We start from the raw sequence: 144,179 nt of genomic DNA on the forward strand, positions 1-144,179 counted from the left end.
GTGTGGTTGGGCAGCATGCCACCCCCTAAAATCCTGCTGCCCTAGCCCGGGCCTTGGTGGCCTCTCCATAAATCCTGGCTTGATTGTGTGTCAGAAAAAGCAACTCCCATTCATGCTGAAAAATCTGCATATTGCAATTTTATTTGTACTTGTACTATATCCTTTGATCCCAAAACATGATTGACATAATTATAAAGAGAAAAAAATTGTTGTCTGGAAATTTTTTTTCACGCCCATTGAAAATGTTTTGGCGTTTCCCAAATTTTTTTGCAGTTTCACAAATTTTTCGGTTAACGGACAGGATTCATTCGCTCAACATTATAGTACCAGATACAGTATAGGCAAATAGTTGCTTCTACAAGTTTGCAATGTCCTTCAATGCAACAGCAATTGGCAAAACTCGAAAATAATAGAGCAGTTTTGGTAACCAGATAATTTTAATTGCGCAAATACACCCTAACCATGAAATATAGTAGTATTCCAAAAACCTACAGACTGCATGGTTAGAGTACAATGCTTGTAATGCAGCTATAAATTGCCCCCTAAAACCAAATTTTTGCAATGTGCATATACTGCATGGCCACTGTACAGACTCTTTTCTTTGCTCTGTAAGCCTGTTGAATGTTGTCAGCTGGGTAAAAATGGGGACAGTTTCAGAATTGAAAATATATTTGCTTCTAGTAACTCTCGAGGAGCACTTTAACTTAAAGTATATTATTTAATGCTGCATGCAAATGTGGGATCAATAATTGTGAAAGATGTTTGTAAAATTTTGAGCAATAGCCATCTGGGTCTGGGGCCTTTTTGTTTTTAAGGTGGCATATGGCTAATTCCACTTTTTTCTCTGTTGTGGGTGCATTCAGGGATGATATTTGTGAGGGATCAAGTTGAGGTAATGTTAGTTGGCTTGAATTGAAATGGCAGCTCTGTAAATCTCAAATTAGAGTCTGATTATACAGTGTAGCAAAGTAAACTTGGAAAACATTTGAGATGCTTGCGAGGTTTATTATAAGTTGGCCTGCCTTATCGAATATAGAAGTTTTCGGGGGCCCCGTTCATCATATATACAAAGTCTTTTTGCAAATTAGGTCCACGCTTTTTTCAAAAAAGCGTAAAATATATGTTTTGTCCGTTTGAGACATTTTCAGCATCACACAGTTGTAAATCTGCAAGTTTGTGCTTAAGTTGACATTAAGACATTTTGTGCATTAAGTTACAAAAAAATGCCCTACCCTTTAAACAAAACAGGGATTATTTGTCCATATATTGCAATATATTAAAACTGGCCAACTTCATCAGTGTCATCACTGGTATGGCCAGTCCTAAACTCACTTTCATCTGATTCATTAAGAATTCTGTTCTATATTATACATTTTATACAGGGACTCCGCTTTCAAGGTTAAAACATACAAATGGTTGGCTGTTTATTGGCCACCACTTTGATCACCTGACTGAAGCTGGGAATGATACAACATGGAGCTAGCCACTGCTCCTATATACAGTACAGTAAACTATAGCAAAAAAGGAAAAGTTGTGTTCACCACTAAATGTTAAACCATTAGGCAGGGGTACAAAAAAAATTCATACAGGAGAAGAGGTCCCCTGCACTCAACTCATTATCAATATATTAAGGACTTGAGAGAGTTTGTGCATCAAGTTACTAAAAATGCCATCCCCTTTAAAAAAAACAGGATTTTTTGGTCCATATATTGCAGTATATATAAGCTGTCCAATCATGTCACAGTCATACCTGGTCTGGCTGGTCCTACACTCACATTTATCTAAATGATAGTCTAATGAAAGTGAGTGTTAGGCTGGTCAGACTAGGGATGCCTCAATTATCACATTAAACCCCTAAATCGGGAATATTTGGAACACCCTCATAATTGTCAATATTCCCTACAAGTAAAAATAGAGGACCAATAATAATCCCCAGTGTATCTTACATAGAGCTTGTCTCAGTTAACTCGGGGCTTTAATAATCAGCCTGTAACAATGGTTTTACTTTGGTAGGACTTTATTGGTTTATATTGATGGGTTCAATAGCTTTTTAAAGTCATTCCATTTGTTTTATGTGTTTATCCACTGAAAGGTCTTTTCCAAAGATGCCCTTCTACTGCAAAAATGTGCACATCTAAAACTTAGTTACTCTAAAACTTAGTTACTCCCTACTAGTAGTAGTAGCTGGGCTTCATTTTTGTCACTTACACTGGGTGGTTTGTAACACACCTGATAAGTTTTTTAGTAATGTTTAAACCTAATGCTGTACATGGCACAGATAAAAATCTCGCACCTCAAATAAAAGTAATAGATACAATAAAAGTAAAAAAATAAAAATAATACCTGCAAGCCTTGAACATCTGAGAGTGAAAGCAAAGTAATTGTGAGGGTGCATGAATACTTGATTCATGATGGTATTACTTTCATTTCTGCTAAAAGCTTTTTCCTTCATGATATCTATAGTGATCGTTGAATTTGTCCCGTTACACTTCACAGCAAAATTAGCGAATTTCCTGTGAAATTTGCGAAACAGTGAAAAATTGCGAAATGCCGGCGGCAGTTTCATGAATTTATTCGCTGGCGTTGAAACACTGGAATTCACTGCAAATTCGTCTGGCGAATAAATTTGCCTATAATTCTATAATTCTGAAAGGGGAAATGTATTTTGAATTGCCCAGAGATTAAAAAAGTGATTTACACTTTTTCACATTTTCTCAAAATAAGAAACCATTTAAGTACAGTATTACAGCAAATGACAAGTCAGGCCTTACTACCATGCATAGTTGTCTGTTACTCATTAAATAGCTGCTGTGTGGGTAACAACAAGGCAAATGATAAGGCTATGACGTGAAAGAAAACCCCAGGGAAATACCTTCCTACCACTCCCAGAATAACTAGTGATTAAGCTTCTTGGCAAACACTACAAAATTCTTTCTCAAGGGCACTTTCCATAAAGGTATATACATATATATTAGTGTATTGTTAACAGCTCTTCAAAATAACTATCAAATGCCTAAGTTGTCCCAGCTGAATTGTGAAAGTGAGAGGTGGAATTTTTATTATGATAAATTATTACAAAGAAAGTTATTTTCTTTGTAACCATTTACTATAATAAAATGCACTTTTGCATAGCCTTACAAATAAAGAAAACAGAGGCATAATACAGTACATACATTATACTGGTAAAGTTTTATTTTTCAAAAAAATCTAAGCAATTTTTCAGTGGCTTTAAAGTTATCTATACATTTAATTGCATTTTAAAACAGTATTTGTGTACCTCTTTCTGTTATCTAGTTCTGACAAAATAATGAATCAGAATTAGATTTTGAGCCAGATACAGTAGGTTAATCAGCAGGTTTCTGCTACATTGTATCAGGAATCAAAAACAGCAATGTAGAGAACACAAAAAAACACCAGTCAGTTAGCAACATATACTTTAAGATCACTGAAAATGTTTCATGTATATTGAAAGTTTTTCTGAATTGAATTGCATCTCAAATGGAATCTTGTCCATGAGTGATAAACCTTTTTCTCACTGAATTACTGTAAATCTGAACCAATGTGTATCAAAGACTAATGTAAGAAGAGCAAAACATGTGCCTGGAAAATGCAGATAACATTTCAGATATCAATTAAATCAGATTTATGAGGTACAATCTCTCCTTATAACACACTCAAACTGTCTTATCAGCATCAAGCAATGATTAACGTGTGGCAGGTTACTTCAGGCCTTGCAATAAAGATGGTGTTTCCTGATGAAAGCTGACAACTTTATGAAAGGTGAAATATTTACAGTACAGCACAGTGTAAAGCAATTAAAAGTTAATTAAAAATGAATTCAGACTGTGTAGTACTGTATGGGCCATGAATAAGTTATATGCCTTTTCAAAGAACTACTATAAGTTCAGAGAATTGTGGTACTACAAAACATGTGAGATATCGGCAACCTCTAATAATTGCAAAATTCAGTAGCCATTTATAAAAAATATTATTAAAAGATTCAGTTCTTTCTATATATTATCTTCTGAAATGTACGTAAATGTATCTTGTGCATGGGCAAATGGGAAAAGACAGTGGGTGAAAGCGAATCATTAATCAGTCAATAAATCAATCAGTCGCAAGTTTCCCATAAGTTGTTTTATGTTTAGTAGATTTTCTCTTTTATGAAGTTGAAAATCTATGAAGAGAAATGCCCTAATGAAAACGAAAGGCACCTAACAAGACAAGCTGATGTATCCTTTTGAATCTGTTGGAAGGAGACGCAATGGTTGCACTATAAAATAAATTGAAATTAAAGTTTATTTGCACAAAACTCCAGAAAAAAATATACTTTGGCATAGCATATGAAAGTGCCATAAAATGGCAAGCTTGTGTCGAGACCAAGGGGCAAATTTAGTAAAGGGTGAAGTGGCTGTCTCCAATTAGCAGGGACATTGCCAATTTACTAATATGAATAGAGGACAATTCGCTAGCAAAAGAGAAATCATCATTAACGAAGTTTACTCCGCAAATTCACTAAAGTGCAAATTTTACTTTGCATTACCCCTTTCACCAGAGTTTCCTTTGCCAGGTTATAGCTGACAAACTTATAAAATGAAGCTACATTCTCCTTAATCTTATGTCAGTAACATCATTTCCTGTGTGCTGAAAAGTCATAACAAAAGTTAAAATGCTGGCGTTTTTTCATATTTTATAAAGGGATTATGTTTAAATATATTGAAAGGGATTATTGATTGTTAAATATATATATTAAAATCTTTAAAAACGACCCCTTAAACAATGTAGGTTTCTATAAAAAGTTATTGGATAAAACAGCTCATATGTAAAACCCTGCTTCATGTAAATAAACTATTTTTATAATATACTTTTCTAGTAGTATGTACCATTGGGTAATCATAAATAGAAAATTGCAATTTCAAAAAATAAGGCTCACCCTCTGGGATCGTACGATTCACAGTGCACACAAACAAACCATACTTGTTAGGTCAGATGAACCAATTACCAGACAGAGTTCTGTCTTCTGCTTCCACACTTTCAGTTAGAGCTGGATTTTTTCAGTTCAGGTGATCTCTAAAGCAGCACAGAGACCATTACGATATGGTGGTGTAAGGCAATAGATGTAAAAGGGCAATATTTTCTTAAATATATATATCAGTTTGGTAATATTCTTTAATATGCCACTTAATTTGATATAAACTACTGTATCTGTTGCTCAAGTATTCATTTTGGGGGTATAGTATTCCTTTAACCGTTTGAAAGTCATGCCAAATTTGTTTTAGGGTGGGCTCATGTCTAGGACATTAAAGGATCTCTTTTGTCTTTATTTTGCTTCCTTGTACATTTTTTATAAGTGGCCACTTCAAACATTTGCACCAACATTACTAATAAAGACATATATATGACCTATATGTACCCGCCCTATTCAAACTGACCTAAGCGTAAGGGTGTTAACGAAGTTTTGCTCGGCAGAAATGAATGCTAGCGAAAGTTCGCCCTGATGAATTTACACTAGTGAAACTTCGCCAACGTTTGGCTGCCGAGATGTAACTTCACATTTTGATGAATTAGCATATGCACTGTGAATTAACGTCTGATAAAGTGTGGAGGAGCCTTCCAAGGCGAAAATTCACCCCCTAATGCCCCCTATGCTCAGCAAGTTAAATATAACGATTCCATTAATATGATATGCTGCTTTACTTGCTGTGATCAGCAGCATCACAAAACACCTTCAAGGGTTTCAGCTCTCTACAGTGCACCTGTACCTGAGTTTTAATAACTCCAACGGAAAAGAAGCCCTTCAGCTGCTATTGGAATAGAAATCTCATTTCCTAAATTACTGGGTATTTATCACTAAGGTGGAATAAGCATTCAGTTAGGAGACTTGTTCGTGTATATGGTTTAAGTGGGAATAGCCTGTTTAGCTCAAAAAGTATCAAAAAACATATTTTTTCTGATTAGAACAATATGCAAAAAAATTGCTTCAGCACTAGAGACAAGCAACCATGTCTTGTTTCACCACAAAATTTGTGAAATACATTCAATGTGAGTTTGTCGCTGTGTTTTTCTTTGCAAAATGCGATAAAGTAAAAGGGCATTTTTTTGCACAAAATACATTGTCAATTACAAATCAATGGTTGTTTTTCTCTGCATTTTATCAAGCAAAATGCATTGCGAATACCTAATAAAAATTGCAGTGTATAATGGGGAGCAGATTTCCTCATGTTTTTTTCTAAGACAGTCTGATCTAACTTTGTTTTCCCTTGCAGTGTGTGTGTGTGTGTGTTCATATTAGATACATTTTAACAGTTTTCCTTTTTGTATTGTGAGTGTAATCTGCCCATATTATGGTAGAATAAAAAAAATCAGACCAAATTAGAATCCAAAATTTGACCTTATTAATTATTAAAAAAGCTTGATTTAATTGGTTCGGGTAAAAGCTATAAAATCAAGTGAACATATGTAGAAATTGCTTATAATTTAGGGCCTTATGTTGCCCCTATAACTCCTGGGCCCCCTGCAGCTGCAGAGTCAGCTGCCTTTGTAGTTATGCTCCTGGTTGCCAGAATAAATCATCTTTCTTCTCATGCTCCATCTTGAGAGAAAACAGCACTGCTGTCTGCTGTAAAAGTGCTCAGAGTTTTGTTTGCATATTGTGTTAAATGTAATAGGTGAAGGGAGTTTATGTTACATAACACATAAAAGCATTATTTTTATCAAGTTATGACCATTTCTTACAATAGTCTTTACCTATCTTATAGAACAAAATGTATAACGTTTGCTGATGCTGTCATTATTATCTTTATTTATCGTTTTTATTTTCATTGATATTAGTCTACTAGTCATGATTTTCCTCGTTTATCCTATTGGTGACTCGGTTTTTCTGGTATAAAAGTTTATTTCCGACATACACTCAGGATTTAAAGGAAAACCAAAACAAGGTTACAACCATAGGACCTCCCCTGAAGCCACCCCACTACAATGAACCACAAAACTGGGCACTGCCCTTGCTTTAAAAAGCACTGCTTTCAGTCTAATCTGATGAGGGGGGCATGAGCAGATGAAACCTGATCCAGATAGGCTTTAACTGGTCATACTCTTAGGAACAGAAAATAAATTATGAGAATTTCTGGGGTTCTTAAATGTTGGCACCTACCACTGATTTTGCTTATGTTTTCCTTTAAGTTGTTTTTCAAAAAGTTCTGGAGAAGCTGGACACCGCTTAGTGACATAGGCAGAGAGTGAATTCTTTTTGTTTGGGGAGGCCACAGGTGACAACACAAAGGCTCATTTGAAGGATAGCCTGTGAATCTTTGACTAATAAAAGAAAACATAATTCTAAGCAACTTTCTAATATTCATTCCTTACAAAATTTCTATGGTTTTTAATTTATTTCTATTTGTATTGCTATTGAAAGCAATGTCTGTCTGTCCCTTTTATTCTCTGCCCTGGTGGCTCTGGCTTTGAAACAATGTAACACAAGCCAACAGACTGACAGGCCTGTCTTGCTGGAAGAGACTGGTTTTTACAACATTTTTTAAAATGTAACAACCAGGAGTTAAATAATTCTACTTCCAATAGCAATTACAGTACATTTACAAATAACAAAACTACAAAATATTGGAAAGTTGCTTATAAGTCAACTGCTTCCCACTTTTTCATAAACCAGTACCAGTTTAGGAATAAAATACTGAGATGCAAGGAAAAGAAGTGGATTTTTAACTTGAACACTTTTTGCCCAAAAGGGCTAAATAGCAGATTTGAGCTGGCACTGTTCCTATGACATAAGCACTATGTAGAGTTATATAGAAATGGAAGGAGTAAAAGTGAATTTTTTATCTATATTTTTTTATTTATATTTTCCCTGCCCAATAGGATAAATATCAAACTTAAGATGTTATAAGTATTTATGATTGATTTCCATGTGGAACTTAATGTGTGATATATTTTGAAATTGTTTTACATCTATGGCATGTTTAAGAGTTGGATATATATAGTGATGCAGTGAGCTAATTTCCTGTTTGTAACTGCTTGATAAAGCCCTATACAGGCAAAATGCATCGCAGTGTAGATCTGGTGTGTCACTCTAGAATTGGAAATAACATTGGTGGTGAAAATACCCCCTTAACCGTGAATTTGGCAACTTGCTGGGACTTTCTATAACTGTGATTTATAAATAAGTGACCACCATTTTTAATTCTCTATGAATTTTAGGAATTTATATTGAATTTTGGGTTCATGGCCGGCCAGGTTTAAATGAAATGACCTAGTAGCAAGGGCAAAAATAGTTTTTAATATCAATAAAATTTATTGTTTTTGGATACCAATCTGTTTTTTTATTTGCACCTTTTAATTATTTAAACTATGTCTTTTTTTTACCACAATCAGGGCTGGAACTAGAGGTTGGCAGAAAAGGCAGCTGCCTAGGACGTAATGTGGGGGGGGGGGCGCTGGGCAACTACCTCTAAAATTGTCTTGTTTGCAGTCTTACTCCCCTTCCTTCCCTCTGTCACACACCCCTCTATAGTTCTCCCCTCCCTCCTGTCACTTTTCCCTCCAACATGTTCTCCTTCCCTCTGTCACATTTCCCTCCCCTCCGTCGCTCTCCCAATTTGGTTGCCTAGGGTTTCTGGCTAGCCTGGACTGGCCCCGACCACAAAACAGTTCCTGAGATTATTGTCTGGTTAATGATAAGTGTAAAGATTGTGGTCTCCTTGTGTTTTAGTTTTAAGCCATACAATTAGGTGCAACACATAAATTAACATTATATTATATATACAATTGAGAAAACAGCAGCATCTAATACCAGAAATTGGTAATTTTCATCCATTACATGGCTGGTTTTCTCACTTTATAGGGCTCATTTGCTAAGAAGAATGCACAAGTAGACTTATCTGCTGCCATTTACACCTTGAACAGTGCAAGCTCCTTTCTGTACTTCGGGCCATATATAACCTAAAGGAATTGCAAGCAATTGCAATTTTTAGTCTTATTGTTAGTGATAACATCCTTTCAGGACAGTCCTTTTCCTTAGAGTGCCTACTAATATGAGGAAGGGTAGATGGGTCATGGGTAGATGAGTTGGGTTATAAAACCAATGACAAGTAAAACAATACAGAGGTACTGTATGTACAAGTCAAGTCAAGTGGATTTTATTGTCATTTCAACCATATATAAGTAAATACAGTACATGTTAGAAACAAAATGGCACTTTGTGGCCCTGATGCAGGACCAATACACCAAATACAGCACATGCATAATAAGGTGCAATGTCTGCAGCATGCCAGTGCCACCAGGGACCTGTCCATTACCCTTTCATGGAGAGATCTCCATGAATTCAAGCAGAACCTCTAACTTTCCTGTATCTAAACACAGGACAGTGGCACAGACCATGCTACTTCTATTGTCCTAACACACTCAGGTAGTCATATATTGAAATACAAAACTCAAAAGGTATAATATGTGCCTATAATAATATTAACATAATATACAACAAGCAATTTCTTTGTGAATTATACCACACCTAGACTGAGACGGTTGCATTTTATTTTTGTTATCAAATGTTTGCAGCATACTAAAGGTTCTTTACTATTTTACTTTATTTATCTTGATTATGATATTCACTATATACAAAAGTCATAATTGTTTCTTGTGAGTACAACTCAAGTAAAGTACACTCCATCTTGTGAGTTTGTACCAATTAAATGTCTCTGTATCTTAAGAGCACAGGAACCACTATTGTAAATATTTCCTTCCCCAGGCCATATATTGTGCTGCTGTGCATTGGATGGACAATTGGCAATCACAGATAAGCATTCCTTATCTTGTGAAAAGACAGACTCTGTTAGCTTGTCACAGGTAATTGACTCTCACTCTGAGATATGATTTCCTATTCACTTGCTACAAGTGCAGTTCCCATATGTGTGGGTGGGGCTGGGTAGGGTTGGATGTGCATACCTGGCCCTTCAGAAGCTTATTTACGACAGGGCCCGGGTGCATATAGTTATGCCATTTTCTTCTCTGCTGATTCACTGCACATGTTCTGTGCTACTGTCACTTACTGAGCTTAGGGACTAACTCACAATATACAGTACACATAGGGGGCAAATTCACTAACCGGGTAACTAGCGGGGAAACCAGGTACCCTAAAAAAAATGATGATCTTTTGCAGCTTATTGCCCTGAAAAACTGAAAAGTCGCCAGCGTTTTTTGGGAATTGGAAAAATGTTCAACTTTTTTTTGAGGAACTCTTATCTTACTCTATTGCACTTCGCCTGGTTTGAGGTGGAGAAGGCAAGTCTGGCGCAAGAGGTAACGTTCAGTAAAATCCGCATCTTAGTGAATTTTCGTAGTTACGTACATTCGCCAGAGCGAAAATTCGCCTGGCGTTAAAGTGCGAAGTAGCGATACAGTCTATCTCCTTTGTCCATGAATTTACGCCCATTAGTAAATCGGTGAAGTACAGAAATGATGTCATGCTGGCAAATTTTTGCCAGCGTTAGTCACTCCACCCTTTAATAAAATTTGCCCCATAGAATATAAATGTCACAGTATAAAGCTGATTAGTAATTAATATAAAATAATTTAGTTATCCTTTTAAAAGGCCCCTGCCTACCCCTCTGTCAGTTTAATACTACAATCCCTAATCTAATTTTTCTTATTTTTGAAGCATGAGATACAGTGTTCATTTTATCCTGTAACCCTTCTTACAGTTACTTTAATCCACCACACCCAAAACAGAGAATTACATTGCATTGTAATTGGCCATTCTTGTCCAGCAGCATCATCAGCATTCATATAGAGTTAATATTTATTAACCCCTGTGTACCATTACAATATTCTGGTAAAATCCGGTTCAGATGGTAAAATGAAATGGCCATTATGAAGACAAAAGTACAGTAATTCTGTATTGCTTTTACAAGCTTATTTTCCAGTGAATCATTTGGCAGCAATGTTTTCCACATAAAGGGGCAGATTTACTAAGCTCGAGTGATGGTTTCGAATTTCAAAAAGTTTGAATTTCGAAGTAAATTTTTGGGTACTTCGACCATTGAATAGGTTATATTCGACCATTCGACTTCGTTTTGAACGATTCGAAGTAAAAATCGTTTGACTATTCGACCATTCGACCATTCAATAATCTAAGTACTGTCTCTTTAAAAAAAACGTTGACTTCATACTTCACCAAAATAGAGCTACTGAAGTGCAATGTTAGCCTATGGGGACCTTCCACAGCACTTTTCTATGGTTTTTTTTGGTCGAATAGAAATCCTTCGATCGATCGTTAAAAATTGCCAAATTTGTTGAAAATACTTCGAATTCGATATTCAAATTCGAAGTTTTTTAATTCGATAGTCGAATTTCTAAGTTTTTTGTACCCAAAATATGCCACATAGAAACCAAAGTTTATCATGAACTAAAGTGCACCTAACATGATTTAGATCATTAAAATGAGGCTAGTTTTTATCCTACAAATATACAGTATACATAATGGGACACTACCAAATGTAAGTTTCGTCTTCTGTCTGTATTCAGCCCTGCTACTCCAATCCTCAAGAACCCTCCTTTTCCTTAGGGGATGAAGGGAATAACTATTAAAACCAAAACATTCTGTTACCATTTTATAACTCCACATGTTAACTACTTTAAAGGGATACTACCAGCATGATATCAATCATACTCTATTTATATTCCCTTCCATTCCTTTCTAGCATAACAGCACCCACACTAGAAATTTTGTTGAAGATTGGTGTATTTATCATCCCTTCCCTAAATGCAAAATATCTGTTCTCTATACCCACCAAAAAGGAGGAAGAGGAAGTTAAGACTTGGTAACCAAGCAAGCCCTGGTCTGCCCTAGAATGGGGTTTTACAGAGAATGGATCTTTCCGTAATTTGGATCTTTATACCTTAAGTCCAATAGAAAATCATTTAAACATTAAATAAACTCAATAGGCTTGGTTTTGCTTCCTATAAGGATTAATTATATTTATATAATATATAATATATATATATATATATATATATATATATACTGTATATATATATATATATATATATATATATATATATATATATACAGTATATTTAATATATATATCAAATACAATGTACTTTTTATTATTACAGAAAAAAATGAAATCATTTTTAAAAGTTTGGATTAATTGGATAAAATGAAGTTTATGGGACACAGCCTTCCTGTAATTTGGAGATTTCTGGATAATGGGCACCAGATGTGCACTACATACACCATCCTCTACCTATATCTGAAATTCTGTATGTAAGTGGTGTTCGTATAATCATTTCTCTGCCTTTTCTAGGGACTTCAGGGGGCATCTACAACCAAAAAAAAGTCTATTCTTTAAAGGTCTTTAAAGTTTCTCCTTGCACTTCTGTATAGTTTTGATATCTTGATGTAGACGTACCCTGGACCTCCGATGGTGGTGGTAGCTCTAAGGTTTCCACAGTGTCCAGTGTCAATTAGAGCAGCAAAGTTGTATCTAAAGAATTGAGTGCACACATCATTCTGACAGTAACTGCTGGCATCATCTGGAAATTTTCAGCACATTTACCTCCAATTTATTTCAAAGCACAAATTTAGACTCATTGGTCATAAGTGTGCCAGGCCATACTCTCACTCGGAGATGGAATGACATTTTGGGTAAAAACACAGCGGTTGTGTATAAAATTGCACTTTGCACACAGCACTTGGACTGGAGTAAAGAAATGACACTTTCGACTACGCCTAGATAAATACATTGACAGAATTCAATATTCCCGGTATTGTATATAAAGATAATTGTATCTGTACTCTTCAGTATTGTTCAATATTGTGCATATACACAGCTTTATTGTACACATGATAGAAGATTCCCACTGTACATTTACTCTATGATCACTGTGCTTGCTCTAGAGAGAGTACATGACCATACCATCCAGATCCAACCCTTTAAAGTAGTAAAAACTGAACTTTTTGAATTAAACAAGTAAAACTACTGAACAGCACTTTATATAGATTGAAGAAGCAAACTGTGTCTGACGATATCAGCATTTTTCAACAATAACTTTTTATGACATCTTAAATGACTCTTTCAATACAATATAGATAACACATTTTATGTCTGACAGATTCCTTTGCCTTGCATTGGCGTGGTTCTCATTATTATATAAATCACACAGGTGAGCAACTTTACCTGCGTCAAGAGTTTAAACAGTCTGAACTCCTGGTCAAATGTTGTTTAGTACAGGTATGGGACCTGTTATCCAGAATGGTCAAAACCTCGGATTCTCTGGATAAGTGATCTTTCCGTCATTTGGATCTTCATACCTTAAGTCAACTAAAAATCATTTAAACATTATTAAAGCCCAGTAGGATTTTTTGCCTGCAGTAAGGATTAATTATATCTTAGTTGGGATCAAGTACAAGGTAATATTTTATTATTACAGAGAAAAAGGAATTCATTTTTAAACATTCAAATTAAATAAAATGGAGTCTTTCCAAAATGTTGAACCTTTCTGGATAACAGGTGACCGGATAACGGATTCTATACCTATAGAACCATATTCTCCCAGCAGATGCATGGACTAGGCTACACTGGACTGTATATTGGCAGTTTAGAGGGGATATATCAGTGATTTCAAAATGTTTTCAATACAGGCTTTAGTGGGAATGTAATTAAAAATCTCAAGCAATATTTAAAATGGTGTTTTTGTGAATGTTTAACGCTGCTCGCAATGTAAAATCAATCGCTAGTGAATATTACATCGCTAAGCAAAGGTTAACATTAACACCTGCTCTGGAGTTTTGATAAATATTTTGTTGCAAAATACACTTTGCGATTGTGACATTTTATTACATACACTGTAAATGTGCGCAAAAGCCATTTGGACACAAACATTGCAAGGAAGTCGCTGAGGTCTGTAATCGGTCAAAAAGGACGCAAACACATGGGGGCAAATTCACTAAGATGCGAAGTTGCGCCAGGCGCAACTTCGCCGCACTTTGCCGCACTTCGCCAGGCGTAGTTTCGCCAGGGCTCCGCAAATTCACTAAAATCCGAAGTTGCGCACAGGGGTAGCGTAAGGTTGCGAAGTTGCGCTAGCGTTGTTTCGCTATATAAAGCGAAGTTACGCTAGCGAAGGCTAATTTGCATACGGCGCGAAATTCAAATTTCAATGGAGGAACACATATCTGCACTACAAATGCCTAGAAAACCTTCAAATCTGCAAATAAAAATTTTATTTTGCCCTACACATGTGCCCACTGTCTAGGTAAGTTGCCATGAGTCAGGAAATGTAGGGGGCAGGAAGGGGAGCCCCAAAAAATTTTCGATCTTTTTCTGCCTATCAGCCATCATGTAGAAAACACGCCAGCGTTTTTTTGGGACTTAGAAAAAAAATTGACTTTTTTTTAAACAATCCCTATCTACTCTATTGCGCTTCGCCAGGTCTGAGGTGGCGAAGGAAGTCTAGCGTAAAAGGTAGCGTTCAGTACACTGCGCAAATTAGTGAATTTGCGTAGTTTCGTCGCTAGCGAAACTTCGCCTGGCGTAAGGTTGCGAAGTAACACTAGCGAAGCTACGCCAGCGTTCGTTAGTGAATTTGCGCAGTAGCGAAAATGCCAAACGCTAGCGAATTAACGTTAGCATTCGGCGCTTCGCGCCTTAGTGAATTTGCCCCAATGTCTCTAACATTCACAGTGGTCTTTGACAATTTTTTCTGTGCTGACAAAAAATATTACATTCCCCCATTTATGTTTTTAGGATGTTAGAGTTACTTGGGTCTTCTCTAAACCACCCATTTGCCATAGTACCCATTCCATTCTGAATATTGTAAAAATGCAGGGTCACTTTTTACTATTTAATTGAGCAGCTTTTGTGTCTCAGTCACTTATTGCGTATGCTCCTCTATTATTTACTAATCTGTTATGTGGAATAATATCAGAAGATTTTGTTCAACCTACAGTAACTTATTACACTTGCCAGAGTGCCATTATAGTGTGCTAATTCATCTTAAAAACACTCTAGTTTTGTTTTACTAACCTAAACCCACACTCTAGCAATGTTACACATTATGTTTTGGGCTTCTCTACCAGCCCAAGTCAACGACTGGCATTTAGCAGGGAAGATCTGTGTCTCCAAAGATGCCCCAGTAGCTCCCCATCTTCTTTTCTGCTGATTCACTGCACATGCTCTGTGCTGCTGTCACTTACTGAGTTTAGAAAGTTAATAATTAATTAAGATTCTCATTACGTGGCAGCTCAGAAATCAATGCAGTTAGCATTAGAATTTAATAATCAGCCCTGTACCAACCTGATTTTCTGCTTGATGATTTGTGATGACCCCTAAGATTAGCTTCTCAATAGCTGTGCAAAGTAACTGAGCATGTGAGTGTTGATGACACCCCTAACAAAAACAAAGGTGGAGAGCTACTGAGAGAGTCTACCTACTGAACCTTGCTAAACCCTTAGGCTGGTGTATTAAGTTTAGTATATAAAAATATACAGAGTAAGTGCTTTGTGCTCAGAGATACGTGGGGAAAGGTCCCAAAGAGCTTACAATCTAAATATTGCTATATATTACACTGTTGTTGGTACCTTGCAAAATATTGACTACAAAGGTAGAAAACAGTAAATAACAATGACCTAAACTGACAGTAGCAGGAATCTGTTGTCACTAGGCAAGTAGCTGCACCCTTTTTTCTGAGTACAGGTATGGGACCTGTTATCAAGAACGCTCGGGACCTGGGGCTTTCCGGATAATGGATCTTTCTGTAATTTGGATCTACATACATTAAGGGGCCCATTTACTTAGCTCGAGTGAAGGAATAGAATAAAAAAAAGTTTGAATTTCAAATGTTTTTTTTGGCTGCTTCGACCATCGAATTGCCTACTTCGACCTTTGACTACTACTTTGAATCGAATGATTCGAACTAAAAATCGTTCGACTATTCGACCATTCGATAATCAAAGTACTGTCTCTTTAAAAAAAAATTCCACACCCTACTTCGAAGGATTTAATCGTTCGATCGAATGATTTTTCATTCGATCGAACTATTTGTGTTAAATCCTTCGACTATGAAGTCGAAGGATTTAAATTCGGCAGTCGAATATCGAGGGTTAATTAACCCTCGATATTCAACCCTATGTAAAGCTGCCCCTAAATCTACTAGAAAATTATTTAAACATTAAATAAATCAGGCTGGTTTTGCATCCAATAAGTATTAATTATATCTTAGTTTGGATCAAGTACAAGGTACTGTTCTATTATTACAGAAAAAATCTAAATCATTTTTTAAAACTTGGATTATTTGGATAAAATGGAGTCTATGGGAGACAACCTTTCAGTAATTCTGAGCTTTCTGGATAACAGATTTCTGTATAAAGGTTCCCATAGCTGTATATGCATGAGCTATGCCTGTACTGATTCCACTGATGTATCTTGTAATTTGTTAACATGTATGCTCTCTTTTTGGATTGCTCTTTTATCATTATTATTATATTATTATTTATTATTATAATTTTATTATTGTTTGTGAAAAGGAACTTTTGCAGTTAACTTTCAATACATGTCCCACCAAAAAAATGCTCCACCTTTATGCAGCTCATAAAGGTGAGGTATGTGCAGTTAATATTCACAATGCAATACAGGTATGGGATCAATTGTTATGCTTGAGAACTCTAATTCATGCATCTTAGTTAGGATCAAGAACAAGTTACTGTTTTATTATTGCAGAAAACAGGGAAATCATTTAAAAAAAATAATTACTTGCTTACAATGAACTTTAGGGGGCTGATTGGGATAATTCAGAATCTGAAAATACTTCAGATAAAAACCTGTCTAAATCATGTAGAAGTCAATGGCATATGTCTCTTTCAGAGCTGGAAGATCTTTCTTTGGTTTGTGGTTTTTGGGGCGTTTTTGATGCTGGCTTTTGTGCGACAATACAAAAAAGTTATACATTATCTAGTAGAATAAAGTCAAGGGCAACTTTCAAGTTTTACTTGTTTCACCACTTATCCGAGTGACATCTTCAGTTCAACTAAAGTGGTAGGGAATTCCCTGGCATTTAAGGGTAGTAAAGTCATAGACAACCAATAACAATGGTTCTGTTGAACTGAAGGTGTTGGCTGAAACTCACATATGTGTGAGAGTGTGATCCAGTCAGTGTCGAACTGGCCCACCAGGATACCAGGAAAACTCCCGGGGGCCCAGGTGTCAGTGGGCCCTCATGCTGCTAAACATTTGGCCTATTTCATGACCATTCCCTATTTTTAAGAGGCTAAATAGTTGGAAAAATATAGTATAGTATGTAAAGAAAAGAGACTAGGAGAATAGAGGTTGAGGAGAGGAAGAAAAATAGTACTAAGAGTGGGCCCCTGGTCTAAGATTAATTGGTGGGCCCCTGGTCAAAGGTTTTTGGGTGGGCCCCTGGTGTCCCAGTCCGACACTGGATCCAGTTACAATGGTACCATGATTTTCATTGAGGCAGGTGTTATTCTTTCAATATATACGTTTGGAACTGTGAATTGTTCTGAAGCCACTGGGGTAAGAGCCCAGCCACTTGGATGAGTGGTGAAACAAAGCCACTGTACCTCAATATTAAGGAATATCTCCAGGCCCGGATTTGTGGAAAGACAGGATTTTAGGGGTTGGCATGCTGTCCAACCACACCCACATTGGTTCAGAAACACTGGGCATGAGCAGGAGATACGATAGTTTTTTTACATTTCCGGCATGCCAATCCCTATTGCTCAGGTCCCAATGATCAAAATTTGTGAGAATTAAAGGGCGGGGATGGGGCAACAAATGTTTGCGGGCCTATGGGTGCCCGCTATCTAAATCCGGCCCTGAATATCTCACTGATTGAACAGAAGTAAATCTGCTGGACAACTGATTTGAAGAACAAATGAACATGATTCCTGGCAGAGCATAACCGATTAATAGCTATCCATCAGTTCATTACATTACTTAATGCTGGGTCAAGGCCAGATACTGTATCTGCAATGTATGATTTGCTCCGTGAATCAGTCCAAAACATATTATAAGAAATCTGATATAATTATATAAAAATATGACAGTAAGCAACCATTCTTTAAGCCAGGATTACTCATGTCCCGTGCATGCAAAGCATGTCAGTTCTTAGAGTGATAGACTGAGGGAGAGTAATTAGGTGCTGGAAGAGATATGTTTCAGAGACATTTCTGTGTAAAGCTCAGACTGATATATCTCAAAGCTTCTGTAAATTCCTTTTATGGTTTTCCTTTATTGACTTATACAGGCATATGAATTAACTTGTTCCCTTTATGAAGTTGGTGGTCCCTAAACTAACCAAAAGAAATCAATAGCACCCTTTTCCTTAAGTGCTTGGGCAATGCTTTCCCTTATTGTTCCTAATATGTTCTACTGTTCTGTTACCTGGTCAATTGTTATTCCTATTTTTTATACATGTTCCACCTAATAATGGGAAAATTCAGGATATGGTTGCACCTGGTGCATAATAGGAAGATATAGGGACTATAACATGGCTCCTGACTGGTCTCTGGGGAAGACAAAGTTCCTATAGTCTTAGCTATGGCTCTTAAGTCATTGATCTTCAGTTTAGTTACCATGGCAATCTTAGACTATAATGTTTAACATTTTGTATTATGTTGGTTTATTTATCTGGCTCTTGCACATTCCAGATTTTCTTGCCAATATAAATCCACAATAAGGGGTTTATGGAATACATTTGCTACCTTAGTTGAACAAATTAGGAAAGCAAGGTTTCATAACCTTCTATGTTCTATGTATATAATTCATGTGATTTAGTTGTATGTTGGCGCTACAGCATATAAATACATGTTAATAATAAAATTACCTATTTTCTTTTACTGACATTATTTCCTCCAAGTCATGTCATTGTTAGGTAGATAAGTATAAGTAGAGCTTTAAGAAATGGTATCTATAAAACATTATTTATCATCTCATTGTTACATGGAACATGGCATGGAATCTTTGCAACCTTTTGATAACAGTTAGCCATTTAATTATTTCCTAACTCTCTTTTGTAAGCATAATAATGTGAGTTTCCTTTCTACTTAGGGCATGTCTTGGGTGTCTGGTTAGCGAGTGACAATAATCTAGAGAGAAAGCTCTAAATCAGCTTGCTTTGTTTAGGGGAGGCTTGGTTTTAGATGGTGTTAAGTCCTCCAGAAAGAGTTAGAGAGCACATAAGTTTCAATTACAGGGGTTAGTGAAGTGATGTCTAAATATATCTTTGTATCATCTGCAATCAAAATAATATTTAAAGCCAAAGTAATGGGTGAGAAATAGTAACAGGGAGAACAATCAAACTCTATATATAAAAAACCATGAGGCACCCTCACACGGACACGGAGAAGAGAATTTTTTAACAAGAAACAGTGAATGATCAGTTAGAAAGGTAAGAGGAAAGTAAGGTAAAGCTAAGAGAATCAAGATTAAGTCAAATTTCAGATACCAGTTGAATCAACTGCAAAAGATAAGTGTCCTTTGGTTTTGGCAATCTGGAGATTATGTTTAACATACAACTAAGTAGAGTGTACAGGCCAAGCCTGTAATGAGTGTAAATAAAGTTAATAATCTAATGGTAGACAATATATTCCAGGTGTTTAAAGGCTAGTAGTAGTTGGGAGGCATGATGGTAGCTAGAGATACAACAAGATTTAAGTGATTTAAGCTTTTTAACAAGAGGCTGACATATACCTGATAGAATAAAGTGGGGGTGTCCCAAAATATAGTAAAGAACTACATATATACATAAATGCTAGGGCAAGGAGAGCAGCACAGCGATAGGGAGCAAGTTGTGAGTGGGGAAGAGAAGCACCTGCTTTGAGGCCACTGAGAGCAACATCCAATGGGTTGTTGAAAAACATGCTGCTCGCGAGCCACTGGTTGGGGAACAATGTTTTAGAGGTATTCATATTTTGATATTCTGATATTTTACTAAATTCCATGGCATTGGTGGTTTAGAGAAAGTAAGTTTGAAAAATCTCTAAAACCACTAAAATGAGACATTAATGGAAGTGTTGTTCATATAATAATACATTTTTCACTCACTCACATGTTGACACACACAGGCAGTTCCCCATTTGCATGCAATATTCTTCACTAAGGCATGCAACTCACACAGCCCTCTTACTCTCTTTTATCTTGTGAGACAAACTGTCATTGTATACAGCCTTAGGTGTAATTTCTGTAGTCCCTAACAAATTGAAGGCCAGATTTACTAAAGAGCAAAGTGGCTAACGCTAGCAACTTTTTGCCAGCGTTGCCACCCGCAGGGGTGACATACTCCGCAAATTCAATGAAATGCGGATTTTACTGAATGTTACCTCTTTCGCCAAAGTTGCCTTCGCCACCTCAGACCAGGCAAACTGCTATAAAGCAGCTAGATCTTCCTCAATCTTCTGTCACTTACATCATATCCTGTGAGCCGAAAATGCATCAAACTTAAAAAACGATGGCGTCTTTTCCTTTTTTCAGCGTGATTGCCTGCAAAAGTCGTAACAAACTAATTTTGGGGAACTGTTTTTTTCCAGACATTTCCTAACATATGGAACATTTATTTTATGGTGGGCTCATGTGTAGGGCATTATATCAACTCTTTTGCCTTTATTAAGGTTCCCTGGACATGTGTAATATAAACCAGTAACTTAAGCCATTTGCAGCAACATTTATAAAAAAGAAGTCCATACAACTTTAAATTTCCCTCCCCATGTAAATTGACCTAAGTGCAAGATCACTAGCGAAGTTTCGCTAGGCACAAATGAACACTAGCGTACCTGTATATTTGCTATGAAATGCTAGCACAGCCGAAGTAACTCTAGCGAAAAGTCGGCAGCGTTCAACGCCCGGGACGAAAGTTTGCATTTTAGTGAATTAGCGAATTCACAGCGTATTTGCGCCTGGCAAAGTGGTGTGATGGGTGCGAAGCTGATGCTGGTGAAAATTCACTCGTTAGTGAATCTGCCCTGAGATCCAACAATGTGTTGCACTAAGCCAATAAGAGCTAAAGGAATTCCAACATTATCATTTTTCTCTTTAAATGTTATGTTAATGTCATTAATGCTTCTATAATAACAAGTACATAATTAAACAAATAAACAAATAATTGTGGGGATCAGGGTATCAGCAAATTCTTAATGTTGTATTTTATTGTTTAAAATCAGGACATGAAAATGAAGTAACTGAAGTTATACGATGCAAAAATGCACACTCTACTGGTGATTCACTGTTACCATGAAAACCAAAGTATCTCAAACAGAGATAAGCATTTTTGCAATTTGCTTAGATAATGATTTGTTACTACATTTGTTCATACATTTATGGCTATCTCCTCCCAGCTACAAGATTTAAAACTGTGGGCACGACATATCCTCGTTCTATTCTATTGCTTAGCTGCAAGGAAAAGCAGCATGTAGGTTTTGTAACAGCTAAGCTATCTATACTCCAAAGATGGGGAGTCACAAAAAGTTCCTAGCTATATGTTGCCTACTTGTTTTGACAGCATGGTGAGTACCATTACAAATTTTATGCTATTTTGCTTTTTTCATTTTTTTAAATTCTGTTTTCATTTTTTTTTTTTCCATTTTAACTACAAATACATATATAAATACATAAGAAAATTATGCTATTCAGAATAGAAGAAAGCTTAATGTTACTTCTTGAGTATATTCTCATCTTTATGATTTTTGTTTTTAGAATGTGAATGCTCCTGTAATGGGTGTTATATTAAACTAAAGGTGCATACCCATAACACATATTCACTTTACCTTAAATCAACATTTCAATTAACAAATTGATTTTTCTACTACAATATTACATAAAAAAAAAGAGATCTAGCTGTTGATAAAGATGCACAAAAACTAACGAACAGTGTACAAATCAACTGTCTTTTATTGACAATGATTAATGCTTTTTTCACATGACTGGGGCAGCTGGGGAATAGACAATATGTCTAGCCCCATGTCAGATTTCAAAATTGAATATAACAAAATCTGTTTTCTCTTTTGAGAATTGGATTTCAGTGCAGAATTCTGCTGGAGCAGCACTATTAACTGATTCATTTTGAAAAAAACATGTTTTCCCATGACAGCATCCCTTTAAGTATTCATAAAGGACACAAACATGGTCTCTAACGTTTGCAAGCATCTTTGTGCAGGTGTTTTGCACTAGTGAAACATATTACATTCCCCCAAAGACACTTTGATAATATTCAGAAACTGTTGGAATAACAGAAAGAAAACCATGGAGAGTTATGAGACCTATGAGAGCTATTATGAGACCTCAACCATTTTTAAATGGATGAATGCAACATTAGACTAATTCTCCAGTTAGAGGAATAAAATACATTTCTTATCCCTGAGCATACGCTTTGCAGTTTTTGCAGATTTCCTGCCATATAATACTTATTTTAATGCCAAATTTTTTCATTTATCTTAAAATTCTTTGTAATTAAAATGCATTACGGACTGTTGTCTTAATACTGCCTGCAAATACTGCTGGTTCTATTGAAACAAAGTAGCAGGTACCAGTTCTCCTGTAGCCGAGATTCCAGTGCCCACAATTCCTAGCATACTTCTTTACAGGTCTGTGTCATTAGCTGGCTTCTGCTACATTGTTTCAAAAGTAACAACCACTATGACATAAAATATAAATTATACTTAGAAAATTCACTGGCACACACAAGGCTGCAACAGTAGGTTGAACCCTTACATTTTTGTTTGCAGAAAGTGCACTTTCTGCAAATAAAATTATAAATATGCTATCTTGAAATATGTTTGTGAAGAGTCTCATTCATCCAGGTCATGGTATGTCTGTAGAAATAAGTCAAATCAACTGGATTTGTTTTGTTTTTCTTGAAGACAATTCACCTGTCATCCAACTGGCTTTCTCAGTGAGAAAGCCAGTTGGATGACTGGTGAAATGTCTTCAAGAAAAACACAAGAAGTCCAGTTGATTTGACTTATTTCTTCAGACATGCCATCTTGAAGGAAATGACTCAGAGACCCTATTCTTCCTGCAAATGTGTATAGAAAAATAGAAATTCCACTTGCTGTAAAAGATGTGTTCTTCCTTCACATCCCGCCCATGATGTGTTGATATGTTTCAGACATTTCTAAACTGTAGGGCTGGCCCCTCTAAAGATGACAAAGTCTTTAGGGCTTAGATTTGTCTAATATATATTATTATATTATATATATAATAAGACCAAATACATACAATCAGTGAAATCTGACCCACTAATTTGCTTGTGTAAATCCACGCAAACTGAAGATTATAGGGGAGAGAGTAAATGGCAAGTCCTACAATGTTCCATCTCAACAATTTCATTTGAAATAACTAAAGTGAGAATTTTAACATGAAAGCTCTAGGCAGAAAACATTTCCACACAAACCCTTTGCATTGGGTATATGTCTATAATGTAATACCTAAGGATAAGCATTGAGAACCAGAATAAATCGTTTACAACATTCTGAAACTGATTGTGCACGTTCTCTGTAAACATGGTATATTTATTGCTCTCTTTGTGAAGGTTTTAGACTATAAAATGAGTACTTATGAGAAGATCTGTCACGCAACACCCAAATGGGCAGATCAGTGGCCATACTGATTGTACACTCAGGGGCAGATGTATGAAGGGTCGAATATCGAGGGTTAATTAACCCTCGATATTCGACTAGGAACTAAAATCGTTCGACTTCGAATATCGAAGTCGAACGATTTAGCGCAAATCCTGCGATCGAACGATCGAAGGATTTTAATACAACGATCGAAGGGATATCCAGTTCAAAGTACTGCACCTGGTCCTTTTAATACCTGAATGAGCCTAGATCAGATATTATAAGTGGAGCAATCATAAATGAGCCTGGGTAAAGAAAACTGGCAGCCAATGTTTGCCTTTAAATGAAAGTATTAAAAATATTAAACATTGGTACTTTATCGTTTTATGTAAGATGAACATAAATATTTACTCTACGCTTTCAGATATTAGTGAAACAATAAATATGTAACCCCTAAACTTGCATTTTTTACAGGACGGAAGGAAACAACTTAGAAAATAGAGGAAGTCTTTTCAATGGTAATTCTACAGATTTATTTTTCTGTTCATTAACACGTAAACCTACATGTATTTCAGTTTTAATATTTATCCCCAGTGCAACTTGCCAGCTAAATGAATGGTGCATTTCACCAGAGTTGGACTGCCCTTCTGTAGGCTGCCAATCACATAATGAGAACAAATAGATCCATTATGACAACCATTCCCCTATGTGCATATACATTGGACATACACAAGGCATCACCTACCCTATGCATTCTCAGCTGACCTCATGTGATAACATGCTTGGGATGGTTTACCCAGTTAAATTATGGGTTCATAATGAAAGGTATTTAAAGGGACAACCCTACTGTGTAAATAGAAAGATAAATCTGAGCAAAGTTCCAATAAAAAAGAGACTTTGTCCCCGGGCTAGAAAGAAAATATCACATAATTTCTCAACAGAATTACCATAACATGCGTAATAGTTTACCAAATAAAGATTTGCAGGCATGAGTCTGTTTTCAAGGTAACCAAATGAATAATAAAAGTCATAGTAACATGCTATCATATTCCCTCCTGTTACTATTACATTAGATAGAAGAAGTGGTTGGGTGGCTTTTTAGCAAGTGAGGGAATACAGGGTTATGGAAGATAGCTCATAATACAAGTTGATCCAGGGACTAGTTTTATTGCCATTTTGAAATCAGAAAGGAATTTTTTCCCCTCTGAGGCTTCACATGGGTTTTTTTTTGCCTTCCTCTGGATCAACTGGCAGTTAGGCAGGTTAAAAAAAAAGTCATCAAGTCAAGGGGTTGAACTTGATGGACCTGTGTCTTTTTCCAACCTAACTTACTATGTTACTATGTTATTGGTAGATTTGCTACCATTATTTATATTAGGGCAACTTAATATTTAATTGACCTTATCTAAAGTAAGTCAGTGGCTGTTTTGTACTAATTTAGTGTGTCTATTTTCCAGGCTATATCACATATTGTGATTTTAATGACAACATAAGGCCACTGTGTGACTGGAAACAGCATTATGGAGGCCAAGACCATGGAGACTGGATAAGGGCAAAATCTTCCACACCAAGTCCTGGCACTGGCCCTGATGGAGATTACCCAGATGGAAGTAAGAATCATGACTTTTTTTTCTTCTTACTCCCCAGTTCTATTTTTCTTTATTGTAAACATTTTCTGAAATACAAGCAGGTTAACAACTGGTTTATATGTCAGCTAGGCCATACAAGCTGATAGCTTCAGGCCAGCAACATTTAGGGAGCTGCAGGTTACCATTCCTGGTTTAACTGGTTGCAGAGGTCCCACTATACATTTACATAGTGTCTGCTCTTTCCTACAGATGGTTATTATCTCTATCAAGAAGACACCAACCTGATCCCTAATGACGCAGTTCGACTTGATAGCCCAAAACTTGACATCAGCAATGATGTATGTGTGGAATTCTGGTACTACATGTCTGGCTCTGAAACACAGAATGAACTCCAAGTCCTAATCCTTGATGAAAAAAGTCAAACAGTCTTTTGGAGACAAACTGGGCACCAGAGTTCTAAATGGTTAAATGGCTATTTCACTTACCAATCAAAACAACCAACATCTATTCAGGTAAGAACATGTTTTATTATATTAAATACAAGTGCAAAGTCTGAAGATTAATGGTGTGATAAACATTGGGGAAAGGGGCAAGGGAAAGCCTGTAGAAAAGAAAAGCAGATAAAATATGTACAAAGTTTATAAATGAGTAATAAGAAGTATTTGTTGCATAAGGGATCATGTTGCGTAAAACCATTGAGATAAGTTGCTTTGAGCAATACATATCTGCAATCTAATTTCTGCTTTGACCTTGATTATAATAAAGCTGTGATGCAATTGTTGAATGGAATACATGGTGTTATTTTCTTTTCTCTGCTTCTCCACAGTTTACACCTTATCATTTTTTTTCTTCTCTGTTATGCAATTTAATAATCCATTGCCTACTTGCCTTTGTCCCTATATCCATTGCTATTAGCATGTTTCCTATCTTCTACTTCACACTTCCCATTTATTATCCCGCCAGTGTTCATCTTTCTAGTATACATCTGGTTTTGCCTTCCATTCTTCTTCTTTCTCATTTGTCAACCACTGTTTCATTCTCTTAAAAAAATTCAAGCTACATAGAAAGATTATGTTTTAATATCTCATTTTCTATAAAAAAAAAAAATTCTATTATAGTCTGTTGTATATTGTGCACCGATCCAATTATTTTAAAAATGCTCTTAATAACAGTTTGACTTTTTTACCACATTCCCTGTGGAATCCCCTGGTATAAAACTTGGTGAACAAATTTAGCCTATACTGCCATCTAGTGCCATCTAATAGGCTTCTACGCAAACTATAACCAATTGTGGAAAATATCCTGGTTTTAAAGATTTTTTTAAGAGTCAAATGAAATGCAAAACAGAAATATAATAATAAGGAAAAGGGAAGGAACTTAAATATAAAGACAACAATAAAATCAGCATAAAACATTTTAATGGCAAACATCATGTTGGTTGGTTATGGGTTACAAATGAAATGGCATCTTATGAATTGCACACTAAACTCCTTTATTGACGCCATGTGCATCAGCAGTCACTGCTAGACTGTGCAGCTTAGAGGAACACAAAGGCAAACATTTGCTGCAGCCCTAAAGAAAGGTCCCAAAATAGACTGAAACGTCCTATTGGCTGTACATGTGCACATTAATAAAAATGTTTTTTCTTTTTATGAAATCCCAGTATTGCTAATCTTTTTGAATAACATATATAGTATATATATATATATATATATATATATATATATATATATATATATATATATATATATATATACGTATATAGAAATATATATAGTTGGTTCAAGAAACCACACTCCAAGGACTTTGTAAGTGAAAAAATAAAGATATTTTATTTTCAATGTTTCTGCAACTACACTCGTGGAAGGACCTTCCTGAAGACGGCACGAGTGTAGGTGCCGAAACGTTGAAAATAAAATATCTTTATTTTTTTCACTTACAAACTCCTTGGATAGCAGTTTTTTGAATCAACTATTCATTAATATTGACCTGGTCTCAAGTGCACCAGTTTGGGATAATATATATATATATATATTTTCTCTTTCCTACTTTTTTATTACTAGGTCCTATTTGTAGCTGTCCGCGGGCTAACAGAATATGGTGATATAGCTATTGACAATATCGGCGTTAAAAATGGACCTTGTGGTAAGTACGCATACTTGGAATTAAAATGTTCATTCTTCATCTCTTCCGAACTCTTGCTCAAAGGTAAATTCTCTGTGGCACTGCATTATGACAAATAAGAAATTTGCTACTGTTAATATATTTTTTTCTTGTGGTTTTTATGGATTACAGGTCAGCTCCTAATTGATTAAAGACCAACTTTTTATTAGTAAGAAGTGGTCATTTTAGTTATCTCTGTTACACACCAGACATATAGGGGGAAATGAAGGGCCAATTTTTGCCTTGGAAGGCTCGGCACACTTCGTCATATGTTAATCTGCAGCACATAGGCTAATTCAAATTCAAAATGCAAAGTTACATCTCTGCTGACGAATGCTGGCGAAGTTTTGCCAGCAAAACTTCACCAGTGCAAGCATTTCAGAGCGAACTTTTGCTACCATTCATTTCTGCTAGTGAAACTTCGTTCACACACTTGCACTTAGGTCTTGCGCCCAGCCGGACAGGCCCGCCTCTGGTGAAATCCTATTACTTCTAGTATTATTAAAAATGTCCCTCTATTGTCCTAGACATGAGCCCACCCTAAAACAAATGTGGCATGACCTTCAAATGTTTTTTTGCAACTTTTAAACATAATCCCAGCATTTTAATTTTTTTATGACTTTTCGGCATACAGGATATGATGTCACTGACATAAGACTGAAGAGGATGTAGCTTCCTCTTATCAGTTAGCCAAGTATAACCTGGCAAAGCAGACTCTGGCGAAAGGGGTAAGGTAATGGAAAATTCACACTTTAGTGAATTTGCAGAGTAATGATCAGTGGGCCTGAGTGAAAATTCACCTAACAAAAGGGTGCAAAACCTCTTTTGCGATGTCTGGATTTCTGGAGAATTTTCGCTACCGGCCGCCACTGCGACCTTTAGTAAATTTGCCCCATAGTGTTTTGTGATCAAACACACTTAATGCATAGAAGCCTTTAAAAGCATTCTGTTACATCTTATAAAAAATTATAAGGGTAAGGGCTACAATGGAGACCTCAAAACTATTAAATATGACTCTAAATGCATATAAGTCAATATCAAATATCATGAATTCCTTGAATCACACTTCTGTGTATGACACCATATATTGTACTTTCAGTGCCAGGGACTACCATCCCACCAACACCTGCAGAACCACCAGGTATGTGATTGTTTGAAAACTACTGGATAGCATACAGTATTTCACAACTGAAATTGTAAACTAAAACCAGTTTCATAGATCCATATGCTCAGATATTCCGTTCAATTTCTCAATATGCAGGTGGGACTTGTATCGGCTATGGAGATCCCCATTTTGTTACATTTGATGGATATCCACATACTTTTATGGGGAACTGCACTTACACACTCACCAAGCTCTGTGAAGTCAACAGCAGTTTGACAGATTTCAATGTTGAAGTTGCACATGAGTACAGAGGGGGAAACACTCAAGTTTCCTATGTTAGCCAAGTCAATGTGGATGTTCATGGCTACAGGATTATCCTAGAGAAGAAAAAGGTTGTAAAGGTAAGTGAAAAAACTCCATGAGTAAATGCAGTAGTGCAGAAAAAACCCAGTCAGAATTACAAAGTAGCCAATATTTACACCTCCTTTATCAAAGAGACCAGATGGAATGTGGGCAAATTCAACATGATGCACTGGGAACAAAATCCCCTAGTGTCAGTATTGCTGTAAGGATCATTTTGTATTTATATCATTGTATTTATATTCTCACTTTGCTAAACTATATCAAGTGCCTCCATGGCATGTCAGAATACCCTATGATCTAGGGGATCCTGAGAATTTATAGGGGTGATTGGGGTGTTTTTTTTTTTTTTACTGAAAAAGTATTATACTATTGAATTACTTTTATAAATTTATATAGGTCTGCAAATGATGTATTTGAAAATAGTTATATTTATCAATACATTTTCTATTCTCTGATTATTTAGTAGAAACTGACAGCAGAGAAAACATGTTAATCCTACGAAAAAAGTTTCAGATATTATTGAAACCAGCCCTTTTATCATTCTTGTTGTTACTCCCCTCTAGACAATCCACAATGCATTGGAGTAGATGTTATCAATTCATTTGTTTTGAATGTTTTATTTTTGTGGTCTTGGCACAATGCTAAGCATTGGCCACGTAGAGTATTGTTGTAGAGAACAGTATTTGATGTCATTTCTCTTTTTGCAATTTATTATATTTTATTTTGTTCTCAGGTGAATGGAGAGGAACAACGGCTCCCACTGAACTTGCCTCCTGGTATATTGGTCGGATTTAGCGGCCAGTATGTTGCTGTCACAACAGACTTTGGCCTGATGGTGAAGTATGATGGAGATCACAGGGTTGAAGTAACTCTTTCCACTGCATATCAAAGCAAAGTGTGTGGTATATGTGCAAATTTCAATGAACAGAGATCAGATGACAACCTTAATCCTAATGGTATTAAAGAGCCAAATTCTGAGAGCTATGGCAACAGCTGGCAGGTCCAGAATAACGCAAGGTATTTCATATTTTTAATTTTTTTGTCCATCAAATTAACCAAATGAAAAAGCTGTGACCAGCTGTTTCACGAAAACTGTAAAAAATGGTAATGCTTCATGTTAGACTGCTCAAACACAGGTTGTGAACTTCATTTGATGATGTATTACTAATTTGATAATGGAATATCACTTTTCTTCTTTTTCAAGCTGTTCCCTAGCCTCAAAATTTGACCCACAATGTACTGATGAAGAACAAAGGGAAATAGAGAGCCACCAGTCCTGTGGTGCTATGCTACCCTTTGATGGTGTATTCCAACACTGCCATCTTATTGTAGATCCAAGGCCTTATTTTGTTAACTGTTATTATGATATGTGTGCATTGCATCTGGATCCAAATACTCTTTGCCGCCATCTTCAGGCTTATGCAGATGCATGTCAAGCTGCAGGTGCCATAGTGCTACCTTGGAGAAATTCTACATTTTGCCGTAAGTTTGACTTATTTTCTTTAATTGCTTTACATTTCATTGTAGTTTCTCCTTAGAATGTAAGCTCTACAGGGGAGTGATCTCCTTCATCTTCTCTCTTTGACACTTTGGGTTGACTCCTGCATTCCATATGCAATCAGGAAACATGCTGACTTCCTACAGATCTTGAAGCTGTAGATCAAAATTTTTTCTGTTAAAAAAGTATTATCCCAGAATATGAGGTTCTTGCTTCTTACTGGCATAATTCTTTTATATTGCTAGCAGGGTCACTGCCATTTTGTTATTTCAATTTGAAAATTATTAGCGATAATATTCTCAATAAAGTTTCACTAACCTTGCATGAGAGGATGCATTGTTTAATTGGTTTGACCAATAACCCTCCTTATCTCTTCCTAAATTGTCCCTATCGTTTAGCTATAATTGTAATTGCCGTCTCACATACAATACCATTAATAGCAAGGAAGCAGTGGCGGAACTACCGGGGGAGCAGGGAACATCAATAATATTTAATACTTTTTAGATTTATTGTACTTGTGAGAGTTGTGAGAGAACACTTGTTAGGCTAAAAGATGTGAGTTAGTTAAACCTGAAATACTTTGCTGATTTGCCTTTTAGTAATTAACAGCAATGGCATGATTTTATCACGATATAAACATGTTAACATAGATACTGTACCTGTATATACATGTAATTTAAGTTTAAATAAATTAAATGCCTGTAAAGACAGTTTTTCAATACAGTATAATAATAATAATAAAAATCTCTTGATAGGTTTAATTTTTATATTTTAAGGTTAAGGGTCTGAATAAAGGTTGACCAAACATTGTAATATGTTTATTTTTGTTATAGCCCTGTCCTGTCCTGCAAACAGCCATTATGAGCAATGTGGCACATCATGTCCAGCCACATGCCTTAATCCAGGAGCACCATCAAGCTGCAATCTCCCATGTTCAGAGGGATGTGTCTGTGACCCAGGATATGTTCTATACAACAATAAGTGTGTTCCAAGTAACCAGTGTGGGTGTTGGGTAGATGGTAAACATTATCCAGTTGGCTCTGAATTCTGGACCGATAACATGTGTACTACAAAATGTGAATGTCCGGCACCAGCAAGTGATGTTGTCTGTCGATCTGACAGCTGTCCACCAAAGAACTATTGTGGCGTAGTAAATGGAGTTCCTGAATGTTCTGAGTTTACATTTGGTGAATGCATAATCTATGGTGATCCCCACTATTACACTTTTGATAAAATGACACACCATTTCATGGGGATATGCACCTACACTCTGGCTAAGCTTTGTTCAAATTCCACTTCACTAACCCATTTTAACATCGAAGCAAAGAATGAGCATCGTGGCAATCCAACAGTCAGTTTTGTGCAGAAAGTAATGGTAGAAGTCTACGATTATCATATAACAATTGTTAAACACGAGCCAGATCGGGTTTTGGTAAGTTACATGTGTATTGCTCTTTTTTTAAATCATAATTTTTTTCTACTGTACAAAATGTGTTATCTTTAAGACTTATTTTTTTTGCCACAGCTAAATGGAATCTGGAGTACTCTACCCATCAGCTTGAGTAATGGAACACTGACAGTGACAAGAAGTGGGAGATATATCCTTGTAGAGACAGACTTCCAACTCACTGTGTCTTATGATACAGATAATACTGTAGAGGTGAAGGTCCCAACGATTTATTTTAATCAGACATGTGGCATGTGTGGAAATCTGAATAATGACTACAATGATGAGTATCTTATGCCCAATGGACAACAAGCCCAGGATTCCAATCAGTTTGGGAATAGCTGGAAGGTAGAAGATGATGATCCAACGTGCACACCTGTGCCTCCACCTCCACCATGCCCACCAGAAACGGAAGAATCGTATAAAAGTGACGCTTTCTGTGGACTCCTAAAAAGCAAAGAGAGTCCATTTCAAGTTTGTCATTCAGTCATCAATGCAGGACCCTTCTTTGAAAGTTGTGTATTTGACCTCTGTGTTCTTGGTGACGATGTTCTTTGCACTGCTTTAGCTTCCTATGCTGATGCCTGCCAGAGAGTTGGAGTCAAAATTCAGTGGCGGAATTCAACCTTTTGTCGTGAGTATTCAGAGGCTTGTTTTGTTTGTCCTGCAATTTCTTTGAAGATGATGCCAACTGTAAATACACCATGTTAAGCATTTCACTGGTTAGCTAGACAATGTTTCTGCCTTTATACCTGTACAACATTTAGGATAATGCAAACTGGTATGGTATTTATAATGGCTTAAAAAATTAGCTTCTAGCACACTGACTTTTGCAGAGTTAAAACAAATGCACAGGACTCTCTGCTAATTTAAATATTCTTTGTTTACACATGCCTGTGCTTATAGCAATGTACACAGTAAGATCTTCCTTAATGAACATGTGGAACTTAATCATGTGAAGTGCTTTGCTGACTTTGGTTTTTTTTGTAGCTCTTGACTGCCCCATTAACAGTCATTATAATGAATGCTCCAGTGCTTGCCCTAGCACATGTCTATACCAGAATGCACCCAACAACTGCAACAAACCATGCATTGAGGCCTGTGATTGTAATGATGACTTTGTTCTTAGTGGGAGTTTGTGTGTTCCTGTCAGTGAATGTGGATGTTCTGATGATGGCACATACTATGAGGTGGGCAAACATTACTCATTGTATAACTGATATTGAGTGTATAGTGCGGATTTCAGTTAGGTGGCACTCATACAATATATATACCTAAATAATAGTTAGATTTTTTCACTTGTTGGATTTATGATCCTTCATTCTCTTTTAATATGCAACTTTTTATTTTGGAATAGATGCTAGCTAGCTTCAAAATATTTTTTTATTTTCATCCAACAAGTAGTTGGGTACAAAGAGGCATGTTTTTTGTACTATGCAATTTGCTCTATTGAAATATTTTGTTTGGCAGTGCTTTTTACAAAAGGAGCCAAATATGCAAGCTGCTTAAGGCAAGTTTTTTAATAAGCCAATACATAGTCCTAGACTAAATAAGTTGAATACCTTTATTACATTCTAATAATGTACATATATGCATACATAATTATAGAGCATATTTCTGTGTATAACAAAATGCAGGCAGTGGGGACCAAACAGTAAACACATAATTGGGATTTTTTGGATAGAACACTGTAGATAAGGCTTACAGACAGAACCCGATGTATCCTATAGTATGCATGTACATGTACATCTGAAAATTCTATTCAAATACTGTATATTCTAAAGATTTATACATCTTTTAATTTATATTGCTAAATATGCTGAAGGTCTTAGAATAAGATTTGATGTTTATCCTTCTTTTTACAGAAAAATGAAATGTTTTGGAAAACAGGATGTGTAGGCCAGTGCACATGCATCGGAAACAACCAGGTTAATTGTAAGAATGATTCTTGTGGACCAGATCTTGCATGTAAAGTTCAGAATGGAGTTCTTGGATGTTACCCAGCAGACAGCAACATCTGCCACATTTATGGTGATCCACACTATATAACCTTTGACGGAAAACTGTTTGATTTCCAAGGATCTTGCAATTACACAGTGGTAGAAACATGCAAAAATTCATCTCAATACTTCTCAGTCACAGCAAGAAATGAACACAGAGGAATCATGAGTTGGACAGCTTTAAATTCTGTTGCTGTTAGAATCGGCAGTCATCATTTCATTCTAGGAAAGAATGGAATTGTCGAGGTAGGGATACAAAACTAATGCAGAGTGTGATATTCTGAGACAATTTGCAATTGGTTTTCATTTTTTATTATTTGTGGTTTTTGAGTTATTTAGCTTTTTATGCAGCAGCTCTCCAGTTTGCAATTTCAACAATCTGGTTGCTAGGGTCCAAACTACTCTAGCAACCATGCATTGATTTGAATAAGAGACTGGAATAGGAATAGGAAAGGGCTGAATAGAAAGATGAATCATAAAAATTAGCAATAACAATAAATATTTAGCCATACAGAGCATTTGTTTGAAGGTTGAGCATTTGAAAGTTGGAGTCAGAAGAGAAAAGCAAATACCTCAAAAAATATAAATAATGAATACCAATGGCAAAGTTGAGCATTCTATAACATATTAAAAGTTACCTCAAAGGTAAAATATCCCTTTAATAACATTTTTGATTCTCTCAAATTTTAGGATGTTCTAATAATTTTGTTGTGTATTTCCAGGTCAACGGAGTACATGTTTCTTTACCTTATACCTCAATACCAGGCATCTCAATAGCCCTAAATGGTTATGTAATTGTGCAAACTGACTTTGGACTTGAAGTGAAATTTAATGGTGACCATGAACTAGTTGTAAAAGTGAATGAAAATTTCAAAGGACAGCTCTGTGGTCTTTGTGGCACTTATAATGGCAATATCTTGGATGATTTCCTAAAGCCTGATGGTTTATTGGCTCAGACACCAAATGAATTTGGAAACAGCTGGCAGGTCCCTGATGATAACTGGAGGTGAGTACAGAAAGCTTTTATGCTCCCTAAAATATTCCTCAGAAAATTGGTTGATATCAACAGTAGCCAAATAATAATACAAGTTAATAATAACTGTAAGCTGAGTCAGTAAAGTGTTCATGTAAGCTACTAAGAAGAGAAAATATATACTCATCTTGTAATACAAAGATATGATAGTGGCACATCAATATATTGCCTGCACTGAGGTCCTACCATATATGTAAAGATATACTAATAAAAGAGAGAACTATTCAGGTAATTAATATCTTCCTGTCTCATTGTAGCTGTGATCCCAACACGGTTGATCCTGCGCCATGTGATCCTGTTGATGAGAAACGTTATGAGGAGCAGTGCAAGTTGATAATATCAAGTAATGGACCATTTGCGGCCTGTCACTTTTTTGTACTTCCCCAGCTGTATTTTCACAGCTGTGTCTATGACCTGTGTGCTGCAGGAGGTAGTTTGGAACAGTTTTGCAATGCTCTGGAGGCTTATGTTGGTGCTTGTGAAAGTGCAGGGGTGCAACTCAGAGACTGGAGAGAGGACACAATTTGCGGTAAGTCCAATATTCTGGCCTTTTTAGTGAACTGATTCACTAAAAACATCATGTTACATTTTACTAGTGTTGACCTGCAATCTGTTTGTTTTGAACATAAAAGTGGCTATGATGCTGGTAAATATAAGGCTTCTAGCTGGGAGTACCATTATATTTACATATGCTAGTCAATATTTACACCATCATTCACCATCATACTCATTCTGCCAATATATATCCAAAATACAGAGAAGTTAACAAAAAAAGATGAAGGAAGCCTTAAAGCAGAACTTTGCTGCAATTAAATTTATTACGTTGTGCCGCTACATGTTTCGGGCCACATGTCCTTTCTCAAGTGTTTGAAACATGTAGTGGAACAACTTAATACATGTAATTGCAGCAAAGTTCTGCTTGAAGGCTTCCTTTATCTTTTTTGGTTACTAGCGACAAGAATTGTGTGAGACGACAGGAGCACGTGGTGGAGCCAGCCTTAGATTGACCAGCCAAAATTGGAACACTGTATATTACTGATTTGGAAGTCTGAGAAGTGATCTAGTACACAAACGGGGAAATAGAATAAAAGTCATAAATGGAAAAAATTGCAGAAATAAGAATAAAATTTGGCTTCATTAGACAATGATTAGACTGGAAACTAAATACAGTCTTAGGGACACAAATGCTACATTAAAAAGCCGCTATTTTTATCATTTTTTAATTTTATTAAATTTTTTACATTCGCTTAAAGGAAAACTATACCCCCCAAACAATGTAGGTCTCTATTAAAAGATACTGAGTAAAACAGCTCATGTGTAAAACCCTGCTTCATGTAAATGAACCATTATCATAATAATATACTTTTTTAGTAGTATGTGCCATTGGGTAATCATAAAATAGAAAATTGCCATTTTAAAAAATAAGGGCCACCCCCTGGGATCGTAAGATTCACTGTGTACACAAACAAACCACATGTTAGGTCACATGAGCCAATTAACAGACAGAGTTCTGCCTTTTGCTTCCTCACTTCTTCCTGTTACAGTTAGTGTTGTAGTATTTCTGGTCAGGTGATCTCTGAGGCAGCACAGATAGAGTCATGAAATGGTGGCTCAAGGCAAGAGATGTAAAAGGGCAATATTTATGTAAATATATATTCCAGTTTGGTAAGATTCTTTAATATGTCATTCAATTTGATATAAACTATCTGTTGCTTAAGTATTAATTTTGGGGGTATAGTTTTCCTTTAAGATCTTCCACTTGCCAGAAATATCTGTTATACAATTATATACAACATATTTTATTATTAATATTTAGTCCATGTTTTACAATATTAAAAAGTCTTTCTCTTACTCACCTGAAGGAACTTTATGACTGCCCAAATATTACATATCCTCCTAGTACTAACATCATTATTTTACATTGTACTGTAAAACAATTCACACATTTGGTGTATTATATAACTGGCTTTGATTATGGTTAAACTACAGGAATCATTTCTGTTACTTTCTGAAATGTACATACTGCACGGAGTAAGATTAATGGAAATATGCCATAGATGTTGCAATTTCTTAAACGTTTCTGACTTTCTAATGTTTAATTCTTTTATCAATGCAATTGCAGCAACACCAACGCCAACTCCTCTTCCACCCTGTTCCTGGGATTGTAATTTTGATGCTGATTTCTGTTCTTGGACTCAGTCTCCTCTTCATGATTTTGACTGGATTCGTCACAAAGGATCAACACCTACCACTGGCAGCGGACCTTCATATGATCATACAACCGGAAGTATGTCTGTTTCCAAAAATGGAACTTTGTGTTTTAATTTTTATTCTTGTCATAACTTTCAGTTATGACACTTCGTGCAGAATAAATCTACTATGGGTATAGCATAGTTAAAGTCATTATTTAATATAGATCAAATGCATTTTATATAATAATGTCCTGCCTTTGGTATGAAAGGACATTTAATATTAGTACATTCAAGTACATTCTTTTAAATTATCTGATCATAATTTCACACATATTCATGCAACAACTGACAACAGAATGATCATTGCTTATTTATATCTAAATCATTATCTATATAATTTTTTGTTTTAAATCGATAGATGGTTTCTACATATACATTGATGGCCGTTCCCCCAGTGCTGGACAAAAAGCACGCCTCCTCAGTCCTATTTGCAATTCTGATGGTCACCAGTGCCTACGTTTTTGGTATCACATGTATGGAGTAGCTCGAACAATGGAATTAAATGTATATGTTGTAAGGAACGGGATAGAGGAATTGGTGTGGCAATTAACTGGCCATCAAGAGAATAGATGGTTACCTGCAAACATTCCAGTTGCTGGTGCAAGAAATGTTCAGGTGAGGTATAGTGCAAATCAGTTTCATATGATTTTTGTAGCTGAATTTTATATTTTGATGTATTATCATTTTTTGCATGTTCGCTCATTCACTATGTCATCCTTGGAATTGTTTGTAGGGCGCTATGGTGGTGCATTGATTAGTGGCACTGTAGATGACTAAACAGTGCCCATACTGGGAAAATCCTAAAATATTGTCATGTAACCTTTGTGGTGCTGCAGTCAGCTCTCTTGATCTGTACAATGTTTGCCACATAAACAAATGCTCAGCAAATATCAAAGAGCAGGTTAAAATCTGTGTTGCTGGCAACAACAGTGTAGTGTAGAGCTACATTTGGTGGTACTGATTAATAGCTTGAATGTCAAAATCCAAATAAAATTTCTGGCAATTATACAGTTAAAAGCATAATTCTATGTACAAGTAACCCCCTTTTTTAAATTCACAGATTATCCTGGAAGGGGTAAGAGGAAATGATTACCGCAGTGATGTTGCTGTGGATGATATTTTCATTTCTCCTGGATATTGCTTAGGTAAGGCAGTTGTTATTCTTATTTTAGCTTGAAATACATTTGTGAAAAAAGAGGGGGGCATCATCAATGCATGAAGCACTGGGCTCCCATTTCAGGGGATTGAATTACATAAAACAGATATGTCCTACCTGGGACATGTTGATTTATCATCATTTATGTATCTCTTCCCCATTGGTGCCAGGGACCAAGGTAGATGTCTTTATTCAGCAGTATTTATAAAAGGCAGGAACGGGAGGCACATAGATGGTCTCCACTCACAACCCCTATCTATCCCCTAACTAACACCTCAGTCAGACTCACAAGCTTGGTAGTTACTGCAGGCGCAGTTAACAAAAGGGTCTGTACTATAGGTTGGGCAGTAAGGACTGGGATGGATTCCTTTGTGCCTGCTGGTGCTGTGTCTGCACCTCAGTGTCGGACTGGGGGCCCAGGGCCCATCGGGGCTTCTGCCTCTGGACCTCCCTCCGGACCCTGAAGGCTGCTGCCTCAGTGCCTCCCGTCCGGAAACTCTCCTCTCTCCCCCCCAAGCGTGTGCGCACTTGCGCATGTGCATCAGTGCACGTACTGTTTGGTCGCGGCAAAAAACTGCATGCACTGATGCGCATGCGTGCTGATGAGCATGCGCGAGTGCGCACTTGCGCACGCTACTGGCAGTGAGGTTGCCGGAAAGCGAGGCCCTGAGGCAGTAGCCCTCACGGTCCGGAGGTGGGGCCCTGAGACAGAAACCCCGGGAAGAAATCCAGGTTGCGGATCTGGGCCGGGGGGCCCACTGGGTTTTTTCCCAGTGTCCCGCTGGCCCAGTCCGACCCTACTGCACCTCATGTCAAATTTTTTATTAGGCATAAGGTGCAAAGTTCAGCTTGACCACAAACAGAAGTGCTCTTTGAATGAACATTAGAGGCGAGTTTTACGCTCCTTTGTGCTCTTGTACTTCTGTTTGGAGGTCATACTGCGGGTGATTCCATCTTTTACAGAAAAAGTGGCTAATGTGAACCCAGCCTGCCTCTCTGCTTTAAAGGTACACTGTCACTTAAACATGCAGATAATACACTACCCATCAGCTGATGAATTGCTGGTCTTTGGAGTATTCTCTATCTCTCTCTCTTTATTTTATTGGTAGTACTACTACAATTAAATATCAACAATACATCCGTTATACATTTGAATTCAAGTATTTCTGCCAAAGTTGGAAAAAATAAACCATACCACAAGAAATCTATTATTCATTTAAAAATCTACTTTAATCATCATAGTAGAACCTACTACCACTCCAGCTACCACCACCACTACTGCTAGTACTAAGCCTGTTACATGTACAGTGATACCATTATCTTCAGGTAAATTAATCTGAATAACATTGAGATGGCTCATCACTGAACAGTTTGAGTTTAGGTTTTCAACACTGCATATTACCAGAACAGGTAAGAGGTGTAAAGACCTGTACCACATATATATTCACTAGATAACTAAAGATTATTTGCATAATGAAATGTGTGTCCTTTAACAATCCAATCAAGTATGTGCAGTGGTGTAACTATAGAGGAAGCAGACCCCACAGTCACTGGTGGGGGGCGGGGAACAGGGGGGCCCGGACTATGGGGTCTGATCCGCTATGGCTAATAAGCTATAGAGGACGCAATTCAGGGCGGGACATGGGCAAAGTCAGGGTGGGTGTGGGTGGAGTTGGGGTGGGGCATGGGTGGGGCATTGGCGGGCAGGAGGATGGGGAAAGGAGTGCACCAGGCCCTTCTGAAGGTTTTTTTGCAGGGGGGCTGGTGCACTCCAGTTACGTCACTGAGTATCCTATATAATAAAATCCAAGTGTCTCTGCGTCCAGTCCGTCCCTGTGTCCTTGGAAATGTGCTACTGCGCATGTGCCCCACGGCCCGTCTCTGGCGAATTTGCGCTAGCGTCTCTGGCGAATTTGCGCTAGCGTCTCTGGCGAATTTGCGCTAGCGTCTCTGGCGAATTTGCGCTAGCGTCTCTGGCGAATTTGCGCTAGCGTCTCTGGCGAATTTGCGCTAGCGTGTCTGTGCCCCACGGCCCGTCTCTGGCGAATTTACGCTGGCGAATTTACGCTGGCGAAGTAGATAGACGCCGACCAGAGTGTAAATTCGCCTGGTGAAGTGCGGCCACCAATGTTAACCCCCCTGGCCACCAATGTTAACCCCCCTGGCCACCAATGTTAACCCCCCTGGCCACCAATGCCCCCTGGCCACCAATGTTAACCCCCCTGGCCACCAATGTTACCCCCCCTGGCCACCAATGTTAACACCCCCTGGCCACCAATGTTAACCCCCCTGGCCACCAATGTTGACCCCCCCTGGCCACCAATGTTAACCCCCCCCTGGCCACCAATGTTAACCCCCCTGGCCACCAATGTTAACCCCCCCTGGCCACCAATGTTAACCCCCCCTGGCCACCAATGTTAACCCCCCCTGGCCACCAATGTTAACCCCACTGGCCACCAATGTTAACACCCCCTGGCCACCAATGTTAACCCCCCTGGCCACCAATGTCAACGCCCCCTGGCCACCTATGCCCCCCTGGCCACCAATGTTAACACCCCCCTGAACACCAATGTTAACCCCCCTGGCCACCAATGTTAACCCCCCTGGCCACCAATGTTAACACCCCCTGGCCACCAATGTTAACCCCCCTGGCCACCAATGACAACGCCCCCTGGCCACCAATGTTAACACCCCCTGTACACCAATGTTAACCCCCCCTGGCCACCAATGTTAACCCCCCCTGGCCACCAATGTTAACACCCACTGGCCACCAATGTTAACCCCCCTGGCCACCAATGTTAACACCCCCTGGCCACCAATGTTAACCCCCCTGGCCACCAATGTTAACCCCCCTGGCCACCAATGCTAACCCCCCCTGGCCACCAATGTTAACCCCCCTGGCCACCAATGTTAACCCCCCCGGCCACCAATGTTATCCCCCCTGGCCACCAATGTTAACCCCCCCTGGCCACCAATGTTAACCCCCCTGCCCACCAATGTTAACCCCCCCTGGCCACCAATGTTAACACCCCCTGGGCACCAGCATTAACCCCCTGGCCACCAGTGTTACAAAGGGGGCCCTGCCTACTAATGTTACCCATTCTGAAATGTTGGGAGGTATGTGACGACATATGTTCTAGCGCCCGTTAATTTAAAGGGCTTAATGTCTAGTGTGTAATAAACCTTTTCAGATCAGAATCACTTTGGAGTGACAGAGATTGACAGAGAGAAGTGTTTCACTTTAGTGCTTACTGTTGTAGGAAAATAGCCTCTGAATTTAATTTCCATACACTCGCTGGGCTGCTACTTACCTGTCATACATACATACAAATACAGTTGTTGCCAGTAAATGTGATAAAATGATTTACACAGTTTAGGAACTGATTTTTTTTAAAGCTGACCATACAAATACATGATACTTCATTTACTACTGAGATTGTGTGAAAGTGTGCACTTTTCCATTTTGGCCTACAACTTTAATTGAAGACTTGCAAATTTTTATGCCAGGCAATATCTTGTACTAGATAGTTAATGGAGCATATCTACAGTCAACTTAACTTAAAAGAACATTTGTAAAAACAGAGGGGAGCATCATCAATACATAAATTGTTGAGGTTTTGAGAAATCTGAATAACATAAACCAGGGATGTCCTACCAGCAGGCCCGGATTTGTGGAGAGGCTACCAAGGCCCAGGCCTAGGGTGGCAGGATTTTAGGGGGGCGGCATGCTGCCCAAGCAGCAAAAGTAGGAGATACAATCATTTTTTTAAATTTCTCATGCGCCAATCCCCAATGCTTTAGTCCCAATGATGAAAGTTTGCATGAATAAAGGGAGGGATGGGGGAAACAAACATCAGTGGGCCTAGGGGAACCCGCTTTTTAAATCTGCCTACCAGGGGCTCTCCAGCTCTTATTTTGTGTCAGTTTTTGTATATTTTTCACTGGTGCCAAGGACCCAAGGAGGATGAATGTATTCAGATGTTTTTTGTCAGGGCCTGGCAGGAAATGCACATAAATGCTCACCACTCCTGACAATACCTTTGCATGTCATTCAGTCTCACAAGCGAGGCCACAATGGGGCCCTGTACACTAGTGCAGGCATTAAGGAAATGGGCGGCTGCCTGATTTTTCATCTGCAGCCAGACCCCAGACTCTTTGAATGAGCACTATGTGATGAGCTTTACCCCCTTAGTGTGCTTGCACCTCTGTTTGGGGGTCAACGTAAATTACTCCTTTTCATCTACTATGGCGGATGATTTTACAGAAAAAGTTGCTAATGGTGAAAGTTCCCCATCAGCAAATACATTGCTGGCGTATTCTCTCTTACTTCTTAATTTTACAATAAAATATCAATAATAAATCAGTTATACATCTGGATTAGAGTACTTCCAGAGTTGGAAAATATAACCTATATCACATGTAATCTATTGTAAATGTAAACATTAATTGAATCATCTTTTTTCTCTCTAAATGTTTAGAATCTACTACCACTACTACTACGAGCACCTCTACTACTACCACCACTTCTACAACTACAATGAAACCACCATCTTCAGGTAAATGAAAACTGAATAAGACTGAGTTGACTCATTGAACATTTTGGTTTTCAGCATTGCATATAACATTAGTCTGGTTAACCTGGTTCTGTAACCACATAGCAAGTAAGTTTAAATTTCATTTTAATTGCCTTTAAATATCAATTGATTTGAGATCTCGCAAAATAGTGAGAGAAATCTAAGTCAAAATGGCAAACTTTACTAAAGAAAGGTAAAGTTGTTGATTAAGATCTAGATCTGTTTTTTTTTCTGTAGGTTTCTGTGTGGTGACAGGAGACCCCCATTATTACACCTTTGATAACAGGGTCTTTGATTTCATGGGGAACTGTACCTATACACTATCTAAGCTTTGCAAATTTGACCAAAACCTGCTAGACTTCAATGTGGAAGCAAATAATGAGCATCGGGCAGGAAACTCTCGTGTCTCTTATGTGAAATATGTAAATGTTGATGTGCATGGATATAGGATCACCCTGGAGCAAAACCGAGAAGTTAAGGTGAGCTTCAAACGAGGAAGTAAATGTAAAGAACATCTTACTACTGACATGTTACTACATATATAGTCCCTGAGCAATTTTTTTTTTGCAATAAGGTGATCTTGAACTCTGACCTGTAGATATTATCAGCATATAATGTTATTTGTTATTGTTTACTTGTCATTAAAGGTGAATGGACAGCCTGTAATTCTTCCAGTTGAACTTCCGCCAGAAGTTAAAATCTCCTACAGTGGACATCATGTAATGGTTACAACAAGCTTTGGTCTGAGAGTGCTATTTGATGGAAATCACAGAGCAGAAGTGAAGCTTTTGGACACCTACTCTGATCAAGTGTGTGGTCTATGTGGAAACTTCAATGGAAATCAAACTGATGACTTTTTGAACCCAAGTGGACAATTGGTGAAAGATCCAGTTGACCTTGGTAACAGCTGGCAGTTGGAAAATTACACAAGGTTAGTCGGCCTAAAGATTATAAAGCTGCACAGAATCAAAAGTTGGGTTCAGGATTCAGCTTAATCCCATTCCTTTGGCAGGATTAGGATACAGCTAAAATATTTGCCCAAACCAAATACAGTCAGAAAAGTCTTTTGAACATCATTATCCAAGCCCCTTTGACTTTTAAATATGCCAGTTTATCAGAATTGATTTGCCTGCTTAGATATGTTATATTCAATTTTGTTGTATGTGGATTTGGAGTTTATCTCAACACTCCATTGTTTCATTAAGTCACAAACAAGAGTGTCTTCCTTAAGTCACGGACAAAATGACTTTTTAGTTATGGTGGAAACTGCCTTGTGTCCTCCAAAGCTGCACTCTGCACTTTACACCAGATTTTTTTATCAGGCACGGGGTGCAGAGTACAGCCATACCCTGGACAGAACATGCTTTAGCCCCTCTTGCACTTCTGTCTGAGGTCATAGTAAATTACCCCTCAGTTATCATTTAATAACACAATACTATTGTTCTAGCACAGTGATCCCCAACCATTGACCCGAGAGCAACATGTAGTATGTGGAAATAATGTTTTGTTTTTTAAAACAATAATATAGCTCAATGAAACACATTTAATTGGCTTCTCTAAAATAGCAAGTGTATATGTTGCATTTGTACATTTTTTCCCTATCCAAAATAATTTTTTTTTTTTAAATTTAACAGCTGTCCCCCTGCAATAGAAGTAATCCCAAACTGTTCTGATGATGAAAAGCTTGTTATTGGTAGTAACAACTATTGTGGAATCATCACTAATCCAAACGGCCCATTTAAAGATTGTCACAATGTGATAGATCCTGTAGCTTATTTCTATAGCTGCGCATACGATTTGTGTGAATTAAATCTGGATCCAGCCTCCCTATGTGACAGTCTTCAATCCTATGCAGAGGCCTGCCAGTCTCAGAGAGTCACCATACAGCCATGGAGGAATGACACTTTCTGTCGTAAGTAAAGCAATATTTACTAACATAAAGTAGGTGAACACTTTGAATTCTTTTTACTTTCCCAAGGCAACAAAAAACTGAGCATTATGAAGTCCGTTTCCTCCCACAGATTCTATATTTTTAAGGCCCTAGAGGACTACTTAAAAATAAAGTATTTCAACCTACAAATGTGACTGTTCGTGGCTTTGAAAATATAAGGGTTTAAAAAATATATACATGCACATGTTTTTCAGGGTTACCAAAAGAATGTGTGACTTGAATGTTTCATTGTTGTCAATTTCTGATGCCAGTTCCTGTATAAATGTTCTCCAAAGTAATTTAGGGGTAACACACAGTGGTTTTATATATTTAATAAGAGAGGAAATACTTATAGGAAGAATACAAAATATGCATTGATTTTATTTTTTCTCACTTAAAGTATACAGCATTATTAATTTGTGTATTATTTTGTGATTACAGCAATTGGTTGCCCTCCCAACAGTCATTATGAGATCTGCAGCACAGCATGTCCAGCCACTTGCGTCAATCTAGGAGCACCATCCAACTGCGATCTCCCCTGTGTTGAGGGATGTTTCTGTGACCCAGGATATGTCCTATACAACAAGAAGTGTGTTCCAAGCCTCCAATGTGGTTGTTGGGATGGAAATAATTACTATCCAGTAGGCTCGGAATTCTGGACTGATGGTACTTGCTCCAAAAAATGCAGGTGCCCCTCACCAGGAAGTGCTTTAGTTTGTAATGCTGCAACATGTGGCAGTAACCAATATTGTGCTACAATAAATAATGTTTCTGACTGTATTTATCATCAATATGGCATCTGCAGGGTCCATAATGATCCTCACTACGACAGCTTTGACAGACGGGTGCACCATTTTATGGGTCTCTGCACCTATACACTCTCAAAGCTTTGTTCCAATTCATCTAACCTGCCATATTTTAATGTCGAGGCCAAGAATGAGCATAGAGGAAATCCTTCAGTAACATACGTGCAAAAGGTTATTGTTGACGTCTATGGCTACAGAATACAGATCGTAAAGAAGGAAACATCTCGTGTTTTGGTAAGGAACATTTCTAATTTGGATGCTTTTTCAAGACTTTATATAGTAAGGCAAGTTCACATTTTAAGTGAGAAAAAACATTTATATATTTTATTGTTTAAGTTTATTACTGTTTTTTTTTCTTGCGGCAATTCCACTTAAAAAAATAGTTTCAGAAAAGTGCAATTAATTAAAGGAGTTGCAAACCTAAAATTTTATTTTCTTCCTCTAAGCAACATTTTTTTGGTTAAGTTTATTATTTTTTTGACAGGAATATCCATCTAAAAACTGATTTTGCATAATCAAAAAATCTAATTCTAAGTATATTTTAGATAGTTTTAACATTATTTGTAACCATACTTGCAATTTAAAGTAGTATGTGATATCCCTTTCTTTTCTTTACACTTACTCAAAAAAAGTGGCAGTTCTCCTTCAGGTTTGTTAATCAGCTAACTTGTTTCAGAAGTTCGAATTAACAGGAGAAAATTTAAAACATATTACTTTTAGTTGTATTGTTAGAATATTTGGTATATATTTTGAATAGAGCCCTGTTCGGCTTATGCTGAAGATACAGTAGTTACATATTGTACTTTTAAAGTTGAATTTATATTTTATGACAATTAACACAATATGTTTTTAATGCTCTACTTAAGGTTGATGGAGAATGGAACATACTTCCAGTTTCTCTCAAGGGCGGTTCTGTAAGTAAAAGTGGAAGATACATCGTTCTAGAGACAGACTTCAAACTCCGGGTGTCGTACGACAATGATCATTCAGTGGAAGTGAAAATACCAGATACATATTCCAACAAAACATGTGGAATGTGTGGTAACTTTAACGGCCAGCAACAAGATGAATTCCTGATGCCAAATGGACAGCAAGCTCAGAACTCCAACGAACTAGGGAATAGTTGGTTGGTATATGATGATCCATTCTGCTCTAGTGGTCCTACAGTATCACCTCCTGAGACATGTCCACCAGAGAAAGAACAGCTATACCAAAGCGAAACCCACTGTGGGTTGTTAACAAGCAAAGACAGCCTTTTCAGTATATGTCATTCTGCTGTTGATCCTGCCATCTTCTTTGATAGTTGTGTATTTGATCTTTGTGCCCTGGATGGAGACAAGAATGTATTATGTAGTGCACTTGAAGCCTATGCAGATGCCTGTCAGAAAGAAGGAATTACTATTCCCAACTGGAGAAACATTACTTCCTGTGGTATGTTTGAATATAAATGAAGCGTTATTACTGCATGTTGTGTAGTCTTACCAACTGTTAATGAGTGATGCTTTTACAACAATATCAAGTATTGGATATTTTGTCTTAATTAGGTCTCCCTACTTGCCCAGCCAATAGCCACTATAATGGCTGTATGACTGCATGTCCTGCTACATGTGTTGACCCTTATGCTCCAGAGAAATGCAACAAACCGTGCGTGGAAGACTGTGAATGTGATCCAGGATACGTCATCAGCGGTGGCATCTGTGTTGATGCATCCAACTGTGGCTGCTTGTATGATGACAAGTATTATAATGTGAGTGATTACTATATGAGCTTATCCTTCTTGTTTCTGTGGTTTTATATTGGTATCTGCACTAATATGTTTTTCAATGTAACTGATCAATTTGGCGTTTTTCATTTATACTAGAAAGGGGATTCATTCCTAGAGAAGAACTGTGAGAGAAGGTGTGAATGTCTAGGAAATAACAACATGATTTGTATTGAAACATCATGTGCCAACGATGAAATATGCAAAGTTCAAAATGGTTTATTAGGTTGTTACCCAGCAAGCATTGCAATTTGCCACATATATGGAGACCCTCACTACTCTACTTTTGACGGAACACTCCATCACTTCCAAGGATCCTGTAATTATACTGTGACTGAGACATGTGCAAACACATCAAACAACTTTATTGTTACAACAAGAAATGAACACCGTGGAAGCCCAAGCTGGACTGCTATTAACTCTGTGGCTCTCACTGTGGATGGTCTGCACATCTTATTAGCAAAGGGCAATATTGTTTATGTAAGTGCTAATACTTATTGTATTATTGGTCATTACATCTCTTCCTGAATTTTATTTGTAAACAATTTTATTGCCATTCACTTATATACTGCTGTCATAAATAAATAAATAATTGCTGTTAGACCCAATGAATCTTGAAGTCTAAGGCCCGTATCATACGTATTAAGCAGCAATGCTTATTTCACCCACTTAACACATCTTATAATTCATGAATTTAACCAGTGATTTATCATGATCAAGCAGTCGCTTACCAGAGATAATGGTTTATGCTGTAGCTTAAACCATTAAATATCCAATGTACTTCTAGCTAGGATTGGTTCCAAACTTGGATGATTAATATGCATGAGCTAGGTCTTGCAGCAAATGTTTGCAAATTTATATATTTTAAACACCATTTTCCCCTGTTTCTTGCCCTCAGGTCAACAATGCACAGGTGAACCTTCCTATTATTGTGTCAGGAATCATTATTAGTCACAATGGCCCTTATGTGACTGTTACTACAGATTTTGGCCTACAACTTCAGTTTAATGGTGACCATGAGCTGCTTGTTAGAGTAAGTGAAACTTTAAAAAACATGCTGTGTGGACTGTGTGGCACTTACAATGGGAACCCACAAGATGACTTGATGACACCCAATGGAACTATTGTATCTGATGTTAATGATTTTGGAAACAGTTGGAGAGTCCCTGATGATGGCTGGATGTAAGTATTTCTTGGCCACCCTTGCACCTTACAGCCCTACACTCTACAGCCTCTGCCATTAATGCCACAAATGCAACTGCTCTTTTGCAACCTTTAGCTCTCCAGCCTTGCATCTGTGTCTTTGCTAATTTAATTAGCAATTGTACCTGGTTTGAAAGAAATATAAATGTTTTTTTCTGTCATTATTTTGATATTTATGAAATACTTATATCATAATATCATTAGCAAATCTCAGTGTTTGTTTATCCTGGGAATACTGAGACAAATAGGGATATATATTAAATTTTATTTTACACAATTTTTTCAGATGTGATCCCATTGCTCCTCCTCTGCCAGAATGTCCTCCTCCAATACAGCAAGAGGCTGAAGCAAAGTGTGATGTCCTAAAGCAGATTAACGGTCCATTTGCACAATGCCATGCACTCATTCCCCCTCACCAGTACTTTGACAGTTGTGTGTTTGACCATTGTGCTACATCTGGAAGCAATGCATATTTCTGCAGTACATTGGAAGCTTACGCAGCTGCATGTGAAAGCGTTGGTGTTAATTTGGGAGACTGGAGCAAGGGTACCGTTTGCGGTAAATATCTATTATAAGTATGATTTACAGTTAAGAACACGCAAAATAGCACTGCAAACTGTTGAAAGTAACCCCTCTTTGCAATAATATCTAGATATATATGTCCACTTTATAATCAGCAGTTATATGATTGACTATGTGGGCCCACCCGGAGTTTTCCTGGTATCCCAGTGGGCCAGTCCGACACTTTGCTCCTTGCATGCTTCTTTAAAAGAAGGTAGCCTAGCAGTCCAAGGAGTGTGATAAAATGTCATTAAGGGCATCTCTAGCCAGAAATAGACCAGTAATTATGCTTAGGGCAGCTTCTCTCTACAACAATGCTCTTTCAACAGCTCTCGACTCCCTTGCTCCTTCTACTACCCGTCACAGTCGTCCACCTAAGGGCCATTTAAATGTAACCTTGGACTGGAGTAACTCTACCAAGATATTTAATGTCCAGTAGGTGGGTAAGAGTCCCATAGTGTCTAGTGTGTAGCAGTAGCAATATTTTTTCTCTTGGGCACCTTCTTATGAAGAAGGGTGGATCTATGTCAAGAGCCTTGGCTGGGAGTAGCTGTGGGTGAAGATATGTTAGACAGTGAGCAGTGACGAAAATTAATGAGAAGACCACTTAAACAAGAATTACTCAGATAAGGATCAGTTCATATTTGTGGTTGCACTAGAAGCATGCGTGAGGGTTGTTTATTGTGCAGTCTGAACCTACAATGAGCATCATACAGTGATGAGCTTTATCCCCCTTAGTGTTCTTGCACCTCTGGGGATCTACTTAAATTACTCCTTTCATCTGCTACTGGGGATGATTCCATCTTTCACAGAAAAAGTGGCTAATGGTGAAAGTTCCCCATCAGCAAATACATTGTTGGAGTATTCTCTCTTATCTCTTCATTTTCCAATAAAATATCAATCATAAATCAATTCAACATCTGAACTAGACTACTGTCAGAGTTGGAAAATATGAACCATGTCACAAGTAATCTATTGTAAGTGTAAACATTATTTGAATCATCTTTTTTCCTAAATGTTTAGAATCTACTACCACTACTACCACCACCACCACTACTACTACGACCACTACTACATCTACAGTGAAACCACCATCTTCAGGTAAATTAAAACTGAATAAGTCTGGATAACCTGGGTCTATGACCAGAGAAAATGAGAAGTAGTGCAACAAGTTTTGCATTATAAAATGCATGCCCTTTAATATTAAAAATAAGTATGTGGCATAAACATTTGATCAGAATCACTATGAAGTGTCAGAGTTTGACAAAGGATAAGATGGGAAGTGTTTCAGTCTGGCTTTCTCTGGCAGTACTTTCTACACTCACTGTGCTTCAGGCTGGGCTGCCAGTAAAAATGATAAAATGATCTCCACAGTTTAGCAAAGCTCATCATGATACTATAAACAAATATAAACAAGTGTAAAACGCTGGTGCATTTTCCATTTTGGCATACCAGTTTATTTTCAGACGTTAATGTCTGGTTATGCCACAAAATGTTGCACTAATTATTAAAAGCAAAAGGCACATAATTGCATTTAAGTTTTACCTGTAACAAAACTGGTGTTTTCCCGGGAAGCCTATTTGGCATATATTATGCCTATATATGCAAGTATACATTGTACTTTTGTAACGCTATTTACTGATATCTACTACACCTTGCATCTGATGCATAGTAACACATTTACATAAAAAGTCAGAATCAGCGCAAGTTCTAGGCGCAAGAATTTGGACACAACTGCAGCGAGTGGGGCATTTTAACAGACAAACCAGTGACCTTAATGTGCTTAACTTGCTACATAACCATATACCAGTGTCATATTGAAGTTAATATGTGCAGTCCTTTATTCAGAGGTTTTTTTTCAATATAAAATGTTTTTATGCAAATTGCTGATACCTACAAAGGACTTCACTAAAAATGCTGATAGAAGTCAAAATGCCAAACTTTACAAAAGAAAGGTAAAGTTGCTGATTAAGATCTAGCTCTTGTTAATTTTTTAACGACTGTTTTTTTTTCTGTAGGTTCCTGTGTGGTGACAGGAGACCCCCATTATTACACCTTTGATAACAGGGTCTTTGATTTCATGGGGAACTGTACCTATACACTATCTAAGCTTTGCAAATTTGACCAAAACCTGATAGACTTCAATGTGGAAGCAAATAATGAGCATCGGGCAGGAAATTCTCGTGTCTCTTATGTGAAATATGTAAATGTTGATGTGCATGGATATAGGATCACCCTGGAGCAGAACCGAGAAGTTAAGGTGAGCTTCAAACGAGGAAGTAAATGTAAAGAACATCTTACTACTGACATATTTTATGTCCCTGAGCAAACTTTGACCTGTAGATATTATCAGCATATAATGTTATTTGTTATTGCTTACATGTCATTACAGGTGGATGGACAGCCTGTTATTCTTCCAGTTGAACTTCCCCCAGAAGTTAAAATCTCCTATAGTGGACATCATGTAATGGTTACAACAAGCTTTGGTCTGAGAGTGCTATTTGATGGAAATCACAGAGCAGAAGTGAAGCTTTTGGACACCTACTCTAATCAAGTGTGTGGTCTATGTGGAAACTTCAATGGAAATCAAACTGATGACTTTTTGAACCCAAGTGGACAATTGGAGAAAGATCCAGTTGACCTTGGTAACAGCTGGCAATTGGAAAATTACACAAGGTTAGTCGGCCTAAAGATTATAAAACTGCACAAAATCAAGAGTTGGGTTCAGGATTCAGCTTAATCCCATTCGTTTGGCAGGATTAGGATACAGCTAAAATATATGATCAAACCAAATACACATACTGTCAGTTGGGAAAGTCTTCGTTATCCAAGCCCCTTTGATTTTTTTAAATTGATTTGCCTGCTTAGATAAGTCAAATCCAATTCTGTTGTATGTGGATTTAGAGTTTAGCTCAACACTTCATTGTTTTATTAAGTCACTGACATATGGACTTCTTAGTTATAGTGGTAACGGCAAGGCTGCCTTGTGTCATCCAAAGCTGCACTCTGCACTTCACACCAGATTTATTTTATCAGGCACGGGGTGCAGAGGGCAGCCATACCCTGGACAGAGCGTGCTTTAGCCCCTCTTGCACTTCTGTACCACTTAATTATTGTTTATTAATATAATACTATTGTTATAGCACAGTGATTCCCAACCATTCACTCGAGAGCAACATGTTGTATGTGGCAATAATGTTTTGTTTTTTAAACCAATAATATAGCTCAAATAAACGTATTTCATTGGCTGCTCTAAAATAGCAAGTGTATATGTTGCATTTGTACATTTTTCCTCTATCCAAAATAACATATTTTTTTTCAAATTTAACAGTTGTCCCCCTGCAATAGAAGTAATCCCAAACTGTTCTGATGATGAAAAGCTTGTTATTGGTAGTGACAACTATTGTGGAATCATCACTAATCCAAATGGCCCATTTAAAGATTGTCACAATGTGATAGATCCTGTAGCTTATTTCTATAGCTGCGCATACGATTTGTGTGAATTAAATCTGGATCCAGCCTCCCTATGTGACAGTCTTCAATCCTATGCAGAGGCCTGCCAGTCTCAGAGAGTCACCATACAGCCATGGAGAAATGACACTTTCTGTCGTAAGTAAAGCATCATTTACTAACATAAAGTAGATGGACACTTTTCTGTTTACTTTCCCAAGGCAACAAAAAACAGAGAAACATGAGACTATTCATATAGATTTAGGGGTACATTTCTTGTTCAGTTTCCTCCAACAGATTCTATATTTTTTGGGTCCTAGAGGACTACTTAAACATTAAGTATTTCAACCTACAAATGTGACTGTTCAAGCTTTGACAATATAAGGGTTTAAAAAACATAGTTGTACATGCACATGTTTTTCAGGGTTACCAAAAGATTGTGTGACTTGCATGTTTCATTGTTGCCAATTTCTGATGCCAGTTCCTGTATAAATCTTCTCCCAGGTAATTCGGGGTAACACACAGTGGTTTTATATATTTAGTTAGAGAGGAAAGAATACAAAACATGCATTGATTTTATTTTTTTCTCACTTAAAGTATACAGCATTATTAATTTGTATATTTTTGTGATTACAGCAATTGATTGCCATTCCAACAGTCATTATGAGATCTGCAGCACAGCATGTCCAGCCACTTGCGTCAATCCAGGAGCACCATCCAACTGTGATCTCCCCTGTGTTGAGGGATGTTTCTGTGACCCAGGATATCTCCTATACAACAAGAAGTGTGTTCCAAGCCTCCAATGTGGTTGTTGGGATGGAAATAATTACTATCCAGTAGGCTCGGAATTCTGGACTGATAGTACTTGCTCCAAAAAATGCAGGTGCCCCTCACCAGGAAGTGCTTTAGTTTGTAATGCTGCAACTTGTGACAGTAACCAATATTGTGCTACAATAAATAATGTTTCTGACTGTATTTATCATCAATATGGCATCTGCAGGGTCCATAATGATCCTCACTACGACAGCTTTGACAGACGCGTGCACCATTTTATGGGTCTCTGCACCTATACACTCTCAAAGCTTTGTTCCAATTCATCTAACCTGCCATATTTTAATGTCGAGGCCAAGAATGAACATAGAGGAAATCCTTCAGTAACATATGTGCAAAAGGTTATTGTCGAAGTCTATGGCTACAGAATACAGATCGTAAAGAAGGAAACATCTCGTGTTTTGGTAAGAAACATTTCTAATTTGGATGCTTTTTCAAGACTTTATATAGTAAGGCAAGTTCACATCTTAAGTGAGAAAACACATTTATATATTTTATTGTTTAAGTTTATTACTGGGTTTATTTTCTTGTGGCAATTCCAATAAAAAAATTGTTTTAGAAAAGTGAAATTAATTAAAGGAGTTGCAAACCTAAAATTGTATTTTCTTCCTCTAAGCAACATCTTTTTGCTTGAGTTTATTATCTTTTTTACAGGAATACCCATCTAAAAACTGATTTTGCATAATCAAAAAATCTAATTCTATGTATATTTTAGATAGTTTTAACATTAGTTGTAACCGTACTTGCAACTTAAAGTAGTATGTGATATCCCTTTCTTTTTTTTACACTTACTCAAAAAAAGAGGCAGTTCTTCCTTCAGGTATTTTAATCAGCTAACTTGTTTCAGAAGTTTGAATTAACAGGAGAAAATATAAAACATATTACTTTTAGTTGTATTGTTAGACTATATTGGTATATATTTTAAATAGAGCCCCTGTTCGGCTTATGCTGAAGATACAGTAGTTACGTATTGTACTTTTAAAGTTGAATTTGTATTATATTTTATGACAATTAACACAATATGCTTTTAATGCTCTACTTAAGGTTGATGGAGAATGGAACATACTTCCAGTATCTCTCAAGGGCGGTTCTGTAAGTAAAAGTGGAAGATACATTGTTCTAGAGACAGACTTCAAACTCCGGGTGTCGTACGACAATGATCATTCAGTAGAAGTGAAAATACCAGATACATATTCCAACAAAACATGTGGAATGTGTGGTAACTTTAACGGCCAGCAACAAGATGAATTCCTGATGCCAAATGGACAGCAAGCGCAGAACTCCAATCAACTAGGGAATAGTTGGTTGGTATATGATGAAGAAGATTCATTCTGCTCTAGTGGTCCTACAGTATCACCTCCTGAGACATGTCCACCAGAGAAAGAACAGCTATACCAAAGTGAAACCCACTGTGGGTTGTTAACAAGCAAAGACAGCCTTTTCAGTACATGTCATTCTGAGGTTGATCCTGCCATCTTCTTTGATAGTTGTGTATTTGATCTTTGTGCCCTGGATGGAGACAATAATGTATTATGTAGTGCACTTGAAGCCTACGCAGATGCCTGTCAGAAAGAAGGAATTACTATTCCCAACTGGAGAAACATTACTTCCTGTGGTATGTTTGAATATAAATGAAGCTTTGTTAATGCATGTTGTGCAGTCTTACCAACTGTTAATGAGTGATGCTTTTACAACAATATCAAGTATTGGATATTTTTTCTTAATTAGGTCTCCCCACTTGCCCAGCCAATAGCCACTATAATGGCTGTATGACTGCATGTCCTGCTACATGTGTTGACCCTTATGCTCCAGAGAAATGCAACAAACCATGCGTGGAAGACTGTGAATGTGATCCAGGATACGTCATCAGCGGTGGCATCTGTGTTGATGCATCCAACTGTGGCTGCTTGTATGATGACAAGTATTATAATGTGAGTGATTACCATATGAGATTATACTTCTTGTTTGTGTGGTTCTGTTTTAATATTGCTTTCTGCACCAATATGTTTTTCAATGTAAATGATCAATTTGGTGTTTTTTATACTAGAAAGGGGATTCATTCCTAGAGAAGAACTGTGAGAGAAGGTGTGAATGTCTAGGAAATAACAACGTGGTTTGTATTGAAACATCATGTGCCAAAGATGAAATATGCAAAGTTCAAAATGGTTTATTAGGTTGTTACCCAGCAAGCATTGCAATTTGCCACATATATGGAGACCCTCACTACTCTACCTTTGACGGAACACTCCATCACTTCCAAGGATCCTGTAATTATACTGTGACTGAGACATGTGCAAACACATCAAACAACTTTATTGTTACAACAAGAAATGAACACCGTGGAAGCCCAAGCTGGACCGCCATTAACTCTGTGGCTCTCACTGTGGATGGTCTGCACATCTTATTAGCAAAGGGCAATATTGTTTATGTAAGTGCTAATACTTATTGTTTTATTGGAAATTATTGGTCATTACATCTCTTCCTGAATTGTATTTATAAACAATTTTATTGCCATTCACTTATATACTGCTGTCATAAATAAATTATTGCTGTTAGACCCAATGAATCTTCAAGTCTAAGGCCCGTATCATACGTATTACGCAGCAATGCTAATGTAACCCACTTAAAACATCTTATAATTCATGAATTTAACCAGTGATTTATCACGATCAAGCAGTCGCTTACCAGAGATAATAGTTTATGCTGTAGCTTAGCAAAAATATCCAATGTACTTCTAGCTAGGATTGGTTCCAAACTTGGATGATTAATATGCATGAGCTAGGTCTTGCAGCACATGTGTGCAAATGTATATATTTTAAACAACATTTTCCCCTGTTTCTTGCCCTCAGGTCAACAATGCACAAGTGAACCTTCCTATTAATGTGTCAGGAATCATTATTAGTCACAATGGCCCTTATGTGACTGTTACTACAGATTTTGGCCTACAACTTCAGTTTAATGGTGACCATGAGCTGCTTGTTAGCATAAGTGAAACTTTAAAAAACATGCTGTGTGGACTGTGTGGCACTTACAATGGGAACCCACAAGATGACTTGATGACACCCAATGGAACTATTGTATCTGATGTTAATGATTTTGGAAACAGCTGGAGAGTCCCTGATGATGGCTGGATGTAAGTATTTCTTGGCCACCCTGGCACCTTACAGCCCTACACTCTACAGCCTCTGCCATTAATGCCACAAGTGCAACTGCTCTGTTGCAACCTTTAGCTCTCCAGCCGTGCACCTGTGTCTTTGCTAAATTAATCAAGTTCTGTCTAATGGAAGAGATTAAATTACACATTTAAAAACAAATGAAGACTATGTGTGTGTACCTGGTTTGAAAGAAATATAACTGCTGTTTTCTGTCATTATTTTGATATTTATGAAATACTTATATCTTGATATCATTAGCACGTCTCAGTGTTTGTTTATCCTGGGAATGCTGAGACAAATAGGGACATACAGTATATTAAATTTTATTCTACACAATTTTTTCAGATGTGATCCTAATCCTCCTCCACCTCCAATATGTCCTCCTCCAATACAGCAAGAGGCTGAAGCAAAGTGTAATATCCTACAGCAGATTAACGGTCCATTTGCACAATGCCATGTACTCATTCCCCCTCACCAGTACTTTGACAGTTGTGTGTTTGACCATTGTGCTACATCTGGAAGCGATGAATATTTCTGCAGTACATTGGAAGCTTACGCAGCTGCATGTAAAAGCGTTGGTGTTAATTTGGGAGACTGGAGCAAGGGTACCGTTTGCGGTAAATATCTAGTATAAGTATGATTTACAGTCAAGAACATGTAAACAGCACTAAAAACTGGTGGAAGTAACCCCTCCCTGCATTAATATGTAGATATAAATGTCCACTTCATTATCAGTAGTGATATGATTGACTATGTGGTTCCCTTAAACCTATTATTATAGAAAGGGCCACTATAATTTAATTTCTCCCTTGACTGAAATAATAAGATATGAATATTTTTGTGTCTTTTCCTTTTATTTAGCTTCTAGGAAGGTGTTATAAGTTTAATGTGCAATATAAGTGGTTTGCTTGCTCATTGCATGCTTTTTTATCAGAAGGTAGACTAACAGTCCAAGGAGCTTGATACAATGTCATTAAGGGCATCTCTAGCCAAACAAGCCAGTAATTATGCGTAGGAGGGTCATTTCCATAGGCTGTGTCAGAGTCTGTAGAGATAGATATTATAAAATAATACCAAAATAGATAACCCAGTATAGTTTGTGTAAAAATCATATACCTCTATCTATTATTCTGTGTAAGTATTATGGTCAAATTACCACTCACCATGGTGATAACAAAGTATCTTTATTGTGTGGAATTGTTATTAATTATTTGCAAAAAACAAATAGCCAATCAATTATGCCCTTGACAGCCTAAAGCAAATGATCTGTATGCATAAGTACAAGTGTGAGTGTGTAAGGCAGGTGTACATACATTATATTGTGGTCAGTACTACTTTCATACTGTGTCAGCTAATTCCTACATTGCCCCCTGTATTACATTCACACAACATAATTTAATTTTGAACTAAAGTATATAAAAGTCTTTGGGAAGAAAAGTTTCAGATCTTCAAACATCTCCTGGAACCTGTGAAATGTCCATTATGTAAATAAAATGTAATAGCAATTTTATTATTATATAATGAAATAGTAAACAGTGATAGGATATAAGAACTAATCTAACTATCCCTAAGCACAACTCTTTCACTTCAAACAAACTTTATTTTCTTCTGGATACAGCTAAGTTTTGTTCTCAAAACTTACCATCTCTCTGTTTTCGAATTGCAGTCAACTGTGAATTCTTCATCCCATTTTTTTCATTTCTTAGTACCTTCATGTACCTAAGCATAAGTCAAAAGTAGCTGAGTCATCATTGTCATTCTGCCAATAAATATCCAAAATACATGACAGTCACTTGTTGGACACATTTTCAGCAATGAAGTCTGAGAAGTGTTATAGTTCACAAACAGGGAAATGAATAAAAGTCATAAATGGAAAAAAATTGCAGACATAAGAATAACATTTGGCTTCATTAGACAATGATTAGACTGGGAACTAAATACAGTCTTAGTGACACAAATGCTACATTAAAAAGACATATAGCATAATTGACCTCCCCCATCTTGTAGGCAATAAAGAATACTATATAATTCCGGTTTCACTCTGGGTTAAACATTGTGCCGCCCACTCCCCTGCACAGCCTGGGAAAGGAGGCAGCAGGAAGTGGAAAAGATGGACAGGACTATTAGGGTTTTTGGAAAATTTTCAAGAAATCAACGGGAAACTACATTTTTTCAGGCACATTCCTTCAATATTTTAAAAAGTATAAAGTACTGGCACGTTCCTGTTTTTTTTACACAATATTATAATAAAAGTGGGAGACAGAAAAATATTTGCAATGTGAAAAGTTATGTCTTTGTGCCAACAAATTTTCCATTGTGTGAATTTAATATAGCTTTTGCAGAATCTATTTAGCGACCACTTACGACAGTGGAAGAAGGTTTGCGAATTTTATAGTTTGCGCCCTTGTCCAGTGAATGTAATAAAATTTCTTACTGAAAAAGTTGTTTGCTCCAAAACATTATGACACCTTCAAGCACTTCTTAAAAGAGGGCAATGCACAATTAAAATTTGCAATGTAATATCAGTTTAAGGAAGAATATTACATTGAGAAATGTGCCACAGATGTTGCAGTTTCTTAAATGTTTGCGACTTTCTAATGTTTATTTGTTTTATCAATGCAATTGCAGCAGCGCCAACACCAACTCCTCTTCCACCCTGTTCCTGGGATTGTAATTTTGATGCTGATTTCTGTTCTTGGACTCAGTCTGCTCTTGATGATTTTGACTGGATTCGTTACAAAGGATCAACACCTACCACTGGCAGCGGACCTTCATATGATCATACAACCGGAAGTATGTCTGTTTCCAAAAATGGAACTTATTTTTATCATTGCTTTCAGTAAGACACTTCATGCAGAATAAATCTACTAAGGGTATAACATAGTTAAAGTTATTGTTTAATATAGATCAAATGCATTTTATATAAAAATGTTCTGGCTTTGAAAAGACATTCAATATTTGTACATTCATACAATTACATTAGTTTAAGTCATCTGATCATAATTTCACACATATTCATGCAACAACTGACAACAGAATGATCATTGCTTATTTATATCTTAATCACTATCTATATAATTTTTTTTAAATTGATAGATGGTTTCTACATATACATTGATGGCCGTTCCCCCAGTGCTGGACAAAAAGCACGCCTCCTCAGTCCTATTTGCAATTCTGGAGGTCACCAGTGCCTAAGTTTTTGGTATCACATGTATGGAGTAGCTCGAACAATGGAATTAAATGTATATGTTGTAAGGAACGGGATAGAGGAATTGGTGTGGCAATTAACTGGCCATCAAGAGAATAGATGGTTACCTGCAAATATTCCAGTTGCTGGTGCAAGAAATGTTCAGGTGAGGTATAGTGCAAATCAGTTTCATATGATTTTTATTTTGATGTGATATAATGATTTTTTGTATGTTAACTCATTCGGTATGTCATCCTTGATATTGTTTATAGGGTGCTATGGTTCATTGATTAGTGTCACTGTAGATGACTTAACAGTGCCCAAACTGGGAAAATCCTAAAATATTGTCATTTAACCTTTTTAGCTCTCTTGATCTGTACAATGTTTGCCACATAAACAAATGCTCAGCAAATATCAAAGAGCAGGTTCAAATCTGTGTTGCTGGCAACAACAGTGTAGTGTAGAGCTTCATTTGGTGGTACTGAAAGAATTAATAGCTTGAACGTCAAAAATCAAGTAAATTTTCTGGCAATTTTTTGATTTTGGAATTATATAGCTTAAAGCCACTTACCAACCTTCCATTGTTCTTTTTGAGCCACTGGGTATCAGAAATTCATTAAGGTTTGGGGCAGCATAATTCTATGTACAAGTAACCCCCCTTTTTTAAATTCACAGATTATCCTGGAAGGGGTAAGAGGAAATGATTACCGCAGTGATGTTGCTGTGGATGATATTTTCATTTCTCCTGGATATTGCTTAGGTAAGGCAGTTGTTATTCTTATTTTAGCTTGAAATACAGTTGTGAAAAATGAGGGGGACATCATCAATGCAGGAAGCACTGGGCTCTAATTTCAGGGGATTGAATTACTTAAAACAGGGATGTCCTACCTGGGACATGTTGATTTATCATCATTTCTGTATATCTTCCCCCATTGGTGCCTGTGTGCCTGCTGGTGCTGTGTCTGCACCCCATGCCAATTTTTTATCAGGCATATGCTGCAAAGCTCAGCTAAACCACAGACAGAAGTACTCTTTGAATGAAAAGAAGTAAGCTTTTGCACCCCTTAGAGCACTTGTTTAGAGCACTTGTTTAGAGCACTGGTTTAGAGCACTTGTTTAGAGCACTTCTTCATTCTGTTGGTAGTACTACTACAATGAAATATCAGCAATTCATCCGTTATACATATTGATGGGTGAATTTATTCGCCAGGCTAGGAGGCTGTAAATGTCCGGATTTCACAGACGGTGAATGTTTTCGCTCGTCAAAATTGTCGCACGTCAAAATTATTCGGAACCCCATTGACTTTAATGCATTTGGACAAAAGAGTCGCACGTATAAAAATTGTCGCTCCTGTCAAAAGTCAAACATTTTTTCTCAAATTTCTCAGTGAAGCAAAACTGGATAAATTCACCCATCACTAGTTATACATTTGAATTCAAGTACTTCCGCCAGAGGTGGAAAATATAAACTAGTTTATGTATCTTTTCCCCACTGGTGCCAGAGACCATGGGAGGATTACTGTATTCAGATGTTTTTTATAAAGGAGCATGCAGGGAAGGCACATAGATGCTCACCACTCCTGACCATCCCTTTGCATGTAATTCAGTCTCACAAGTTAGCGAGGCCACAATAGGGCCCTGTACCCTAGTGCAGGCAGTAAGGAAATGGAGGGCTGCCTTGTGCCTGTCAGCATTGTGATCTGCACTTCCCACTACAGTTTTCATCTGCAGCCAGACCCCAGACTCTTTGAATGAGCGCTAAGTGATGAGCTTTACCCCGCTTAGTGCTCTTGCACTTCTGTTTGGGGGGTCTACAAAAATAACTTATTTTATCTGCTACTGCAGATGATTCCATCTTTTACAGTAGATGTGGCAATCACAAGTTATCTATTGTAAAGTTAAAGATTATTTGAATCCTTTTCTTTCCTAAATGTTTAGAATCTACTACCACTACTACTACCACCACCACCACTACTACAACTACAGTGAAACCACCATCTTCAGGTAAAATAAAACTGAATAAGACTGAGTTGACTCATTATTGAACGTAATGCGGTTTGGTTTTCAGCATTGCACATAACATTAGTCTGGGTATATAACTAGAACAAATGAGAAGTAGTGCAACAAGTTTTGTATGTTAAACATATCATCAAAATCACTAAGATGTGTCAGAGTTTGACAAAGGATAAGATGGGAAGTGTTTCACTCTGGCTTTCTCTGGCAGTACTTCACACACTCACTGTGCTTTGGGCTGGGCTGCCAGTAAAAATGATAAAATGATCTCCCAGTTTAGCAAATGTTTTTTCAAAGCTCATCATAATACTATAAATAAATATAGGAGACCCAATTTACTATTGCAGGCAAGTGTAAAACACTGGTGCATTTTCCATTTTGGCATACCAATTTAATTTCAGACTTTAATATCTGGTTATACCACAAAATGTTGCACTAATTAGTAAAAGGCACGTAATTGCATTCAAGTTTTACCAGCAACAAAACTTGTGTTTTCACGGGAAGCCTAGAAATTCGTAGTTAATATGTGCAGTCCTGTATTGAGAGGTTTCTTAAATATAAAATGTTTTTATGCAAATTGCTGATACCTACAAAGGATTTTAACAAAGTATATGTACATAGTTAGTTTAAATATCATTTTAATTGCCCTTACAAATCAATTGATTTGAGATTTTGAGATTTATGAAATGAAGAAAGGCTCTCTTCTCACGAAATGCTGAGAGAAATCTAATTAAAAAAACTTTACAAAAGAAAGGTAAAGTTGTTGATTAAGATTTAGATCTTGTTAATTTTTGACAACTGTTTTTTTTCTGTAGGTTCCTGTGTGGTGACAGGAGACCCCCATTATTACACCTTTGATAACAGGGTCTTTGATTTCATGGGGAACTGTACCTATACACTATCTAAGCTTTGCAAATTTGACAAAAACCTGATAGACTTTAATGTGGAAGCAAAAAATGAGCATCGGGCAGGAAACTCTCGTGTCTCATATGTGAAATATGTAAATGTTGATGTGCATGGATATGGGATCACCCTGGAGCAGAACCAAGAAGTTAAGGTGAGCTTCAAAGGAGGAAGTAAATGTAAGACTAGGGCATCAAGAAAATGTCCCTTAGCAAATTTTGTTCCTGCAAAAAGGTGATCTTGACCTGTAGATTTTATCACATGATCAGCATATAATGTTATTTCTATTGTTTACTTATCATTACAGGTGGATGGACAGCCTGTTATTCTTCCAGTTGAACTTCCCCCAGAAGTTAAAATCTCCTACAGTGGACATCATGTAATGGTTACAACAAGCTTTGGTCTGAGAGTGCTATTTGATGGAAATCACAGAGCAGAAGTGAAGCTTTTGGACACCTACTCTAATCAAGTGTGTGGTCTATGTGGAAACTTCAATGGAAATCAAACTGATGACTTTTTGAGCCCAAGTGGACAATTGGAGAAAGATCCAGTTGACTTTGGTAACAGCTGGCAGTTGGAAAATTACACAAGGTTAGTCGGCCTAAAGTTTATGAAGCTGCACAGAATCAAGAGTTGGGTTCAGGATTCATCTTAATCCCATTGTGTCTGGCAGGATTAGGATACAGCTAAAATATTTGCCAAACCAAATACACATACTGACAGTTGGGAAAGTCTTTTGAACAGCGTTATCCAAGCCCCTTTCAATTTTAAATATGCCAGTTCATCAGAATTGATTTGCCTGCTTTAATAAGTCACAGTTGTATGTGGATTTAGAGTTGAACTCAACACTCCATTGTTTCATTAAGTCTTAAACTGGAGTGTCTTCCTTAAGTCACGGACAAAATGACTTCTTAGATATTGTGGTTAGGACAAGGCTGCCTTGTGTCATCCAAAGCTGCACTCTGCACTTCACACTAGATTTTTTTATCAGGCACAAGGTGCAGAGAGCAGCCATACCTTGAACAGAGCGTGCTTTAGCCCCTCTTGTACTTCTGTCTGAGATCATAGTAAATTATCCCTTAGTTATTGTTATTTAACATAATACTATTGTTTTAGCACAGTGACCCCCAACCAGTGACTCAAGCGAACCATGCAGTATGTGGAAAAGTTTTGTTTTTTAATCCAATAATATATCTCACAGAAACATATCTCATTGCCTGCTCTAAAATAGCTATGGTATATGTTGCATTTGTACATTTTTCCTCTATCTCAACAATTTCTTTTTCCAAATTTAACAGTTGTCCCCCTGCAATAGAAGTAATCCCAAACTGTTCCGATGATGAAAAGCTTGTTATTGGTAGTAACAACTATTGTGGTATCATCACTAATCCAAACGGCCCATTTAAAGATTGTCACAATGTGATAGATCCTGTAGCTTATTTCTATAGCTGCGCATACGATTTGTGTGAATTAAATCTGGATCCAGCCTCCCTATGTGACAGTCTTCAATCCTATGCAGAGGCCTGCCAGTCTCAGAGAGTCACCATACAGCCATGGAGGAATGACACTTTCTGTCGTAAGTAAAGCATCATTTACTAACATAAAGTAGATGGACACTTTGAATTAAAAAAAACAGAGCATTATGAAGACTATTCCTATAAATTGAATATTTTAGGGGTACATTTCTTGGGTCAGTTTCCTCCCACAGATCCTATATTTTTTGGGTCCTAGAGGACTACTTAAACATTAAGTATTTCAACCTATAAATGTGACTGTTCGTGCTTTGACAATATAAGGGTTTAGAAAATACAGTTGTTCATACACATGTTTTTAAGGGTTACCAAAATAATGTGATACTTGCATGTTTCATTGTTGCCAATTTCTGATGCCAGTTCCTGTATAAATCTTCTCCCAGGTAATTCGGGGTTACACACAGTGGTTTAATATATTTAGTTAGAGAGGAAAGAATACAAAACATGCATTGATTTTATTTTTTTCTCACTTAAAGTATACAGCATTATTAATTTGTATATTTTTGTGATTACAGCAATTAATTGCCATTCCAACAGTCATTATGAGATCTGCAGCACAGCATGTCCAGCCACTTGCGTCAGTCCAGGAGCACCATCCAACTGTGATCTCCCCTGTGTTGAGGGATGTTTTTGTGACCCAGGATATGTCCTATACAACAAGAAGTGTGTTCCAAGCCTCCAATGTGGTTGTTGGGATGGAAATAATTACTATCCAGTAGGCTCGGAATTCTGGACTGATGGTACTTGCTCCAAAAAATGCAGGTGCCCCTCACCAGGAAGTGCTTTAGTTTGTAATGCTGCAACTTGTGACAGTAACCAATATTGTGCTACAATAAATAATGTTTCTGACTGTATTTATCATCAATATGGCATCTGCAGGGTCCATAATGATCCTCACTACGACAGCTTTGACAGATGGGTGCACCATTTTATGGGTCTCTGCACCTATACACTCTCAAAGCTTTGTTCCAATTCATCTAACCTGCCATATTTTAATGTCGAGGCCAAGAACGAGCATAGAGGAAATCCTTCAGTAACATACGTGCAAAAGGTTATTGTTGAAGTCTATGGCTACAGAATACAGATCGTAAAGAAAGAAACATCTCGTGTTTTGGTAAGGAACATCACAAATTTGATTGCTTTTTCAAGACTTTATTTAGTAAGGCAAGTTCACATTATCAGTGAGAAGCACGTTTATATAATTTTCATTATAAATTACTGATTTTTTTTTTCTTGCGGCTATTACAATAAAAAAGTAGTTTCAGAAAAGTGCAATTAATTAAAGGCGTTGCAAACCTAAAATGTAATTTTTTTTCCTCTAAGCAACATTTTTTTGGTTGGGTTTATTTTTTTTACAGGAATATCCATCTAATAAAATATCCATGCATAATCAAAAAAATCTAATTCTAAATATATTTAAAATAGTTTTAGCATTAGTTCTAACCATACTTGCAACTTAAAGTAGTATGTGTTATCCCTTTCTTTTCTCTACACTTATTCAAAACAATGTTGCCGTTCTTCAGGTGTATTAATCAGCTAACTTGTTTCAGAAGTCCGAATTAGCAGGCGAAAATTTAAAACATATTACTTTTAGGGGCAAATTCACTAAGATGCGAAGTTGCGCCAGGCGCAACTTCGCCGCACTTCGCCGCACTTCGCCAGGCGTAGTTTCACCAGGGCTCCGCAAATTCACTAAAATCCGAAGTTGCGCACAGGGGTAGCGTAAGGTTGCGAAGTTGCGCTTGCGTTGATTCGCTATATAAAGCGAAGTTACGCTAGCGAAGGCTAATTTGCATACGGCGCGAAATTCAAATTTCAATGGAGGAACACGTATCTGCACTACAAATGCCTAGAAAACCTTCAAATCAGCAAATAAAAATTTTATTTTGCCCTACACATGTGCCCACTGTCTAGGTAAGTTGCCATTAGTCAGGAAATGTAGGGGGGAGGAAGGGGAGCTCCAAAAATTTTTCGATCTTTTTCAGCCTATCAGCCATCATGTAGAAAACATGCCAGTGCTTTTTTGGGACAGAAAAAAAATTGACTTTTTTTTAAACAATCCCTATCTACTCTATTGCGCTTCGCCAGGTCTGAGGTGGTGAAGGAAGTCTAGCGTAAAAGGTAGCGTTCAGTACACTGCGCAAGTTAGTGAATTTGCATAGTTTCGTCGCTAGCGAAACTTCGCCTGGCGTAAGGTTGCGAAGTAACACTAGCGAAACTACGCCAGCGCTCGTTAGTGAATTTGCGCAGTAGCGAAAATGCCAAACGCTAGCGAATTAACGCTAGCGTTCGGCGCTTCGCGGCTTAGTGAATTTGCCCCTTAGTTTCAGTGTTAGAATATATTGGTACATTTCTTATATGTATTTTGAATAGAGCCCTGTTTGGCTTATGCTGAAGATACAGTAGTTACGTATTGTACTTTTAAAGTTGAATTTGTATTATATTTTATGACAATTAACACAATATGTTTTTAATGCTCTACTTAAGGTTGATGGAGAATGGAACATACTTCCAGTATCTCTCAAGGGCGGTTCTGTAAGTAAAAGTGGAAGATACATTGTTCTAGAGACAGACTTCAAACTCCGGGTGTCGTACGACAATGATCATTCAGTGGAAGTGAAAATACCAGATACATATTCCAACAAAACATGTGGAATGTGTGGTAACTTTAACGGCCAGCAACAAGATGAATTCCTGATGCCAAATGGACAGCAAGCTCAGAACTCCAATCAACTAGGGAATAGTTGGTTGGTATATGATGAAGAAGATCCATTCTGCTCTAGTGGTCCTACAGTATCACCTCCTGAGACATGTCTACCAGAGAAAGAACAGCTATACCAAAGCGAAACCCACTGTGGGTTGTTAACAAGCAAAGACAGTCTTTTCAGTATATGTCATTCTGCTGTTGATCCTGCCATCTTCTTTGATAGTTGTGTATTTGATCTTTGTGCCCTGGATGGAGACAATAATGTATTATGTAGTGCACTTGAAGCCTATGCAGATGCCTGTCAGAAAGAAGGAATTACTATTCCCAACTGGAGAAACATTACTTCCTGTGGTATGTTTGAATATGAATGAAGCTATGTTACTGCATGTTGTACAGTCTTACCAACTGTTAATGAGTGATGCTTTTACAATATTAAGTATTGGATATTTTGTCTTAATTAGGTCTCCCCACTTGCCCAGCCAATAGTCACTATAATGGCTGTATGACTGCATGTCCTGCTACATGTGTTGACCCTTATGCTCCAGAGAAATGCAACAAACCGTGCGTGGAAGACTGTGAATGTGATCCAGGATACGTCATCAGCGGTGGCATCTGTGTTGATGCATCCAACTGTGGCTGCTTGTATGATGACAAGTATTATAATGTGAGTGATTACCATATGAGCTTATCCGTCTTGTTTCTGTGGTTCTGTTTTATATTGGTATCTGCACCAATATGTTTTTCAATGTAAATGATCAATTTGGTGTTTTTCATTTATACTAGAAAGGGGATTCATTCCTAGAGAAGAACTGTGAGAGAAGGTGTGAATGTCTAGGAAATAACAACATGGTTTGCACTGAGACATCATGTGCCAAAGATGAAATATGCAAAGTTCAAAATGGTTTATTAGGTTGTTACCCAGCAAGCATTGCAATTTGCCACATATATGGAGACCCTCACTACTCTACCTTTGATGGAACACTCCATCACTTCCAAGGATCCTGTAATTATACTGTGACTGAGACATGTGCAAACACATCAAATAACTTTATTGTTACAACAAGAAATGAACACCGTGGAAGCCCAAGCTGGACTGCCATTAACTCTGTGGCTCTCACTGTGGATGGTCTGCACATCTTATTAGCAAAGGACAATATTGTTTATGTAAGTTCCATTACTTATTGTTTTATTGGAAATGATTGATCATTTCATCTCTTCCTGAATTGTATCTGTAAACAGTCTTATTACCATTCACTTATATACTGCTTTCATATTCTGCAGCACTTTCCAAAGATTTTAAATAAATAAATAAATAATTGTTATTAGACCCAATGAATCTTCAAGTCTAAGGCCCATATCATACGTATTACACAGCAATGCTGTCTCCCACTTAACTCATCTTATAATTCATGAATTTAACCAGTGATTTATCATGATCAAACAGTCGCTTACCAGAGATAATGGTTGATGCTGTAGCTTAGCAAAAATATCCAATGTACTTCTAGCTAGGATTGGTTCCAAACTTGGATGATTACTATGCATGAGCTAGGTCTTGCAGCACATGTTTGCAAATTTATATATTTTTAACAACATTTCCCCCTGTTTCTTGCCCTCAGGTCAACAATGCACAAGCGAACCTTCCTATTAATGTGTCAGGAATCATTATTAGTCACAATGGCCCTTATGTGACTGTTACTACAGATTTTGGCCTACAACTTCAGTTTAATGGTGACCATGAGCTGCTTGTTAGAGTAAGTGAAAGTTTAAAAGACATGCTGTGTGGACTGTGTGGCACTTACAATGGAAACCCACAAGATGACTTGATGACACCCAATGGAACTATTGTATCTGATGTTAATGATTTTGGAAACAGCTGGAGAATCCCTGATGATGGCTGGATGTAAGTATCTCTTGGCCACTCTTGCACCTTACAGCCCTACACTCTACAGCCTCTGCCATTAATGCCACAAGTGCAACTGCTCTTTTGAAATCTTTAGCTCTCCATCCTTGCATCTGTGTCTTTGCTAAATTAATCCCTTTCTGTCCAATGGAAGAGAATAAATTACACATTTAAAAATAAATAAAGACTATAAGTTTATATGTGGTTTGAAAGATATATAAATGATGCTTTTTTTGTCATTATTTTTATGAAATACTAATATCTAGATATCATTAGCATGTCTCAGTGTTTTTTTATCCTGGGAATGCTGAGACAAATAGGGACATACATTAAATTGTATTTTACACACTTTTTTCAGATGTGATCCCATTCCTCCTCCTCTGCCAGAATGTCCTCCTCTAATACAGCAAGAGGCTGAAGCAAAGTGTTATGTCCTACAGCATATTAATGGTCCATTTGCACAATGCCATGCACTCATTCCCCCTCACCAGTACTTTGACAGTTGTGTGTTTGACCATTGTGCTACATCCGGAAGCGATGAATATTTCTGCAGTACATTGGAAGCTTACGCAGCTGCATGTGAAAGCATTGGTGTTAATTTGGGAGACTGGAGCAAGGGTACCGTTTGCGGTAAATATCTAGTATAAGTATGATTTACAGTTAAGAACATGCAAAATAGCACTGCAAACTGGTGAAAGTAACCCCTCTTTGCAATAATATCTAGATATATATATGTCCACTTTATAATCAGCAGTTATTTGATTGACTATGTGGGCCCACCGGGAGTTTTCCTGGTATCCCAGTGGGCCAGTCCGACACTTTGCTCATTGCATGCTTCTTTAAAAGAAGGTAGTCTAGCTGTCCAAGGAGTGTGATAAAATGTCATTAAGGGCATCTCTAGCCAAACAGGCCAGTAATTATGCATAGGGCAGCTTCTCTCTACAACGATGCTCTTTCAACAGCTTTTGACTCTCTTGCTCCTTCTACTACCCGTCACAGTCGACCACCTAAGGGCCATTTAAATGTAACCTTGGACTGGAACAACTCTACCAAGATATTTAATGTCTAGTAGGTGGGTAAGAGTCCCATAGTGTCTAGTGTGTATCAGTAGCAATATTTTTTCTCTTGGGCACCCTTATGAAGAAGGGTGGATCTATGTCAAGAGCCTTGGCTGGGTGTAGCTGTGGGTGAAGATATGTTAGACAGTAGGCAATGGTAAAAATAAATGAGAAGACCACTTAAATAAGAATTACTCAGATAAGGGTCAGTTCATATTTGTGGTTGCACTAGAAGAATGCGTGAGGGTTGTTTATTGTGCAGTCAGAACCTTCAATGAGCATCATACAGTGATGAGCTTTATCCCCTTTAGTGCTCTTGCACCTCTGGGGATCTACTTAAATTTCTCCTTTCATCTGCTACTGGGGATGTTCAGCAAATACATTGGTGGAGTATTCTCTCTTATCTCTTCATTTTACAATAAAATATCAATAATAAATCAGTTTAACATCTGAATTAGATTACTGTCAGAGTTCGAAAATATGAACCATATCACAAGTTATCTATTGTAAATGTAAACATTATTTGAATCCTCTTTTTTCCTAAACGTTTAGAATCTACTGCCGCTGCTACTACCACCACCACCACCACTACTACTACCACCACTACTACAACTACAGTGAAACCACCATCTTCAGGTAAATTAAAACAAGACTGAGTTAACTCATCATTGAACATTAAGAGTTTTGTTTTCCAGCATTGCATATAACATTAGTCTGGATAACCTGGGTCTATGACCAGAACAAATAATAAGTAGTGCAACAAGTTTTGCATTATTAAATGTATGCCCTTTAATAATTAAAATAAATATGTTAAATAAACATTTCATCAGAGTCAGAGTTTGACAAAGGATAAGATGGGATGTGTTTCAGTCTGGTTTTCTCTGGCAGTACTTCATACACTCACTGTGCTTTGGGCTGGGCTGTCAGTAAAGTAATAAAATGATCTCCCAGTTTAGCAAATGTTTTTTCAAAGCTCATCATAATACTATAAACAAATATAGTAGACCCAATTTACTATTGCAGGCAAGTGTAAAAGACTGGAGCATATTCCATTTTGGCATACCAGTTTAATTTCAGGTTATGCCACAAAATGTTTCACTAATTAGTAAAAGGCACATAATTGCATTAAAGTTTTACCTGTAACAAAACTGGTGTTTTCCCGGGAAGCCTATTTGGCATATATTATGCTTATATATACAGGTATACACTGCACTTTTGTACCTCTATGTACTGATATCTACTACACCTTGCATCTGATGCATAGTAACACATTTACATTAAAAGTCAGAATCAGAGCAAGTTCTAGGCGCAAGAATTTGGACACAACTGCAGTGAGTGGGACATTTCAACAGACAAACTAGTGACCTTAATGTGCTTAACTTGGTACCTGACATATACCGGTGTCATATGTTCTCTGTGTATTTAGTATTGTGCTAAACCCACATACTGCAAATTGCTGATACCTATAAAGGACTACACTCAAAATGCTGAGAGAAGTCAAAATGCCAAACTTTACAAAAGAAAGATAAAGTTGTTGATTAAGATCTAAATCTTGTTAATTTTTTTTGCTGTAGGTTTTTGTGTGGTGACAGGAGACCCCCATTATTACACCTTTGATAACAGGGTCTTTGATTTCATGGGGAACTGTACCTATACACTATCTAAGCTTTGCAAATTTGACAAAAACCTGATAGACTTCAATGTGGAAGCAAAAAATGAGCATCGGGCAGGAAATTCTCGTGTCTCTTATGTGAAATATGTAAATGTTGATGTGCATGGATATAGGATCACCCTGGAGCAAAACCGAGAAGTTAAGGTGAGCTTCAAGTAAATGTAAAGAACATCTTACTACTGACATATTTCATGTCCCTGAGCAAATTTTTTTCTGCAATAAGGTGATCTTGAACACTGACCTGTAGATATTATCAGCATATAATGTTATTTGTTATTGTTTACTTGTCATTTGTCATTGTTATTTGTTATTGTTTACAGGTAGATGGACAGCATGTTATTCTTCCAGTTGAACTTCCCCCAGAAGTTAAAATCTCCTACAGTGGACATCATGTAATTGTTACAACAAGCTTTGGTCTGAGAGTGCTATTTGATGGAAATCACAGAGCTGAAGTGAAACTTTTTGACACCTATTCTAATCAAGTGTGTGGTCTATGTGGAAACTTCAATGGAAATCAAACTGATGACTTATTGAACCCAAGTGGACAATTGGAGAAAGATCCAGTTGACCTTGGTAACAGCTGGCAGTTGGAAAATTACACAAGGTTAGTCGGTCTAAAGATTATAAAGCTGCACAGAATCAAAAATTGGGTTCAGGATTCATCTCAATCCCATTAGTTTGGCAGGATTAGGATACAGCTAAAATATATGCCCAAACGAAATACACATACTGACAGTCGGGAAAGTCTTCGTTATCCAAGCCCCTTTTAAATATGCCAGTTCATCACAATTGATTTGCCTGCTTAGATTAGTCAAATCCAATTCTGTTGTATGTGGATTTAGAGTTTAGCTCAACACTCCAATGTTTTATTAAGTCATTGACATATGGACTTCTTAGTTATAGTGGTAACGACAAGGCTGCCTTGTGTCCTCCAAAGCTGCACTCTGCACTTCACACCAGACTTTTTTATCAGGTACGAGGTACAGAGTGCAGCCATACCCTGGACAGAGCGTGCTTTAGCCCCTCTTGCACTTCTGTCCAAGGTCACAGCAAATTACAGCTTAGTTATTCTTTATTAACAAAATTGTATTCTTCTAGCATAGTGATCCTCAACCATTGACTCGAGAGCAACATGTTGTATGTGGCAATAATGTTTTGTTTTTTAAACCAATAATATAGCTCAAATAAACATATTTCATTGGCTGATCTAAAATAGCTAGTGTATATGTTGCATTTGTAAATTTTCTCTCTATCCAAAATAACATAATTTTTTCAAATTTAACAGTTGTCCCCCTGCAATAGAAGTAATCCCAAACTGTTCTGATGATGAAAAGCTTGTTATTGGTAATGACAACTATTGTGGAATCATCACTAATCCAAACGGGCCATTTAAAGATTGTCACAATGTGTTAGATCCTGTACCTTACTTCAATAGCTGCGCATACGATTTATGTGAATTAAATCTGGATCCATCCTCCCTATGTGACAGTCTTCAATCCTATGCAGAGGCCTGCCAGTCTCAGAGAGTCACCATACAGCCATGGAGGAATGACACTTTCTGTCGTAAGTATAGCATCATTTACTAACATAAAGTAGATGAACACTTTGAATTCTGTTTACTTTCCCAAGGCAACAAAAAAAACAGAGTATTATGAAGACTATTCATATAAAAAGAATATTTTATGGGTGCACTTCTTGGTCACTTTCCTCCCACGGATTCTATATTTTTCAGGCCCTAGACGACTACTTAAAAATTAAGTATTTCAACCTATAAATGTGGCTGTTCATGCTTTTAAAATATAAGGGCTTAGAAAATATTGTTTTTCAGGGTTACCAAAAGAATGTGTCACAATTTCTGTAGCTACTTCCTGTAATAATCTTCTGCAAATAATTTAGGGGTAACACACAGTGTTTTTATATATTTAGTTAGAGAGGAACATACTCATAGGAAAAATACAAAATATGCATTGATTTTAGTTTTTCTCACTTAAAGTATACAGCATTATTAATTTGTATTTTATTTTGTAATTACAGCAATTGCTTGCCCTCCCAGCAGTCATTATGAAATCTGCAGCACAGCATGTTCAGCCACTTGCGTCAATCCAGGAGCACCATCCAACTGTGATCTCCCCTGTGTTGAGGGATGTTTCTGTGACCCAGGATATGTCCTATACAACAAGAAGTGTGTTCCAAGCCTCCAATGTGGTTGTTGGGATGGAAATAATTACTATCCAGTAGGCTCGGAATTCTGGACTGATGGTACTTGCTCCAAAAAATGCAGATGCCCCTCACCAGGAAGTGCTTTAGTTTGTAATGCTGCAACATGTGGCAGTAACCAATATTGTGCTACAATAAATAATGTTTCTGACTGTATTTATCATCAATATGGCATCTGCAGGGTCCATAATGATCCTCACTACGACAGCTTTGACAGACGCGTGCACCATTTTATGGGTCTCTGCACCTATACACTCTCAAAGCTTTGTTCCAATTCATCTAACCTGCCATATTTTAATGTCGAGGCCAAGAATGAGTATAGAGGAAATCCTTCAGTAACATACGTGCAAAAGGTTATTGTTGAAGTCTATGGCTACAAAGTACAGATCGTAAAGAAAGAAATTTCTCGTGTTTTGGTAAGGAACATTTCTAATTTGGATGCTTTTTCAAGACTTTATATAGTAAGGCAAGTTCATATCTTAAGTGAGAAAACACATTTATATATTTTGTTGTTTAAGTTTATTACTGATTTTTTTTTCTTGTGGCTATTCCAATAAAAAAACATAGTTTCATAAAAGTTCAATTAATTAAAGGAGTTGCAAACCTAAAATTAATTTTCTTCTTCTAAGCAACATTTGTTTGGTTGGGTATTTTTTACAGGAATATCCATCTACAAACTGTTTTTGAATAATCAAAAAAATCTAATTCTAAGTATATTTAAATAGTTTTAACAGTAGTTGTAACCATACTTGCAACTTAAAGTAGTTTGTATGTGTTATCCCTTTCTTTTCTCTACACTGAGTGAAAAAAAAGTTGCAGTTCTCCTTCAGGTGTGTTAATCAGCTAACTTGTTTCAGAAGTCCGAATTAACAGGCGAACATATAAATCATATTACTTTTAGTGGCATTGTTAGAATATATTTGTACATTTCTTATATATATTTCAAATAGAGCCCCGTTTGGCTTATGCTGAAGATACAGTAGTTACGTTTTGTACTTTTAAGGATGAATGTGCATTATATTTTATGACAATTAACACAATATGCTTTTAATGCTCTACTTAAGGTTGATGGAAAATGGAACATACTTCCAGTATATCTCAAGGGTGGTTCTGTAAGTAAAAGTGGAAGATACATCGTTCTAGAGACAGATTTCAAACTCCAGGTGTCGTACGACAATGATCATTCAGTGGAAGTGAAAATACCAGATACATATTCCAACAAAACATGTGGAATGTGTGGTAACTTTAATGGCCAGCAACAAGATGAATTCCTGATGCCAAATGGACAGCAAGCTCAGAACTCCAATGAACTAGGGAATAGTTGGTTGGTATATGATGAAGAAGATCCATTCTGCTCTAGTGGTCCTACAGTATCACCTCCTGAGATATGTCCACCAGAGAAAGAGCAGCTATACCAAAGCGAAACCCACTGTGGGTTGTTAACAAGCAAAGACAGCCTTTTCAGTATATGTCATTCTGAGGTTGATCCTGCCATCTTCTTTGATAGTTGTGTATTTGATCTTTGTGCTTTGGATGGAGACAAGAATGTATTATGTAGTGCACTTGAAGCCTACGCAGATGCCTGTCAGAAAGAAGGAATTACTATTCCCAACTGGAGAAACATTACTTCCTGTGGTATGTTTGAATATAAATCAAGCTATGTTACTGCATGTTGTTCAGTCTTATCAACTGTTAATGTGCTTTTACAACAAGCCACATGTTAATGAATGCGTTTACAACAATATCAAATTTTGGATATTTTGTCTTAATTAGGTCTCGCCACTTGCCTAGCCAATAGCCACTATAATGGCTGTATGACTGCATGTCCTGCTACATGTGTTGACCCTTATGCTCCAGAGAAATGTAACAAACCGTGTGTGGAAGGCTGTGAATGTGATCCAGGATACGTCATCAGCGGTGGCATCTGTGTTGATGCATCCAACTGTGGCTGCTTGTATGATGACAAGTATTATAATGTGAGTGATTACCAGATCAGCTTATCCGTCTTGTTTCTGTGGTTCTGTTTTATATTGGTATCTGCACCAATATGTTTTTCAATTTAAATGATCAATTTGGTGTTTTTTATACTAGAAAGGGGATTCATTCCTAGAGAAGAACTGTGAGAGAACATGTGAATGTCTAGGAAATAACAACATGGTTTGTATTGAAACATCATGTGCCAACGATGAAATATGCAAAGTTCAAAATGGTTTATTAGGTTGTTACCCAGCAAGCATTGCAATTTGCCACATATATGGAGACCCTCACTACTCTACTTTTGACGGAACACTCCATCACTTCCAAGGATCCTGTAATTATACTGTGACTGAGACATGTGCAAAAACATCAAACAACTTTATTGTTACAACAAGAAATGAACACCGTGGAAGCCCAAGCTGGACCGCCATTAACTCTGTGGCTCTCACTGTGGATGGTCTGCACATCTTATTAGCAAAGGGCAATATTGTTTATGTAAGTGCTTATACTTATTGTTTTATTGGAAATTATTGGTCCTTACATCTCTTCCTGAATTTTATTTGTAAACAAATTTAATGCAATTCACTTATATACTGCTGTCATATTCTGCAGCACTTTCCAAAGATTCTAAATAAATAAATAATTGCTATTAGACCCAGTGGATCTTCAAGTCTAAGGCCTGTATCATACGTATTACGCAGCAATGCCAATGTCACCCACTTCTAGCTAGGATCGGTTCCAAACTTGGATGATTAATATGCATGAGCTAGATCTTGCAGCACATGTTTGCAAATTTATATATATTTTTAACAACATTTTCCCCTATTTCTTGCCCTCAGGTCAACAATGCACAAGTGAACCTTCCTGTTAATGTGTCAGGAATCATTATTAGTCACAATGGTCCTTATGTGACTGTTACTACAGATTTTGGCCTACAACTTCAGTTTAATGGTGACCATGAGCTGCTTGTTAGAGTAAGTGAAACTTTGAAAGACATGCTGTGTGGACTGTGCGGCACTTACAATGGGAACCCACAAGATGACTTGATGACACCCAATGGAACTATTGTGTCTGATTTTAATGATTTTGGAAACAGCTGGAGAATCCCTGATGATGGCTGGATGTAAGTATTTCTTGGACACCCTTGCACCTTACCGCCCTACACTATGCACCCTCTGCTATTAATGCCACAAGTGCAACTGCTCTTTTGCAACCTTTATCTCTCAAGCCGTGCACCTGTGTCTTTGCTAAAGTAATCCCTTTCTGTCCAATGGAAGAGACTAAATTACACATTTAAAAATAATTAAAGACTATAAGTGTGTATGTGGTTTGAAAGAAATATAAATGCTGTTTTCTGTCATTATTTTGATATTTATGAAATACTTATGTCATGATATCATTAACACGTCTCAGTGTTTGTTTATCCTGGGAATGCTGATACAAATAGGGATATATATTACATTTTATTTTAAACAATTTTTTCAGATGTGATCCCAATCCTCCTCCACCTCCAATATGTCCTCCTCCAATACAGCAAGAGGCTGAAGCAAAGTGTGATGTCCTACAGCAGATTAACGGCCCATTTGCACAATGCCATGCACTCATTCCCCCTCACCAGTACTTTGACAGTTGTGTGTTTGACCATTGTGCTACATCTGGAAGCGATGAATATTTCTGCAGTACATTGGAGGCTTACGCAGCTGCATGTGAAAGCGTTGGTGTTAATTTGGGAGACTGGAACAAGGATACCGTTTGCGGTAAATATACCAAAATAGATAACACATTTTAGTTTGCACAATGCTAAATAACAATTTGAGGATATAGTGAACATTAAGCCAGCTTTGCTTGATAGTACTGATGGACTTTAAGGATGTCTGTAGACTATGTCTGCCCGATTCTCCCAATATTGCAGTTGCTTTGAATGCAACAGAAAGGTACAGGGTTGCCAGCAACAGATTAGAGCCCTAGATATAAGTATATTAGTTTAATAAATGAGCATAGAATGATCAGTTGATGAAATGATACTGCAGGCCTTACACAACAAAAAATATGGGGGGTAACTAATAATATAAAATTCATGTAGCCATTAGTTGTTGAAATGCAACATGTACATTGCTGTAAACATTCCTCTTTGATTGATATCATTATTATTGTTTTGTACATGTTGATAGCATTTTAAAATACAAATGGACTTTTTCTGTATATGTATGGGATTTCTGTATATTGCAAGCAAAAAGAATTTCATTTTCAAGACTTTGATTACTTTTGTAATATAAATATTCACAAATTTATGATACAGAAATGGATTTGTTTCTAAATGTCTAACTTGTTATTCCTACAGAATCCTCAACGTCATCCACAACCGTTGGTATGTCCTGTATTTTGAGAACATAGCCAAAGCAGCTATGTTATAAGTTACTAGATCATTTAAAAAACACAAGGATGCTTCCAATAATTGCAGGTCAATTGGCTGAGTAGCTTAAGATACATCACATAGGCTGGTAAACTTTGTGCCTTTTGGGGCTTTGCACACAGCTTCACAGCAAAGTTTCAAAATATAGTTTAGAAATGTACAAGAGCATTTAGTTTTTTACTTTGTTCCCCAGCGACAGATTAAAATGGTAAAACCGATCCAGCAAAGCATATGTTACATGACATGCTAACTCAATGGTTTATAGATTATTTTGCATTGTTTGCCTCTGTATTGGCCCCTTCAAAAATCTGTAATTTCTACAAATCATTGGACTGGAATTATTTCCTATTCTCCATTTTGATGGAACCATCACTCCAATCAGTACAACATACTTTAAGGGATGGATAACTTCCGTGCAAAAAAATCTCATGTATATATTCATGAAGGAAGGTAGCATATCCCTATTCAATTAAACACCTTACTAAAATTTTCACCTCAAAGTCTTTCTCTTTTTTTTTCACAGAGCCACCCACACCTACTGCAAAACCCATAATTACAACAACTACAACAGGTACATACTCTTGGGATTTGGGTATAACTAGTGCAAAAATAATTGTGTTCATTTACTACTGAGTTATAAAAATGTACATAATGATATTAATATTAGACCAATGTTGGGCTTCTAAACCAAAGTCCTCAGTCTAGGGCATTTGTGACTTGTCATTAGAGGTCCTATATCAAAAAACTCTATCTTGCTCCAGTCTCCAAAATTATACATAAATTGTCACTAACCAAAAAGCTTGCATTGTCTATACACTTACAATCAGAAAGAAAGCCACATCTGTTATAATTCCATGATTGACGGCAGTGCATTTGCATGATTAGCAAGAGCTTGGTTAGTTTGGCTACTGCAAAAACTGGCCGATGAAGAATGCCAAATTTAATTACATAGTTGGAAATGTTAATATTTTAAAGCCCATGTAAACCCCCTCCCCCCACAAAAATTAAATTTACTTCATTGAAATCTTTAGATAACTGCCACTCTGGTTGTTACAAAGTTAACAGAAAGGCTGCAGCATCCCCTTAATCACTTACAAATCCTTCTCCTCCTCTAACCGACTCTGCCCCCTCCCTCAGGAATTTACTTTGGCTGTTAGCTCATGAGTATGCTCAGTTCTTCTCAGCTCAGTATACTAAACACACCCTCCAGTCTAACAGCCAATGAAGTGATAGCATTCCTGGTTTCCATAGAAACTCAAGCTGTCTGATCCTATTTATTTCACCTAACCACCTCTCCTGAGCTCAGCTTAACTATTACAGTGCTCAACCCCAGCAGAACTTTTTATCAAAGTTTGTTGTGCCTGCATTGCATGAACTTTGCAGCATACATGTCTTATTTGCAGCTAATGTTACTTATGTGTCAGAGGGAAAATGACTGCCTGGTGAAAGCTGCTATTTGTTTTAGGAAAATGTGATGGCACTGGCAAATGTAGGGGGTCTATGCAGTATAAATGATGTGGCTTGGATGGGGAAGATATGCCCAACTTATATATACATGGTAGGAAAATGTAGGCTTTACATGTCCTTTACTTTAAAAAAAAAAAGTAAGGTGGTTTAACATTAAGAGGGCAATGAAGAACAGAGGTCGGTATAAACCAAACAAATATTACTGGTATCAAAACCACTTCTTGCTGTACAGGAAACAATGTATGTTGTATTTCTCAAATACTTATGTGCATTGCATAACACCTATGTATTTCAGCTCCCCCTGATCCTTGTAACTACACATGCTCATTTGGAATGGACTTTTGTGGCTGGCAACAGTCAAAATCAGATACTTTAGACTGGATACGTTGGTATGGGCCAACTCCATCTGACTCAACAGGGCCATCATTGGATCACAGTGGTGGTATGCATACCTATTTCTTATTTAACTTAAATATCTGTCAGAAATTGCTCCCATAATAATGGGTTACAGATACTATTTTAAATATTATATGTACAGTATGTCATGTGCAGGGCCCAATCCTGGGGCTGAAAACCTTTTATTTTCAGCAGTATGAAAACACGTAGTTGCTATCCCAATACTGAGGATGACTTAAATTTTAAGTTGCTGTGCTCATGCTGCAGGAATACCTACAATTATAAATACCTTGCAAAACATTTTCCTAACTTTCTCTTGGCAATCAACTAATGTGGGGATAATCACTTCTGCACATGGGCAAGAGTGGCATGACAATGTGGAAGGCAGTTAAAAGTTCTTAAGTCTTTTATTTACACTATTTAACATTTTGGTAATATGTTTTCACTAGTAAGTAAATCAAATCTGTATAGATATATAGGAGAGGAAATATGCTACTGTATTTTAATATTACATTTGCAAAACAAATAATTTCAATGATGTTGTTATGAGGATTTCATATACAAGAGTATTAAGAGTTTACTAATTAGTATATCCTTATTTTTTATCCCAACTCTATGAGATACAGTATTTACTGTATTCCCAGTAAGAGTAACATTTAAACATTGGATTGTAGACAGAGCCTATTAAATGTAAGCATTTCAAGTTCGATAATTAATAGAGACACCATATATCTTTTTCTCTGGCAAACAACTTTGAACACTAACAACATACTGTTTCTCTTTAAGATGGATACTACCTTTATGTTGATGGACGTGATACAGCGTGGGATGACAAGGCATGGCTAGAGAGTGCTGATTGTGATGTACAAGGAACAAACTGCCTCAGTTTCTGGTACCACATGTATGGAGCTTCGGAGGAGACAGAGTTGAATGTTTATGTTTTGACAAAAGAAGGTTTAGAAAATGTTGCCTCTTTGTATGGAGATGGAGGGGATGTATGGCATTTGGAGCAAATTGAACTGCGTAACAATGAAAGAATAAAGGTGAGGCATTGTATGCATGGTTTATGGATAACAGCAGTCACATTGTTAGTAAAGATTCAGTATTTCTTAATCTGTAAATGGAGAGTGCAAGGCCTTAAATGTTCATCTAATATATTCAGCCAAACAGAGATTATTGACATCTGTACAAACACTTTATATTACTAATAGCAGTTTTGGGCACATTAAGTTTGTGCAAATAGAGGCCTATGAGGATGATTGCCTCTGTTACTTGGAAGCTGTGCATCTATTATAGAGATGCTGTAGGGATGACAGGATCTCTTTAGAAACAATGGCATGATTCTGGCGGTAAATAGTTCCATGGGCGTATGACAAAACATCTGCATTTATTGACAATCTCTTGGACCTGTGGATGAACTGGCAGGTCAGGGACTGGACATCAGAAATGCTGGCTAACCTTTGAGTTAACCTGTGGGTTAATGCAATTGTGATTGCATTTAATAAGAAGCAAGTGTAACACCCTCTTGGCCACCCCCCTGATGCCAAGGTTGTACATCACATATTTTACCAATGAAGGTCCTGAGACCCCTTTGCAAGGTGAAAGGGTACTGGGAATTACCTCTCATGGCAGTGCCTCCACCTAATGGAATCCAGGAATACACCTGCAGGTGGCTCCATTAGAAAAACATTTAAACACACACAGTGCTTTATAAAAAATTTAAACTTGATATAAGACTTAAAGGCAAAATAAAACATTGCAGTTAAGTATATGCATTCACATAAAAATGACCAACTACCCTGGGGAACCTGTTGCAGTCCCATCCTGGCACCTCCCTGCCATGCAAAGTCCCGCACTCCTCTTTTGATGGATAGAGTCAGACACGCTGGATCCTTTCTCTCTCTGCATCCACAGCGATGTCATCCTCAGAGGCTCCAAGCTCTCCTAGCCGAGCACATAACTTGCTGAAATCTTCATGGCATGCTTCCAACACCATTCACTGTGTGAGCACAGCAAAGCCCATCCGACTGGCATCCATCTCCAGGAATCCATCTCTCATCCTGAGCAACATCTTTCATGAATATCAGGGTCCCCTTATCCCTGAGCCCTCAAAGGGCATAGCAACCATGCGGTGTGTCTCCATAGCCCGAGGTCTTCCCTGTAGCACTCCAGCAGTCACTCCATTCTGCATAAAAGTGAAACTAGAAATAGCAGCGTGTGCACATGGTTCTGAGTGTATCAAAAGGTTATGCAGCAGCAACAGCTTGTGACACCCTCCGGTATCTGCTAGACACACTGCATGGGGACAAGGCTCCAGCACCTCCCAACACTCTAGGTTGAACCTGTAGCTGGAGAAGCAGAGTATTTCCACCATGTGGTTTCAGACCATAGGGGAATTAACCCTACAGGTCCCCACACAAGTACCTATTTTTGAACACTTGCCCCCAGAGCAAAACTTCCAGAATCATTGTTTGTGCCATTGTCCTAAAGCTGCATGGTAAAAAATAATTTATGTATTTGAATTATAAAGGTGAGAACTGTAGATTAATGTGTTTTTTAAACTTGTATTATATTTTATATGGTACTTCTTTTTTATGGCAGATCATTATTGAAGGTTTGCTACGTGAAGAAGACAGGCCTATCGATATAGCCATTGATGACATTTCCTTTGTCAAGGGCTACTGCACTGGTAAACCATGGCACATAAAACTATATTTATGTATTATACCACCTGTGCAGCAGAACATTCCTTTAATTTGTTTGGATAGTTTAAGGGATTATTGAGTAGCCAAACTATGCTAAGTAGTTCCACTTTAGTGGCACAATGGTCATTTAAATGTAACCTTGGACAGGAACTTGAACTGTACCAAGTTATTAAATGTCCTGTAGGTGGGTAAGAGTCCTGTAGTGTCTAGTGTGTATAAAGGGGAGTAGCAATATTCTTTCTCTTGGGCACCTCCTCATGAAGAAAGGTAGATGTATGTAAAGAGCCTTGGGTGGGTGTAGTTGTGGGTGAAGATATATTAGACAGTAGTCAGTGGTGAAAATAAATGAGAAGGATTACAAGGATTACTCAGATACGGGTCAGTTCCTATTTGTGGTTGCACTAGAAGTGATGGTTGTTTATTGTGCAGTCTGAACCTTCAATGAGTATTAGAGAGGGTTAGTACGCTTGCAGTGTGTTTCACCAGTGCAGGGTAGAGATCTACATACTCTACATGTAGTGATGGGCGAATTTAGTTACACCAAAAGCAATTAAAAAAGTAATATTGCTAAATATGGCAATTGGGGGGAGGGTAAAAGAAAATGCATATTTGTTATTTTACATCACTTTTGATAATTTTACACATCACAATAAATAGTCTGTGTGTTTTCATTTCAATCAGAATTTAACCTGTTTATTTGTTTGGTTTTTTTTGGACAGCACCACCAACAACAACAACAGGTAAATATTACATGTATTCTGTATTTAGCTTCAAACATCAAAAATGCTCTACACACTCTGCTATCTGTAAAAAGAAAACACATACCTTTGTAAATTTATTACTGGTATGGGATCTGTTATCTGGAAAGCTATGACTTACGGAAAGGCTGTCTCCCATAGACTCCAGTTTATCAAAATAATACACATTTTTAAAAATGATTTCCTTTACCTCTGTAATAATAAAACAGTGCCTTTGTATATGATTCAAACTAAGATATAATTTATTCTTATTGGAGGAAAGACCAGTTTATTGGGTTTATTTAATGTTTAAATTTTTCTTGATTTTCTAGTAGACTTATGAAGATCCAAATTGCTAAATATGGTAATTGGGGGCGGGTTAAAGAAAATGTGCATTTGTCATTTATTTTACAACACTTTTCATGCCATTCTACCAACATAAATAGTCTGTGTGTTTTAATTTCAATCACAATTTAACCTGTATTCTGTATTTAGCTTCAAACATCAAAAAAATGCTCTACAGACTCTGCAAAAAGAAAACACATACCTTTTTAAATTTACTACGGGTATGGGATCTGTAATCTGGAAACCCATTATCCAGAAAGCTATGAATTAAGGAAAGGCTGGCTCCTATAGACTCCCAATTTATATAAAAAAGAATCCACATTTTGTCCTTTACCTCTATAATAATAAAACAGTGCCTTTGTATATGATTCAAACGAAGATAGAATTAAACTTTATTGGAGGCAAGACCAGTCTATTGGGTTTATTTAATGTTTAAATGATTTTCTAGTAGACTTAAGATATGAAGATCCAAATTACAGAAATATTCGTTATCTGGAAAACCCCAGTTCATGAGCATTTTGGATAACAGGTCCCGTGCCTGTATTTATTTTAGAACACTTTTAACACCATTTTTCACCTTAAATTGTTATACACAGCAATATAAATAGGCCCCTGTGCGTTTTCATTATTTGGTGTATATATGTGCCTTGAAGTAGATAAACTATGTTTTAAAAGGCAAGGTAATAGTTACAATTACATTCTAGAAACTGCATATATTTATTCTGTTCTTATGTCAATCCGATTAACCTGATTGTTTTTTGGCAGGACCACCACATCCACCAGATTCATCAACAGGTAAATATAACACATATTCAGTTTTCAGTTTCAAATAAATAACTCACTGCAATTATAAAGACATTTAGGGGGTTATTTATCAAAGTCCGTATTTATCTCAATATTTTCTGAAAAAACTCAGACCAAATCCGCACAGGTTTTTTGGGCTTATTTATTAATATACGTTTACGTTTCATTGGGACTTCTCCCATTGACTTATATGCAACCTCGACAGGTCTGAGATGCCGGATTTCAGATTCAGACTTTTCCCATCCTCGGGGTTTAATAAATTCTGAAAAATTCATGATTTTTTTAAAAGTCCGATTTTATTAAAAAAAAAAAAACACACACATTTTTCGTGATTTTTGCATTCAGAGTTTAGTAAATAACCCCCTTACAGTATATTCATACCACATACTGTATATATATTCGGTACTCATTTTTATAACTTCCTAACATGTTTGGGTTTCTTTTGACAGCTCCACCAAGTACAACACCATTCACAACAACAACAGGTAACTATAATGACTTCAGTTCCATATATCTAATAGTACACCACTGTGGATATCTGTTTTAAAGTTCCTTTTGGTATATTGTAAGAAAGAAAAGAAATAACTGGGGGAGGTTTCATTTGAAGCACATTGTTTACAGCACTGCAGGATTATGATGCCTTAATGTAATTTCTATCAAAACAACTGAAATGTCAAAGGTTAGAAAGTCAAAGTAAGTACTTTCTAGGCAATATTTAGAATAGATACATTTATAAAAAATTGCTATGTAACACAACTGCCCAGAACATGCATTGTTTTTTAAACCATATTAGTTTTTATTGTTTTATCATAACGTTAAAAATCAACATTCATATAGAACGAGTATCATTTTGAAACCATTCAGGACACTGTTCTTGTACTGCGCTCTGACAATTTAGTTGCAGTGGTAGATCTTGTTCAGATGCCACATATAAAAATCTGATAGATAGGCCTTATATAACAATATAAGGCCTATCTATCAGATTTTACCATTACAAGTGTCCTGAATTATATTTGTCGTGCAATGCTTTCAATAAATCGGAACAATCAGATGTCATTAATATAAAAGGACAGAAGACAGGAGAAGAGGAGTGCAAAGGAATATCTGCCCCTTAAGTCTGCAAAAATATGACACGCCCTATAATTTCCATGGTATTATTGTCTAAAAATGTACTAAACCGGAAGCTCTGCAGGACCTTTGACTCCGGACTCTATAATAGATACCACTAAAGGACCAGAAACAGATAAAACTCCAGGTCCTGGAAATGCCAGTTATCTAAGCCCTGAGCCTGGCCCTGTAACTAAGAGTACCCCCCAACCTAAAGTCACTCCAGCCCCTATAACTGAAAGCACACAGGGTCCTTTACCAGACAGTGCTCTGAGTCCTGTAACAAATAGTATTCCAGGCTCTGTAACTAGTAGAACCCCAGCTACTGCAACTGCCAGTGCCCCAGGCTCTGAACATGGCACTGCAACTGCAGACCCTGTAAGTCCAGACCACGTAACTGAAAAAATACCCCAGAACCTGTAACTGACCTCACAGCAGAACCTGAAACTGACAGCACACAGGGTCCTGTACCAGACAGCACTCAAAGCCCAGAACCTGTAACTAACCTCACTTCAAAACCTATAACTGAGCTCACTCCAGAAATATACACCCCTTTCCAAGAGATCTTAAAATGTATGAATATGCAACTGCAATATGTTAACTGTGTAGCTGTCTCAATGCTGCAGTGCAATATTTTGCAAAAGCAAATATTTGTTCTTATTAATGTAGCTTTTTTAGTTAGGTCTTCTATTACAACTACATACATTTTCTTTTTCGTGCTGCAAATTTCATTATAACATCCACCTCAGCAAAAACTATAACAAAAGGTCTAACTGTGCCACCAATTGTGCCACCACTTGATCCAGGTACAGTGACTGTGATAACATGAAAGTGTGTATTTATGCGTATGAGTGAATATTCTGTATTTATGCTGTATTTTGTCTATATCATCATGATTTCATATTGTATGGCCATATATAGTTCCCTGTCATGTACAGAGGGTAGAAGGGGGAATGCAAGTACATTGTTCAAATGTGCTTTAGAAAGAGAGGCTTAGAAGGAATTTGTATGCACTGAACTCTAGGAAATAAAATGTGCACAAACTGTATAAAAAATTAAAATAGTACAATAAAGTAAAGTAAAAGTAAAAAAAAATAAAAACACATATTTTTTAACTGGACCACACTTTGTAGCACACTATTGCTCTATTTTAATGCACTACAGTCTAAAAATGATATTGTATGAAGCTGAGAAAAAATATAAAAATTAGAATAATCATCACTTTGGGGGACATTACTTCAATAATGAGCTCCATTTAAATATTGTTTGCTCCAAGCCTTACTAGTTTTATGGTTTGTGGTATTTTTCTCTAGTTTCTGATGAAAATTTATTTTCTGTAGGTTACTGTGAGGTATCAGGGGACCCCCATTATTACACATTTGATAAACAGGTCCACCATTTCATGGGGATCTGTACCTACACACTATCTAAGCTCTGTGCAAATGATTCACACTTGACGGACTTCAACGTGGAAGCAGCAAATGATCACAGGAATGGCTTGACTCAAGTATCTTATGTGCAGTTTGTGAATGTGGATGTATATGGATACAGAATCACTCTGGAGAAGGCCCGCAAGGTTAAGGTAAGATCACATCAATTAAATTTATTTTTACAGTTTTTTAGAATGCTAAGGACTTGGAGTTGTCCATAAAAAAAAGTCTGAATTTCAATGCAAAATAAGAGATTGGCGCATTGTATAAGCTGACAGTACTTTTATATTTCTAGGTGAATGGACAACCAGTAACACTTCCTGTTAGCCTGCAACCAGATGTTGAAATCTTCCTCAGTGGAACTAGTGTGTTTGTAACAACAGGCTTTGGCATCCAAGTTTCATATGATGGAAGCCATAAAGCAACAGTGACTCTTCCAGGCGAATACTGGGATAAAGTGTGTGGGCTTTGTGGGAACTTCAATGGAGATAAAGCTGATGACTTCTTAAATCCAGACGGTAACCTGGAAACAGATTCTAACAGCCTTGGTAACAGCTGGCAGGTTGAAAATGATACTGTGTAAGTTTATAGCTGTACTTATGTTGAAATAAAGACACACATCCATCAAGTTCAACCTTTTAACCTGCCTAACTGCCAGGTGATCCAGAGGAAGGCAAAAAAAAACCCATCTGAAGACTCTCTGATTTGCCTAAGAGGGGGGAAAAATTCCTTCCTGACTCCAAAATGGCAATAGGACTAGTCCCTGAATCAACTTGTACTATGAGCTATCTTCCATAACCCTGTATTCCCTCACTTGCTAAACACCATCCAACCCCTTCTTAAAGCTATCTAATGTATCAGCCTGTACAACTGATTCAGGGAGAGAATTCCACATCTTCACAGCTCTCACTGTAAAAACCCCTTCCCAATATTTAGGCAGAACCTCTTTTCTTCTAAATGGAATGGGTGACCTTGTGTCAGCTGGAAAGACCTACTGGTAAATAAAGCATTAGAGAGATTATTATATGATCCCCTTATACATTTATACATACAGTAGTTATCATATCACCCCTTAAGCGTCTCTTCTCCAGCGTGAACATCCCCAACTTGGTCAGTCTTTTCTCATAGCTAAGATTTTCCCCTATCTTTTACCAGCTTAGTTGCCCTTCTCTCTGTACCCTCTCTAATACAATACTTCCTTTTGAAAAGTCTATATTCTGTCTTATTTAAATCCCATAAAATATTGTTTGCAGTATCATTACACTTGTATTGACTAATGGGCTGAAGCAATAATAATCTTTTAATCTATCTCACAGCTGCCCTCCAGCATCGGACCATAAACCAAATTGCACTGAGGATGAAAAAAACATAATATCCAGCAACAGCTACTGTGGTATCATTATTAATGAAAATGGTCCATTTAAGGAGTGTCATCATGTGAAAGACCCAGAAGTTTACTTTAATAACTGTGTGTATGACCTGTGTGAAGTGAAACTGGACCCTAGAACCCTATGTGACAGCCTTCATTCTTATGCAGATGCCTGCCAGTCTCATGGAGTCACAGTACAGCCATGGAGAAATGAAACTTTCTGTCGTGAGTACAACAAATATATTTCTAATCAAACCATGTGAGTATCACCTGTTCCATTACTTATTTAAGTTATTTTTTAAATTGTATTTGCAGCTCTTAAATGTCCACCAAACAGCCATTATGAGCTCTGTGGCACAGGCTGCCTTACAACATGTGTCAACAAAGAAGCACCATCCAACTGCAGTCGTCCATGTGCCGAAGGATGTTTCTGTGATCCTGGATATGTTCTTTATGATACCAAATGTGTTCCAAAAGACCAGTGTGGATGTTGGCAAGAGGATAAATATTATGAAGTGGGTGATGAATTCTGGTCTGATGACACTTGCTCTTCAAAATGCAGATGCCCATCAGAAGGTAGCGGCTTAGTCTGTACTGAAGATACATGCCCAGAAAATCAGTATTGCGGAATAACAAATAGAGTTCCTGGATGTTATTATTACACCTTTGGAATCTGTAGGGTCCATAATGACCCCCACTATGACACCTTTGATAAACAGAATCATAACTTCATGGGGCTCTGTACCTATACTCTTTCCAAATTATGTGATAGTTCCTCTTCTCTACCATATTTCAACGTTGAGGCCAAAAACCAACACCGAGGAGATACATCAGTGTCTTTTGTGGAGTGGGTCATAATAGAAGTGTATGATCAACACATACAAATTATGAGAAACGAAAATAATCGGGTGCTGGTAAGCCCATCCTACAAAAATAGTAGTTATTTTTACACAAAAATGAAATGAAAAGGTACTAATTCCATTTTTTGTTTCATGACAGGTTAACAAGATCTGGAAAACTCTTCCAGTGAGTTTAGTTGGAGGATCAGTGACAGTGACCTGGACTGGAAAGCATGTGAACCTAGAGACTGATTTCAGATTTACAGTTTCTTATGATACTGATACTTCAATTGATGTAAAGGTCCCCAGTACTTACTCCACACTTACTTGTGGAATTTGTGGAAACTTCAACAACCGCAAAAAAGATGATTTTATGATGCCAAATGGACAGCAAGCACTGAATTCTGAAGAGCTTGGGCATAGCTGGATTGCATATGATGGGGATCCTCTATGTCACCCTGATGATCCTGCACCTCCACCTCCAAATGACTGCACTACAGAGAAGTATGAGCTTTATAAAAGCAATGAATTCTGTGGACAGCTGACAAGTAAAGATGGTCCTTTCTATACCTGTAATTCTGTAGTCAGCCCAGGAGGTTTCTTTGAGAGCTGTATCTTTGATCTTTGTGCTCTGGATGGAGATAAGGATATTCTATGCAGTTTATTGGGATCTTATGCTGATGCTTGCCAGAAGGAAGGTTTAATTCTAAACTGGAGAAACAGCACTGGTTGTGGTATGTAGTACTATATTCTATAAAAATGTCTCTGAATATTGTTATATACACCCACAATATTAAACATAAATATGAATTATGATTGTAATTCTATTTGTTTGTCTATGTCAAACCTTAAAGGTTTATGGGGGAGCATATATTCTTCTAACTTGCAGAACATTTTTGTTTATATTGAACTGCTTATTTTACATTTACAAGTAAATTTAACTAGAAACTATTGTATTTTTTATATATAATTCTATTTGCAGTTTCCTATGCTTTTAAACAAATATTCTTTATAATAACTTATAATATAATAATATAAATATGAATATGTAAATAGTGAAAATCCAATCACATAATTTTTGTTTTATTTTAGTGCCCATCTGTCCAGCTCATAGTCACTATAATCTATGCATGAGTGCATGCCCAACTACATGTCTCAATCCAGCTAACAAGGATAACTGCATTCTGCCATGTACAGAAGGATGTGAATGTGATGATGGATACATCATAAGTGGAGGGACATGTGTTAATGAAACCAGCTGCGGTTGCTGGTATAATAGTACATACTACAGTGTAAGTAAAAAATCTCATACTTACCATGTGGGCTATTTTAAAAGGCCTATTATAATACAGATGTTTTTTAAATTTTAATATATGTATTTACAGGAAGGAGAAACATTTGTGCAAGGAAATTGTGAGAACAGTTGTACATGTAAAGGCAATAACAATATGGAATGTCAATCAATAGCATGTGCCAAAGATGAAATCTGTAAAGTCCAGAATGGAACATTGGGCTGCTATGCGCCAAGTACTGCAATTTGCCACATATATGGAGACCCTCACTACTCTACCTTTGATGGAACACTCCATCACTTCCAAGGATCCTGCAATTATACTGTGACTGAGACATGTGCAAACACATCAAACAACTTTATTGTTACAACAAGAAATGAACACAGAGGAAACCCAAGCTGGACTGCCATTAATTCTGTGGCCCTCACTGTGGATGGTCTGCACATCCTTTTGGAAAAGAATAACATCATTTTTGTAAGTACAATTTTTATAATCCTTAAATTCCTACCTTGATCTTAATACTATAAATAAATTAGCTTTTTCACAAATTACCCTTCTAATTCTGATCAATTCATGGAAGGATGTGGCATAAATTAACAATTCCTTAAAATATTTGTTACAGATTAATGGTACTTCAGTTACACCTCCAGTTACTGTGTCTGGAATAAGCATTGTACAGAATGGCCAGTATGTAATAGTGACAGCAGATTTTGGTCTTGAGCTTCAGTTTAACGGAGACCATGAGCTCTTTGTCAAGGTCAAGGAAAATTTCAAAGGTACATTGTGTGGCCTTTGTGGAACATACAATGAAAACCGCAATGATGAGTTCATGACACCCAACGGCACTGTTGTATCTGACGTCAATGAATTTGGAAGCACCTGGAGGGTTCCTGATGATAAATGGATGTGAGTAACTTTTATTTGTGTAGAAAATGCTATACTTGTGTGTGAATTATTTGTACATATCAGAAGCAAAAACTAAAGCTGACCCAATGTAGCAAATAAAACCATTGTGCAAAGATACTAATATAAATGGCATTGTGGAAATTTTTATTTTATTAATTAACTCATCATTTTTAAATAGATGTGACTCTACTCCTCCTTCTCCACCAACATGCTCTCCTCCACTACTGCAAGAGGCTCAGAACAGATGCTGGATTCTAAAACAGATTGATGGTCCGTTTAGAGCATGCCATAGCTCCATCCAACCTCATGGATACTTTGAAAGTTGTGTCTTTGACCAGTGTGTCACAGGAGGAAGTAATGAGCAACTCTGCAATGTCTTAGCATCTTATGTAGCAGTCTGTGAATCTAACGGAGTTTCTTTAGGAGACTGGAAGAATAACACCATTTGTGGTTAATATCATTTTTTTATTTTATTTTTTGTGGTGATTATAAACACAGCCACACACAAAAGTGGTTGAACATCCAAATATGTCACTCCCATTATAACCCTAATTTTAATCAACTAAACACAATACAAAAAGAAAGCCTTTGGAATTTGATATGTTTAACAACATTGTTTGCATGTTCCTTTTATTAGATTCCACCTTAACCACAACGACTGCTACTGCAACTCGTACCACCACTACAACTCCTACTAGCACGACAAGAGACATTTTATGTAAGTAAATTAACATTAGTGCATGCATGAATAGTGCTTTTGTCCAAGTCTGCTAATGTTTACTTGCTATAACTTGTCATCTATGATTTTCTAGGCTTATCAAAAGCAGAAGTGCCATGAAAATGTTGGTTATAATTCAAAATGGAGTGTTTACCAATACTAGGGGCTTTATGTTAAATACAGAGGAACCTTGACCTTAGCATCCCCTGAATAATGAGCAGGGTAGAGGTTGTGCCCCCCCTATATATATATATATATATATATATATATATATATAGATATAGATATAGTGAATAAATGGAATGGTCATGGAACTCCGAGGTAACTTCTAATATCCTCATATTTTGCAACTGGGGGTACTTACACAAGTTTTAGTGAGTCATGTGACAGAAATGACATCAGAACTCACCGTTTATAACTGATGACATCAGAACTCATCGTTTATAAGGATATAATTTACAGGCTATTCATGGCTTTTGTGTATTATATATATATATATACGCAAACGCAAATTGACAGCACTCCAAGGAAAAATCACAAAAGGATGTGTTGATATTTACTTTCTTTTGTGGACTGGCACCCAAGTCTTTATTTTGTTATTATGGTTGTGCGCTCCATATATACAGCCTTTAGAATGTCATATGTTAAACAAAATTGTTTGCATGTTCCTTTTCTTAGATTCCACTCATACCACCACTACAACTCCTACTACCACGACAGGAGACATTTTATGTAAGTAAATTAACATTAGTGCCTGCATGCAACCTTGTATGTTTGTATAGTGCTTTTGTTCAAGTCTGCTAATTTTACTTGCTATTAATTGTAATCTATGATTTTCTTGGCTCAAAAGCAGAAGTGCTATGAAAGTGTTATAATTCAAGTGGGAGTGATTACCAGTACTAGGGGCTTTATGTTAAATATAGTGACAGGTGAATGTGGGGCATTTTAACGTTATTTTTAACGAAATCGCAGATGATACCCGCACTCCTTCACATCTCGTTTTGCCGGGTGCTTGGTCAAAATTAGGTATATAAAATTGTAGAAAGGACCAGCACTCCGTTTTCCAAAGAATTCAATGATTTATTCAAAACTCACAGTGTCTCCAACGTTTCGGCCCACTTTGGGGCCTTTGTCATCCTTGACAAAGGCCCCAAAGTGGGCCGAAACGTTGGAGACACTGTGAGTTTTGAATAAATCATTGAATTCTTTGGAAAACGGAGTGCTGGTCCTTTCTACAATTATATATATATATATATATATATATATATATATATATATATATATATATATATATATATATATATATATATATATATATATATATATATATATATAATTCGAAAAAATGATGATGCACACCAGGATTTGACGAAAAAGGGTTAAAACTCCATTTTTATTAATTTACATTAAAAAAGAGCTGGTTTAATGTAAATTAATAAAAATGGAGTTTTAACCCTTTTCATCATTTTTTCGAATTATGCAGTTTGCCATGGAGGGTAGCACCCAGGTTCTTCACTTCAACGGTGTGCGTTAGGAACTTTTTGGTTTGTATATATATATATATATATAATATATACTGTATATCAACGCAAATTGACAGCACTGCAAGGAAAAATCACTAAAGGATGTGAAGCAAACACACTAGCGGTTTTTATTTACAGTAAACCTCTAGTGTGTTTGCTGCACATCCTTTTGTGAATTGCATTTGCTTTGATATTTACTGTACTTTATATATATTTATATATATATATATATATATATATATATATATATATATATAGTAATATAGAGGACGATGTGAAACTTGTTCCATGTTTGCAGAATCGTAAATGTCCACCACCCTTCTGTACTGTATTTTCTAACATACAGACGTAAACCATGAACAAAAAAAGTCACTAAATGCTGTTGTATTTTATTTTAGCCTACGCTTCCTGCAGTGCCTCTGGAGATCCTCATTACAACACATTTGATGGTGCAGTTCATCATTACATGGGAAATTGCAGCTACACTCTGTCTAAGCCCTGCAATGCATTATCCTCTGGCCTTCCAGATTTCCATGTCTACACCACCAATGAGCACAGAGATTCCAACACCAAAGTGTCATATGTTCAATCAGTGCACATTGAAATTTCCAAGGATGAATTCACAATACTGAAAAACAAAAAGTTTAATGTAAGCTGTTTTTGGCAAATGTTAATGTGGAATAAATGATTTTTCATTATTGAGCTCACCTATTGTAAGGTCTTGCTTCAAAACGTTTTGTATACAATGCTTGAAAAGAGTACAAGTTAAAAAAATGAATGAATAATGACTACAAGAGAGTAACAAAAATGTCCCTGTCATAGGTAGAATTGAAAGTCTATTTGTTATGACTTAACAAATGCACTAATTCTCTGTGTCTGAACTGACTCTTACATAATACATTGTCATCTATTACAGATTAATGGAAAGAGATCAAATCTACCCTTGGCAATAAAGAACAGATATATTGCTTACATAAGTGGAAATTATTTGGTTTTTGAAACTGATTTTGGACTACGGGTTAGGTTTGATGGAAATCATTATGTAGATGTTTCTCTGCCTTCAATCTACAAGGGCCATCTCTGTGGGTTGTGTGGTAAGTCATTATTTATTGGCAATATTTGGCATGGCAACATGAATATCAAAAAAATGTCAGTAATAGCTAAACGATACACCATATAACTTTTTACATTTACAGGCAACTATAATGGAATATCTAGGGATGATTATATTAAAAAAGATGGAAGCGTGGCCATTAATTCCAATGATCTTGGAGACAGCTGGATAGTATTATCTAATGAGACACAGTAAGTAAAATCAGAATTACATTGATTTTACTATTCAAGGTGTAAATGTACGTTCAAGATTACTTCATTTATAAAACCTTACATAATATGAACAAAATATGATTTATTCAGATGTCAAATACTATTTTAAATTAATTTTTAGGATGTCTCTTATTGTCTCTGGCAGCTCTACATTTTAGGAATATCAGGTTTAGGTTGATGTTTTTTTCTATATGCAATTTATAAGCATCTATTAGACCTATAAGTGAACATTTGTGACAGTGATATCAGGAAATGTCATTTCTTTTTTCGTTAAAACAAAATTGTATTGCCAGAAGTATAAGTACATGTATATTTAATTTTAAATAACCTCAGCACTATATCTTATTTTCTAGATGCAGCAGCCAAGGCCTAGATGTATGTGATCCACTTTTGAGAGAGGAATACTCAAAAAATACATTCTGTGGTATTATAAAAGACAATACAGGTAATCACTATAGTGATAGTATAGCATATTGATCGGAATGTATGTTTGGTGTCTGACCTCAACTGCTGTACTGTTGACTGCTGCCCAAAAACAATATTATCAAAATTAGGATTAATATATTATATTTTAATCAGAATATACACATTGATTTTTAATTGATTATACATTGTTTTCTCATTTATTTTTGGCCTGGTGAAATAGCTGGGTTACATCTCATAGATACACAAGGCAGCTTTGTAGCTTTGAATGTAGCTTTATTTAGCTACAATGTGTGAATAATGGACTAAATTACCAATTTACCAATTACCAATATATTGTTTTTCTAACAATTTCAATACTTAGGTATCTTCAAGGATTGCCATGCCTTAGTAAATCCAGACAACTTCTTTGAGAATTGTGTTCTGGACATGTGCTTCACAGAAAGCAAATCAACCTCCTTATGTTACGCGGTGCAGGCCTATGCTCAGCAGTGTGCAAATGCTGGAGTCTGTATAGAGTGGAGATCGCCAACATTCTGTCGTGAGTATTTACACTGTTTACATTTTAATCTGATAAGAGTATTGCACCAAACTGCACAAACCTGCCACAGAAAAGTCAGAATAAATGGTGAAAATGCAAAATCAACTCACCCAAGGTATTTTATCGATTAAATCTATTTTACAGCAATTCATAGAAACTGCTCATTAGTGTCTGCCCCTTTGGAGTTTACAGTCTGATTCGCAACATACACACACTTTACTTTTTTTTATAAGGAGCCAATTAACCTGCCTGTGTGTTTGGAGGAATCGCATGCAAACACAAGGAGAACATACATATAACTGTCTGAATTTAATTCAGGACCCCAGCACTACAAAGTAGCAGTTTTTCTATCAGATACACTTTTTACAAATTAAAGTTGATGGGTTTTATCATCATTGCCACTCTTCGTTCACACCCAACAATTCATGTGGGGCTTAATTTGCAGGCCAAACCTGTCCTACAGCAACCTACAGTCAGGGGTCACAAATTAAACTCTTAACCTAGGTTACAAATTTGGAATATGTTAATGATAATAAAAAAAAGATGGCCACTCTGTAACACAGTGGCTGTCACTCATTTCCAGGTTCAGGAATGAGTAAATGTATTGTGTATGAGTGTAACCCTTTGATTGTCTTTCATTATTATCATTATTGTTATTAATTCTGTACTCTCTTATAGCCCTATCTTGCCCTGGTGGAAGCCATTATCAAACCTGTAGAACTGGATGCCCTGCCACTTGCCACAACTTATTGTTAGAAACTCAGTGCAAAGCTTCCCCAGTGGAGGGTTGCTTCTGCGATGAAGGCTATGTCCTTAGCGGAGATAGATGTGTGAAGGAAAGTGAATGTGGTTGCACAGATTCTGAAAACAACTCATATGAAGTAAGTACAAACCTTCATTATTAAAAGTTGTAAAAATGTAATTTCTATGGGCTTAGAAACTAAATAGTATAGTTCACCTTTGTACTGCAGCTACAGCAGCATCAACAGATGGTCAGGGTAAACTGATACCAAATTAAAAAGGTTCATGTTTCAGGCACAGGCTGGGAAAGTAGTGAATGGGGTTAAACATTGCACCTAGATTTCTCACTTATACATAGTGAGGGGCTCCAGGCTAAGTATAATTAGCCTCCACTGTCTCATGCTGGGGTGAAGTCTGGTGCCTCAGAATGGGTACTGGATAGAGATAGGAGTCTCTCTGAAAAGCAGGGCAAAATTATTTAAGGTGTACTTACCTGGTTTGGGTTGAAGGAGACCCTTGTATAGACCCCAAAGGAGTGAGGGTCATGTTTTCTGTTATATTGAGGCCGCTCCAATATGTGTTTATTAAACTGTCTTTTTTGCAACGTATTTTGTGGATAATAAACTGTTCAGTGAGGAAAAACTTTAAATCTTCAGATGGATTTTAGGAGGTAAGAAGGCACACACTCAATGCCAAAGTGAGGTGCTGATCCAGAGGGAGGCTGCCCAATAATTCTCCATGGTATATAAGTAAAAAAATGCAAGTTTGGATCGCACACTCTTTTTTTAAACAAAATAAAATTTATTTACAAAAAGAAAAATACATAAGCATTATCAATAGCCCTAAATCTTTAACTGGGCATCCCTGAATCCTGTCTGCTTTATATCTATCAATACCAGTTTGAGCAAATCCCCACACTAATGCTGCAAAATAAATAGACTGCTCTCTTATTTGCTGCATATTTTAATACCATATAACTGTATATAAAATATAATTGTATTGTTATAGCAATAGTTTTTTTTATAAACTCAAAATAAAGGTACAACTAGAACCTGTAGATTAAGGAGTTGTTTCAACAACAGCTTTATCAGCTGTGTAATTTTGTGTACCAACATAATTTCAACAAGTTATGCAACTAAAAATAACCTTGTATTTCATTAATTAGATAATTATTTTCATTTTATTTTCAGCTTGGAGAAAGCTGGTTCACTTATGATAACTGTTCTGAACGCTGCACATGTAAACAAAATAATTCAATTGACTGTATACCATGGAAATGTGGTGTGTTAGAAAAATGCCAGTCCAAGGATGGAGTTCTAGGATGCCAGTCATCTGGTTGGTTTTTTTTATCACTCTGAATACATTCTGGAAAAAAGTAGTTTGTTTCTGTGGAAATAATTTGTGAGCTTTTTTTAATGGTTTATTGCAGGAAGAGCTTCTTGCCATGTGTCTGGAGATCCACATTTCTTCACCTTTGATAAAGTAATGCACAGCTTTATGGGTACCTGTACCTACACTTTGCTTCAAGTCTGTGATCCCCAAAATGTAATCCCTGTGACCATCAGTGGGAAAACTGAAGAGCGTGGACAACGTGCTGCATCATACCTTAAGGAAGTTTACATTGATATCTATGACATACGCATTACTTTGCAAAAAGCCAAAACAATTATGGTAGGTATCAGTATGCAGCACACATATATATTCTGTTAACTCATTACTTTTCATCTAAATGATGATGTAAACTGCCAATCGGACTACTTCAAGGGGTTGCACCAGCTCATTTTTTAAAACTGAATTTGCATGCAAAATGCATTTTTGTAGAGGTAAATGCATTAATTTCAGAAAACTTTAGGCAAATCATTACAACAGTCTATTTGGAGCAGAAACATAATAATTCATTGTTTCACTGTCATAAAAGGTTCAAAACCAGCAGATCCAAACACCATGGTCTGAGCATGTGAGAGGCGTTTCCATTGGGACAGTTGGGCTGTATTCTGTTGTGGAAACTGACTTTGGACTGATAGCAAAGTTTGATGGAGACCATTACCTTGAAATCATCCTCCCTGAAGCTTACTTTGAAAAGGTGAAGTCATGCACTATACTGTATGTGTGTTTGTAAAATATCCTTGCCAGTCAGTCAGTTAGTTCTCAGTTCCCCATGCTAGATAACTTGAATATTAAAATAATGCATGGCAAATGTCTAAAATAAAAAAGAAGGGAAAGAGAAAGGAAACACGCATTAATTAGATCTTTTCTTTCCATTGTTTGACTTGCTTGTGGTTAGTATTGCTTTAAATTTGGTTCCCTGAAGAAGAATGAAACTCAAAATCACTGCAGGGTTCCAATTTGTTCACTAGCCTTCAGCCCTGGATTGGCACTTCAGTTCTTTAAAAAATGCATCATCCTGAGTTACTTTCATGCAGAGTCTGCAGTTACTATTTTCTTGCCTTCTGCCAGACATGCCATGAGCTGCACTGGATGGGCCCATGTGTAGTACAGAACTTCTTAGTCTATGTTGTACTGTGCATATGTATAAATTGGTGCAGGGTGTATATGGGAACAGGTAAGAAAATGGCAGCTCAAGCATAAAGCTACCCCAGAATGGTGCATTTTTTTAACAAAGATGAACACCAGTCCAGGATAGAAGGTTAGTTATAGTCACTGCAGAGTTTGTGAGAAATTTGCATCCCCCATTTTGGGCTATGTTCTCCAAATGAATCTTATACTTAACATATAGCCTATACACATGAACTTCCCAAGTAATTTAATATGCCAACTGCATTTTAAGAACTATATTTATATAAAAGCTGTCTCCCTTGTACAATTTATACTAGTAACATATAAGTTGTTTTTATTGCAAATATAACTGAATAAAATATATACATAATATCTGAAGGTAGCGAAACAGAATTGCCCTTCCATAGAATTGAAAGGTAATTGCCTGGATCAGGCCAGTGAACTTGCTGATCACGCCTTAAATTTAAAAAACTTTTCTGGTGAAACAGTGAAGGTAATGGGGTTTTAATATTAATTAGAAATAGAAAGCTTTCATTTAAAACAATGCTGTCCCACAATCTAATATGCACAAATATCCTGTGATTTATTAATATATAGGAGTAGCTTTTCAGTGTGTTTTAATAGTGTTTAATCCACACAGTGATGGAGTGTTCTACCTTTTTATCAAATACCTTTTCAGGTATCAGGTGCTATACAGTGTACAGGCTCATCTGCCAAGGGCCACATCATTAATCCAATAATCCAAAATTGCTGCAGCACACTGATTCAAAACTATTAGTGCAGAAAGTGCTTTATTGATTCAAATATTAGACATTAATTCTCGCAATGTTTTGGGCCACACTGGGCCATTTATGAAGCCTCTGGGCCATGGCCTTGATAAAGTGTGGCCCAAAACGTTGGCAGAATTAATATCTAGTTTCTGAGCCAATGAAGCACTTTCTTCACTAATAATTTTGAATCCTTTAATAGTGTTTAATGACTTCCCATAGATTGATGTTTTTCCAACCAATGTTTGTTTTTATAAATGCAGGTGTGCGGTATGTGTGGTAATTATAACCACAGACAGGATGACGAATATCTTCTTCCAAATGGTCTTCAAGCAAGAAATGTAACACACTTTGGTAACAGCTGGAAATCAGAGAAAGACAGCGACAAAAAGTAAATACTTTTGCATAAATTAAATTTATTTTTTTATTTTTTTATTAACAAAGGACTCAGGGCAATCAAAGGAGCTAATATCCACCCAGTAGGATCCTGCACTTTGTCCTTTGTGCCTTTTGTTGTATAGAAATCCATGAAACAAGCACCTAGGGCACTATTACTACCCTTATATTTGAGCATCACTACATTATATTGGTGTTTTTTTACTTTTTTTCTTAATTCTATAAATCATTTTATCTGTGATCTTCATTTAATCTTTCTGCTAAAAATTATATAAACTTTCCATAAAGGAACTTTTAGGGTGCATGTTTTAGCTAAAGCATTGTTATAATAAACCCTTATACAAGCCTTTTTTCTCTTATACAGCTTTAATATTTTTCCTGTCCCATTTTTCATATCCATGTAATATAAACACCCATTATATATTTATATTCAAATATGTATTCATATATTTTGTTCTATTATTAACTAAAATAAAATGTTGTTGTGCCTACAGTTGTGTAGATGATACAAGACAAGACCTTGGGCCTCCATGCAAGGCTGCACAATTACCAGCAATGGAAAATCAGTGCAATGTTCTTCTCTCAGACACCTTCAAACCTTGCCATCATGTGATCGACCCACACCCATTTGTTAAGAGCTGTGTTTATGACATGTGCAGATACAATGGCATGCAGTCCACACTCTGTGCAATAGTACAAGGCTATGTTGGTGTTTGCATGACACACGGAGTGAAGCTTAAATGGAGAAGCAACAAACTGTGTCGTAAGTACAATAATTAGAAGCTGAAATTAATTAGAAGCTAAAATTAAAAAGTTCTAGCTTTATACATCTGATATGTAGTTGTGTATACTGTGGGGTGACCCTCAAGTAAATATGACCATCCCATGTTATATGTATTTAGGAATCCCTTGTCTATGTTAAAAACATAAATTCTGTTTCAAAGTCCTTTGTGTATGTGAACTTTGCTAATAGAGCAAGCAACAGGTTTCCATGCTGTTCCTATTGAATGCAAAGTTTTGCATTGTGAACATATGTTGTAGGTGTAAGGACTCTTGTGATCTAGTGGCGGCGGGAACCCTGCTGCGACTCAGACAGGGACGCCTGCCGCGTGCGTCCTTTTCCTTGCTGTGCTGGCTTCCCTATGGCGCGCGCCGCGCACACTTCCGGGTTTTAGGGGCCAGCGTGGTGACGTCATCGCACAAGGGCGCGAGATTCAAAGTATTTAAAGGGACCTGTTGTTAGGTTCTATTTGGAAAGTTCCTAGGTGCCTTGATTTGTTAAAGCTTATTATTTATTACTGGTTTTGACCCTTGCTTTGCCTGTGGCTATTCTGATCCTCTCCAATCCTGACCTTTGCCTGCCTGATTACTCTGACCTCTTCTATTCTGACCCTGCCTGCTTGTGACTACTCACCTCTCCAATCCAACCTTTGCCTGTCCTCCGGCTATTCTACGCTCTCCAATCCAGATTCCAGCCTGTCTGGCGATTATCTGCTTGTGCTGGCCCAGCCTGCCTGTTCCCGGTGGTGTTCCTTCCAGTATCCTGGTGAGACGATCGTGCCCCTTTGCTCGTGTCAGAACCGTTAGCTTAGCTCCTCTCTCAGATAAGACCTGGCGGCATCCGATTAGCCGAGGGCTCCTCCCAAGGTGAAAGGCGGCGGTTAGAGGCAGAAGTGAGAGTCTAGACCAGGGAGCTTAGCTTGGGTTCTGGATATAGGGTGCCGAACGTGACAGTAGGGTTCTGGCCACAGGTTAGTCTAGCATCTTGAATGTTCCAGTGTTCTAATTGACTATAGGTTGTACTTATCACTGCATAGGGTGTGCTGGAGTCGGTTAGACATACGTTATGCATGGACAGCCAACATCAGTGTATTAAAGGACATACCAACCAAAAAAAAGGTTTTTGCCTAACAAAAGAAAGCACAATTATAAGCACATTTCCAGTATGGATTTATTAAAAACTGTTAGTGCTATAAAAGTTATTTGTCAATGTTATTGCTATTGAAAGCAGCATTTGCTTAACTCTTAGCTGTTACTTTTTCAACAATGTTGCAGAAACCAGTCTTCTCCAACAAGACAGGCCTGTCAGTCCAGTCAGTCCAGTCAGTCCTGTCAGTTACATTGTTTTAAAAGCCAGAGCCACCGGGGCAGACAGTAAAAGGGGACAGACAAACACTGCTTTCACTAGCAATACATATACAAATAACTTAAGAATGATAGAAAATGTGTAATGAATTTATATTGTGAAGTTGCTTAGAATTAGGTTTTATTGTTCATAAAAAATTTTTTTGAATTGACATGTCTTTTAAAATGATATCTGCTTAGTATATACAGACATGGATCATGGTTAATTGTCCCAGTAATGTGATAACATCCACACTTACAGCAATGTGCTTTTTATTAATATGTCTGCACTATTTAGCCTTAGAATAATGCTGACAGCTTGATTAAATGTTTCTCTCTTCCAGCTTTATCCTGTCCTTCTCAAAGTCATTACACAGACTGTGCATCATTATGCCCTGCTACGTGCAATGACATATATGCATCTGCTGTTTGTGACAAGCCAGAAGCCTGCACAGAAGGCTGTGTCTGTAATGACGGATATGTGCTTAGTGGAGACAAATGTGTCCCGCTCAAGAAATGTGGATGCAGAGATTCCAAGGATAATTACTATAATGTAAGTAACGATTAATATGTTTATTACTCACCTGAGGGTGTACTACATGTAATGCTCAGCTTGGTGCAATACTAATCAATCATTTACATAAATATAGCTGGATTGGGCTTCTGAAATACTTAATTTCATAGGGACCCAAATAATAGGATTTTGGTAAATAGATGTTTTTAGAAAGTACACCAAAAATAACCCTTTTGTAATTGCTGTTTTTACAGTTTTCTAGAACTGAAGTTTAAAGTTTAATGTCTGTCTAGTATTGCAGTTTAGTAATCCAGGCACAGATTCTGGACTATCCCAATTTGTTACATTACTTGATACATTTCTCAGCGGCATCTGTAGAATGGTCCTCCCTTTAATGAAAGTTCTGTTCAGCAGAACCAAATATGGCAAATGCATCAACTAATGTATCAAATTAGAACAGTTTACAGTCACCAATATCCCTCCCACAGCTGCTCTAGAGAGACACGAGAAAGTGAAAAACAAACTTCACAAAATAGAAAAGACATTAACTTTATCCCCATATAATGAATCATTCTCATCTAAGTTGTTATTAACATTGACATTTTGGGGCAGATTTATCAAGGGTCAAATTTCGAAGTAAAAAATACTTCGAAATTCGACCATCGAATTAAAATAATTAGATTTTTCACTGAATTTGGCAATTGAACAGTCAAAGTTAAATCGATTAAAAACGATTTTAGCGTACGATCGAACAATTTTACTTCGATGTGTTAAGACTTAGAAAAATGGTCTAGAAGGTCCCCATAGGCTAACATAGCACTTCAGCAGGTTTAATTTGGATAAGTATTGAAGTCGAAGTTTTTTAAAGAGACAGTACTTTGATTATCGAATATTCAAATTTTCGAACTATTTTTACTTCGAATCGAATTCGAAGTAAATTCGAAGTCGTAGTATCCTATTCGATGGTCGAAGTATCCAAAAAATTACTTCGAATTCACTTCGACCCTTGATAAATCTGCCCCTAAATTTTTAAAAGAAATAGGATGATGAAAATAATAAAAATTCACTAATTCATGTTTTCCCTGCAGGTTGATGAGACCTGGCTAACATCAAACTGTAAAGAAGTATGTCATTGTAATGGAGCTGGCAAAATAGTCTGCAAACCTCATGGCTGTGCCCATGGAAAATGTGGTCTAAACAATGGCAAATATAACTGCAAACCCACAGGTACTATATGTGCAGTGGTGAATAAAATCCGTGCAGCAAGTTATTAATCATTTCAATTTAAATTTTATGCTATACACACCTGTCAATCATGCTGAATTCTGATTTTGGGACTTCTAAAATGTTGAAATATTTGTAGAGTGATTATAAAGAATGATATTTAAATTAGGGGTGCACCGAATCCACTAATCACCCTAAATCCTTTGTGAAAGATTCGGCAGAATACCCAACCAAATCAGAACCCTAATTTGCATATGTAAATGAGTGAAACAAGGGGGGAAGTGAACTGTGTGCGCATAAAAAATGTTTGACTTCATTGTTTGTTTGATGAATAGTCACGTGATTTTTAAGATTCGATTTAGCCAGGCACTTGGAACCGAATCCTGGATTCGGTGCATCACTAGTTTTAATGACAGATTCTAGGGCTAAATTACTAATACAGATGCTTAATTGCACAAGTGCAGTTTTCATCAGAAACCAATCTGCAATAAGCCTGAATCAGTCTGCTGCATGTAAGAAAAGAGATCTGGCTGGTTACTATTTGCAACTACACTTGTATAATCTAGCACCTGTCTTCCTGTGTTGCTAATTGAACCCTTGTATTTTAAAAATCATTATAATATAGTTGTGGGATGTAATTATACTGTATGTTATTGTGTGTACACGTGTGTACATTATGACAGAAAAGAGGGATCCTCATATATATATAGTGAAGGCACTCACCAAACATTGAACTACAAAATTTTATATATATATATATATATATATATATATATATATATATATATATATATATATATATATATATATATATATATATATTCAGTCTACATCTAAGACCTTTATCAAGACAATATAAATATATAATGTATAATTTTTTTACAATCTCGAGCAGGCGCACTCAGTTCCGGACTCCTTCTGTAAACGTGGGTGCAGGGTCAAACATTATTACAGGCCCACACTCCGATTTGTGATAAATCAATTTGCTTTTATTGTGTACATTTCATGCATTTGTTGTTTTAGCCCACATTAGGGACTTTTTCAAGGATCCTAATGTGGGCCAAATTGTAAAAGCATATTGATGTATCACATATTGGAGTGCGTTATCAGTTATAAACGACGCTTAATGATGTCATTTTTTCCACATGACTCACTAATACTTGTGTATTTTAATAAATAAACAGCCAAAAGGGTGCACTCCATTAATAAGGTTGATAAAGGTTTCTGGGACCGAAACATCAGTTGTGTTTATTTCATATAATTGTTTAAAATGCCTCTATTACCGTTATAACTGCCCCCATTGTATGACTTGAATCCTCCTGTCCTCTTTCTACAGGTTATGCAAAGTGTCATATTACTGGAGATCCACACCACAGTACTTTTGATCATCTAACACACCATTTCCAGGGCAAAGACAGTTATGTGCTGACTCAGACATCTTCTGCCTTGCCTGATTTACTACAACCATTTTCCATTAAAGGCAAAAATGAGCCAATGAGCAAATACAGTACATTTACGCTGATAAGAGAGATGCATATTGAGGTTTATAATCACGCCATAATATTTTCACAAAAGAAGAAATTTACGGTAAGTTTTGCCAATCTTCCATGTAAGATAACATGTCACCCTTCTAATCAGCTGATTTTGAAAAGGTGAGACTTAGGCTTGGGCGAATTTTACCTGTTTAGTTTTGCCAAAAATTCGCCACCTGCGAGAATTCGCCGACACCATTAAAGTCTATGAGCGTCAAAAAAATGTTGACCCGCGTCAACATTTATTTTACGTGCGTCATTTTTTTGACGTGCACCGCCATACAAGTCTATGGGCGTCATTTCCGTGGCGAAAAAATCCGCCCATCCCTGGTGAGACCATCTGCTCTTATACTTTGTCCTGCAATTAGGCAAGCAGAGGAGGGATCTCAATATTTCTTTATATGTTATGTGTTTGGTGTGAACACCCTTGTAACAAATAGGTCATAATAGGACTTCTCTTTATAGTACTCAGCTTGGAAATGGGAGTTGAAAGAGTATTCATTTATTAAAAAAAAATTCTACCATAGATTGAGCTCAAATATAGTCAAGCAGGACCATGTCTGAATCCTGGATAACTGAAAATGGAAAAATAGATGGTTATTAAATATAAAATGTTATCATATTGTTGTCATTTGACATCTATTGCTATCTCTTATCTTGTTCTAATTTTACCATCTCTCATTGACTAGTTGGATGGTGTAAAGACATTGCCTCCAATTAAACTTAAGGAAGGAATACACATATATCAGAGACCATCAAGAATCTACCTGGAAACTGATTTTGGCCTTTCTGTTAGCTTTGATGGAAACCAGAATGCAGGTAAGCATGGCCATACTGTATGAGATATGCACAGTTTTACTACAGGTATGGGATCTGTTATCCGGAAACCCGTTATCCAGAAAGCTCTGAATTACGGAAAGGATGTCTCCCATTTTATCCAAATAATCCAAATTTTAAAACTGATTTCTTTTTTCTCTGTAATAATAAAACAGTACTTTGTACTTGATGCCAACTAAGATATAATCAATCCTTATTGAAAGCAAAACCAGCCTATTGGGTTTATTAAATATTTAGATGATTTTCTAGTAGACTTAAAGGGGTTGTTCACCTTCAAGATAACTGCTAGTATGATGTAGAGAGTGATATTCTGAGACAATTTGCTATTGGTTTTCATGTTTTATTATTTGTGGTTTTTGAGTTATTTAGCTTTTTATTCAGCAGTGCTCCTGTTTGTAAGTTCAGCAATCTGGTTGCTAGGATCTAAATTGCAACCATGCATTGATTTTAAAAAGAGGGAACCTGAATAGAAAAACAAGCAATTAAAAGTAGCAATAACAATACATGTGTAGCCTTACAGAGCATTTGTTTAAGAAGGGGTCAGTGATCCCCATTTGAAAGCTGGAAAGAGTTACAGGAAGAAGCCAAATATTCTAAAAAACTATAAAAAATAAATAATGAAGACCAATTGAAAAATTGCTTAGCATTGGTCATTATATGACATACTAAAAGTTTTCTTGAAGGTGAACCACCCCTTTAAGGTATGAAGATCCAAATTACAGAATGATCCATTATCTGGAAAACGCCAGGTCCCAAGCATTCTGCATTACAGTGCCATAACTGTACTTTTTCAACTACTTTTACATTATTAACTGAACTCTCCTGTACAAACACACACATACATATATTATATATCATTCTGTATGTTTCTTTCTTCCCTTCAGAGATTACTGTGCCCAATACACATAAGAATGTCCTAGAAGGTCTTTGTGGAAATTATGATGGGCGAAGTTCTAATGATTTTAGAACGCCAGATGGTTCACAAGTAAAAGATGTGGTGTCTTTTGGTGAAAGCTGGAAAGTTAAATCATGGAAATCAAACTACAGAAATAGGTAAATATGCAATTATCTGTTAGATTTTAGCCTCTCACTCACAAAGTCTAAATATCTGAAGGAAATGTAATTTTACTTATCCTCTATAATCATTTTCTTGAAGGAGAGACATTAGATTAAGAGTGGAAGAGGATATTTTGGACACGGGGGACAATTTAGCCTGCTCATCCTCAGAACTTGCTTATTTGAACAGCACATCATTCTGTGGAATGCTTAGACATAATAATGGACCATTTCAATCTTGTCATGCATATGTTGATCCAGATGTCTACATCATGTAAGTATTCTAAAAAGCAATATGTGTTTATAAAAGTTTACTACTGTTAGGAGCATTCTAATTATAATCCTGCAGCTGCATGCATCACCCCTTATATTCCAGTAACCCTATGACAATCTGTAAATGTGGCACTTTAAAATGATCAGTTTGACTGGGCAAGGCCTTGTTCAATTACATCAAAGTTATTTTGGCAAAAGTTGGCACTAAAGAATGATTTAATTTTGCACATGTGTAAATCTAAATATAAGAAATACAGAACTATTACTGACTTGTTATACTGTATCTAGAATAACTTTCCTCTTGGAAGGAGGAACACAGAAGGGTTTGTTTATTAGAATGTGCACAAAATTATCCCCAATTAATACTGTATTGTATTTTTTTACTATGGTGTGAGAATAATAGAATTTACTGTATGCTGATGTCCCATTTGTTTTTGTTAAAGGAACTGTCTTTTTGATACATGTGCCGAATTTGGAAATATGGAATTGTTCTGCTCTAATCTTGAGCAATATTCACTTGCTTGCCAGGATAATGGCACTACACTTGATGACTGGAGAGAAAGAGTTGGCTGTGGTAAGCAAAACAACATTAAGGGGCTGATTCACTAAATTCGAGTGAAGGATTCGAAGTAAAAAAACTTCGAATTTCGAAGTATTTTTTGGGCTACTTCGACCATCGAATGGGCTACTTCGACCTTCGACTACGACTACGAATCGAAGGATTCGAAGTAAAAATCGTTCGACCATTCGATAGTCGAAGTACTGTCTCTTTAAAAAAAACTTTGACCCCCTACTTCGGCAGCTAAAAGCTACCAAAGTCAATGTTAGCCTATGGGGAAGGTCCCCATAGGCTTGCCTAACTTTTTTTGATCGAAGGATATGCCTTCGATCGTTGGATTTAAATCCTTTGAATCGTTCGATTCGAAGGATTTAATAGTTCGATCGAAGGAATAATCCTTCGATCATACGATCGTAGCATTTGCGCTAAATCCTTCGACTTCGATATTCGAAGTCGAAGGATTTCAATTCCTAGTCGAATATCGAGGGTTAATTATCCCTCGATATTCGACCCTTAGTGAATCAGCCCCTAAAACTATTTGATATATATGTATATATATTAACCACTTGTCTTTTCACCTAATTGGATTAGACAAATGTATTTACAATGATCTCAAACTCAGAGGGTTACAGAAAAGCCAACTCTAGTTTTATAAATACTTCATTTGCAGTAATTCTGTTTTTCTTTTAAAGGGATCTTGTCATCGGAAAACATGTTTTTTTTTAGTTAATAGTGCTACTCCAGCAGAATTCTGCACTGAAATTCATTTCTCAAAAGAGCAAACAGATTTTTTTATATTCAATTTTAAAATCTGACATGGGGCTAGACATTTTGTCAATTTCCCAGCTGCCCCTGGTCATGTGACTTGTGCCTGCACTTTAGGAGAGAAATGCTTTCTGGCAGGATGCCGTTTTTCCTTCTCAATATACAGATGAAGCCACTTGGATTTGTGAGTTAAATGCGTCATGACTCAGAGTTAATTGAAGAAACTGTGTTATCTAAAGTTATCTTAACTCATTTAATGCATTTAACCTTTTCATTAGCATACCAAAGCACCATTGTTCACAATGGTGAATGCTTTAATTAGATGGGATGTTATGTCACAGTTTTCTGTGTTAAATGAGATAAATGGGATATCTGTGTTTAGTTATTCTGTGTCAAACAGACAAACCAAAGTGGCTGCATCTGTAACTGAATGCGTCTCAGTGAGACATGGGTTTTTACTATTGAGTGTTGTTCTTAGATCTACCAGGCAGCTGTTATCTTGTGTTAGGGAGCTGTTATCTGGTTACCTTCTCATTGTTCTTTTGTTTGGCTGCTGGGGGGGAAAAGGGAGGGGGTGATATCACTCCAACTTGAATTACAGCAGTAAAGAGTGATTGAAGTTTATCAGAGCACATGTCACATGACTTGGGGCAGCTGGGAAATTGACAATATGTCTAGCCCCATGTCAGATTTCAAAATTGAAATAAAAAAATCTGTTTGCTCTTTTGAGAAATGGATTTCAGTGTAGAATTCTGCTGGAGCAGCACTATTAACTGATTCATTTTGAAAAAAACATTTTTTCCCATGACAGTATCCCTTTAAGTATATATTGCACATTAGACAATAACCCCAAACTTTTATTGTGCTTTTGTTTCTGCAAACAGAGCTTGCATGCGGACCTAACAGTGAGTACAGCAAATGCATGAACGCCTGTCCTGCTTCCTGTAGTGATATGGCATCAGAGGCAGAATGTGAAGCCCCTTGCTATGAAGGCTGCCAGTGTAGTGACGGTTACATTCTTAGTGACTTTGAATGTGTTCCCTACAAGGAATGTGGAGTCACATATCTTGACAAGTATTACCGGGTAAGACAAGTCTGTTTGAACAAGTTACATTCATGTAGTTCAGTTTCAGAGCAATGATTGTTTCAGATTTATCATCATGTTAGTAGATCACATCATAGCAGACTTAAGCATATAGCAACTTCAGGTTTTGCAAAATTAAAAGTTTAAAAGGGCCTAGTGGATTTGACATTGAGCAGCGAAGAAACATCATGTTCAGCATAAGACTCTTTTACAAGGTAGAGTTGAAATCCACCTCCAGCTCCTTTGTAACAATTACCATTAAAAGCTGGAGACTACAAGATATACTTTATACAGAATCTTCTGATTAAGTCATTTTTGCTTGTGGAATCCATGAATGCCTTCAAAATAAATACATTCATTTGCAAGTGCAAGAGTCAGGGTTACAATGAAAGCAGTCGAAATGCAAAACATAATTCTGTTTTTTTGACAGCAGTGGCCCTTGCAAACTAATATAGTCCAAATTCCAGACAGTATAATAACCATAGTATTCTATAAACAATCTAAACAAACTTTGCTACTAGTCTAATCACCTATAGTAACTAATCAGCATGAATTATTCACTGGCCACTTTCAAACTAAAAAGCCTAAAATAATATTAAAAACATAAGTTGTTCTTCAAATATTTATTTAAGGTATTAGAAATAGTATTTTTTTATTTTATCGAATGTTGTTGATAAAGATACTGCTGCTTCATTTTGCAATCCTTTAAAATATTATTGAAAAGCGTATGTCAATTGGTGGAGATGCATAAATGCAAGTTTGTTCATATGATCATATTATATTTGACGTTTGCAGTATGGAGAAGTCTTCATCACAGATGACTGTACTCAGAACTGCACTTGTACAGACACTGCAGCTGTAGTTTGCTTTGAGATCCAATGTAAGCCTAATGAGATCTGCACAACAGCATATGGAATCCGAGGATGCTATATACGTAAGTATTCTAAATGCCTGTTTCCATTGAAATATTAAAATGATATACTTTAATATGGTAGCTGATTTTATTCAACATTTCGATAAATAGATTTAAAAAGGCAAGTAAACTTCATCCTTCCTATCCGAGGTCTTTGGACCCTTTCAGTTCAGGCCCCATTTTTGCAATGAAAGCAATTGACTCATCAGTTCTTAACAATATCAAAGACTTGTGAATACCTGACATTAGGGGGCAGATTTACTAAGCTCGAGTGAATACTTCAAATAAAAATTTCAAAGTATTTTTTTGGGTACTTCGACCATCGAATTGGTCAATTTCGATCGAATTCGATGGAATCGAATGATTCGGATAATTCGAAGTAAAAATCGTTTGACCATTCAATAATCTAAGTACTGTCTCTTTAAAAAAAACTTTGACTTCATACTTCGCCAGATTAAAGCTACCGAAGCCCAATGTTAGCCTATGGGGACCTTCCCCAGCACTTTTCTAAGTTTTTTTTGGTCGAATAAAAATCCTTCGACCGATCACTTAAAATCATTCAAATCGTTCGAATTCGAAGGACTTTACTTCGAGGGTCGAATTCGAGGGTTTTTCAACCCTCGAAATTCGACCCTTAGTAAATCTGCCCCTAGGAGAAAATTTCCTATAGTTCCTGGAATTAACAAAACTATCATTTAATCAACAAACAGGGGGTTATTTATTAAAGTCTGACTGCCAAAAACTTGAAAAATTAAATTTTTTTATTCTTAAATCTGAATTTTTAGTGAAAAAAGGATTTATTATGCCCTGAGGATGGAAAAATTCAGAATCCATAAATTCGGCATCTCAGACCTGCTGAGGTTGTATATAAGTCAATGGGAGAAGTCCTGAAGATATCCTGATTTCCGCTGCATTTCTCGGTTTTTGGGCAAAAATCTGAAAAAAATGATTTTTTTCCCAGCGGAAAATACAAAAAAATATATACAATTCGAATTTTTAGATGATTTTCACAATTTTTTCTAGTTTTTTTCCCGAACTAGAAATTTTCGGGAAAATGTATTGATAAATAAGGGGAAATAACCCCAGAATATGGTCAGAATATATTTCAGAAAACAATGAGATAAATTTGGACTTTGGTAAATAACCCCCACAGATTTCACTAATTTAAGCCTGGGTCCTACCTTACAACACTTTAGGCTCCGTAGTTGGGCCAGCCAGTGTGTGTGTGTGTAATTGTTACCCATGGCTGGATAAGTTATCTTATGGTTTAACACAGGGAGGTCCAATCTTTTGGCTTCCCTGGGCCACATTGGCTGGGGCCACACATGAAAAACACAAACAATTTTGATTTGTAACAGTAAAGAAAATACACAGAAAAGAACTACAATACCAGATGGGGCTATGCACTGGAATATGGGACACCTGGATATCAAATAGACTTATTATTATATTATTACTAACTGGGCAAAGGGAAGAGTCTCCCCTCCTATATCATTTGTGACATGACGTTTCCTCGGGAACCAAGCGTTTGAAGCTGGCCCGCATTCATATCAATCCTGGGCCGCATGCGGCCCTCGGGCCACAGGTTGGACACCACTGGTTTAACACACGAAACTCATGGACGAGATTCAATTCAAGGAGAAAAAACTTTTCTCCTAATTCAATTCCAGTTTTTTTTCCCATAGACTTTAATGAATTGCACCTCAAATTGAATCTCATCCATGACTTTTCACAAGAAAAACTTTTCTCATTGAATTGAATCTGGCCCAATGTGACATAAGAAAATGAGTTGCAAGACTGGCTTTTATCCTGTTATGTAATCACTTGAAACAGGAACATTTTAGTAACTGGTATATTTTATGGTTATCAGTCTCTAAGGATGCCCTAAAAGGTAAGGGATTTAAGCTAGATTTGCCCATGTTTCAAGTAGGCAACACAGAAAGGGAAAAATTACTGTTGCACTCACTGTAAACACAGTTTCAATCATCACCAACTTACTTAGGAAAGGTTGCTGCACCACTGTCATAGAAATCATTGTTTTAATGGTGCTAAAGAATCCCATTAATTATGTTATCATAACACAGCACATGACAAAGTCTAATTGTAGTGACAAATCCAATGGCCACATTTCATGGCATAATATTTCCATGTTTCAGATACTGTAGAGAACTTGTTTATTAAAGAGGTTTAATTAAAGCACTGCTGTCATAATCTGTCTTTTTCCATTGTAGCTGGGCCTTGCCTTGAAAACCCTTGTGAAAATGGTGGCACATGTGTTGAAGCATCTCTTGAAGTAAATTCTATTAGAGAAATGTACTGTGTGTGCCCTGCATCTTTTTCTGGAGACTTCTGTGAAGCTGAAGATAAAAGTAATTATACATTATTTATATATATATTTTATAAATATTTATATACATAGAAAACAAAGAAGACGTTATTAGCATAATGTGAACATAGAGTATCAATACAATAGCCTAGAACTTGGAATATTTGATGTTCTGGAACAGAAATATTGCCTCCAGAACCCCATAGCTGGGAACTCCTGATCGATAGTAAATGAGCAGGTTCTTCTTGTGATATAGTTTTTTAAAACTATTGGCAAATAGTTAATTGTCATCCTACAACAGAGAATGGAGATATGAATAGCTAATACTCATGTTCAATAGACACAACGTTGTTGATATCTGTGTTTTCTTCTTTGTTACAGCATATGACAACAGAGTTATTTACATTGTGATCGGAGTTGTGGTTGGAATTTTGGTTATCGGTTTTATCATTGGTTTTGCTGCCTTTTGTTTCATGAGAAATCGGTAAGTACAAACAGATAAGGGCAGAAGTTGGATGTATAAGATAATTTACTAGTGAAAAAAACCCCCTCTAAAAGTCTAAATGGATTAAAATGGTCCAATAGGATCAGCGAAGCTCCCATTGACTTCTATAGCTTTTACTTTCTGAAGTTTTGTACTAGAGGTTTTTGTGATTTTTACACTTAGGGGTCAATTCATTAACTTCGAGTGAAGGATTCGAAGTAAAAAAACTTCGAATTTCGAAGTGTTTTTTTGGCTACTTCGACCATCGAATGAGCTACTTCGACCATCGAATGATTCGAACTAAAAATCATTAGACTATTCAACCATTCGATAGTCGAAATACTGTCTCTTTAAGAAAAAACTCCGACCCCCTAGTTCGCCACCTAAAAGCTACCGAACCCAATGTTAGCCTATGGGGAAGGTCCCCATAGGCTTGGCTAAGTTTTTTTGGTCGAAGGATAATCCTTCGATCGTTGGATTGAAATAGTTTTTTTGGTCGAACGATTATTCCTTCGATCATACGATCGCAGTATTCGCGCAAAATCCTTAGACTTCGATATTTGATGTTTGTGTTTGCTTTTGTGCTACAACAGGCTTTTCCATACCAAACTAGCAAACTGTTTTCTACTATAGGATAACTGTAAGACCATCTACATCAGAAAATAACTATTTCCCTATGTTATTTTTAGGAATAGTAAGAAATTCCTTCTCGAATCGCAGAGCTCTGAAGATGGAAGAGTTAGCTTGTCCAGAATATCAGTGAATCCTGGAGACACACCTACATATAATGAGCGAAATTTAATAAATCTAGCATTTGTAGAAGACAGTGCTGTGCCACAGTATGAGGATATAAATGTAACTAACAACACAAATGTAAAAACATCACACAGGAACAACTGAACAGAAGTCAACAGACAATGCAAAGGCATGAGAGAAAACCATCATGAACAAATACAGTTTAAATCCCACAGCACTTTTTGTAAACTTCAGAATAAAATAAAATTAATGAAATTATAATCTGGTATGTCTAGGCAAAAATCAATGCACTTGAATGCAATTGTCTTCATATTGATTTTATTGTAACTTGCAGCGGAGACTTATTTGCTTCATTTGCCCTGATCCGATGCACTGTTATTATATATTTTTTTTTTAAAAATTGTAATATGAAGTGTTATTTAAAATAAATTTATATATTAATATCTGCAAAATGCTAATCATTATCTTGGTTGGGTCCTTTAATCTGTACAAATACATTGCGTAACAAATGTAACATTTTTGTCCTAATTTTTCAAGCCAATAAAGGTTTTAGTGCAAACATGGAGCTTTCTTAAACATAAATTCTTTGTTTTTATCTGGCTAATGCTGGAGATCAGCTCTGCAAAATAAATATACTATATATTTGGGTTAATTTATTTATTTATTACATAGGTAATACAGATATTTCACACCATTACAGAGACCCCGTATAGCCCAGAACAATTTGTTTTCTTTCCCTTTTTATCCTTTATCGATATGGTGCAGGCCATATGCTTAGGGCTCAGGCCCTGCTTACACGTTTATACGATTATAAGTTAAAGTGAGGCAGAGGGATGCCTCCTGCCATAAACACTATTGAAAATCATTCTGGTCCACCAACAGCCATGGTTTGAAAATCCTTTTATATGGTTTAATTTGTAATAGACAAACATATCTGGACACCTGCTTGTGTAAAACCAAGGGTATTAATATGACAAACGTTCTTTCTTAGCTGTAAAAACCTTTGCAACATCCTTCTTTACTACATATTGGAACATGTAATGGAAATGCTCCCAATCATTCAAAAGTGCTTGAGTATGAATGTTGGGTGATGAGTTAAGTTAGTGCTCTTTGCAGATTAGTACTTCTACTTCCATCTCTGTAAATCAACTCTGTATGGACCTTAAAGAAACCGTTCAGTGTAAAATAAATCTGGGTAAATATATCAGTTGAGTAAAATAAAAATGTTTCTAATATAGTTAGTTAGTCAAAAATGTAATCAATAAAGGCTGGAGAGAACAGACATCTAACTTAATAGGCAGAACACTACTTCCTGCTTTGCAGCTCTCTAACTCCGAGTTAGTCTGCGACTTGAAGGGGTGGCACATGGGACTAATTGTTCAGTGAGTTTGCAATTGATCCTTAGTATGCAGCTCAGTATCAAAAGCAAACAGTTATGACCCATATGGCCCCCCTCCTGGTAAAGCAAAGCAGAAAATTCTCGCTATTATATTAGACATCCGGTCACTTCAGCTTGTTTATTTTACATTTTTGGCTAACCATATTGAAAATATGTTTTTATTTTGCACAGCCAATCTAATTACCCAGTTTTAATTTTACACTAAATAATTATTTTCATTTGTACGTGCATTCTTGTTGTGCTGAATCAGGAAAGAACATTTCCCAAACTGTTGCCACAAAGTAAGAAGCACAGAATTATTACGGTAAGAATGCTGTTGTATGATGAAATGGCATCTGTGTGGGAAACTATGGCTGTAAGGTTTGCAAATTTTGTATTTTGCGAAAGTGCACAATGAATATAATAGTTCTTACTGAAAATAGATGTTATCTTTGCTCCAAAAGATTACAACACCTTCAAGCACTTCTTAAAAGTGTGCAATTAAAATTTGCAATGCAATAAGAGTTTAAGGAAGAATATTACATTGTGAAGTGCAATTTTTTATTCTTATTAGTGCAGATTATTTCTCTTTATTACATTCCCCCATTAATGTATTATATTAATATTTATACAAGAGGGATCAAGAGTAAGGTTTGTGTAGAAATCAACATGCCACATTGCATTAAAGAAAGGGTCCAGCCAAGAAGAATCCCCCAATATATAATACTAATGCAACTCAAGACAACTAAACTATAATTAGAATGTGAATAACTATAGACTTTGTTTTTTAATCCCACCAATCCAAGTGCTGGAGCATCAGGTTTTATAAACACAAGCTTTTCATCCCACATTCCCCTGTGGTGGATCTTTCATGTGTTCCACTGCAGGGGAATGCAGGAAGAAATGCAGCCTATCCTTCCAGATCATTCACTGTTGATGCATTCTAGCTGCTTTTTGTGTCTGCAGAGTTATCGGCTGCATTTCCTCCTGCTGGGGTGTCCTGGGGCTCACCAGGACTTGAACTGAAGACTCACCCTTGCAAACTTAAAGGGGAAGGAAACCTAGTTGACAAAAAAACCCTCCCCCCTCCCGTGTGTTGCCCACCCTCCCTCCTCCCCCCTGGCCTACCCGTCCCTCTGGGCAAATGCCCCTAACTTGTTACCCTTCTGCGCAGGTCCAGTCCAGGGAGTTCACAGACGACATCTTCTTCCACGCGTTCTTCTTTCTGCTTTGAACGGCGTTTTGGCGCATGCGCAGTAGGAGCATTTCGCCGGTACGGATCAAATGCGCATGCGCCAAAAGTCACAAAGTACTTTTGGCGCATGCGCAGTATATCGTACCAGCGAAATGCTCCTACTGCGCATGCGCCGGTCAAAGCAGGAAGAAGATCGCGTGGAAGAAGATGTCGTCTGTGAACTCCCTGGACTGGACCTGCACAGAAGGGTAAGTAACAAGTTAAGGGCATTTGCCCAGCGGGACGGGTGGACAACACACCGGAGGGGGGGAGGATTTTTTGCGCCAACTAGGTTTCCTTCCCCTTTAAGTGTTTTTGCACCTTGCTCAACACTTTGGGGCAGATTTACTAAAGGGGCAAAGTGGCCGTAGCTAGTGAAAATTTGCCAGAAATCTCAACCGCAGGGATATTGCCAATTTACTAACAGGCAAGGACAATTCCCTAGCAAAAGAGACCATTGCTAGCCAGTTTTGCACCCTATTGGCAGGTGAATTTTCACGCAGGGAAACTGACGTTACTCCGCAAATTCACTAAAGTGCGGATTTAACGGAATGTTACCTCTTTCTCCAGAGTTTCCTTTGCCACCTTAGACCAGGTTTCCTTGAGACAAAGTATTAAACGAAACTCCAGAGCAGATGTTAAGGCTAATTGTGGTGTTCATGCAAATGGCCTGTAGATGTCACTGTGCTGATACTTATACTGTGCATTCTTCCTGGTATCTTAAAAGTGAAAGTGAAAGCTTACTGTTGTGTAAGGCCTGCATGAATCTGCTAATAAATCTGTGGGGTTATACTGTGCATAGGAAATCTTCAGTTTATTACCCACAAGCAAATGGAGATATCGAGCGATTCAACAGAAGTCTAAAAGAAGCACTACAGACAGCAAATCTTACTGGGAAATCTTGGAAAGTATTTACAACAGAGTTCTTACATAACTACAGAGGAACGCGGCATGCAACAACCCAATCATCTCCAGCTGAATTATTACATGGCAGACAGATGCGCACTAAGTTACATGTTGCAGACATCAAACATCCAAACATGTGCCTACAAAATCATCTACTGCTGACATTGTGAAATGTCAACAAGCCAAATGCAAAACTTATACTGACAGAAAACATGGTGCAAGAGAAGTGCACTTTCAGCCAGAAAACATGGTGCAAGAGAAGTGCACTTTCAGCCTGGATCTTTAATCAGAATTAAGAAACCAGGAATACTGAAACAAGGACAATCTAGATTTACTGCACCACTCGAAGTGAGACGCCAGCGAGGACCATACACATATGAACTGTCTGATGGATGCATATGGAATGCAAGTTGTCTTGCTCCTGTTAGATATATCTTTGGAGAAGCTCCATTTGATGAAGGACATTTTCCTACTCCTGATGTCAACTGCAATAGGCCTGAGGAAAGTGAACCTATAAGGCGTACTGAGAGAATCAGAAAACTACCTGCATGGACCAAGGACTATGTGATGTGAATAATGTATATTATTGCTTTAAAATGCATACTGTTTAGGGATGTAGCGAACGTAGGAAAAAATGTTCGCGAACATGTTCGCGAACTTCCGGGCAAAAATGCGAACGGTTCGCGAACGTCGCGAACCCCATAGACTTCAATGGGAAGGCGAATTTTAAAAGCTAGAAAAGACATTTCTGGCCAGAAAAATGATTTTAAAGTTGTTTAAAGGGTGCAACGACCTGGACAGTGGCATGCCAGAGGGGGATCAAGGGCAAAAATGTTTCTGAAAAATACATTGTTGACACAGCGCTGCGTTTTGTGCTGTAAAGGGCAGAAATCACACTACGTCACTCAGGTGATGTTTCTGGACACGGAATGTGAAAAAGCTCACACAGCTAGGTGGCACTTGGTTAAAGACTGGGCAAACAATGCCTGCAAGGGCAACGTATACAGTAGTGGATACGGAATATATTATTGCTGCTGTAAAAACATCACTCAGGTGATGTTTACGGACACGGAATTATTATTGTTATTTGTCGCAGCCACTGAAGCACAGAGGCCAGAAAAAATATGCCATATAAATGCTAAAAATAGTCATTTTTTTTGTCGCAGCCACTGAAGCACAGAGGCCAGAAAAAATATGCCATATCAATGCTGAAAATAGTCTTTTTTTTTTGTCGCAGCCACTGAAGCACAGAGGCCAGAAAAAATATGCCATATAAATGCTGAAAATAGTCTTTTTTTTTGTCGCAGCCACTGAAGCACAGAGGCCAGAAAAAATATGCCATATAAATGCTAAAAATAGTCTTTTTTTTTGTCGCAGCCACTGAAGCACAGAGGCCAGAAAAAATATGCCATATAAATGCTAAAAATAGTCATTTTTTTTGTCGCAGCCACTGAAGCACAGAGGCCAGAAAAAATATGCCATATAAATGCTGAAAATAGTAATTTTTTTGGTTGCAGCCACTGAAGCACAGAGGCCAGAAAAACTCAGGATTTACCTGTCCAAAAAGTTTGATTCAAATGAAACCAAACCAGTAGGGTTTGCACCCTAGTTTGTAACGGTGGCGGAGGGAGGAGGACGCTAAAGGACAGCTGTGTGTGGAGTCATGCGGCGTGCAGAGAAGGACAGCTGCATGGGGAGTCAGAACAAGTCTTCCGGCGTGCAGTAACCCTCCGAGATCCATGCCTCGTTCATTTTAATAAAGGTCAGGTAATCCACACTTTTGTGACCTAGGCGAGTTCTCTTGTCAGTTACAATCCCTCCTGCTGCACTGAAGGTCCTTTCTGAGAGTACACTTGAGGCGGGGCAAGACAAGAGGTTCATGGCAAATTGTGACAGCTCTGGCCACAGATCAAGCCTGCGCACCCAGTAGTCCAGGGGTTCATCGCTCCTCAGAGTGTCGATATCTGCAGTTAATGCCAGGTAGTCCGCTACCTGCCGGTCGAGGCGTTCTCTCAGGGTGGATCCAGAAGGGTTCTGGCGCTGCCTTGGACTGAAAAACATTTGCATGTCTGACGTTACAGAGTGGCCAAAGTGCATTGTCCTTGCAGGTGCGCTCGTGGCAGGATTACTGGCACCTCTGCCCCTGGAATGTTGATGAGTTCCTGAAGTGACATCACCCTTAAAAGCATTGTACAACATGTTTTGCAGGCTGGTTTGTAAATGCAGCATCCTTTCGGACTTGTGGTACGTTGGTAACATTTCTGCCACTTTATGCTTGTACCGAGGGTCTAGTAGCGTTGCGACCCAGTACAGGTCCTTCTCCTTAAGCCTCTTGATACAGGGGTCCTTCAACAGGCATGACAGCATGAAAGACCCCATTCTCACAAGGTTGGATGCAGAGGTATCCATCTCCGCTTCCTCGTTATCAAGGACTACATCATCCACGGTCTCCTCCCCCCAGCCACGTACAAGACCAGGGGTCCCCAAACGGTCACCACAAGCCCCCTGGGAAGCCTGCTCCTGTTAGTCCTCCTCCTCCACAAAGCCACCTTCCTCCTCTGACTCCACTTCTGACACCTCTCCCTGCGTTGCAGCAGGTGCCTGGGCTCGTTCTGGTGATTCCGACCAGAAATCGTGCGCTTCCTGCTCCTCGTCAAGCTGGTCTACAGCCTCATCTGTCACTCGTCGCACGGCACGCTCCAGGAAGAAAGCAAAGGGTATTAGGTCGCTGATGGTGCCTTCGGTGCGACTGACCATGTTTGTAACCTCTTCAAAAGGGCGCATGAGCCTGCAGGCATCGCGCATAAGCACCCAGTAATGGGGGGAAAAAATCCCCAGCTCTGCAGATCCAGTCCTACCACCCAGTTCAAACAGGTATTCATTGACGGCTCTTTGTTGTTGCAGCAGACGTTCAAACATGAGGAGCGTTGAATTCCAGCGAGTCTGGCTGTCGCAAATTAAACGCCTGACTGGCATGTTGTACCACTGCTGAATGTCAGCAAGGCATGCCATGGCTGTGTAGGAACGTCTGAAATGGGCCGACACCTTCCTGGACTGCCTGAGAATGTCCTGGAATCCTGGGTACTTCGAGATAAAACGTTGGACTATTAAATTCAGAACATGTGCCATGCAGGGCACATGTGTTAAATTGCCCAGTCTCAGTGCTGCCAACAGATTGCTTCCATTGTCACACACCACTTTTCCGATCTTCAGTTGGTGTGGGGTCAGCCACCGATCGGCCTGTGACTGCAGAGATGACAGGAGTACAGATCCGGTATGGTTTCTGCTTTCCAGGCACGTCATCCCCAAGACAGCATGACAACGGCGTACCTGGCACGTCGAATAGCCTAGGGGGAGCTGGGGGTGCACAGGTGTGGAGGAGGAGGACCCAGCAGCAGAGGAGGAGGAAGCAGAGGAAGAAGACGAGGTAGAGAGCGAAGGAGGAGTAGAGGTGGTGGCAGAACCGCGTGCAATCCGTGGCGGTGACACCAACTCCACTGTTGTTGTTGAGCCACACATTCCCTGCTTCCCAGCCATAACCAAATTCACCCAGTGGGCAGTGTAGGTGACATACCTGCCCTGACCATGCTTGGAGGACCATGCGTCAGTAGTCATATGGACCTTTGCCCCAACACTAAGTGACAGAGTGTAATGGATGCTGTACCTGTCTCCCAAGATGGCGTCCAAGATGGCTTTACTCCCCACCGCATGGCTCCTGCATCATCTTCGTCCCACTCCCTGATTGGTCGCCTGCAACAGCGCCGGCGTCGGAATGGACGTCGGCGTCAGAACGCCGGCGTCACTGACGCCAGCGCGCCGGAACTGACGCCAGTGCGTCGGAACTGACGCCGGCACGTCGGAACTGACGCCGGCGCGCCGGAAATGACGCCACTGCGTCCAGATTGGCGCGAACCCTTTGCCTATTTAAAGGCGGACTTGTCATTGACTCAGTGCCCAATTATAGGTTCCAAGCTATTGTGTTCCTGGGTGTGCCTACTGCTTATATTGATATACTGTGTACCGACTCTTGCCTGCCTTCTCGTATTGTTGATTGCTGCCTGTACTGACCCATTTGCCTGTCCCTGACTACGTCTTTGATAAATCCTTCTTGTACTGCGAACCTGGTCTGGTCTCCTCCTTGGTCCTCACTCCAACGGTGCCTTCGGGCCCTTACAGTATAATTGGGCCATGGACCCGTCAGAGGAGAATCCTGCGCCGCCTGATGTCGGTGGAGCGCTTCGTGGTCTGGCATCCCGCATGCAGTCCTATGAGGTACAGCAATCTCACTTTGGTCAGGCTTTGGAATCCATTCTTGCTAAACTGTCAGAGCTAACACCTGCCGATCCTATTCCTGCACCAGTACCTGTGGTTCCGCTTCACGCCACCGAACCCCGCATTCCGGCTCCCCCACTCTACAGTGGTGATCCTACAGCTTGCCGTGGGTTTATTAACCAGTGCGAGGTCCACTTTACACTCGCACCCAGTCAATTCCTGTCGGAACCAGCTCAAGGGGGCCAGTGTATTTACTAAATTAGATCTTCGTGGGGCCTATAATCTTATCCGGATCAGAGAGGGAGACGAGTGGAAGACTGCGTTCAACACTCGAGATGGGCATTACGAGTACTTGGTGATGCCGTTCGGCCTTTGTAATGCTCCTGCAGTCTTCCAGGAGTTTATTAATGATATTTTCCGGGACTTGTTAGGGCAAAGCGTGGTCGTTTATTTGGATGATATCCTCGTTTTTTCCAAGTCACTTAATGAACATCACTGTCAAGTCCAGGAGGTTCTGTCCCGCCTGAGAAGGAACAATCTCTTTGCTAAATTAGAGAAGTGTTCTTTCGAAGTGTCGTCCATCTTTTTCCTCGGATACATCATCTCTCAGCAAGGCTTCAAGATGGATCCAGCCAAGGTTTCTGCAATCCAGGATTGGCCTCTCCCCACCAGTGTCAAGGCTGTCCAAAGATTCATTGGCTTTGCTAATTACTATAGACAATTTATTAAAGGTTTTTCGTCCAAAATCTCCCCAATCCTGGCTCTCATCCGTAAAGGGGGAAGACCTCAGCATTGGCCTCCGTCAGCCTTAGAAGCCTTCAAGAATCTCAAAGAATCCTTCTCTTCTGCCCCAATCCTTAGACACCCTGAACCCCTTCAACCTTTCTTCGTCGAAGTGGATGCCTCGGATGTCGGTGCTGGAGCCATATTATCTCAAAGATCGTCTGCCGATGGGAAATTACATCCCTGTGCCTTTTTCTCTAAAAAATTCTCTCCTCCTGAACAGAATTATGACGTGGGAAACCGTGAGTTGTTGGCCGTTAAACTGGCTCTTGAAGAATGGAGACACTTACTTGAGGGTTCTGCAGTGCCTGTAACCATCTTTACCGACCATAAAACTTAGAATATATCCAGTCACTCAAGCGTCTCAATCCCCGACAAGCCAGATGGTCTCTTTTCTTCTCACGCTTCAACTTCATTATTACTTTTCGTCCCGGTTCCAGAAATAAGAAGGCGGATGCCCTCTCCCGGAGCTTTGTTCCTGATGATCCCATTTCTGAAGACCCAGAACCAATATTACCTCCTGCAAAGTTTATTGCCGCATTGTTTCCTTCCTTGGCCTCCAACTTATTATCTGCCCAATCCTCTGCTCCGGGGGATACTCCTGTGGGTATGGCCTACGTTCCTCCTGAATTCCGTCATGATATTCTGGTCCAGGCTCATAATTCGAAGCAAGCAGGTCATCCTGGAATCAAGAAAACTACAGAACTCTTATCTCGCCTTGTTTGGTGGCCCTCTTTGAGGAAGGACGTTAAAGATTTTGTCTCTTCATGCTCCATCTGTGCTGTTTCTAAGTCTGGACATTCCCCTCCCAAGGGGTTATTGTTGCCCTTACCCATCCCATCCCGGCCATGGACTCATTTGGCGATGGACTTCATTGTGGATCTTCCTGTTTCTTCTGGTTTTACTGTGATTTGGGTGGTAATCGACAGATTCAGCAAAATGGCACATTTTACTCCCTTACGTAAACTTCCTTCTGCTCCAGAACTCTCCAGATTATTCATTGAACATATCTTCAGACTTCACGGTTTTCCTGCGGAGATCGTCTCTGACCGTGGGTCTCAATTCGTCTCGAAATTCTGGAGGTCCCTTTGTAGTTCCCTTGGTGTTTCCCTTCAGTTTTCTTCAGCTTACCATCCCCAGTCTAATGGAGCAGCAGAAAGAGTCAATCAGGCCCTTGAACAGTTCCTCCGGTGTCATGTGTCTTTGTGCCAAGACGATTGGGCTGACCTCCTTCCTTGGGCTGAGTTTGCCCATAATAATGCCTTACACTCTTCCTCTGAAAAGTCTCCTTTTTTCTGTGTCTATGGTATTAATCCGTTGGCTTTTCCTCAGGATCTTCTTCTCACAAATGTTCCTGCTGCCAATGACCAAGCTGCCCACATGATGGCGATCTGGCATGCTACTACTGCTAATCTGGAGAAGAGTTCGTTGGCACAGAAGAAGTTCGCTGACAAGAGAAGAGTTTCCTCCCCTCCTTATGCCCTGGGAGACAAGGTCTGGCTTTCCACTCGGAATATCCGTCTCAAAGTTCCAACACCCAAACTGGGTCCGAAGTTCATCGGCCCCTTTCCTGTCATAGACATCATCAACCCTGTGGCGGTCCGGTTGCAACTTCCTCCCGAGATGCGGATTCCGAATGCCTTCCATGTGTCTCTCCTAAAGCCTGCAAATTCTTCTTCTTCTTCTTTTTCCTCCCCAGCTCCTGTTCTTGTGGATGGTCATCAGGAGTTTGAAGTGCAGAAGATTCTGGACTCTCGATTTTCTAGAGGTTCCCTGCAGTACCTTATCGAATGGAGGGGGTTCGGTCCTCAAGAGTGTTCTTGGGTGAGGAGCTCCGATGTTCATGCCCCTCTCCTTGTTCGGAATTTTCACAGACGCTTTCCTTCTAGCCCTGGTCCTGGGGGTCCTGGGGCCCCCCCTAAGGAGGGGGGTACTGTAATGGATGCTGTACCTGTCTCCCAAGATGGCGTCCAAGATGGCTTTACTCCCCACCGCATGGCTCCTGCATCATCTTCGTCCCACTCCCTGATTGGTCGCCTGCAACAGCGCCGGCATCGGAATGGACGTCGGCGTCAGAACGCCGGCGTCACTGACGCCAGCGCGCCGGAACTGACGACAGCGCGTCGGAACTGACGCCGGCGCGTCGGAACTGACGCCGGCGCGCCGGAAATGACGCCACTGCGTCCAGATTGGCGCGAACCCTTTGCCTATTTAAAGGCGGACTTGTCATTGACTCAGTGCCCAATTATAGGTTCCAAGCTATTGTGTTCCTGGGTGTGCCTACTGCTTATATTGATATACTGTGTACCGACTCTTGCCTGCCTTCTCGTATTGTTGATTGCTGCCTGTACTGACCCATTTGCCTGTCCCTGACTACGTCTTTGATAAATCCTTCTTGTACTGCGAACCTGGTCTGGTCTCCTCCTTGGTCCTCACTCCAACGGTGCCTTCGGGCCCTTACACAGAGATGCGGTGACTTGGCTCTGCACATGGTGTTACAGGTGTGGTATTCCCTTCTTTGAAAAAAAATTGCGGCTGGGTACCTTCCACTGCGGTGTCCCAATTGCTACAAATTTGCGGAAGGCCTCAGAGTCCACCAGCTGGTATGGTAAAAGCTGGCGGGCTAAGAGTGCAGACAAGCCAGCTGTCAGACGCCGGGCAAGGGGGTGACTCGCAGACATTAGCTTCTTACGCTCAAACATGGCCCTCACAGAAACTTGGCTGGGGGCAGATGACTGGGAACTGGTGGTCAAGGTGGAAGGCGGAGGGTGGTTCAGACGGGTCAAGGACAGCAGAGGTAGAGCAGTAAGATGCTGGACCAGAAGGAGGGTGGCTTTTAGTTTGTCTGCTGCCTTTGAGGTGTTGCTCCCATAGTGCTTTGTGCTTGCCGTTCATGTGCCTTCGCATAGAAGTTGTACCTATGTGGGTGTTGGGCTTCCCAAGACTCAGTTTCTGACTGCACTCATTGCAAATTACAACGCTTTTGCCAGAGGCACACACATTAAAAAAATCCCACACTGCTGACCTATTTGAAGCTGGCAATCTGGCGGTAACAGTAGAAGTTGGCGGCAATGGCGGGTGCGTTGGCCGGCTGACCACAGGTGGCGATACATGTTGTTGCCCTACTGTTCCCTGCGAGCTGTCCTCCCTGCTTCTTCTAAGTCTTATTCTCCTCCTGCCTCTCTGAATCTCCGTCTCTCCATCTGAACTATCCTCCTCTTGCTCTCTTCTACTGGGCACCCACAAAACATTAATCTCCTCATCATCATTCTCCTCAGATGCATCAATTTCTTCTAACAGCTCACAGAAGGAAGCAGCAGCGGGGACCTCCTCATCACTCATTATGTCCATCTCTGTTGTGTTGTCTGCCAGAATTATATCTGGTGTAACGTCCTCATCTCCTTCATCTTCTTCTGCCAATAATGGTTGCGCATCACTCAGTTCAAAAAACTCATGTGTAAATAACTCCTCTGACTCCAGTGAAGAAGGGGCGCCGGTGGTGGAGGAAGTGTTACGTGGGGTGCCCATAGCAGAGGAGGATGAGGATGTTGTGGCAAAGTTAGAAACGGTAGAGGATGGGGTGTGCTGTGTAAGCCAGTCAACTACCTCTTCAGCATTTTGGGAGTTCAGGGTAATTGCCTTTGTAAAACTGGGCAATTTCCTAGGGCCACAGGATAGCATAGCAGCACGGCCCCTAGTGCCTCTGCGTGGCGGCCTGCCTTTGCCTGGCATTTTTTTTAAAACAACAACAACAACAACTCAGGTGGTGTTTCTGGAGACGGTATTATTATTGATATTTAGACAGAATGTGAACAAGCTCACACAGCTAGGTGGCAGTTGTTTGAAGAACACACTGGGCAAACAATGCCTGCAAGGTCAACGTATACACTACAGCAGTGGATACGGAATATATTATTGCTGCTTGAAAAACGTCACTCAGGTGGTGTTTCTGGAGACGGTATTATTATTGATATTTAGACAGAATGTGAACAAGCTCACACAGCTAGCTGGCAGTTGTTTGAAAATGAAGAACACACTGGGCAAACAAATTGAAACAATGCCTGCAAGGTCAACGTATACACTACAGCAGTGGATACGGAATATATTATTGCTGCTTGAAAAACGTCACTCAGGTGGTGTTTCTGGAGACGGTATTATTATTGATATTTAGACAGAATGTGAACAAGCTCAGACAGCTAGCTGGCAGTTGTTTGAAAATGAAGAACACACTGGGCAAACAAATTGAAACAATGCCTGCAAGGTCAACGTATACACTACAGCAGTGGATACGGAATATATTATTGCTGCTTGAAAAACGTCACTCAGGTGGTGTTTCTGGAGACGGTATTATTATTGATATTTAGACAGAATGTGAACAAGCTCAGACAGCTAGCTGGCAGTTGTTTGAAAATGAAGAACACACTGGGCAAACAAATTGAAACAATGCCTGCAAGGTCAACGTATACACTACAGCAGTGGATACGGAATATATTATTGCTGCTTGAAAAACGTCACTCAGGTGGTGTTTCTGGAGACGGTATTATTATTGATATTTAGACAGAATGTGAACAAGCTCACACAGCTAGCTGGCAGTTGTTTGAAGAACACACTGGGCAAATAATGCCTGCAAGTGCACTACTATTGGTGCACTACTATGAAGAACAGCAAACAGCACTGGGCATGTTAAAGAACAGTAAGATAAGTAAAATAAAAAAATATGTATATGTATATTAAAAAAAAAAATTACTCTGGTTGGTGCTGAACTACTAGGAGCAGCACACCAGTCCCACTCCCCAACACAGCTAGACTAATAGCACTGGGCTCTTATAGTAGCAAAGTAAAAAAACAAAAAAGAAAATAAAAGCAGTCCTTACAAGGACTATTGGGTTACAGGCAGCAGTCAGCAGATGAGAGATCAGCAGCAGTGCCCACAGCAGCTACTGTACATACAGAGCACTGCAGTAGAAGATAGATTACTAGCCAGCAAAGCTACCTAACCTAAAATGTCCCTCAAATCCCTGCAGAGTTCTGTCCCTACAATACAGAGCAGTATCAAGTAGATTACTAGCCAGCAAAGTTACTATCAACTGTCCCTCAAATCACTAACAGCTCTCTCCCTACACTAGCTCTTCCAAGCACACACAGGCAGAATGAAAAAACGCTGCAGGGCTTCAGTTTATATATGGAAGGGGAGTGGTCCAGGGGGTGTGGGGGTGGTCCAGGAAGGAGAGCTTCCTGATTGGCTGCCATGTATCTGCTGGTCTGGGGTGAGAGGGCAAAAATAAGCGCCAGCTAAGGCGAACCCAAATTGGCGAACGTTGCGCGACGTTCGCGAACATTCGGCGGACGGGAACACCCGATGTTCGCGCGAACTAGTTCGCGGGCGAACAGTCCGCGACATCCCTAATACTGTTTAATGTTGCTGTTTATTATAGTTGTCCAAATGCTTTCCTACTATAGGGGGAATATGTGGTGTTCATTTAAATGGCCTGTAGATGTCACGGTGCTCATACTTATTCTGTGCATACTTCCTGGTAGCTTAAAAGTGAAAGTGAAAGCTTACTGTTGTTGCATGACTGATAATAAAGCACTGTTATACTCTACTCATCCTCAGCTACCCAAAACATAACAAAAGCACTGTTATAAAACAAAAGTTATGGGAATGATAACACAAACAAAAGTACCATTTTCCTGGCAAAATCTAATGACAGAATGTATGGGTCTCCTAAGTGCACATCAGTATTAAGAAAAGATGTAGCAGACTAACTTCAAATATTGCATGGTGTAAAACAACAAGTAAGTATATCCTGTATGTAGGTTATAATCTAAAAACAGTGATTTTTTTTCTATTTTTGTTTACCTCCATTTCTTCGAAGTGCTTTAACCATGATAATGCTAGGAGACTTGACCATTTTGTGTAGTTTTACCAATTGCTAGAGGGGAAAGTAACAAACATATTCTTTTGCTGGTGAGAAAGCAAATACAATATTATAATATAGCCAGAGGTGCAGGCTTTTGTACATACCACTCCTAGATTATATACGGTTGCAATAATGGATAAAATAGTCATGGCTAAAATGACAAAGCTGTATTCTAAATAGCCACAAGAAATCAACATGCATAAAGTGTAGACTTGAAACATATAAATGGGTTGGAAATCTGTAAAACAAAAGGCAAAAGAAATAAACCTTCAGTGCTTAAAAAATCTTTACTGTTTGATACACTTGCTGTTACAGATAAACTGCACCAAATCTGATTCCATAACACATAACACTTACATTTAGATTACGGTTTATAGCAGAGTTGTTCAGACTTAGTGTAGTCTGCCATTTAGTCATATTTATCACATAAAAATGCTACAGAGACTGTATATAAAAACCTTAAAGGGTGTTTCCACCAAAAAACTGATTTTTATTTTTTTTACATAATGAAAGAAAATACAATTCTAACTGTCCAAAATATATCAATTAAAATATTCAATATTTTTTAAACATTCTGCTAATGTAGTTGTACTGGAAACTAACTCATGTTTATCCCTACTGCAAAAATGTATTGCTTCAACAGTTAAGTAGATCCAAGGAACAGATCTGGCTGCTGTTTTAGACTCTCGTATTTACATGTCCTTCTTGTACATGTGAGAACTTTGGGAATATTTCTGATCTTTATTGAAGGGATTAACTTGTACATAGCAAAGAGAAACATGATTAGACTGGAACTTGGAAATCTGTAACGTAGACCGGGTGTCCAGCAGGTATGGAGACCTATGAACTGGCAAGGAGGGAAGTCAGTTCATGGTTTAAATAAGGGCCCTTTGCTGGCAGCTAATTAGGGATAGGCTGCACCTGCCAGTTAATGCAGAGCAGCTGAGTATAATTAACAGCACCAGTGCTAGCCATAGGAACCGCGGAACAGGATAAGCCTTTACCTCTAATCTGCCTGATTATTGAAGAGGTAAGGCAACAGGCTGCAAAATATAAGGTCCCTGGTTCAAACCCAGACTAGGGTGGATTCTTTACACCTGCCTAAAGATTCAGCATTTATACAACAGTAATTAACCAGATCTTCAGTTTTTCAAAGGAATTCACCATTGTGGATTTTGGGGATGTCACAAATCTTTAGGCAGAAAATTAGCTTTACCTGTCAATTAAGATTAGGTTAAGTGCATGTGCTGCCGAGTAATGAGCACCTGAATGAATTACCGTGTTACACTCCACGTGTGGTGCTTACCTGATGGCATGGGTCAAACCAGAGCCACTCCGCAGTGGTATTGGGAGAGACTGGGTACCTGGTACTTACTAGCGCAGTGCCTTCACCTAGTGGGATCAGGGAAATACACCTACAGTTGGCCCCACTAGAAATACAGTAATAAAACACAGACAGTATTTGTTGAACTGAATAACTATTTATCTAAAATTAAATGGCCTACTTATACAAATAGCACTCCTAACCAGGTGGGAGTAGGGCCTCACTAACTAACTTGCTTGCCAACTATCTAGCTAACTAAAGAAGGCAAAGTCCTTGTCAGTCCAATGTCATTCCACAAAACAGTCTCTGTATCTGCAAATTAAAGACGGGAAGGGAAATTACATGACTTTTTGTCACAAAATAAAGAAGTAAATTTTTTCCCAAACATTTCCTCCTTCCTGCCCCTAATTTGCATATGAAAATTAGGATTTGGATTCGGTTCGGTATTCGGCCAAATATTTCCCGAAGGATTCGGGGATTCGACTGAATCCCAAATAGTGGATTTGTTGCATCCCTAACAGCCCCTTTGGATGCTCAGATAGGAATCTCCTGCTGGTTTCTCATCCAGTCTAGATTCCTTTCACACACTCTGTCCCTCCTGGCATAGTATGTGGCCTTCCTGTGCCAGCCTGATCCAAATGTCTGCTTTTGGTGAAGCCTCTCAGCTCTCTGGGCCCACCAGCAGCTCTCTGGTCTCTCTCTCTGTCCACCATGTGGTTCTTTCTGCCAGGCTTTTCTCTTCTGCCAGGATCTGTGACTTCCTCTTCCTGCCAGCCACTCACTAGCTGCTGTGTCTCTTCCTGCTGCACTGAGATCACAGAACAGCTGGTTGCTAGGTAACAGCTTACAGCACACAGACACATGATCTATGCCTGTACCCTTACAGGGATAAGTGCAAGGGTTTTGAACTAATTCACTACAATTATATTTTCAGTCAGTCCTAAACTCAGGTGACTGACAGCAACACAAATCATGTGTAATAATCAGCTTAAAAGAAGATGGGGAGCTACTTGGATCGAAAAATCTACTTCTGTCTATCTATTTTATATCTGTTATTATAAACCATAGAATTTAAATAAATTATTGATTTTTGTTTGTTTTTCTATATAATTCATGGACATTTTCTCTGCAGCAGCAGTTCTTTGGGTGGCTGTGTGAAAAATCATGGCACTACTAGTATAGAGGCCTGCCCATTTTAATTTCCTTTAGTTGTGTTTTTCTTTTTTATTAATTTTTATCTACAGTAGTTTGATATAGCCTTAATCAAAATTAATCAGCTGAATAAAACACCATAGCTATAACAACTACTTGGCATTGGCAATATCAAAGGGGTCATTTCTTCATTATACATGTTTAACAGGAACTAAGTTTTACCTGCAACTTGCTGCTTTCAAGGTTAAAACTCCCAAACACGGTTGCCCTTTTATCAGCCACCACTTGGATCACCTGACTATAGCTGGAAAAAGGGCCGGGCCAAGGTTTTTTGGCACCCTAGGCAAGAGCTTCAATCAGTACCCCCCCCTCTTGTCCTGCATTATCATTTCCCACCTTACAATTCATATTGCCCCCTGTATCTGTGACTGCAGCCATCATGTTGCCCCATGTACCTCTGCCAACACCTATCATATTGCCCCCCCCGTTTGTACCTGTGCCAAGGGCAGTCAATCCCTCAGATTGCCCCCAATCTGTACCTGTGCCAGCAGCAGCCAAAAATCCATCATATTGCCCCAAATACGTATCTGTGCCAGTAGCAGCAAAAAAAAACATTATATTGCCCCTAATTATCTCTTTACCTGTGCAAGCAGCAGCCAAGATATTGTCCACAAACATGTACCTGTGCCAGCAGCTGTCAAGAGGGAGGTGGAAAGTGCTTATGCCCGCAGTAAGAATCATGGGCAAGAGGGAGTTGAAACAGACAGTTTATAAAATTCTGGGCAGTAACCTATGGTAACCAATCAAATTGCTGCATTCATTGTACTACCTACAGCTAAAGCTAATCCCTGCTTGGTTGCTATGGGTTGCTGCCCATGTGCAAATTTGCCCAGTGTTGATAAATTAACCTCACGGAACTGTCAGCTGGCCCTGGAAGAAGAGAAAAGGTCGGCCAATCCTGTGAATGGCAATGTAGGTGGCGGGGAAAATCAATGCAGACTTTGGCTTTTTGCTGAGAACTGGGATATGGATAATAAATCTGCTCCTGTGTGTGTCTGCGCTAAGCCCATGCCTTTTATGTCTGCCTGGTGTGATATGTGCCGGCTTAGAACTAATCATCTCTGAGGTATTAAACTTGCCTGCAAGTGAAAGGTTTCCAAAAGGGGAAGCTCCAGCCCAGTGCAAGCAGAAGCTGAATCACATACATTTTATATTACGTTTCTTACTCGCAGCCTTTGTGCTCTTCCGGTCTCCTTCAAGTAAAGGGCTCCTACCTCACCTCCCCACCATTTGCGCCGAGGATGCGCAAGTGCACATGCGCAGAAGAGCCGAGGCAGCATAAGTGTGTATGTGCCAAATAGCAGAGGAGCTGTGATTGCGCATGCGCCGAGGAACAGAAGCGCGCATGCGCACACTCACTATTCAGAACTGCTGGTCCGAACTAGGGGATGGCGTCAGAAGAGGTACTTGCTGGAGCCCCTCTGCCTTTGCGCCCTAGGCATGTGCCTCTTCTGCCTACCCCTAGTTTCAGCCCTGGCTGGAAAGGGTGGGGGCTACAACATGGAGCTCGTCACTGCTCCTGTATAAACTATAACAAACAAGGGAAAGTTGTGCACACCACTAATTTTTAAACTATTAAAGCGGGGGTGAAATGAGACTGTGACCACAAAATACATATAGACAAATACAAGAGTCCGCTGCACTCAACCCAGTATCAATATATTTAGGACATTGAGATATTTTGTGCCTTGAGCTACTAAAAATGCCTTACCCTTTAAACAAAACAGGGATTATTTATCCATATATTGAAATATATTTAGCTGGCCAACTCCATCAAAGTCATCCCTTTATTATCATTTTTACAGGAGCAGTGACCAGCTCCATGTTGTAGCTCCCACCCAATCCAGCTATAGTCAGCTGATCCCATTGGTGGCAAATAAAAGGGCAACCATGTTTGGGAGTTTTACCTTGAAAGCAGCAAGTAATTTGCAGGTAAAACTTAGTCCATGTGTAAAATGTATAATGAAGCAATAGAATTCTTAAAGGACCAGTAACATCAAAAAAAAATGTTTAAAAATAAACACCAAGACAAATGAAACTTTTAAATATCAAAGCCTTTATTAAGAAATAACTTACAGAAAGTCCACTTCCTGTCTGCTTCAGAAATGGCAAAAAGGCGACCATCCATCCTGCAACGATCGATTTCTCCTCCCTGGCTATTCACTGACAGGCATCGCCTTCTTCCTCCTCCCGGTCTTCCGACGCACACTTGTTCCTGCTACTGTTGTGGGGAAATGAGTTCGGCCGGAGGGGCCTCCAGTTGGTGGGAAGTTGGAGCCGGCGGGATTAATGTGCAAAGTCCTGGGGCCGATGTAGTATTCCCTCAAATCTTTAAAGTTTCTATAAAACGTACTTGTCTTAGGGGGTTATTTATTAAGGCAAAATTTTTTTGCAGCGTCCCTTTGAAGCTGAAAAGTTTCAATAAAAAAAGAAGTGATTTTTTTCACGATTTATTATGCCCCAAATCTGTTCCAAGTCTGAATCCGAAAATGCTCCATCTAAAGCCTGCTGAATTCATGTAAAAGTCAATGGCAGATGTCCCCTTTACCATTTGCAGATGATTAACCCTCACAAAATGTTTGGAGTTTTCAGGATTTGCCATTGGTTTCTCAGCGAAAACTCAAATTTTTGTGATTTTCAGCCATCAAAAAAAATTTGGGTTCTTCACAAGCCAATCCGAAAAAAGTCAGTTTTTCATGATCTGATTTTTAGTGTTTTTTATTGATAAATAAAAGCAAATTGTGGAATCTAGTGTGGTCGGACTTTCTTTATTTAAAAAAATTCAGAAAAATTCAGATTTTGATAAATTGATTTACTTTTTACCTTAGTTAATAGCAGGGGCGCTTCTGGAGTCTTTTTTGCTGTCCCTGGTAATCTGCGGGCTGCTGCCGCCTGAGGCGAGTTTCTCAACTCGCCTCATGGCAGCAGAGTGCCTGGTTACTAAACCCCAGGCCCTGTACTTTTATTTTAAATCGACTCGTAAACACAGAACCCTGTACTCAACCTGTGCCATTCTTTAGGCTGTGCCAAGATTGTGTCACAATGTGGTTAGTGCGCATTTATTGTGGGTACAAAAGGGGGGGGGTGAGGGCCACTGCAAGCTCAATGCAGCACTAATCACGAATGTGAACTATTAATTTATGAGCTTCACAGTATATCGTAATCATTATAACCTATGTTTAGTTTTAGATTCATAGGTTGTAAATTGATATTTGTATAGCATCTAATTTTTGCATATGGAGACAAGAAAGAAATGTAGGGCTACAACAAAATAAACCGTACCTCTATCTTTTTTTATGTAAAATTGTCTTTGAAGCCTTTTTATTTTCATGCTGGCTGACTGTGTTGTAATTTTCAATCTGTTGCCTAAAGCTTGTGCAGTTCTATGTTGAATGGAGCCACACATGAAATACATTCTCTTAAAGGGATAAAGAATTATATTCTGAGTAAAAAGCAACAAACACAGCTGCAATCACATTGTTGCTTTTCAATGTGTTACGATTGGTATTCCGATCTATAACAGACACCTTTTGCTTCGGGAGGAGCCATCCGCTACTCGGGTGCCACTAGGTCTTAATGTGAGAGGACCAGGGAAAGAGTTCTGGGCAGGCAAGGGAACCGCACGTGTTACAGGAATGGAGAACAAGAAGCAAGGTTGTGGGGCAGGTGGAGTCAATACCAAACGAGAGCAGGCAGTACAGATACAGGAGACATAAGAGTAGTCGGAGTCACAGGCCAGGTCAAAACACACACTGATATCGAAGTACAAAGCAGGGTCCATAAGAATAGTCAAGGTTCAGGCAAGGGCCAGGACAGTTAGCAGACAGCACAGGGACAGGGACAGGCAAGCTCAAACACGTTTTTAAACAACAAGAAATTGTACCTAGGAAATAGCAAATTGACCTACGTTGGGCAGTGAGAAATCCCTTTAAATATTCAAATTTCTTGCTAATACGCGATGATGGAAGCACCCAGTGCACGCGCCAGAAGGAAGGAGAATGCGCATCAATGCACAGGCTGGAGACTGCAGGCGTCCCCACAATCTAAAGTATTGAAGTCAATTCTTTAGTAATTATTATACAGAAAATCCAAGGCACATACCCCCTCCTTATATGTTTTTATGTTTGAATTTTAACAGTGAATTTCTAATTTTATTGAAACAAATAAACAATGTTTTAGCAGTAATAATGATGATGACCAATAGGGGTCGCCATAGACCAATTGTATATAATGCACATGTACGATTCACTTTGTAAGCCTATGATTAAGGGAGTGTATTCCCGAAACGCGTAAGGCCATGTATCTCTGCAAAACCTTGCAATAAAAACCTGCTTTTACCCGGAGTGCCGTCCTCCTGTTCGTTTAGCATATATTGGCAGTGGGGACGCTGCGGACTGAGCACCTGGGATACCCAGAGGAGCAGCTAAAGGGTGGTGAGTTCGGATCGGTCCTAATCGGTTTTGGTGTCCCCACAATCAGCACGCCGGGCTTCCCTGCTGCCCTGATATACAACCAGGGTTCCTTACACAATGAGGCTGAAAATATTAAATATTTTAATAGGCTGGCAAAAAAATTAAATTATTACGGAAAATCCCATTGATTTCATGTTTTCTTTTCAGCTATTCGAGATTGCACAGTATATTCATGTTCTCAATGACTCAAGAGAGAATTAAACTTTAATATTGAAAAATAGACCCCTTAATATGTGCTATATATTTACAGTCCTTTACATGATGTTGTCATAGCAAAAAGCCCCTGCTCCTATTTGCACTTGCTTGTTTAATATCTCATGTACAGTAGTTGAAGGAAGACTATTACAGAACAGGCCCCTGAACGTTATGTTAAACAGGAACAGGGTGGTCTAAATAATATGTATAGACACATAGGGACATTTGGTTAGACCTGTCCAAGCATCCATACATTTGAACTCAGGCTCTGTATATGGCGGGGCCACCTCCATATCTTTTATAGTGACCCCATGTTCTTGTGCCAGACAGAAAACAAGACAGTTCTTGCCATACAAATTTATTAGCTAATGAAAGAAAACAGTGGTATAGATTTGTGAATGCACTGAAGTTCTCCGTATAGCTCTCTATATACTGTTCATACACAGAATTAGCTGAACGCTTTAAGATAAATGTAATGATTAGTTATCTATATATCCTAACATTGTTTCTGTCAATGGCCTAATCCATTATAAAAGGATGTTATTATGAGAGACAGTATGTTCAGCAGTTTTTGTGTTTCGGTTTAACCTGGCCAGACATTGTCATTACAAAATCCTCATGACCACCAGGGCTAACTCTTGGCTAACCCCATCTTCATTAAAGTAAAAATAGCCCCAATAAGCAGGTTATTATCAGTTTATTTTTCTTTACAAATACAATATTGCTACATTACATATTCCATGTGTATTTGTACAATTATAATTCTTTATTTATATAGTGCCAACATGTTTCTGCAGCACTTTAGAGAGACTGATCATCATTTCCACGTGTGTCTGCTCCAGCGGTGCTTACAGTCTAAATTCCACATCACATAACTTACTACACAGGCAAATTTATTTTTGTGTTACATGATGTGGAAATTTAAACGCCATGTATAATCAAAAAGAGAATACCTTTACAGTGGTATTATTAATCTAGCACATGAAAAAAGGAACACATTAAGTACTAAGAAATAGTGTTAGTGATTAGCAAAAGGTTCTTCAAGATAGACAATCTTGTGGAAAAGGATATTGTAAGTCAAAGATACAAGGCATTCTAAGTAAAATGTCTTTCATGGATTACTGAAAATAATTTATACATGTATTGTAAATATTTAATTGTGATGCAACACTTCTCACTATTTTCTTAAAGGAAAACTATACCCCCAAAATGAACACTTAAGCAACAGATAGTTCACATCATATTAAGTGACATATTAAAGAATCTTACCAAACTGGAATATATATTTAAGTAAATATTGCCCTTTTACATCTCTTGCCTTGAACCACCATTTTGTGATGGTCTGTGTGCTGCCTCAGAGATCACCTGACCAGAAATACTACAACTGTAACAGGAAGAAGTGTTGAAGCAAAACACACAACTCTGTCAGTTAAATGGCTCTTGTGACCTAACAAGTATGGTTTGTTGGTATGTTTGTGCGCACAGTGAATCATACGATCCCAGGGGGCGGCCCTTGTTTTTTAAAATGCCAATTTTCTATTTATGATTACCCAATGGCACATACTACTAGAAAAGTTAATTATTATGAAAATGGTTTATTTACATGAAGCAGGGTTTTAAATATGAGCTGTGTTATGCAATATATTTTTTAGAGACCTACATTGTTTTGGGGAGTACAGCTTTCCTTTAAAGCCACTTCAACCAAACTTCCATGCACATTTTTACCAAATTTTTAATAAATTTACTTTACAATTGGAAGATATCATCCAAATCCAGTTTTTTAAACAGGATATCTACCATTGAATTCTACATGACCTTGGCAGGTTAGAGACGGAATAATTTTTTATTCTAACTTTTAGCAGCATCGGGCTTTAATAAATCCCCAAAAAAATAATTCCCTTAAAATGAAGGCTATAGAGGATAATGGGCATCCTATTGTAATTTATTAGGCTATTAACGTCTCAGAGGAGTTCCTTTTATAAGTCACAAAAGTACTGCATATTATGATCTTAAAGTGGTACAGCACCTTAACAACAGGTTTTAGTATGATATAGAGTAGACAATGATATTTTGAGAACATTTGCCATTTTTTTTATATTTTGTTGTTTTAGGATTATTTAGGTTTTTGTTCAACATTCATTTATAATAGATGAAAGACGACAGTGCAAAACAATTTTTTTTTGCATTCTCTGATCTCCATGCCTTTCTAAGAAATGCAAGAAAATATGGGTCCTAATGTAAGTAGTGTAAGTAGCTATCAGTACCTCCATTTTACAAGGAAAAGTATAAAAAAGGTCATTTTCAACACTCACAGCTTGTTGGAAAGGGAAAATTCACAGTGTTGTACAAATGTATATATGGTTTTGTCCTCCACCTTACACAAATTTTCAGGTGGAAAACCTAAACTGCACCCCACTCTAGACTGGATGTAACTACTGTACGTAGTCACCATCTTGCATGAACAGCGTATCCATTTCAAGGGGTGCATATACAAAGTTGGAGTAAAATTATCCCTGTATTTAAACCCAAAGCAGCCAATCAACAATGAGCCCAGTCTGTGCAACAAAAATAATAAAAGTAACTTTCTGATTGCTATGGGCAAAATTTACTCCAGCTTTGTGAATTCCCGCTCTAAACTCGTTTTTCCTAAATTCATATTAGTTTCTGCTGACCAAGAGATTCTCTGCTACTCTCAGTAGGTGGTTGGTAAGAGGCATTTTTTAAAACAACGATTTTGCTGTCCACGACAGAAACTGACTTGATTGCAAAATCTGTTCTATTCTGTGGAGGCCACTCGGTGTCCATCTTTAATCTTCTTTGCAGTTTCCTGTATTGACTTTTTGATTGGTAGTTGCATAGTCTCTTTATCAGCAGCCAGAGGTTTCTGTTTTCAAGGATTCCTTCCTGTATAATGAATTATTTGTCAGTAAACTTAGAAACAGTTTTTAGCATTTTCTTAGTATTTAGAATCTTGGGGGTGGATCCATCACAGCTCCCCAGTTCCCTTTATTTATTCAATATCAAACATCCACTTTTTATTGGTTTGTTTTGAGTCACATCAGTCCAATTACCTTATCCTACTGCAGCCAAATTTAGTTATCCAAAAGGAATATAGTTTTAAAGACACACTGACTGTCATAGCATTGCTGTACTTACTTTAATATACAACAGCCTAACGGGACACTTACTTTTACAGAGGCCTGGATGGTCAATTCTCAAAGTAAACCAGGTAATAAATATTGACTAAACAGTTGCAATCCCAGGTTGTTCTATCATTTTTAGGAATAGCACATGGAAAGGTCAAGAATAACTTTTAAATTGCAAAGTATGTCTTAGTTGTAGACCTACCTCTATAGCATAAGACAAAAGAAAATGTACCAGAACCATGACAAGAATGTAGGCTCGCCAATAAAATGGAATGCAAACTACCTGCAAAGCAAATAGAGGCAGATTAATTTATTTGCTCCTTCATTAAAAAGGATAATGACCTGTAAAAATTATGCTACTGTATACTGGCTTCTGCAACCTATAACATAAACCACACTTGGGTAATAGTGACCTTATGACTGTCTTATTTAATGTATGGTACAAACAACTTCAGGAACACAAATGTTACCATTCTGAGACCATTTCTCAAAACTATATTAAACAATTTCACTATTCTCCAATAATTCCCTTAGGAAAGAAATGGGTCCTCCACCCTAAACATTTCTAAACACAGTTCTAAGCATCTTCCACATATGCTTTAAATACAAATGTAAAATGGTGTAAAAATTATTTGTACAAGGACGCATTCGTTCGGACCTATAAATATTACAGCAAGAGCTGCAAAACAGCAATCAAGAAGCCAAAAATATAAATGGGGAACTAATTGCTTCACCTACAAAAGTAAAAAAAACTGTAAAAATATGAATGTGTGGTCCCAATTAAAATGGAAAATGTAATTAGATCTTAGTTTGATTTAGGAAGCCTATTATTTCTAAAGTTTTTTCAGACTCCCTATCATCTGGCATATCATCCTAGCAGGGGGATCTTGTTTTGGGTTTGGATTGATTTTCAAAGTTTTTTTTCATGGATTTGTTTTCTCTTTACTCAAATTTATTAACAATGTCCATTTTTATGTAATATTTAGAGAATTTTACATGGCAGATTTTTTTCTTTTTAATTAAAGGTACTTGAGTTAAAAAAAGCAGCTTCTTGCAATATCATAATACAAGTGCAATTACACTGACAACATATCAGCGGCCATTGTGCCAGACACCACAATTATGCTAAATTATGGAGAAAAAGCACAACACTGTGGGTAAAAAAACATGGCAAAATTGTACTTCGCACCCTGCATGATGTCGATGTTTGGATTATAAATGAGCCCTATTGACTTTGCATTAAATGTTTAGTATACATGTGTTTCTATGCAATACCTTAAATTAGGCATAAAAATGTTGTATTAAAAGACACTTAACTAAGGGGCAGATTTATGAAGGTCGAAGTGAATTTGAGGGAATTTTCGAAGTAATTTTTCGGATACTTCGACCATCGAATAGGATACTACGACTTCAAATTTACTTTGAATTAGATTCAAAGTAAAAATAGTTTGAATATTCGACCATTCGCTCATCGAAGTACTGTCTCTTTTAAAAAAACTTTGACTTCAATACTTCGCCAAATTACACCTGCCGAAGTGCTATGTTAGCCTATGGGGACCTTCTACAACCATTTTCTAAGTCTTCACACATCGAAGTAAAATCGGTCGATCCTACGCTAAAAAACGATTTTACTTCGATCGTTCGATGGCCAAATTCGGTGAAAAATACTTTGACTGCGATATTCGAATTCGAAGTATTTTAATTCGATGGTCGAATTTCTAAGTATTTTACACTTCTAAATTCGACCCTTGATAAATCTGCCCCATCTATATAAATGGCATGTATAGTAGAATACTGTACCTCAAAGGTAGTGTAAATCAGCTCAATGTCAGCAAACAGGAAAAATAAAAAGGCTGCTACTTGCAGGATAATTGTAATGATGAGTAAGTCTGAAAAAGCAAAATGAAGATAGTTAAGCATTTCGATCTGATAAAATAAATATCACCACCAGACTTTTCAACTCTGTCACTCATCTCTATAAAAGCATACATCTATGTATAATTTTAGAATACCAGATAAAATAGTATATAGTACCATGAAACAGATGAAAAAAAACCTTTCCTTAAATTTACAGTAAAATGTGGAAAATTAGATATTTCTATAATGCAACTGTTCCATTCAATTTATGAAGCATTTATACAGTGTCCTGTGATTATATATTTATAAGGAATTGCCAAAACTGAAAAATGCATCTAAATGTAGATTTATATTGTTGTTCCTAAGGCATTAAAGTGGAACTATCATTATGATTTTATAATTCACTTTTCTATAGTAGATGTTTAATAAATCTGTTTATAAATAGGATTTAGTAAATAATAATATTAAAATATAATAATCTATCTATTTCTTGCAATAGCTTATATATATATTTCTGAGTTCCTCACCCCAAAATCTTCCTATCTGCAAACAGCACACTCGTGCTTTGAGTACAGATTATATCCCTTCAGTGATAACTGATGATAACTGATGAGCTTGCAGTTTATAGTGCAATGTACACCTTTTAAAACAGCAGAGTTGAGTAGTTTGATGCAGAAAACCATGTAAGATTAAGGAAGCACACCAATAAACCATTAATATTTAAAAAATAGCGAGGAAAAAACATTCTACAAACAAAAATTATTATGAGCAAAATATACAAAGAAATCAAAACAGGCACACAGTCAATCTAATATTTACTTGGGACAACTAAGTGCTCAGGTTATCAGCTTTGAGTGGATTTTAGAAGAAAACATGCTTTAGGTTAAAAGCTAAAAATCTGAAAAGTTCTAAAATGATAACAAAAGAAATGTGGAACCGATTTGTAGGAATCCACTGAAATGTGGTGGGATTTGTTAGTACAGTTCTACAGTAGATCCCCTTAAAGTGGTCATACACAGGTCAACTTTTCACTGATTCCAAAGACTGAACGGACCGATACCGATCCACTGCCCATACATGAGTATGGACACATGTTGTTCAATTAGTTCAGGCCAACACCTTGAACAGCAGGAAGTAAAAAGGAACAAAGGTTTTTCCTTCACTTCCTCATCTGCCATTACCACGAACTCTGCCAACATGGTGCATCATAGGATGACAATTATATAAAAATGCCATGGATATCCTGTAAATTATATCCTAATAAACAGTGCTTAGTGATGTCATCAGTTATAAATGGTGCTTAGTGATGTCATTTTTGTCACTTGTCATACTTAAACGTGTATTATAATAAATAAAGTTCCCCCCGTTATAAAACATGAGGATATTAGAAGTCACCTTGGAGTTCCATGACCATTAAGTCAAAAAGAGAAAACCAATTCACACCAATAATATAAAATATAATTTGGTAATGTAATATTCTTCATTAAATTGTTATTGCTTCCACATTTAAATTCTGTATAGCATAGTTTTAAGAAGTGCTTGAAGGTGTTGTATCTTTTGGAGCAAACAAAACTTTTTCAGTAAGAAGTTACATTACATACACTATGGGGGTTACTTACTAAACTAAGAATGCAAAAATCACGAAAAATTTGTGAATTTTCTTTTATAAAATCAGACTTTTAGACAATCACGAATTTTTCGGAATTTATTAAACCCTTGAGGATGGAAAAGTCTGAATCTGAAAATCCGGCATCTCAGACCTGTCGAGGTTGCATATAAGCCAATGGGAGAAGTCCTAATGATTTTTGGGTTTCGTGCAATATCCCGGAGTTTTTGGGTGAAAAATCTGAAAAAATCATGAAAATCAGATTTTTTCCCGCAAACCAAATTTTCGGGAAAATATAATAATAAATAAGCGTGAAAAACTCAAGCGGATTTGAGTTTGTATCAGAAAATATTGGGATAAATTCGGACTTTGATAAATAATCCCATATATATATATATATATATATATATATATATATATATATATATATATATATATATATATATATATATATCTCTATCTCTCTATCTCTATCTCTCTATCTCTCTCTATATCTATATATATTATGAAATTCACAATCTTTCTTCCACTATCAGAACCATTTCCGGATGTGCAAAAGCTATAGAAAAGTTGATCAAAGGAAAATTTGTTTATTGAAATGACTGGAATTATTCACAAACTTACAGTTAGTATACAGGCGTTGTCTAAATGGTCTTCCTTTAGAAAACACAAATTCTATGATAATAAGGTTCATTCCAGTTACAAACCAAGTCGTAGTGGCTACATACGTCTCAGTCATAGTAGGCACTCTTGCAGTGATGTTTTCTGCGTTGTGATTTAATGGAAGACATGCACTGTGGGGAAAAGTGGATATAACTATAGATTATTGTTAAACTGAATACAAGGCACAAATGCAATATATTTTGCACCATATTTTGTAGCAATATTGCTGAAGCAGAGGCTTGAGATGAGCAATTCAAATTTGAAATATAAATGAACTGTTTATATGGCTTAGCTAAGTTTAAGGGAAATATGCATAAGTTATTATTATAAAGCAGTGATCATTAAAGGCTTATATTCTCATTTTAACTCTTTGGGT

General features: G+C 37.8%; 2 protein-coding genes across 2 annotated transcripts in view; one reads left to right on the forward strand and one right to left on the reverse strand.

The window, feature by feature from the left end:
* Positions 1–24,399: 24,399 nt before the first annotated feature.
* LOC121394113 (IgGFc-binding protein-like) lies at positions 24,400–115,393 on the forward strand. The gene is made up of 104 exons (XM_041564118.1): positions 24,400–24,406; positions 25,039–25,191; positions 25,420–25,682; positions 27,234–27,315; positions 28,433–28,474; positions 28,595–28,839; positions 29,535–29,818; positions 30,006–30,283; positions 31,133–31,731; positions 31,825–32,380; positions 32,737–32,936; positions 33,612–33,992; positions 34,469–34,752; positions 35,037–35,122; positions 35,207–35,308; positions 36,902–37,066; positions 37,390–37,646; positions 38,092–38,176; positions 42,666–42,743; positions 42,999–43,240; positions 43,409–43,692; positions 44,396–44,673; positions 45,133–45,280; positions 45,497–45,731; positions 46,364–46,928; positions 47,126–47,244; positions 47,359–47,739; positions 48,158–48,441; positions 48,749–49,020; positions 50,047–50,124; positions 51,042–51,283; positions 51,416–51,699; positions 52,355–52,632; positions 53,110–53,257; positions 53,474–53,708; positions 54,349–54,931; positions 55,033–55,235; positions 55,352–55,732; positions 56,154–56,437; positions 56,805–57,033; positions 59,165–59,252; positions 59,556–59,812; positions 60,322–60,406; positions 61,585–61,650; positions 62,475–62,716; positions 62,870–63,153; positions 63,861–64,138; positions 64,610–65,208; positions 66,582–67,152; positions 67,263–67,465; positions 67,585–67,965; positions 68,418–68,701; positions 69,060–69,331; positions 70,312–70,395; positions 71,334–71,575; positions 71,752–72,035; positions 72,717–72,994; positions 73,466–74,064; positions 74,713–75,283; positions 75,422–75,624; positions 75,740–76,120; positions 76,465–76,748; positions 77,111–77,382; positions 78,562–78,609; positions 79,801–79,947; positions 80,688–80,944; positions 82,503–82,590; positions 83,326–83,346; positions 84,454–84,483; positions 84,942–84,977; positions 86,940–87,181; positions 87,325–87,608; positions 88,346–88,623; positions 88,714–89,312; positions 89,398–89,971; positions 90,330–90,529; positions 90,623–91,003; positions 91,152–91,435; positions 91,614–91,885; positions 92,073–92,153; positions 92,832–92,885; positions 94,075–94,325; positions 94,593–94,770; positions 94,873–94,981; positions 95,356–95,447; positions 95,790–95,966; positions 96,645–96,847; positions 97,898–98,042; positions 98,137–98,378; positions 98,626–98,790; positions 100,255–100,382; positions 100,882–101,150; positions 102,856–103,064; positions 104,114–104,252; positions 105,586–105,836; positions 106,471–106,600; positions 107,503–107,671; positions 107,775–107,948; positions 108,391–108,521; positions 110,156–110,355; positions 111,151–111,289; positions 113,500–113,637; positions 113,976–114,078; positions 114,768–115,393. Exons 1-104 carry the CDS (start codon positions 24,400–24,402, stop codon positions 114,976–114,978), a joined length of 24,537 nt encoding a protein of 8,178 aa, XP_041420052.1. The 3' UTR covers positions 114,979–115,393.
* A 23,073-nt stretch (positions 115,394–138,466) lies between these two features.
* Positions 138,467–144,179, reverse strand: part of LOC108718069 (probable cation-transporting ATPase 13A4) — a 52,184-nt gene continuing 46,471 nt past the window's right edge. The window contains exons 27-30 of the mRNA XM_041564794.1: positions 143,765–143,934; positions 141,478–141,566; positions 139,880–139,960; positions 138,467–139,435 (exon numbers count right to left, since the gene is read on the reverse strand). Coding sequence (XP_041420728.1) covers positions 139,184–139,435; positions 139,880–139,960; positions 141,478–141,566; positions 143,765–143,934 — 592 coding nt within the window. The 3' untranslated portion in view covers positions 138,467–139,183. The remainder of the gene's footprint in view (positions 139,436–139,879; positions 139,961–141,477; positions 141,567–143,764; positions 143,935–144,179) is intronic.

This window comes from Xenopus laevis, chromosome 5S, assembly GCF_017654675.1.
Source record: "Xenopus laevis strain J_2021 chromosome 5S, Xenopus_laevis_v10.1, whole genome shotgun sequence".
Lineage (NCBI taxonomy): Eukaryota > Metazoa > Chordata > Amphibia > Anura > Pipidae > Xenopus > Xenopus laevis.

Excerpts from the sequence above, each read along its gene's own strand:
- LOC121394113 (XM_041564118.1), top strand. Across the intron at positions 32,381-32,736 it reads GCGGAATTCAACCTTTTGTC|CTCTTGACTGCCCCATTAAC; the intron begins GTGAGTATTCAG and ends TTTTTTTTGTAG. Across the intron at positions 35,123-35,206 it reads GTGCAAGTTGATAATATCAA|GAGGTAGTTTGGAACAGTTT; the intron begins GTAATGGACCAT and ends TGTGTGCTGCAG.